At 40.1% G+C, this 140,674-nt stretch overlaps 8 protein-coding genes across 13 annotated transcripts; 4 read left to right on the forward strand and 4 right to left on the reverse strand.

The window, feature by feature from the left end:
- Positions 1-2,931: 2,931 nt before the first annotated feature.
- Positions 2,932-10,600, reverse strand: cunh5orf34 (chromosome unknown C5orf34 homolog). 2 transcript variants are annotated; one of them, XM_034212430.1, is made up of 11 exons: positions 10,154-10,600; positions 9,925-10,014; positions 9,457-9,834; positions 9,121-9,383; positions 8,921-9,019; positions 8,580-8,694; positions 6,785-6,876; positions 6,624-6,693; positions 6,113-6,210; positions 5,995-6,041; positions 2,932-3,800 (listed from the first exon to the last, which is right to left on the reverse strand). In XM_034212430.1, the coding sequence occupies exons 1-11, from the start codon at positions 10,376-10,378 to the stop codon at positions 3,619-3,621; spliced, it is 1,659 nt and encodes a 552-aa protein (XP_034068321.1). In that variant the 5' UTR covers positions 10,379-10,600; the 3' UTR covers positions 2,932-3,618. The 2 variants fall into 2 exon arrangements, with proteins under 2 accessions (XP_034068321.1, XP_034068322.1); XM_034212431.1 differs by having other exon boundaries at positions 10,175-10,597.
- A 3,896-nt stretch (positions 10,601-14,496) lies between these two features.
- LOC117543971 lies at positions 14,497-18,374 on the forward strand. Of its 3 annotated transcripts, none has more exons than XM_034212675.1 (2): positions 14,497-14,847; positions 17,248-18,374. In XM_034212675.1, exon 2 carries the CDS (start codon positions 17,291-17,293, stop codon positions 18,044-18,046), a length of 756 nt encoding a protein of 251 aa, XP_034068566.1. In that variant the 5' UTR covers positions 14,497-14,847; positions 17,248-17,290; the 3' UTR covers positions 18,047-18,374. The 3 variants fall into 3 exon arrangements, with proteins under 3 accessions (XP_034068566.1, XP_034068564.1, XP_034068567.1); XM_034212673.1 differs by having other exon boundaries at positions 14,497-14,823; XM_034212676.1 differs by having other exon boundaries at positions 14,497-14,792.
- Positions 18,375-23,166: 4,792 nt separating this feature from the next.
- rnf34a (ring finger protein 34a) lies at positions 23,167-32,035 on the forward strand. 2 transcript variants are annotated; one of them, XM_034212458.1, is made up of 8 exons: positions 23,167-23,351; positions 24,179-24,397; positions 25,692-26,078; positions 26,998-27,060; positions 27,663-27,864; positions 28,430-28,459; positions 28,686-28,727; positions 29,516-32,035. In XM_034212458.1, the coding sequence occupies exons 1-8, from the start codon at positions 23,346-23,348 to the stop codon at positions 29,701-29,703; spliced, it is 1,137 nt and encodes a 378-aa protein (XP_034068349.1). In that variant the 5' UTR covers positions 23,167-23,345; the 3' UTR covers positions 29,704-32,035. The 2 variants fall into 2 exon arrangements, with proteins under 2 accessions (XP_034068349.1, XP_034068351.1); XM_034212460.1 differs by lacking the exon at positions 28,686-28,727.
- Positions 32,036-33,021: 986 nt separating this feature from the next.
- On the reverse strand, positions 33,022-48,057 carry kdm2ba (lysine (K)-specific demethylase 2Ba). 2 transcript variants are annotated; one of them, XM_034212457.1, is made up of 10 exons: positions 47,909-48,057; positions 42,733-42,954; positions 41,598-41,741; positions 40,269-40,355; positions 38,898-39,185; positions 37,081-37,892; positions 36,280-36,443; positions 36,018-36,179; positions 35,449-35,667; positions 33,022-34,229 (listed from the first exon to the last, which is right to left on the reverse strand). In XM_034212457.1, exons 1-10 carry the CDS (start codon positions 47,960-47,962, stop codon positions 34,048-34,050), a joined length of 2,334 nt encoding a protein of 777 aa, XP_034068348.1. In that variant the 5' UTR covers positions 47,963-48,057; the 3' UTR covers positions 33,022-34,047. The 2 variants fall into 2 exon arrangements, with proteins under 2 accessions (XP_034068348.1, XP_034068347.1); XM_034212456.1 differs by having other exon boundaries at positions 42,733-42,957.
- A 3,148-nt stretch (positions 48,058-51,205) lies between these two features.
- Positions 51,206-57,610, forward strand: LOC117543976 (calcium release-activated calcium channel protein 1-like). Its single transcript, XM_034212679.1, has 2 exons — positions 51,206-51,553; positions 55,107-57,610. Exons 1-2 carry the CDS (start codon positions 51,440-51,442, stop codon positions 55,650-55,652), a joined length of 660 nt encoding a protein of 219 aa, XP_034068570.1. The 5' UTR covers positions 51,206-51,439; the 3' UTR covers positions 55,653-57,610.
- A 944-nt stretch (positions 57,611-58,554) lies between these two features.
- LOC117543926 (histone-lysine N-methyltransferase SETD1B-A-like) lies at positions 58,555-70,859 on the forward strand. The gene is made up of 18 exons (XM_034212590.1): positions 58,555-58,738; positions 58,943-59,095; positions 60,001-60,105; positions 60,192-60,462; positions 60,565-60,677; positions 61,324-62,337; positions 62,571-63,272; positions 63,393-63,509; positions 63,589-63,667; positions 63,765-63,958; positions 64,255-64,405; positions 64,505-64,897; positions 65,245-66,243; positions 66,828-66,994; positions 67,073-67,198; positions 67,897-68,016; positions 68,239-68,376; positions 70,494-70,859. The coding sequence occupies exons 2-18, from the start codon at positions 58,958-58,960 to the stop codon at positions 70,665-70,667; spliced, it is 5,001 nt and encodes a 1,666-aa protein (XP_034068481.1). The 5' UTR covers positions 58,555-58,738; positions 58,943-58,957; the 3' UTR covers positions 70,668-70,859.
- Positions 70,860-70,934: 75 nt separating this feature from the next.
- hpdb (4-hydroxyphenylpyruvate dioxygenase b) lies at positions 70,935-78,749 on the reverse strand. Its single transcript, XM_034212591.1, has 14 exons — positions 78,595-78,749; positions 78,238-78,264; positions 77,966-78,028; positions 77,566-77,670; positions 77,289-77,331; positions 76,711-76,793; positions 76,516-76,605; positions 76,320-76,423; positions 76,147-76,224; positions 74,592-74,754; positions 74,421-74,492; positions 74,213-74,335; positions 71,879-71,995; positions 70,935-71,570 (listed from the first exon to the last, which is right to left on the reverse strand). The coding sequence occupies exons 1-14, from the start codon at positions 78,595-78,597 to the stop codon at positions 71,460-71,462; spliced, it is 1,182 nt and encodes a 393-aa protein (XP_034068482.1). The 5' UTR covers positions 78,598-78,749; the 3' UTR covers positions 70,935-71,459.
- A 17,803-nt stretch (positions 78,750-96,552) lies between these two features.
- aplnra (apelin receptor a) lies at positions 96,553-98,622 on the reverse strand. The gene is given in 2 exon segments (XM_034212781.1): positions 96,553-98,215; positions 98,217-98,622. Coding segments are annotated over 2 exon segments (1,086 nt in total). The 5' UTR covers positions 98,469-98,622; the 3' UTR covers positions 96,553-97,381.
- Positions 98,623-140,674: the final 42,052 nt, after the last annotated feature.

A 140,674-nucleotide genomic window follows, 5' to 3' on the forward strand; every position in this document is an offset into this window, starting at 1 on the left:
TGTGACTGTGAGCATTAAACAATTAACATTAAACTAAACAAACACAACAGTACGTTATTGTCCTTATAAAATAAAAACATACATTTTGTCCACCGAGATAATACAGGCACCTTACCCTCAAGAAATCCTCACGTGCTATGAGAATCTCCCACAATCCATTGCCGTAACAAAGCTAATGCAGACACACGTTTGTGACACCAGATGGCGCAATTGTGTATGTGCGTGTGGGGAGTCTTGCAGTAGAAAATTCGACTGTAGCGCCGCCACTGTGGGCTAAGCCCCGAATGTTTCCAGGTCCAGGCAACGCCCCTGGTGTAATGTATACCTGGCCACTAAATCAATATATATGCCGTCTTGTTTTTTATCTGTATTTTTGAAAATTATGTAACTTTTTATCTTTTTTTTAGCATATTGTTTATTATATTATAACTTAGTACTTTTTTAGCATATTGTTTATTTTATTCTAACTTAGTACTTTTTTAACGCATGTAAGATATGCAACACTAAGCTGTCTGTGGCTCTTTCCTGCTGTAACGCTGCACATTTCCACCCTTTGGAACTAATAAAGGTATTCTGATTCTTTAATGGTCACACACATGCAGATCACACAGCACACACAGTGACATTTGTATCTACAGATAAATATTAAGCCTGACAAAGTACTTAACATCTAATATATTGCTTTCCTGCAATGTTAACTATGTTTAAGCACTTATTTGTTTATTATTTGTTTATTATTAAACTGATATTATACATATGTATTATACTCTTATAAGATGTATGTAGATAGTATAAGAAATGTGCAGAATGACAGTTTAATGGTGGAGTATACACACATATTGATAGATGTCTTGTAATGCACTGTTGAGGAACCTGCGACCCAAGTTTTTCATTCATTGCATAACTACACAGTAGTTGTGTATAATATGATATGTCAATAAACCTTAGCTTATAAAATCTTGAAATCTTGAAAGGGATGTTCAAACTAGTCATTATATACAGTCTTTAATGAACTATTAGTAGAGAATAACGAGTAATGAATATACTTTATAGAGATCCTATTAATATCTAATAATAAAATAATACAATTCAATAACGTGCTTTGACCACCAGGTGTCCCTTTCTATCAGCTCTGCACGGTTATGGTTTAAATACAGCCTATCTACCAATTGGATCAAATATAAAAGTCAGCCGAATTAGTGTTGATACTGCAAGGAGACGCATTGTGTGAAAAGAAATGTAAGATGTTGTATAATTGCTTATATATTTATGATCCACGTCACATCTTCAGTTTTGGCGGAAGTTCTCCTGTTTGTCCAGAAGTCTTCTCTAAATAGAGAACTACGGCACATATGTCATATTTAATGCAGCCGAACCGTGTATTACAATGCCGTTATGTGATGACTTTCAAAGAGTAAAGCAAGCACACTCGGAATAAAGTATTATTGTATTTTTAAAAAACGTTTTCAGATTTCACATCACATAAACACCAAATCCCAGCATGCATTGCGGATAACCATCCAATCATCGAGCTGAGGATCTTGCCTACGTCTGTTTCCGGTTTCGTTTAATGACCGATGTATTTTGTTATACACACATTCCTTCACATTTACATTTTAATGTGCATTAAAGTATTTCGTGAGGCCTTCTAACATGTTTTTAAATATAACTACGGTTGTAGTTGAATAGTTTGTAAATTAACATGAACCGAAGCTGTTGCTTGGCAACTCAATCGCACAACGTCACGTCCGTTAATTCCACATCCACACGCATGGATTAACATCGATTTAATACATTAATGTAGCCTTTGTTTCTGCTAAAAGAGGTGTCGACCAGCTGGGGCAACAAGAAAATCGCTGTAATCGAGTGTGACTATTACAAAATAAATCATTACGTCGGGGTAGCATTTGCTTGGTATTTCCGGTTATTTCTCCACTGGTTAACATGGGTTAACAATACTGTGTAGCTGTCACGTTTGAAGGGGACGAAACCGTGACATCTTCACGTCTCCCAGCATGGTAAATCGTCACATGTTCACGTCTTGCGGTGATACCGGGTTGTAAATAAGATGAAACGTGGCAGTAGTTAGAGTTTCAATTGTGGTTAAAGCACAGCTGGAGGTTCTTAAATGTTTGAAATAAAGTGAATATAGACATAGTAAAAAATGATTTTCATAGATTAAAACAAACAGCTCAACGTTTAACCAACATAAAAACACTTTGACAGAAGTAATAATCATGTAAACCAGTAGGTGTAACCAAAACACAACAATCTACAATGTGTCAAACGTAGACTGGAAAGTACTCCACTTGTTTACTTATTTGAAATAAGTACAACTGACAATGCAAATACTTCTTTAGAGTGTGTGATATTTCTTTCTGTATATTGAATGATTACCAATTAGGTCCTTTGATGGAAATCAGTTATAATTGAAAGTCATTATAAACAATGACATATTGTCTCCTATATCATTAAAGCACACACTGAAAATAAGGATGAATCCAATCTGACCCATCTATTCAAAACAAATCTATCTTTATGTTCATATTAAAAAAAATACAACTATTAATTAATACAATTAAAAGACTTTCAAACAGCCTAAAACCTTGTGCGTTGAAAATAAATACAAGATGGAAACTTTAAAATCAGAAATAAATTATATGTGCGATTAAAACACTTGTACAGTAGGGTTCATGTTTCCAGAATGCTGCCCTGATTAAAGCAAGGCAGTTTTTCCTGGAAACATCAGTATATTCTGTAGATTTCCTCTCTACCTTTGTCAGTGTCACTCTGTTTCAGCAAATCCTGTTTAGTCTAGAAAGTATGTTTGCTTGTCACCACTTTTTAATTTTGTTATATATTAGTGACAGGATGAAGAATGAACAAAATAAATACAATTTCTTCCCAAGGCAAAAATGATAACAGAACTGATTATAAATTCACAACAGCTTTATTTAAATGTAAAACATTCTCAGTAACCACTCACCTGATTTTTGATTATGGTGGGAAGTGCTGTTCACTTACAGAAACATGCTCCAAATATAAGGGGAAGTATTTGACAATTAACTAAGTGAGAAAGGGCAAGTTTATTAATAAACATATTACATTCATTTAAAAGTGTTTTTTCTTTGCAGCTTTAATCTACCAATAAATTAAACTTGGCATACAGAGTATATTTGCATAATTTAAAGTGAGACATTTCAGGCAAAAAACATCTTACATTTTGAGAGTTTGAGAGCTATTTTGCTTCCATAACATGTAGTTGGGAAGAACACTCAAAATAAACATTTTGTTTCTTACTAAACTTTCCCCAACATTTCAGACATCACTTTGAATGTTTTCTCGTAAAGTATCAAGTACTGGAGTTTGTAGAGGCTGCACTTGTTACGGCCAATCATGTATTGGCTTTAATTTAATTATCACAATAATTCATAACACAATCAAGTTTAATCATTTGGTAAAATGTCCAAAATATGTTTTAAATGTCCCAAGTCCCAGGTGATATCATTATATTTAATGTCTTGTTATGTCAGTCCAAGTACCAAATATATTCACAGCTTAAAAAACAGAAAATCTTTATTTGTGAGTTTGAAAATAGCTTTGTCTTCGACTTCAGACTCAAGTCAGTGAGGCTGCGGATATGAGAGCATCAATGTCCCGTATGGCTTTCGAGGTTTTCTGTAGAGCCTCTGCGATGCAGTCCTCATTCACTGGTTCATGATTGACCTCCTCTGGAGAGCAGCGTTCAAGTTTCGCACATCCTTTATCACTCGTTATCAGGTGGTTGTTCTCTAACAAAACTGGGCATGGATGTTAAAGAGCAACACATATTCAGCATAATATCTGTATAGTAAAAGTACATATACACATGAGCGTGAGGCTCAGGTTTGGGAAGGCTAAATCACTTTTTTTTTTTACCTGACGCCTCAGTGTGCGGAGTTTAAATATATCAAGTCAAATATATTAAACTGCCGTATGCAGAGAAGACGCCGACGTGTCACACTTATCATTCATATCACATTCAATCAGATTATATAATATCATAATATATCGTAGGCCTATGTCCTTATCTGAGTCAGCTTCTCGAGCCGTATCTGGCCGTGCAACACTTAGTGTCACATACTGTATGCAGAAGTATTATTTTAAGCAACACATTGGGTTGACGAAACACTCAACTCAAATGTAATTTAAAGTCAGATCCACTCGTGACTTAGATGGGGGAGTGATATCATAAAACTGTTACGCTTTCAAACACAGTTTATTTATTTTTTAACCAGTTCACCTTCACCATATTCACCTTGCATTGTATCCTGGATTATAGGCTATGTGTAAATCATGGATGTTTAAAGTTCATATTTGTCTAATATTAGTTTACTTTTCATTAATGAAGTATGACGCTGCGTTGTCAGTACACTTGTCCCTGTTTGTGATTGGTCAAATGTTCCTAACCCCGCCCCTTTCACGTGAACGCGCTCTCAGCTGGTGAGGGAAACCCTGGCTTGATTTACCGAGTTGATATTAACCAGCGTAGTATGACCGCTTAGCGAGATCTCGTTTGTTAGGGTTAGTTAAGATAACTCAAACATATCCAGGATATGTTGAACTCGCTTTGTAGTAGGCCTACAGGGCACAGGTGGCTGCATAGCAGCGCTAATGTCAAAGACACAAACATTATATTTTTATTTTACCAGGATGCAGTGACAAACATATTTGGGAAGGCTTAGCCTACCCTAGCCTACAGTACCCGCCGCCCCTGCATATACAGGATGTATTATGAGACATCAGCACAGTCATTCAAAAGACCCCACCACCTCTTCAACATAGACACACGCACACGTCACAGATAAGCCTCTTTTTGTTGTGGATTTGTGTTTATTTGTAGTTTTACACATCTTTTGAGGATTGTGTAACTCATTATAGTATAATTGTCTCTTTGTGGTTGTTTTGAATCTTTTGGGGTCATATTGGCCCTTTCTCATTTCATCAAATCCCCCTCCTCGACTCCTCGGTCCTCCGGTAGTGACCCGGAAATGAATTTCAGCGCGCCATGTTGAAGGACATCTCATTTCTCTAAATGCACTTCGAGGACCGAGCGTCGAGGAGGCTCTCTGGAGGAGCTATAACCGAGGATACACTGATGGGTCCTCCACGGCTCCTTCGTGGATGCATTTCCGGGAACAAAGAGTCGTGACGCACGGCCGGACTTATCTCAGCCAATGACAGCTCTGCATGCATCCCCTGGATATTATTGTATTAACTGCTTTCATCGCTACGCGATGTTTATATATATATATATATATATATATATAATATATCCAGTCTATGATAGTGTTACGTTATTATGAGAGTGCTCCGTTTGATTCTGAAATTGTATATATTTATATAAATATATACATATATATATATAAGTGTGTGTGTGTGTCCGCATCTGTAGCCTGTTATTGTCTCATTATACCGCACTGTGAATGAATTAAAAGTAAATATGTAAGTCATCATGAACACAGTCCTGTCCATCAGACAGAGGGCTGCTGTGCCTCCTGTCATCATTAATGGACGTCTCTTTAAAATGACCGCTCAGAGGAGAGGAGTTCTCATTTCTCTAACCGCCTGCTGCTTCCCCTCCTCTCTCTTCGGCTCCTCCGCTCGCATCTCCTGTGGGCGGGACTAAGTATCGAGGATAGGAGTCGAGGAGGGGAGTTAGAGAAATGAGAAAGGGCCATTGTGTCTCTCTGTGGTTTATTTGTGTCTATTTGAAGTTGTTTACGAGTTCCTCTGTAGTCATTCTCTGTCTCTTTGTTGCCGTGTATGTGTCTCTGTGTAGTCTAATGTTTCTGTTGGTCATTTTGAGAGTCTTTCTGATATCTTTGAGTGATTTCTTTTTAAACGCAAGGCCAGGGGTTATGGTTAGGGTTCAGTGTTTAGTAACAATTCATACAATCCCTGCTGATGTGAATTCATATATTGATAACTAAAGTCCCTTTAAGCAAAGGATACAGTTGAAACGTTTAATCTTCTCCAATTCTGCAGCTACCAGATCTGACCTGAATGAAAAGTAATATAACATTATATACAATTAAGTATGAATACAAATACAACTAGTGATCAAACTCACCGACTTTCTACAGTCTGTGTGACATTCACATGCTGCTCAAAAGAAACAAGATTGAGAAGATGTTCTTCCATCCTTGCTGGTTGAGAAGAACGTCTCCCCTGTAAACAAAATAACAATCAACATTATGGCTGCAACTAAAGATTTTATTTATCATTGATTTGCCTATTTTCTAGATTAATATTCCTAATCAGTCTGTAAAACTTCATAAAATAGTAAAAAGAGAAAAAGCCCAACCCAGTTTCTCATAGCCCTAAATAATTTGGGTTGTCAGACCAAAACTTGAAAATATTCAGTTTCATAAGATATAAATAGTAATTATAAGGAAATCTATATTTGAAAATCTGAAAACTGCATGTTCTGCCAACTATTAAATGGTTATCAAAAAAGTTGGCCATTACTTTCTGTTGATCTACTATTACTGCAGCTGTAATCAATTAAGAATTGAATACTAAAAAGTCTATATAAACAGTATTTTAAACAGTCATTATCAGCAGGGACTTCTTAATTGTACCTCTTGCAGGCAGCTTGGTGTCGCAGTGAGCTTCAGAGATTGCTTGGCCTCATTATAGCAAGCCAGTATCCTGTAACGCAGTGAGGTGATGATGGTCAGGGACAGGGACTGATGCAAAAAGGTCTTTAAACTCATCAGCCTGTGATGAAGCTGTGTCTCACCTGTCTGCACGGCTCACAATGGAGCACACAGAGTACAGCTGTCCGGGTACGTCAGGGGGAAGGCTGTTCAGATGGTATGTTACCTCCTTCACCTGTGAGATAGACTAATCAATGGTTCAGTATTTCAGATCCAAAAATAGTTACAATTGTATTTTACATTTGGTAGATTAGATGTTATGATGAGGTTTATAATAGATTGAATACTCAATGATTTTTGACAGGGTGTTTTTGTTCTGCTGAAAGGTTTAGTTTTTATACATTTAGTTTGATAGTTATTTTAGTTTGTTTTGTGTAGGAATAGTCATGCTGTTTGAATATTATTTTTCCTTTTATTTTGTTTTGTTTATTTTTCCGGGCATGAAAAAGATAAAAGGTAAACACCTGTATAAATGGAGAGGTTCAGCAATAGTTTAAATAATAATATATATGTATTAATGAATGAACACATATATTTAAAGTACTAATTCATAAGTAAATAACAAAAACATTTTTAATCTTTTGATTTAGGAATCAATTTGGGTCCCGCCCACTCATTCAGTGGTTGACGTTCGGTTATGTCCTGCATGAAACTTGAAAATATCAGATATTCACTTCTTTACTCAAACAGGAAATTTCAGGAAGCCTGGGAACCTCTTTTAACCCTTTAACTGCCAGCGCCACCATTTGGTAGAGCACATTTTGTGTCTTGATATCTTGTTGAAAAATAAATAAAAAAGTTTAACTCCATCTGATTCAGCCAGCTCTACCCTTTGGTTGACATGTTATGCACAAAACAGGGTGTAATTATTTTTTGGAAAATATGCTCAACCAAACGGTCAAATTGGCCTTTTATGGTAAGCTAGCAATATGACTATTTCAGAGGTTCAGAGATGTTTTCCAATAAAATATGGTAAATAAATGGCTATATTCATGGTAACATTACTAAATCTAGTACTGCCTTATGAGTCTCAGAGTGAAAATAATTTATTATCTTTTATGAATATATCTGGTTTTATATATTGCTCATTTTCCATAAAAGAAACAAATGTATTTGAGTTTGTGTTTTATTTGAGTTTGATGCATACCAAATACTGTAATGTATATGATGATTGTTGAAAATGCACTTTTACCATAAAAGGCCAGCTTGACCAGTTGGTAGTGGCTCATAAAAACAAAACGATATGGTCAGTCAACATTTTTTAAATTGTTTGTGGTTATTTGTGTACAATTTGATAAAAAAATGCAAACAAATAATTTTTTCATAGCTTTTTTCTTGGTCTGGCCATTAAAGGGTTAAATGCATTCCACACTGTAAAACGATCTGCTATTGGTATAGCTTATCTGCAGCATATGTATACAGTCGATTTGTATGAGTATAGGTATTTGCTGCATGTATGTATATGCATATGTTACAATCGATTTATATATTCGTTTAACAATGTTCCTGGTAAATAATTGTGTGTATGAGGCTCACTGGCAGTGAATGTATGGGATTATACTTTAGTCGTTGTTATTGTTTGTTTGTAATAATTTTTTCTCTTTGTACATACAATCAGTACAGACCACGGTCTCATTTGTATGCATATATTTAGCTTTCCATCTCTAAATGACAAACACTGGTAATGCATTGTCGAAACACAATAAAAAGATTTCTGATCAGGAATCAACTTGAGGACATTTACTACTACACTCAATTTCACCACAACCCTAGTTTAGGGATAACCTACAACTTTTAAATGTATAAAGGATAACCTATCCTAATGTTTGTTCAGTTTTGTGATTTTTGTTTTAGTTAACACTGTTATGACAAACTTACCTGCCCTGAGAGGAGTTTGTGATGGGTAAAATAATTATTAAGGACCCCGTTAGACCGCATGACTGATCCATCGCCTGGAGAAACCTCTATGACTGAGACCTTCCCGCTCAGTATCCTACACAGGAGCCAAACAGGACGAAACATAATTAACACTATACATCTTCTTTTTTTTTCAGTGGCTAAAATATGTTGTGCTGTCCCGTGCACAATAGTATAGTGCTCTAACCCCAATCTGCATCTCTGAACTGGGGGCATGCTGTCCACCATGTACTATAAAATAACACACTGACTATTTAAAAACCCAATCCATCCCTTTAACCCTGAACAACCTGCCAACCAACCTGTAGGTGACTCCTTGACACCTCATCACCTTTAACAACTCTGTTGGAAGATCTTGGTCTGGATGTTCTTTTTCCACCAGGCCGTCTTCAACCTTCCATCTTAAATACATTAAAGTAAGGAAGGTTAAATCAGTCTTTGAACATTGTTAAACAGTGCTCCATATGTATTTCTTTCCATTTTAGTCAATTGGTCATTCAACCTGTGCCAGTGAGGTGATGGACATGTGAGAGGCAGCGCCAGAGGAAGATGAGACTGTCTTTCTGTGATGGATATTTCTGGCTTGTTGATGCTTTCGTGTTCCTGCGTGTTTTCGCTGATTTCCTTTGTTCTTATTTCTTTAGCTTTAGAGAGACGAGTAGTCCAGAGATGCCGAGCCAAGGACAGAGGGTAGCACCAGGGTGGGGCAACAGCACAGCAGGAGTGATGCTGGACCACTGTGGTGGATTGATACATCTCCTCTGGCTGGGGAAGGGAAGGCAAATATTAAATCAAATCTATGATATATAAGCAGAAGAATATTACTAAGAGGCATTACCGTTGGCTGAGCAGTGCTGAGAGTCCGAGGGGAACAAGACCTTGATCTAATAGATTCATTCCTTCTGCTTCCGATTCCCTGATGAACCTGTTTGTTCTCAACATTGGAAGTCTGACAGATCAGATTGCTTATTTGCTGCTGCTGAGGATGATTTCCTGGGCTGCTGTCAGAGTCTCTGCTGAAACCCTGCATGCTGCGGTGCTGAGTCTGACTGAGGCTGCTTGTAAACTCGACAGAAAATGTGTCACCAGAGGCCGACAGCATCAACGCAGCTCGTCCCTCCTCCGACCTGATGATGGTCTCGCCTGCAGGTCCCAGCTCAGCATCAAATGAAGACCACTTAGGCCACAGCACGTCTGAGTCAATGCTGACAAAAGGCTGAAAGAGGAAATGCAAAAAATATATAAAATACTGACAACATTCATACATTTGATGACTAATATTTGGCAAGTAAATCAATGTTGGTACCTTTTTGCGGTCAGCAGGGATGAGCTCCTCTGGCAGATATGGGCGACTTGCATATTTATTCCTAAATGCCAATGCAGCAACTATGAACTCCTGTAAAATGAGATTATAACTTTAAGTACATAATACAGAAGACAATCAAACTGTAGACCTTCAGCCAAGCGAACAACAGCCTGTAGCCTCATTTGAACCTCTTTATATACATGACATGCACAAACTGGGACCAACATACAGAAACGCTGATACGTTGCACCTTATAAGCGCTGATGGTGAATCTGGTCCTCTGTCGGACCCTCTCAGTGGGCTGCAGAGGGTGTCCGGAGGGGTCTTTGGGTTTCACCAGCATGAACTCACAGCCACACGGCGACATTTGTAACTGAGCTCCGTTTCCGTAACGAACATCCACGGATTCATCCTCGTACATGATCATCAGGCTGTCACTGAGGCTGGTTTCCATCTTTAAAACTGAAAAACGACACTCAACTTGTTGTAGTTGAGTTAGAGATCCGCTTAAAATAAAAATACTACGTCATCAGGTGGAGACGTTTGTTATTGGCGCGCTCATGAGAGCAACATGGGCTGAAAAGGCTGAAGTCGAATAGTCCATAGCCTCATCCCCTCCTCGACTCCTCTCTTCCCCTCCTCCGGGACTTGACCCGGAAATCGATCAAGACACGCCATTTTGAAGGACGTCTGAAATGCTGAAATGCACACGGAGGAGTCGAGGAGGGGTGCGGGAGGAGACGAAAGGGAGGATACACGCGAGCAGACTACGCGGAAGTGTTTTCACTACTCGCGTATAAAAGCCCCGCCCCCACCTTCACAGCTGGGTTGCGTTCCGATAATCCAAAAATTAGCTCCTAAATTCTAACCCTATCTCCTATTCCTTGACCTCTGAGTGAAACGTCACGGGGTTAAGGGATAGTGGATAGGAGAATTCAAAAGGATTTAGGAGAAGAGACTGCGGTGCTTAGAGAATCCGAATGCACTTTCACTATCCGACGTGTTTATGATGCGCCAGCGGACGTCATGAATGTGCGTTTGCTGCTGTGGGGAAACTATGGAAACGACAGTTTTCTATACAGCGGACTACAACATGGATGTTCAATAAGAACGAGGGACTCATCTAGAGACTCTGCACCGTGCTCTGATGCTGTTGCTTTATGCTTTATGAACGTGGACAACAGAGAAACATATTCTTCAGGACCAAAGTTGGAATTGAAATAAAAAAGGAAAGTGAAACTTATGCTCGTCACCCTCTCCCTCCGGTCCACATTAATACAAATGATCCCAATACGTATGATTGTATGAACTATTAAAAGATCTTAAAATCAATACAAATGTATTTATTATAAACGTTAGTCCTTAACGTCTATCACTGTGTATATCACCATTCAAACATCTTTTAAAAGTTGAACAAACTCCACACAGCTCAGTGAAATATTGACTTTATTTGATAATTTCAGTAAAAACTAACGTTCATATTTCTCTTTTTGATTATAATACTGATGAACGTTCAAAACAAAGCACTTTGGCAACTTACCACATACGTTTTAAAATGCGTAATAAGCACCGTAACTTTCATGATATAATTTCTCCCATTATCGTTTGTGTCCGTGAACGGCCGACTGTTGAGTGACGGCAAATGCTGCGGCTGCAATGTATTGTGGGGCAGCATTTTCTCCTCTCCTTTCGGTTAGGGAGGTCCAGTGGTTCCTAAGCTAAAGGAGGTTATAAAGGAAGTTTGAAACCTCCTTTCCTTTCATTTGGAGAATTGGAACGGCACTTATCATGGCTGCCAGTGACGTACTTCCGGGTCATTTCACTTGGTTAGGAAGGTTCCTAAGCTAAATGGACTATTGGAATGGGCCCCTGGTCAATTTCAACAGAGGAAAACCGACAACTGGAAGATGAGTGCAATTAATTTCTAAAAGGCTTTCACATTACTATAATTATATTTTTATTTAAATCTAGGCTACATTTTACAACAAAACGGAACACAAAAGCAGGACCAACCATCATACATTGAATTCCTTGATTAACAAGAGAAAGATTCATTCATTTAAATAAATATTTAACAATGAATGGGCCGGTTCTAAAGGCTTATTCAGTTAAGCCCGATGAGAGGGGATACAGCTGTGCACATGTCATCATTAACAGACGTCGTTTAAAAGTGACGTTTGAGTGAACGAGGACATCCCAATTAATACCTGAGGACTCCTCGCGTCACCTCCTCGTGTCTCTCGCTCGCATCTTACGGAGGTGGAGCTAAGACGCAAGGAAGGGAAGCGAGTGAGGGAAAGGAGGAGTCGAGGAGGGGTATTGGGATGAGGCTCATTTAGCTTAGGAACCTTCCTAACGGAGTGAAATGACCCGGAAGTCCCTCAGTGGCAGCCATGATAAGTGCCGTTCGAATTCTCTAGTCTAGAATGATAGGAAAGGAGGTTTCAAACTTCCTTTATAACCTCCTTTAGCTTTAACCACTGGACCTCCCTTACCGAAAGGAGAGGAGAAAATGCTGCCACACAATGCCTTGCAGCCGCAGCATTTGCATCACACAACAGTCGGCCGTTCACGGAAACAAACGATTATGACGGAGAAATTATATCATGAAAGTTACGGTGCTTATTAAACATTTTTAAAACGTATTTGGTAAGTTGCCAAAGTGCTTTGTTTTGAACGTTCATCAGTATTATAATCAAAGAGAGAAATATGAACGTTAGTTTTTACTGAAATGATCAAATAAAGTCAACATTTCACTGAGCTGTGTGGGGTTTGTTCAACTTTTAAAAGGTGTTTGAATGGTGATGTACACAGTGATAGGTGTTAAGGACTAACGTTTATAATAAATACATTTGTATTGATTTTAAGATCTTTTCATAGTACAATCATACGTATTGGGATCATTTGTATTAATGTGGACAGGAGGGAGAGGGTGACGAGCATAAGTTTCACTTTAATTTTTTATTTCAATTCCAACTTTGGTCATGAAGAATATGTTTCTCTGTTGTCCACGTTCACAAAGCAACAGCACCAGAGCACGGTGCAGAGTCTCGAGATGAGTTTACAGTAGTCCCTCGTTCTTATTAAACATCCATGTTGTAGTCCGCTGTATAGAAAACTGTCGTTTCCATCGTTTCCCCACAGCAGCAGACGCACAAAATGACGTCCGCTGGCGCATCATAAACACGTCGGATAGTGAAAGTGCATTCGGATTCTCTAAAGTACCGCAGTCTCTTCTCCTAAATCCTTTTGAATTATCCTATCCACTATCCCTTAACCCCGTGACGTTTCACTCAGAGGTCAAGGAATAGGAGATAGGGTTAGAATTTAGGAGCTGATTTTTAAACTATCGGACCGCAACCATGGAGCAACCACAGCAGCACACGACACGCCCACCTGACACGACACTACGGTGGCTGAGAGACATTGATACCGTACATGGCAGATTAAAAACGAATTGCAAATGTTATTGGAGCATTTTAAGAAACTATTAGGCAAATTAATTAATAATAGTCTTTCCGTTTGAGACAAAACAGTATATGATTTTAAGCACAAATCATTTTGTCTGATTAATAAATTAAAACAAAAAGGGGGCTTAGTAAACTTTATTTGTTAGTAGGCCTACATATAAAATAGGTAATAATGAGATCTATTAATTATGTTTGTCTAACTGCTACACATGTATTTATACATACATGTAGATATAATTTATGAACATCTAAATATAGTTGTTAAAGGTTTTAAGATATAAATAATCACATCATGGGGTCATTAAGGTTTCAAACAGGTTCATGTAAGGCAGGCCTACTATAACATGAAAACATGATTTTTAAAACTAATTTCTGAATCTCACATTAGCCTGTAGTTTGGTATGTTATTGATATGGGCTGGTGTTAGAAATTAAAATCAATGTTTTGATGGCATAATGTACCTTAAATGTACCTTTAGTTTAAATGCTGTTTTATACTGAAAAACCAGAAGTTCTTGTGCACAACCAGTTAGACTTTTATTCTGAAAATCCTTCACCTCCGGTTAGCATTTAGCATGAGGCTAATATACAATTTCCTATAGAGGTGAATTTAGCAGCGATATGATATGATGTTGCACACCGAAACCTACTGATTTCAACACTACAACTATAGACGTCGAGATATTATTATTGTTGGATATTAAATGAAGGTACAGTTTATTTGAGTACGTTATCGTTTACAGATATGGGTAGCATGTCACAACATTCGGAGCGACCGGAAATCGAATTGCTGTGAAGGATTTCCTGTATTTTTTGGAGTGTTGATTACAGCGTTTGGAATGTGTTGAATGGAAAGTCATGAAAGAGTTAAGGAGGAGAAAAGGAGTGTTTAGATATATATTGAATGTACAATGTCTGTATACTGTGATATGTGTAACAACGGACATTAAATAGTCGGAGAGCCGGCCCCCAGGGAGGAGCCAGGAGAGGCTATATAAACAACGAAACCTGAGGGGTTCGGCCTCTTTTCTCTGCTAGCGAGGGCCAGAGACAGCTGCTTTTCTGTCGGACAATATCCTGTTTGTGACTTTACCACGCTTTTTATTAATTAAAGTACCAATTTGAAAACATCTCAGAGACTCCATTTAGTCTCCTTTTTAAGCTTCTCTTTCCTGGACACGAGAATAACCATCACAGTTAACACTGGACACTAGGGTGCATCAAAAAACACAATTCTTGAATTTTGACATGGCTGGGTGCTAAAAGTGTTCCAATATATGTAGAAACAACATATGCAAAATATTTTTCCAATACATGATGATTTAGGGGTGCCACCGCACATCTGTTTTTGTTGGTTAAAGTGGTAAACCGTGCTCAATGGGCGCCATGGAGATCTGAGGTAAACAAGACTGCAGCTCAAGAAAACTGAGGTGATCTTTCTGTTTTTGTGTTGGGTATGTATTAGTACATATTACTGTCATATCTGTAGTTGTGTCTTTGTATACTTAAGTCATATTTATAGGTATTTGGTGCTCATTACATCTAGCTAACGTTAGCTAGCAATAGTTTGCTAACCACAGTTAGCTATCTATGTTAGCTAAGCTATTAAGCTTAACATCAACAGTAGCAGCTATTCTAGAGTGGACAATGTCATATTCAGAGTAGGGCTGGGCGATTTTTTCGGTTTTCACGATTAATCGCATTTTTACTTTCCTACGGTTTGTGAAATGGCTAAACCGAAAAACCGCGATTTTTTTTTTGGATCTGTAATCAAAAAGCTCCTCAAAAACACTATCGAAACAGTTCCTGCCGTTGCTACGTTAGTTCAAACAGTAACAACGCACTATTTTTCTTAGCGGATGCATGTCAATTTAAATCAATACAAAACTATTTTTTAAATCAATAAAATCATTTTCTAAATCCATAAAAGCATTTCAATTAATATTGGGAGTCATGTCGTTACTTTGCTGAGAATTTGGCCATGTAATAAGCGGGATAATGTGCACATTGCACATTGCATAATGTGCCTTCATGCCGATCCCTCCGCAAAAAAAACGGCTCGTTCGCGGGCGAGAGCCGGCTCCCGTCGTTCACTTAAATAGTTCGCGACCGACACATCACTACGACAGACGTAGCATAAAAATGTCCACGAACACAGATGAAGAAGAACTCATTCCTAAAAAAGGTACCACTTCAGTAAGTTCAGTTGTATGGAAGTGGTTCGGGTACAAGCAGTCAGACATAGAACAAACAACTGTTCTTCTGTGTAAGGTCTGTAGAAAGACGATCGCTGCAAAACATGGGAACACAACCAACTTATTCCAGCACCTGCGACAGAGACATGCAGTGGTGGAAGCTACATGAAGCTAACTTCCCAAGACTGAGTTATCTGGCCAATAAATATCTCTCCATTCCTGCCACAAGTGCCCCTTCGGAGAGGGTTTTCAGTACGGGGGGTAATATTGTAACATGCCAAAGAGCATGCCTCAAGCCAGAGGCAGTAGACAGGCTTGTCTTCCTCGCGAAAAACCTGTAGAAAACTTCCTAGAAAGTTAAAGGGATGTTATTTTGTTTGAGGGTATTTTTTTATTATCATTATTTGTTGTATTTGTATCATTCAACATGATATTTTTAAATGATGAAACCAGTCTGAAGTGATTTTTTTGTTTGATGCCAACAGCAAGACTAACCTGGAATTCATGCATTGCAATTATTCTAATGGTTAACTTCCTGCAAGCTATAACAAACCCCAATATTACCTTTCCTGAAATCAACATCCTGTAACCTGATTTATTTTGGACATGTTTTTCTATTTCACTATTATATTAAAAACATATAACAATATATATTTTATTTTTAAAAATGTTTAACTGATGACCTATAGCCTTTATATTTTGTATTGGAACATAACAAAAACATATTTCATAAAACAGTTTTACATTTTCAAAGATATATGAGGCTTTATACTTTCTTTTAATTTTCTTTGAGATATGATTTGTTGAAATGATTGACAAAAGTGTATAATGTATATTTTTCTCACATAACTAAATATGCAACCCAAATAATTCTGGACAGTGATATTTAATAGGTTTTCTTTCCATGCAGGTGCATTTGGAAATAATAGAAATGTTGAAATTGAAATGAAACCAGATGCAGTCAACATTTCTAACATCAGATTCAGTATTGGCATTTTTTTCATCCGTGAACCTTTGTTGGAAATGTGGATGATCCCAAAATAAAATGTCAAGTCCTCGCATCTTTACTCCAACCATCTGTTTTATTCTTCTTTTTACTCGCCATACTTAACTCACCACATCCAGGAGGATCCATATCATTTCAGAAAAAAATCGAGGTTTAAATCGAAAATCGTCCATTAGTTAGAAAAAATCGAGGTTTTATTTTTAGGCCAAATCGCCCAGCCCTAATTCAGAGTATTGATGTCTCATGTTTATTGAGAGTAGCATTGTAGTTGTTACAGTAAATTAACATTTTAAATATAAGTATATTTGCGAGCACAGCTAGCTACTCTGTAACGGTAAGTTATGTTGAAGTTAGACTATGTACAGCTAAAATTTGAGGCTTATGCAAGCATGGTTTATCATAATTGAGTGATATTAAGTATGCCAAGATATGATTTTAAACTCTATCCTTGTCCTTGTATTAAATTAACATTTTAAACATAGGTATATTTCCAAGCACAGCTAGCTACTCTGGTAGTAAGTTATCATTGTAATGATGAAGTTGGACGATGTACAGCTAAAATACAGCATGGTTTATCATAATTGAGTGATATTAAGTATGTTAAGATATGATTTTAAACACTATCCTTGAGCTTGTGTCCTTTTCATTCCCAGGCACTGCACAACAAAACCCACCCCAGGATCCAGCTCTCCTAAGATGCTGCCCTCACCAACTGGTCCCTGCCAGACTAGCAGTCGCAGCCTGGTCTTTGGTCTGGGCCCCAGCATCACCAGTGAGGATAGCATCATCACCGGCGCCAAACTGCCAACTGGTCGTCAGATCTTACGCTGCATGCTTGCCAAGAAACCTGGTGCAAACGGAGCGTTGTCGCAGTTCGAGGCAACCAAGGGTATCCTGGAGCAGGTGCGGCCATTTTACAAGAAAGCCAACATCCCAATGGTGAGCGACAAGCGTGCCTGCCACAAGATGGTAGACTTAGTCAATGCTAACAACAAGCTGCGGAAAATCTCCCAGGCCAAGCGCTCCAGTGAGACTACAGCGAAACAATTGGAGAAAATGGAGTGCAGACTTGATGCCACATTTCCGCTGTGGCCTCCAAATGTTGAAAAGCTGATTGATAACCCAGAAGACCTAGCTTTCTTGGCCAGCATGAAGACCGACAGAGTGGCCACATTTGGTGTGTTGGAAAAAAAGCTGCAGCTCAAGGTGAAGCGGCGAGAGGAGCGTCAAGCTGATGCAGCAGCCAGGCAGTCCCGCTGTGAAAAGGAGCTGGAGGAGATGACGGCAATGTCCAGCTTGGTGTCGGAGAGTGATGAGGAGCCAGAGGAGGATACTAACACAGTCTGTCCAACATCTGAGGGCAAACCATCCCACAAGCGTAAGAAGACTGGAACGTCTTCATTCCACATGACATCCTTAGCCAACCAAGTGTTGTCATTGTTGGATCATTGACTTTTTTTAGACCAAATGAGGAGGGCCAGTCAGGCCACTAATGAGCTCAATAATTCACATGTATTACTTTATAAATTAAGAGTACTAGGGGTCTATTACAAAACCTTTGAAGGAATCGTCATGCATTCTGAATGTTTCTGTACTTTAAAAACATTATGGCTCATGGCCTCCTATCTAAATTGAATTAGAACTAGTAACAATTGAATTCCTGATATCAAAAAGGGATTTTGAACTAGTTCAAATTGTATTTCTAATATCAACAATTGGCATTTCGACTAGTTGAAATTGAATTCCTGATATCAAAAAGGATTTTGAACTACACTGAACAAAAATATAAATGCAACACTTTTGTTTTTGCTCCCATTTTTCATGAGCTGAACTCAAAGATCTAAAACATTTTCTATATACACAAAATAACCATTTCTCTCAAATATTGTTCACAAATCTGAAAAAATCTGTGATAGTGAGCACTTCTCCTTTGCCGAGATAATCCATCCCACCTCACAGGTGTGGCATATCAAGATGCTGATTAGACAGCATGATTATTGCACAGGTGTGCCTTAGGCTGGCCACAATAAAAGGCCACTCTAAAATGTTAAGTTTTCTCACACAGCACAATGCCACAGATGTCGCAAGTTTTGAGGGAGCGTGCAATTGGCATGCTGACAGCAGGAATGTCCACCAGAGCTGTTGCCCGTGAATTGAATGTTCATTTCTCTACCATAAGCCGTCTCCAAAGGCGTTTCAGAGAATTTGGCAGTACATCCAACCGGCCTCACAACCGCAGACCACGTGTAACCACACCAGCCCAGGACCTCCACATCCAGCATGTTCACCTCTAAGATCGTCTGAGACCAGCCACTCGGACAGCTACTGCAACAATCGGTTTGCATAACCAAAGAATTTCTGCACAAACTGTCAGAAACCGTCTCAGGGAAGCTCATCTGCATGCTCGTCGTCCTCATCGGGGTATCGACCTGACTCCGGTTCGTCGTCGTAACCGACTTGAGTGGGCAAATGCTCACATTCGATGGCGTCTGGCACGTTGGAGAGGTGTTCTCTTCACGGATGAATCCCGGTTTTCACTGTTCAGGGCAGATGGCAGACAGCGTGTGTGGCGTTGTGTGGGTGAGCGGTTTTCTGATGTCAATGTTGTGAATCGGTGGTGGTGGGGTTATGTTATGGGCAGGCGTATGTTATGGGCAGGCGTATGTTATGGACGACGAACACAGGTGCATTTTATTGATGGCATTGTGAATGCACAGAGATACCGTGACGAGATCCTGAGGCCCATTGTTGTGCCATTCATCCACGACCATCACCTCATGTTGCAGCATGATAATGCACGGCCCCATGTTGCAAGGATCTGTACACAATTCCTGTAGGCTGAAAACATCCCAGTTCTTGCATGGCCAGCATACTCACCGGACATGTCACCCATTGAGCATGTTTGGGATGCTCTGGATCGGCGTATACGACAGCGTGTTCCAGTTCCTGCCAATATCCAGCAACTTCGCACAGCCATTGAAGAGGAGTGGACCAACATTCCACAGGCCACAATCAACAACCTGATCAACTCTATGCGAAGGAGATGTGTTGCACTGCGTGAGGCAAATGGTGGTCACACCAGATACTGACTGGTTTTCGGACCCCCCCCAATAAAGCAAAACTGCACGTTTCAGAGTGGCCTTTTATTGTGGCCAGCCTAAGGCACACCTGTGCAATAATCATGCTGTCTAATCAGCATCTTGATATGCCACACCTGTGAGGTGGGATGGATTATCTCGGCAAAGGAGAAGTGCTCACTATCACAGATTTTTTCAGATTTGTGAACAATATTTGAGAGAAATGGTTATTTTGTGTATATAGAAAATGTTTTAGATATTTGAGTTCATCTCATGAAAAATGGGAGCAAAAACAAAAGTGTTGCATTTATATTTTTGTGCAGTGTAGTTCAAATTGTATTTCTGATATCAAGAATTGGCATTTCGACTAGTTGAAATTGAATTCGTGATATCAAAAAAAGGAATTTGAACAAATTGTATTTCTGATATCAACAATTGAACTACTGATATCAGAAATTGGAATTTGAACTAGTTCAAATTCCAACTTCCCTTGATATGAATGAGAAGAACGATGCGAATCTCACTAGTAAGAATGCAAATTCTTGATATCAAGAATGCAATTCTTACTAGTAAGAATTGCATTGTTGATATCAACTAGTTAGAATTAAATTCTTGATGTCAAGAATTCACATTCTTGATATCAAGAATAAGAAATCTTGATTTGAAGAATTCGCATTCTTACTAGTAAGAATTGCATTTTTTATATCAAGAATTCGCTAGTAAGAATTGATTTTTTGATATCCTCCAGAAATGAATAAAAGCTAAATCGGCTTGCCATACCTTCTCTCATCAGTGAACGGAAGAGCAGGAGGCAGTGCCACTTTTGCATGGACAGAAGAGTTTGCAGCACCTGCTGCAAATGTGGGAACTTCACTTTTTAAAAAAAAATTTTTTTTAACCTCTCCCTCAGCACTAACACAATTCCAAAATTGTGGAAGTCAGCGTATGTCCTGCCTCTACTAAAAGGTGGGGAGGCCACTTTATTAAATAATTATAGGCCCATCTCAAAATTATCAGTTCTGGCTAAGGTGCTCGAACGCCTAGTGAGTGAGCAGGTAAAGGTGTTTTTATGTACAAATGACATCCTGTCTAAACATCAGTCAGGCTTCAGAAAGCAACACAGCACCATCACTGCGACAATGAAAGTGGTGAATGATGTGGCGAGTATTTTAGACAATAAGCAGAGTTGTGCAGCTCTATTTATTGACCTGTCCAAAGCGTTTGATACCGTCGATCATCGCATTTTAAAGCAGAGGCTAGCCAGTATAGGCATGTCCAGCCATGCAGTGGGGTGGTTTGAAAACTACCTCTCTGAAAGGTCCCAATGTGTTCACTTTGATGGGCTGTCTTCTGAGTGGTTAAACATTGATAATGGTGTTCCTCAAGGTTCTGTTTTAGGTCCACTTTTATTCTCCATCTACATCAATAGTTTAGGTGAAAATGTGGATGAAGCTACTTTTCATTTTTATGCGGATGATACCGTGATGTACTGTGCAGGTCCCTCCATTAAGGAGGCTGGTGTTAAATTACAGACTGTTTTTAACATTATTCAGACTCAGCTCTCTGAATTAAAGCTTCTTTTAAATATTGAGAAAACCAAGGTAATGCTCTTTTCTAAAGCTAAAAAGACACCAGAGCATGTTTTAGATATTGTAACTACACAAGGAACAAAACTTGAAGTTGTTGCCTGTTACAAATACCTTGGTATCTGGCTTGATGATTGTCTCACTTTTAAACTTCATGTCAATAACCTGCTTAAAAAACTGAGGGTTAGGCTAGGTTTCTTTTACAGAAATAAGTCCTGTTTCTCGCTTGAGGCCAGGAAAAGGCTAGTCACTGTGACCTTTTTACCTGTGCTGGACTATGGTGATTTGATTTATATGAATGCACCTGCCAATTGCCTGATCAAGTTAGATGCTGCGTATCACAGCGCGCTAAGATTTGTGACAAACTGTAAAGCATTAACGCATCACTGTACCCTGTATGCAAGGGCTGGTTTTCTTTCACTAACTGTACGGAGGCTCAGTCACTGGTACATTTTATTTACAAAGCCATGTTAGGGAAACTTCCATCCTATATCTGCTCCCTGATCTCACGGCGAATTGTAAGTGGCTACTGCCTGAGATCGCATGCTGTAGTTTTATTAAATGTGCCAACTGCTAGGACTGTCTTAGGGAAGACAGCTTTTAGATGTGCAGCGCCACTGTCTTGGAATAGTCTGCAACTGAAATGGAAACTGAGCAATCTGGTGCCACTAAATGTTTTTAAAGCTCGGTTGGATGCTACTCAATCGGAAGCTGTTGGTACCTGTACATGTGGATAGTTATGTAAATTGTAATCCCTGTGATGATGATGTAAGATGTCCTTTTGTTGTTCTGTTAATGTTTTTATGTTTCATGTGGAACCTACTTGAGCAGGTCTCCCTTGTAAAATAGTTCAATGATCTCAATGGGATTTATCTGGATAAATAAAGGTTTGAAATGAAATGAAACATGCAAGGACCACAGTCTGTCCATTTGCAGCCCCTGCTCGTCCTGAGCTGGACTCTCACAGCCAGACACAGTGTTCAACATTCAACCTTGTATTATTCATTTTAGCACACAACAGGGTAATAGGCATTTAGTGGGGAAAAAAAAACCCTTTTACTTGTGGTAGGAGACGGCATAGTGAAAATCATCATATATCATTATAGGCTAAGATTTTAAACTTTAAGCTGACACTACAGAAAATATAATGATGCATCAAAATCAATGTTGCTGCCAATCCTTGACCCATATCAGGGTCTAATAATAATACTAATGAAATACTCCTTGAAATTTATTTTATGGAAATTATTATTTAATTATTATTAGTTTTTTCAACAAACTGACATTTAAAGGGTTAAAATTCCAAAAAGATAATTCATATTTCATATGTGTATGTCAGGCTGGAGGAGTTTTAAAAGATTAACTCTTTTAAAGTGGGGAAAATATGAATATATCATATTTCTATAGCAGTTTTTGTGAAGGTGGCATTTTTTGGCCTTGGGAACACGAGTGTGAGTTTTTGTTTAAATCTGACACTGCAAAAAAAACAATACATTCAAATCAATGTTGCTGCCAATCATTGACCCATCTAGGGACATAATAATAACAATAATCAAATATTCCTTGAAATGTATTTTTTTTAAATTATTCTAGTTTTTTGTAATATAAAAACAGTGGAGTTTTTTCAACAAACTGGCATTTAAAGGGTTAAAATCCCCAAAATATAATTCATATTTCATATGTGTATGTCAGGCTGGAGTAGTTTTGAAAGATTTCATCTTTTAAAGTGGGAACAAATATGAATATATCATATTTTTATAGCAGTTTTTGTGAAGGTAGCATTTTTCAAGGGACTCTGAAGGGAAGAGGGATGATTAATCTGTTTGTTGACAACAGGAACATCAATGGTGAACATGTATCCCATATGTCTGTAAAGTAGGCTGGACTTCTGCAGACTGTCCATGGAGGGCAGTGAAACAGAGTGGTTGCGCGCAGGCTGCAGAGCTCACACAGAAGAAGCAGCCTGGCCCGGGGCTCGAACATTTCTCTCACACCAAGACGCATTCATGCAATTTAAGAAGTGATGCCTCATATTGCAATGTGTTCACCGCCTGCCTCCTCTTCCACGGTAGAAACGCCGGAGCTGCAATGAAGGTGCCGTTTTCCTTTACATAACCTCTGATCCATTTTTAGCTCTGCTTAGACTGAGGCTAGCAGCAGGGAGCTAACGTTAGCTACAGAAGCTTCATGTCACTGACGTTATGTCACCCAGCCTCTGTTAGAAAACTGTCACAAGACAGCAGCTCAGTGACAGCTGCCAAACACCGACCTGACAGAAATGTAAGGCATGCAATTGTTTTAGTAAATGCATTTGTTTTGTTATTCGTATTGCAACGCTTGCGTCAGCTTGGTATCGAAAGTGTTTTAAAATGTAGCTTGCTTGACGTTTTATTGTCTGCCTGTGTTGTGGAATGTTGCTCTTCCTGTCTGACTATTTGTGCTTTAATTGTGTAACAGCGTTGTGTTTAGTTATTATTTATAATATGCATCCAAATGAGGCAACTTTACAAAGAATATGGCTTGTTTCAGAGCATAAATCAAGATTAAAAGGCTTTATTGTCACAGTAGCTACAGTGTAGTCAACGCAATGAAAATGTCAGGCTTCTCCATCAATGCAACATAAAACAATAAAATACATTAAAAAAAATAGCACAAGAAATAACAGAATATAAATGAAATAGTGCAAGAGAATGTTGCAATTCTCCTATGTTGCAGGATGAGTGAAATATATATATGTAAAAATTAATAAGATGAGCTAAAAATAACATGTATAATCAAATACTCTACAGTGAAATTAAATACTGCTTGTTGTAATAATAAATAAGTATGGGAGGTGCAAAGAATCATGCTGTTATGCTCCTATTAATGTCTAAAAGCTGAATGTGAGATCCTGAAATGATGCTGTGTTTTCTGACTGTCAGGCAGGGGCCTCGTCCATGTGGGCTTCATGCTGTGGTTTGCTGAATGAAGTCATGGGTACAGGGGCCGTCAGAGGCCAGCAGCCAGGGTTTGGGGCCGGTGCTGGACCCTTCAGATTTGCCCCCAGTGCGGGATACTCCACATACCCGCCCGCCAGCTCAGGAAGTCCCAGTCTGGTCTGCAAGGCCTGTGGTCAGGCCTTCTCAGTCTTCAGGAGGAAGGTAGGTGTCTTCCAGTACATGTTCACGGCTCTACTTACCTAATTAGAAGGAAAGGTGTTTGTGTAGAAGCAGAGGGAGGTATATGATGAATATTTTAAACAGAAGGACTAACTACCTGCTGTTTTTGGCTGTGGAAATGCATCTAGTTAATAGCACGTAGATAGAGAACATGTTTTTTACACTTGTTTTCTTGTCTACGTTAGTAATAGGTATTTTTAAATATTGTATAGACTAGACTAAAAGTGACTGTCTAACTATTAGTGTAAACTATTATAGGGAATAGAGCACCTCGATCACCTAAAAAAATTGTTTGCCAAATTGAAAAAATATCAAAACTCAATTGAATTTACACCCAGAGGCTATTAATTTATAATGAGGAGGACAGATGGACACCATGCTTGCTCTGTAATATCTTCAACGAGTGCTCATGTTCATGCATGGCTTATGGTCTCATTCTGTCTGAACCCTGTGCTTCACTCGCTCACCATATCAGTCTAATCCCACATCTTGCATTTATTACTGTTTGATGTTTGTCACTTAAAAGAAATGAGCTTCCTCCTGTCTCTGCACCAGGAGAGGTAGAGCAGATGTGAGTGATTGAAAAATGCAGGAAAGGACTTCTGACATCGAGGTGCTTTCCAGTCATTTGTTAAATGTAACATGTTGACATTTGAATAAAAAAGGGTAAATAGAAGCAATTTGCCACACTTTAGACAAATGTAGGCGTTCCAGATAACATTTTCATGACACATTTATCTCGGCCAAAATATTTGTGATTCATGATTTTATCTCGATAATAATCAAAATATGATTCAAACTCTTGTGCCTCTTAACATAAATGAATCACATTTCATTGTATCACAAATAGGACATCTTTTTTTATTATCCTTTTTAGGGAACAATCATAAAAAGGTCATATTAAATCCTTAGATCCCCCTGCATAGATAAAGGGTAAATAAATAAAAATAGAAATAGCAGCATCGTGAGTCTGTGCTTTTATGCCTGATTATTCTGTATTATAAATTGTGCTAAAATGTTTTAATCCTTTTCCAGAAAAGCAAACAAAACAGCCTTCCAAGTCACACAATTCACAATGATCATGTTAATGAAAATTCTCCTCAATAAAATAATTGTTAGTGTTTTTTGTCACAGATCCAATCATCACATCCCTTTTATGTATGTCAAATGTGTTTTTATTCTTTTATGGTTGTGTTTTGACAGTCACTCATTCTAGACATATTCCCAAATTGCCTAATTTCCATCATCTTGTTTTTCTCTCTCTGTGTTTCTGCAGTATATTTGCTGTGACTGCAAGAGGAGCTTCTGCTCTCTGTGCTCCGTGCTTCAGCAGAATCTGCGTGTCTGTGCCACATGTAATTTGCTGAAGGCGACAGCGTTTCAGCGTCCGAGGCTCATGCGCCTACGAGTCAGGGACCTGCGTCAGTACTTGCTGCTCCGCAACGTCCCCACGGATACCTGCAGGGAAAAAGAAGACCTGGTGGACTTGGTGCTTTGTCACAGAGGCATTGAGGAAGAGGAGGACCCAGACGCGGCCAGCCTCCACTCGCGTTCCCTCTCCACGCCGACCCCTTCCACCACGCAGTCAGCCTCAGAGCTGTCGGCCTTCGTCGCCTCTCAGGAGGAGCCGCTCAGCAGGAGTGACAGCTCTGACACCAACCAGGTCAGAACTTCTAACCATGTGTGATTTTTAGCAGCAGCACACATTACGGATGTACACAACAATTGTCATTACAATATTGCGTATGACTTGGACAATAGTACAATATTTGCTGATATCACAAAGTCTGCCACAATACAACTTTTATGTGATTCGATTCCGAGGCCTGCAATAGACACGAGACAAAAGCATTATGTTCCTAACAGAAGTTACAGTTATATCAACTCACAACAAGCAACACTTTAGCAATTCCAATTCTGGGCTCTGTAGGAAGGAGATGCGCTTAAAATTGTGACACAGACGTACCTTGAGAATTTCAAGAGATAAAGGCATATCTTAAATAGATTGATACATCTCAATGTTTTTAACACATCTAGATCAGTGCTTCTCAAAGTGTGGTCCGCGGACGCCCCCTAGTGGTCCGTGAGTATATTGGTAACATTTCACATTTGAAATAAATAAATAAATAAAAGTTTTCTGCACTCTCGCGGAAATATCTCCGCAATGGAGCGAGCTTAAGTTTAACTTTCGATTGCATGATATAGCCCAGCGCACAGAGGAGAGGAGCCTGACAAGTGGTGGAGCCTGACCACCACTTGTTGACATGCCACCAATATAGAAACTAATTGAAATATATTGTTCATCCTTTCATTCTTGCTTTACCACAAGCAAGTTGAAAATTAAATTATCAGGAATATAAAGCAAATAAGAAGAGCCATAACAGGCACTGAAAAGAGAGCTCAGCTCAACTATAAATACTTGGCCTGCTTAGGGAGCAGTAAGCATGAAAGCTACGAGACATTGTTGACCCAGGGTATCAATGAGCTGTCTGAAGAGTGTGTAATCCTGATCCTTAGTCATCGGGTTTATTCTCAGTGTGTACTGCAAACTAATGTTTGTTATTGCCTCTGCTGTGTTGCAGGATATAGGTGATGCCACATCTGTGTCTCTCCTCAACTTGGACCCCAGTGAACACACTCCGGAGGTAATCAGTGACTTATACAATTTCCTGCTTTCATTATGAAATCATTCATATGTGAAGTTTTAGAAAGTGCATTTCATTTCTGTTGCTGAATGCGTATAAATAGAAATAACTGATGACACAGCTCTATATGCAGTATATCATTTTGTGTTGAAAATTGCCAGGTTAGCAATATAAGGCTTGCAAATAAGATGCTAATGCCTACAATTGCTCAGCTCCATCTGAATAAGCAAACAATGAAACACAAGATTCTATCGCATATAATAGTTTTTCTAAGCACGCTCAAGCATCTTCTGCCCATTCTGCAAAAGAGTGTTTTCTACTCAAAACAAGCAGTAATAAACCCCTTTTTATATTGCATAATCATTTTTAATTACAAGAATTCTCAAGTGGTGGTGCATGCTTGCTATTAAACACAACACAGGATTCCTGGAAGTATAAGCTGTATTTTTATTTAACTCTCATAGTGAATACAATTGTTGTCCCTGTGTACATCTGCAGCCCCGTTCCTCTCTTATGCATGAGGCTAATCTGCCAAGTCTTTAAAGGGAAATCTCAACGCTCAATTCATTTTGCCCCTAATGTCGTGTTTCCTGCTCCTTCAGGTCAGTCCTCAGACGCGGCGTCGGGCCAGAGCGTCGCTCTCAGATATCTCCAGCCTGAGGGACATCGAGGGCCTGTCCGTCCGGCAGCTGAAGGAGATCCTCGCCAGGAACTTTGTCAACTTCTCAGGGTGCTGTGAGAAGTGGGAGCTGGTGGAGCGGGTCAACCGACTGTACAGAGAGACGGAGGAGAACAGGAAATCATGTGGGTATCAACTTAGTCTGGGTGAATATTTAGTTTGGCAGTTGTTGGCTTTAACAATGTCCTGTTTACATGTATTTACTATTGAATGTATTTACTAGGATTAGGGTTACCAAATGTCCATTTTAGATAAGCTTCTATATCGAGGTTTTCCAAGAAAGCTTCAAAAGTCAGTCATTATATTTATGTCATCACCCTAAAAAACTTAAAAACACTCGCCATTTTAATGCAGTGATTAATCAGATTAAATGTAGATAGTTTAGTCTTTTTTAATTAGATCAACTGTCTTTAATGAATATTTATTTTCAGTGTTTGTTAGATTGCTGCTTGTCTGCCCTGTTAAATATAGGATCCTGCCTCCCTTGTGTGTGGCAAGCAGGAGAGCAAACAATTTGACCACAATGAAACAAAAGAAGAAGGCAAAATAGACAGCAATCTAATGTTGATTTAATTCAAATTTAAACACAATAAATTACGTTTTAAATATTTTCGGTAAAGCCTGTGTATTGACAGAATATAAGATGTTTTAATAAGTCGCAATACTAATTTAAAATGATTTCTCTTGCAGTGGAAAATGTGAGCAGTACAGAAACCACAGGTAAGCTGTCACTCAACTGTGTGCACTCTCCTAAATGTCAGCATTGGAAACCACATCCTGTTTTTAACCACAAAAACCCAATATCTCTGCTCCTTAAGACAATATGATATACTGTCGCTAGAAATAATAATAATTAACTTCACAAGCGGAGTCATTTAAATGCATTTTTCTCAATCAGAATCATAATGAAATGTCTCTTGCTTGCTTTACTCCTATCACTCTTAAGTGGTGGCCTTTCCCCCTCCTATCTGCAACGGGGCCGTCGGAGGTAAGGCTTATGCCACTGTTGCCATGGTCACATGCACCACCTGTGACTCACCACCACATCTGTATTCACCGTGAACCCATTATCATTCGCTATCCCACTTTCGTCTTTGTGTAATCCCCATGTGTCCTCCCTATGTGTCCTCCCTGTGTGTGAATGACATTTAATGTGAGAGTTTCTTTATAAAAGGATGGAAATCATTAATCCCACAGGTTCATCGATCCACCATGATCATTCTATCATCCATTCATGTGGTTGGATGTGTGAAGCAAGTCATTCTGAGGAAGTGTAGTCTATTAGCCGTGTAAACCCACTCTCCTAGCAGCAGGCTACCAGTTATAAAGACTGTATGGTCGTCATAGAAACACCTTGACATATTGCTATTACGGGCATTGACATTTTTGAGTAGATTGTGAGCATGACCTCACCAAGATAAGGCACTCTGGGTAAGATGAGCCATTTATGAAGCTGCTGAGTATGTTGCTGCACCTTCTTCACTCCTCAGTGCATGATATATCACTCTGTTATTTCATCGCTGTGTTAGGAGGAAAACTTCCATTAAATGACCATTTTGCATATCATTTACTCACCCTGTGTTACTTAGTATTCTTGAAGAAAATGGTGAACAAAGATTAAAAAATAACAGACTGAAGGACAAAATTATTAAAATGACTCTTCTCCATTTTTTAATTCTTTGTTCAACATGGAGACATGTGATCATCTTGTGGGTGACTTACTCCTTTTTAAAACAGTTTCCTCACACTTCCTTTCACCTCTCCGTTCTCCTCCAGACGGTGAGAAGGGTCCGCTGACGGTCCAGGATGACAACCTCTGCAGGATCTGCATGGACGCTGTGATCGACTGCGTTCTCCTGGAGTGCGGTCACATGGTCACCTGCACCAAGTGCGGCAAGAGGATGAACGAGTGCCCGATCTGCAGGCAGTACGTCGTGAGGGCCGTGCACGTCTTCAAGTCCTAATGCACCTCTGCAGGTCTCAGACTTTGTGTGTTTTGAAGTGGGGGTTGTATGAGATACTAACTCAATAACATACTGTGTTATTGTGTGACTTTGGTAGGTTCAAATTCTCCAATTGTGGCAGTGATAGACCAGCAACTCTGGTGTTCTATGAGGTAGAATTACATTTTTCTTTCAATGGAGTCTGGTGGCCTTGAATGGAGGAGATATGAGAGAGACAAGGGCTGGAGATCCTCTTGGGAGCGAGCCATCTCACAGCAAGGTAAAGTGGTGAAAATATTCTAAATATAGCGTTCACTCTAACTGATTTGGATTATTCTTTAAGTGGCCGAAGTATGTTTTGCTGCTGCTTTGTCCACAATAGTAATTTGCTCCAGGGCTGCTACTCCAAACTGTGGAGGCCAGATGCCAGGCACTCTAAGTAATACTGAACACTCGCTTTGGAAGTATCTCATATAACCCCACTTTAAAACATCCACCTTTAAATCAACCATGCAGCTCATAACTTTGAATCCGCAAAATAGTTATTTTGTGGGTGTTCCCACGTTTGTATTCCCTTAAAAGTCTCACACTATTTGCACATTGAAATATTGTGAGAAATGTGTTTTTATTAATAACTTGACTTCAGTTTCAGTCATTCCTCAAGTAAACATATCTCTAATCTGTGTTCATTCCTAAGTGTCTGTTTGGCTTTTCTTACAGTTTCTCAAAGCAAAGAATGTGTGGCACTCAGCCACTTGTAGTCCTGTCTAACACAACGCATCACCCTCAGATCTGCCTATAAGCTGTAGCTTCTTTACGACTGCTGCACGTCAATACATATCATAGAAACACCGAGGACAGAAGCAAACTGAACCTCACCACAGGACAGAGGGTGAGTGAACAAGGTGCCAAATAATGGGTGTTACTCTATGCTTGTCACCCATTTCCTCCACCCTCCACTGTGTGGGTGTCAGCATGTGCGGATGTTGATTTTTCAGCACTTTGTTCACACTGTGTTAATGCACCACCGCTCACAACAGACTCTAAACTATGACCAATAACAGTGGCTGAAGTAACATGTGTACTGATTCTTGGAAACCTTGTGGGATGAAGTTTAAAGGCTACTTAATGTGTTTGTTTGTCAGTTGAAAAAAAGATGAAATTAGAAATAACTGAGCTTGTTTTTTCTTTTGAAGTAAAACCTAGTGTTACTCTAGAAATGAGTGCTATGCGGTCTTGACTGATGAAATCAATGCATTATTAATTATATTGAATTATTATTGTTTTAGAGGCGCAGAATAATGCACTTAGCGCTGCAACTAGTGGTTAATTTGTCTGCCTATTATTTTCTTGATTAATTGTTTGGGCTTTTAAAATGTCAGAAAATTATTGTGTTGGACTCACACAATAAAATGTCTTATTGTGTGAGTCCAAAACCCAAATATATTAAGTTTAATATGGGATAAAACTGAGGAATGCAGTAAATCTCTATATTTAAGAAGCTAAAAATCCATAATGGAATGCAAAAATTCATTAAATTACCATTATTCAAATTAGTTTTTTTTTTTTTTTTTGCTTAATCGCTGCAGCTCTCAATGCATTACACATTTAAACCGTCATACAAAGTCTCTTACGGCAATAGCTAACCTCGGCTGTAGCTTCTGTCTCAGCAGCTTTTTAGTTGAAAGACAAAAACCGGTGCTAACTCCTCCAACCATCTTCCTGTTTCCAGCTGAACTGTGGGTGTGAAACAGAATGTTTGTTATTTTTGTTGTTGTACATTGTTTGGAGTGGAATGAAGTGCTTTTTAGTTTTTTTTTTTCTCATATAGGAGAAATGTATTGAACTAACTCTTCAAAGATATAGCTCCAAGTTTACTGACAACTGTGGTATAGAAAGTATATACAAAATAATGACTTGCTAATGTATATTTGCATATAATGATCCATATGAGATGTAAATATCTATTTTTTCCATTTGATTTGAACGGTGTAATATCAGATTATTGAAATGTCCCTGGGGTTGGGTTTATTATATCAGAGTAACGTTTTTCTGTCAAGTGGTTTGAAATGTGTTTAATCTGCATAGCTTGAATTATCTGTCCCTCTTAAACCAGAGCATGATGAGAACCGTATGACGCTGGTTATGTTATTCGCCATCTTCTCCCCCTCTACTCCTGCACATTTTAGAAGTACCCAGACAAAGTCAACATTGCTGAGTAAAGATGTCCCTAAAATCATTAGTAGCAGCGGAGCAGGAGCACCTTTCCTTTAGAGAGGGTCGAATAGTGTGCAAGTCTTTGTATTTGGGGATGTTGAACTTTTTATTTTGGTAATTAAAGATTTTAATTAAAGCCTGTTTTTGTATACTCGTGCATCACCGACAGTTTCCCTTTAACTATCTTAGATAAAATATGAATTGCTGAAATAATGAAATGAATTCATCAACACACACAAAAATAATTAAATGTTTCATAATTGAGTAATAATTTGAAGTTGTTTAAGGCAAAAACACCAAATATTTACTGGTTTTGGCTTGTCAAATTTAAGATGTTCTAAAAATATTTATCAAGCATTACCACCTGAAGATGGTGCTATGTTTAGGGGTACTTTACGAGATCCAAATGATTACAGATTGTCCTGTCGGGGCGAGAATCGCTTAAAACGTAATTAAAAGACCATGCATCCTGTAATGTAGAGACATTTTAAACAAACCAGGACAACAATCGATGCATCACCAAAGTATGTAACATTTAATTATTTGGGGAGCAGGAATATATTTACAAAATGATATAAAATGTATGTCAGATATATGCATCATTCTGGAACAAAGCAGTGTACTGACAGACCTTTTGGTTATGCATGTTCAGAGAGATGTATTCTGAGCCTCACTCAGCCCCACCTACTGGATCAGGTTGAAATGTGGTACTCTGTATACTAAAAGAAAACCGATAGAAAATCGCAAGAACCAAAGGACATTTTGCAAACATGTATTCACATAAGTAGTTCTAAAGTGTCATATTAATTAAAAATACATAATCAAAAACGTCCCAAAAAGAGGATTTCCACTTGTATTCACTGCCTTGATGTTGAGCTTTATTTCTGTGCAGAATTAATGTCGTTTTACATCTAGAAGTTGTTCAGTCCTGCATTAAAAAAACAGAAGGCCAAAGACCTTTCTTAATTTAGCTCCAGCGCTGAAAAACTCATTTAAATATATGACTTTACATTTCCCCAAGAAGGAAAGATCCTTTTAATGTCATTGAAGCTTTATGGGAAAGTGTGAGTATTCATTGCAGATATATTGAAATAAATGGACTCAAGAAAGACTCGGTGATGATACAAATGAAATTATTTTAATGCATATTAGCATAGTTTTTGGATTTACAAATATAAACATGATCACATTCACCTCAGGTGATTGATTACGGCACAACACCCCAAAATACACACGACACCTACTGTATGGAGCTATTATTTAAACATTATGCAAATGAGTTATTTGCACAATACTTTCTTAAGCCTGTGGCCAGATGTGTGAGGCTGACTGTGTCATACAGTCAGTGGCAGGTCATTCAGGTAAAGTCATTTCACATTGTATTAATGTCAACTTCCTGCCACTGACTGTGTTAAACTCCACCAACAGGCTCAAACTAACCCGATAAGTTATTAGCTAGCATTATTTGATCCGGTTCTGAGGCATCAATGTCAACTTATTGAATAAATGAATAAATATAAACTGTAATAAAAAAACAAAATCAATAAATTAATGTTGAAATGTCAAACACAACACTCAACAATTTATAAAAGTATTAAGGTAAGTGAAGACATGAGGGTGTGAAAGGAAATATGTTTGTCATTTTGAAATACATTCTAAATATTTGAGAAAAAGTAATGATAATTTAATCAGATATTTATTTCTGTACAGGTCATCTTTTTTTGTCTTGATACTGAAGTTCCATTAATGTCACATACAGATGTTGGCACGTAGAAGATATGGTCGTATGAAGGCAAAGTGAGGAAGGGGATATTTTCTCTGTTCACATGCCATGCAGTCTCTCTGTGATTCTCAGCTCCTGAGACATGTTAAGTAAACTCTGTGAAGTGAAGCTTGTATAAAAATACTGTGTTCTCAAATATTTAAAGAATAAAAATAAACAACCCAACAAATAAGCACATCTTTAAAAAAAAAAGTATAATCGCAACACAAATGCATGCATCCTTTTTTCTGTCCAGTGAATGTGTTTCCGGAATCCGTCTCGTTTCAGTTTCTTTACAACGATTCAGAAACTTATCACAGGAGCAGTTTACAAAGAAAAATATTGTTCCATTAAGTGCAAAGTCTTTTATTGGTTGTTAGGAAGAACTAGCTGGCCTTCTGCAGCAGTTTGTCCTCTTTCAGTCTGAACGGCACGCTCACTGACATTTCTGCGATGAAGCGCTCGCAGGCCGTCCTCGTCACCTGCTTGCAGAAGCGCAGGTCGATCTGACAGATGCTGCCGCAGCGCTTGAAAAAGTTCAGGGAATGGTCTGTGACCCGGTTACAAACTGAAAGGGAAACGGAGAACAACATCAGTCACAAGCTTGATATTTATAAAGGATGTGTGGTGAAACTTGACTGGATATCAAATAGCTTCTACAAGCACTTAAATTGGATATATTAAGTGCTTGATATTGGATTATTGATTATATTTTCCAACTAGTTTTGGGGGATTGCTGTAAGCGATATACACTATATATAATTTTTCACCCAGTTGCAGAGAACATTACGTTTCTCCTGTAGTGAAATTAACATATTGTTATACCTGCTGGCAAAATGAGAAAACTGCTAAGGTCTACTAAGGTTAGATGTAAAACATCTTACAGGTCAAATGTTGGGGGGAAACATTTATTTCTGGCTGGTGCCAAAACGTCATTATAAAACTTGTATCTGTCGCCATTACTAACTCTTACATGATCCTGTCAGGGGCTCTACTGAAACTGGAACAAGTCAGCAGAGTTTGATTTACAGTATCAAGATGAAATCTATAATACATGAGATTAAATTCTTCTTTTTGTCGAGTTGTAATTATGTAATAAAAAGGTCATTAACAAACATATTTCAACAGTTTCTGTCTACAAAATTAACACTTAAAATAGGAAACTCCCTATCTTTTGTTCTCTGCTAATCACACCTAATTGACTATATATTCTGATGATTTTGGATTGTAAATTGACAAATCCTTAAATGTACTTAATTTCTGTTTATATAATTTTGGAGAAACCAGTTCGAGTGCGCTAGAATTTAAAAATACACAACCGGAAAAAATCTGCCACTTCCTTCCAGAGCCCCTCCTCCAACGCACATGACCAATGAGGGCACGAGATAAGTTTGTGCACAGATGGAAGGCCATCCAGTTATTTTAGCCGGGCCGGCTCATATGATTGGTCGTGCTTTTTACAGCACTACGGCTTCCACAGATGAAACTTTTTTATGTATTTATTGTCAAAGCATTTCATATATTCATTGCAATCGGGATGTTAAGAGCATTCCATGGAATATAACAAAAAGTGTATCTGAAATAAATTACATACCTCCACCTTTAATTCTGCAGATTTCATAGATTATTGAGGATGTAACCCACACTACCCGACCTATTCATAATAACTCATCTAGTGACGAGTTTACCTTTAAACTAGCTTGTGTGGCCATTTTTAGTAGAGCATCTAACTTCGTACAGTATCACACCTGTATGTCAGCCCCCCCGCCCCCCCGTGCCTCTCTCACCTGACAGGTTGATGTCTGTGAGGGAGTCCCTGGTGGTGGTCCCGGCGGCGGTCAGCAGGTTGACCGACTGGTCGTTGATGTGGTTGCAGTAGCTCAGGTCCAGCATGGAGAGAGAGGGCATCTGCCGGCTGATGAGGCGTAGAGACGCGTCGGTGATGTCCAGCCCCGCCAGCCGCAGGTCCTCCACGTTCCGCAGCTTGCAGCGGTTATCCAGCTGACCTGTGATCAAAGTCACATAAAGAACATCACAGATTAGTTCATGTATTTTGTCAACAAGTGCACAACAGTAAATAAGGATCTGTACGATGTCTCAAAGCTATAAATGAGAAGTCAGTCACATTATGTTCGTACTTTAAAGCTGATTTTTATTCCTAAAAATGTAAATCTAACTTAGGTCTGAGGACAAAAATATTATATATAATGCAACTACACAAACAATAACAGGTTCATAATTTCTCCTTTTAACATTGAAATGTTATACTTTTAAATGTAGTGATTTCATCATTAAGGGTGGTCATAAAGTAGTAACTAAACTTTAGCATGATGGCTGTGCTTGACCTAATGGTTACCTGGTCTGTTGTCTGTGGGGGGAGAGAGGAGGTCCCTCATCTGAGCGTCTTTGAGCCCCTCTACCCACTGGACGTCCAGGGTGCGCAGCAGAGGGCAGCTGGAGGTGCAGAGCGCAGAAACCGCCGCCCAGGAACACCCCGACAACTTTAACACCCGAAGACCTGAAAACACACAGCAGCACTTTAAAATACTGATGCCCGACAGAAGAAACTAAACAGGGAGAGTTTCCTTGTCAGCAGTTCAAGAATCACTCATAGTTACCTGGCAATCTGTTTATAAGCCAGCCCAATTGTTTCTTGGAGATGTTGGTCCAGCTGAGGTCCAGGGAGCCCGGCTGCCGGCGGATAATCCCACTCAGCATGAGAGGCGTGATGGAGGTGCAGCGATTCAGGTCGATCATCGTCCAGAGTCTCTTATCACAACACCTGGACATCAGAAAGAATATTTATATGTAACCATGTTATCAAGATGTATCAAATCTGAGCAGCAATATTTGTGTTTCGACAGTTGGGGGATGTTTTCAGTGTGTTAATTATTGTTAACATAGAGAACAAATCTTTTTTAAGACCCTACTTTGGCGGTCTGCTCTTTTGTAAGTGTGCAGATGTGGTGTGTTTTTTGTGTCTTCAGGGAAACAGCGCCAAAGCAAAAGACATGTTTGAGCTAGGAATGGTAACCCAATGCATTACTGCAAGAACGTGTGAAAACTGACTTCAAATTCAAACTGACTTGAAAGGCAATGTTCCCATTCAGTTAGTTTGTCAATACTAAATCAATGGAAAAGAAGCTGGTGCAATTGTGTGAAGTTGAAGTCAAACTAAATGATATGATAAAGTAGACATTTGTAAAAATCAATACGAATTCAAAATGACATTAAACAACCTCAGATTTGGGGAATTAGTTTGCAAGAGCGATGCAACAGGTTAAATCCAACAGCGGTGTCGTTTTAGAGATGATATAAAAAACTTTGAGATATAAATTGTTCATAGCTTATAACCGATGAGAAATGTTTCCTAAGCAGTATCGCCCCTCATGTTAAACGAGTGTGTCTCGTCCCCGTACCATCTGTTCCACGTCTTGCAGACCCTCATGCAGACACACAGCTCCTGGTGGGTGAGGTATCCGAAGATCTTCATCCACACCTCTCGCTGAATGACGTGTGATTTCCCGTCTTTCAGCGGCAGTCTGTCGGGGGGCGGGCTTATCGGGGGCGGCCGGATGACGTGCCGCTCCATCTGGACACACTTGGGCGGGGAGTGTGGGGGCACGGGCCGGTTGGTGGGGGTGCTCCTGTTGAAGCCCAGCGGGGTGATCTGACTGGGGTAGAAGTGGCGCAGCTCCCAGGGGGTCCCATTCATCTCTTTGTTCTTGAGGTGGGGCCTCTGATCCCCCAGCTCGTTGCGGAACAGCCTCTGGGGTTCCTCGTTCTCCGTCTGCGGCTCCACCTTGAGGGGCTGCCGGTTCTCGTTGGCTAGGCAGTCCTCCGTCTTCTGGATCTCCTGGTTCAGGGCTTTGCTCAGCTCCCGACTCAGCTCTCTGTTGGGTAAACGGCGCTTCCGGCGGGCTTTGCGACGCGGACCCTTTTCCTGGGTCTCACTGCCGCCCTCGCTGCTGGGGCCGGCCTGCGGGGAGCTGCAGAGCGACTGGTCACTGTCTCCAAAAGGAGTTTTAACGGAGGGGTTTAAGAGTGAACTCCTGGAGTCCCTCTCATCTGCTTCGTCTTCAGGGTCCCCAAAACGCCCTCTCCTTTCTAGACCTCCCCTGAAGTGAGGCACCCTGCCTTCTTCATCCTCCTCCTCATAGGGGTCTTCGTCCTCCTCTTCTGTCTTTATATGATGTAGGAGTTTGGAATAATAAGGATCATCTGACTTTTCCTATAGGATTAAAAAAAAGAGAATTAATTGCAATATTTACAAATGTGTTTTACAGATAGGGCAGATTTTGGGGGTCTTAGGGTTGTTGAGAAGGAGTTTTACTTTATGTTGCATATCCCCAGGTACATTGTCTCAAGAATGTCTTTCTGTTGAGGAACCTGAAATGTATTTGAGTGGTCTAAAGCCAAGATAATATGTTGAGTTGGCCTTTTACAAAAAGAGAAAGATGGAGAACACTATATCCATCACTATAAGACATTTATGTTAAGTTAAAGCCTTTTATTGTCATTATACAAAAAGTACAACGAGATTCAGAGTGCAACTGATGCAAAGTGTTCTGACATTTTCTCATTGGTTTTCTTTCTTTGAATGTTTGGAACTGTATATCATTAAAGTCCTGTGTCCATCCTGCTTGTTGTCTAGTGCCTTATGAGCACACATGGGCTGGGTTTCATTGGTGCAGGAGACTCACACAAACGAGTCACACACCCCTTTCCCCTTGGACACAGATTAACACCCATTAACATCTGGCTTTTGTCCTTAGCAGGAGGGGTTACATTCTACATTTTCCTCATGACAAATTACTCTTAGTCAAAAGTGTTTATCAAATCGATCTACAGTAATAGAAATATGAAACCTGCTCATTTCCCCCCCCATTGACAGAAAGCTATGACAGGGGTGTGGACATTTCTTATGATCTATTAACATATGCTCTCCTTAAAGTTTCCAGTCCAGAAAATAAAGTTATTACTCTTAATTTACTCTCAACTGAAACCATTTTAATCATGCGTTGTTAGCCTGTAACTCTGGGTGAGTGGAAGATATAATAATTAAGTTCAGAATTGAAAGTAATTCACAGTTTAACCGTGTTTTCGTCACATCAAACGTGAGTAAAACACCAGGGGGAAAAACAGAAACGCTTCTACTGGCATCAGCTGGCAACAGGAAAGAAGTCTATACTCAAATTCTCACTTCTGAGAAAAAAGGGTAATAAAAGATACTAACCTTCTTCCTCACGCCAAGATCCTCTTCCTCATCGTCATCAAACAGCTTCCTCTTCTTCCTCAGTTTGTCCTCGGGCCGGGGGCGGGGCAGGTTGCTGGGGGAGAGCAGGGGGGGCTGTCGGTGGAGAGTCTCCTCCGGTCGGTACCTCGGGGTCTCCTCTCTGTCCGGCCTCCTCTTCACCGCTGTAGACGCGTCCCCCTCCTCCTTCAGGGACTTCTGCTCCCTCAGCAGAGACCCCGGGAGGTTGGAGGCGTACTTGAACCCTGGACCCCTTTTTTGTTTCAATGCCAAGGGGGACACAAATTGCGAGACAACTTTATACCTTTAGCCTATCACGGGCTGGAAAACCAACTGTACTACAAACGTCCCTCAGGTGTCAAAGCAGACAGCGTGTTACTTCTACAGGTAGAAATATAAATAAATAAATCTATTCAAATTTGATATGTAGCATCTCAAGGTTAGGGTACTTGAGTCGAGTTTTTCTATTTTCTTCTACGTAATACTCACTACATTTTTTTAAATGCTATGGCGCCTGTTTAGGTAACTATAGGATCATTTAAAATCACTTATTTCAAATGATTACTTATTATAATGTATTCATGTAAAGAACATACAATTAATATGCTCTCTTTAAAGCCACCAGGCAGAAACAAATAGTGACCCTTTTACATTTAAACTTGACTGAAACAATAATAAAACCCATCAAACCTGGTTATTTACTTGATAGTCATTTACTATTTGCTACTTTATAGCTCTGCCTTGATCTAAGAGGCAAATATGCAACTTTATATTCCATTTACAATCAATAATTAATGTAAGCATCTAATCAATTCTGTATTATATTAGATTAAATGACCTGTCATATAAAGAAAAGAAAAAGCTCCCTAATAACTACCTGCAAAATTAGAGTGGCATATATATTAAATATCCAATACTATATAATAAATATGTGCATAACCTTGACTGCAGGGTTCCAGGTTAAGTTGTAATAACATACTTTTTTACTTGTACTTAGTAAAGCTTTTAACAAAGTCTTTTTAATCTGTGGTATTATTACTTTAACTGCAGTATAAGATCTGAGTACTTCTTCCACCACTGGCTGAGTCAGTGGTGTCCTGCGTCTGTGACAAACACAGACTTTCACAGACTAGAAAAGTATAAACAGGAAGTGGTAAGATGATCATCACACACAAACTGACATACTGAAAGTAATACTGAATAAAGAAAGCTTCTATTGAGCAATACTGAAATAAATCTCAGGAATCTTTGGTAGTAAAACTTTTACAATGGGTGAGTCAGAATACTTCCAACACAACCTTAGTAAGCAGATATATAATCTGAACCTGCTGACTCACACATGTTTATACTCACTTTTCCACTTTTTCCAGCATGGTTGCATTTGGGGCATTCCCAGCAGTTGGGCAGCTCATCGTTCACAACTCCTGAGGCATCGTTCATCTGAAACACCAACAAGGAAATGAACCGGATCTCAACAAGAACAACAAGCTTTAACGCTCAGTTTTTACAACGCAAACAAGAGAGGGGAAGTGAAAGTGACGGTTGTGACGTGCGCCTGCCAGGCAGGTCAGCACAGTTTAACCTCAGATATCGTGCACACTCGTCATGTATTCAAAAGGGAAGGGGAGTGAAGTCAAAGGAAAAGTTTACCAACAAAATGAACATTTTATACAGATTAGGGATTACACTGGTTGAGTAAAGAAAATGTTGTTTTTCTCACATGCCTTCACAGCGATTACAGAATAAATAAACAATAAAAAGTATTGAGGAACTGAAGTAAATTAATTATCAAACTACTTCTGCCCAACAGTCACTCATGCACAGGTGAGCCACTGCTTCAGACTCACACCACTGAGTGTTTTGAACTGTAATGTATTACGTAGGAAGTGCATGACAACTGCATGAATCAGACTTGTATTGTTTGAAAGGGTTGTGTCAGAATTTGTAAAGAAGTGTTGTGATATGGTGATGACTAAGTTTAGCTTAAATATAAAAAAGAAACGGAGAAGATTCTTTAAGAATGATTCACTGTGGAGAAAAACTGATCTAATTTTATTTAAAAAAATCAAGGTAACACCTAGAGTAAAGTTAATGATATACAAACGACAAGAATGGCTTAAAAACATATTTAAACTCTTACTTAAATAAGCGCTTCTTTATTATTACGTATAAAACAAAAAGGAAAAACATATTTGATGCCTTCGTTGATGCTTGCTGCTAAACAACTTGACAGCGCTTGTCTGAGAAACTGGTTTGACCAAGCCTGTGTTGGCCTGACGTTAACAACCAGAAGCAGGGTGTGTGCTGCTTTACATCTGTTTGAGCTTTACCTCAGAAATGCAGTTAGCACTTCTACTGGTAAGATCTACCTTGTAACATCCATTCGAGGTAACAATCTACACTCAGCAAATCCAATCACTTGTGTTCCTAAACATGTGGCGGGAGTCAAATCCTCAAACACAATGATGTCACACCGCTTGTAAACCCCATAATGATGATGAGTGTGTTACATAAACAACACCGCTTCCAATTAACTTCAGTGACTAAAGTCCATACGTCTGAGTCACACACATCACTCTACAATGACCTGGCATCCCTGGCACACTACTTAAACTGAAACGAATCACACTGCGATGACTGTTGCTCAACAACCGTTCCCAGCGCTGCTCTCCTTTCATTTACCTTCAGGCAGTTGGGATGGACGATCTCGTTGCAGATGGAGCACTCCATCAGCATGAAGTTGAACTTTTCCTCCTCTTCCTCCAGTGTGTCCTCTTTCCCGGCCTCCTTACACACCACACACACCGCCGTGTGAGGCAGCACCGGCTGTGTGAAGAGAGAAAACATCAAGAACATGTAGGAAGAGGGCCGCCATGATGTCAGATCCTCACTACTAGATTCATGTGGCCAATGAATGCATCATAACAATATTATTGCGAAATCTATAAGACATTTACAAATAATTAATAATAATGACATCAGTCAAATGTATCTTTAACTTTGTCTTTTGACAGTTCTCTCTATTGGCAAAATGATTATACTAAAAATATTAGTGTAGGGAAGTGGAGAGAATCTGTAACCATAACTCTACAATAGTGAAAAAAGAAAAACGGAAATTATGAAAAAATACATTTTATTTTTATGATATTATCACATGTGTTTAATGAACATGATATCAATCTTAACATTTTATAATTTCAGTTATTAGCAATACATGACAACTTTTTGCAGGAATAATTACGATGTAATTAAACCAAAATGATATTATCGTGACTTTTTGGTCTTTTTTTTTGAAGAGAAACAGAGCACATTGCTATTTGTCTGAGTCACAGCTTCTACAAAGTCAAACGTAAAAATACTTGTATTTGTGGAAAACATTTGTTAACGCTTTTCTAAAAGCTTCAGTTTAAAAGGATGTACAGAAACACTTTTTTGGAAAACTATGAGAATGAAGAGAGGTGCTTGAAGATGATACATTATTATATATATGTGTGTATAAATGGAAATGTAAGTAGGAATAACTTGCATAATGATTTAAAGGACAATCATTGATCAAGTAAGGGGTGGGAATTAATAAGCATTTGCTTCCTCCTGCTCCCTTTCGGACACAGGATTTTTTATTATTAATATGAAGACTTTTTTTGTATCATGAATGTGGATAAATACTGTATTTTAACAATACGGTATTCTGTTTTTTTCACATTTGTTATTTTTTTAATCTGTTCGAAATAAAGATTGAAATGAAATGAAAAGAAAAATGAAAAGAAAAAACTACCAATGAAATGTCAAAGCCCTCCCTTGTAAGTGTCCCACTTACTGCAATGCACTGCCTCATGATGCAGGACTGCTTCATGCGCCCCGGCCCTCCGAACTTCTTCATGTCTTTGCAGAAGTGACACTCTCCACACTCGGTCCGGACGCACGCCTCGCACTTCCGGCATCGCGTCCTCCTGCGTCTCGCTCCCGACGAGCTGCGATTGGACGGCAGCTTGATGGCCGCCGACGTCCCAACCTTCGGCTTCGGCCGGTTGGCCGCCCGCTGCTGGAAGAGGAAGAGACGAAAGTTAGCTGAAGGATACACAAAGATGTCATGAGTCTTTAAGCAAAAGAAAAACATTAAAAAAAGATAATGATGCTGGATATTATTCAGCTTCTCTGTAGTGACCTGCTGAAGCGGAGCATCAGGACACATGAACAAGTATCCTGATATGTTGCACTCACACAATATACTGTTTATTCATGCTTGAGTTTTAGATATAATTCAGTGTTCTTGCCCATTTTTGATAATAACAGTATTGTTAGAGTACAGTAAACAGGTTAACTTCACATCAGGCAGATATGCCAGCATTAAGGTGACGTAAATGATATCTGTAGAACATCATACAAAGGACATCACTTGCTTGACAATTAATTCATTGTTTAGTTTATAAAATGCCACAAAAGAAATGTGAAGAACAGCCACAATCACAATTTTGCAGAGTACAGGGAAACAACATTAAATTCATTTATTTTTTTCAGGTAGTCTTACATTTAAAAATGATATAAATAAGAGATTAGCGGAAAGTCTTTACAATTGAAAAGCAGGAGGACTTTTCTGTTAATTGACTCAATAAATTGTTTCAGCCCTTTCTTTGAGAGATGGTTACATTACATGAATTGATTGCACAGGTTATACGATCCTAACCATCCTTTTATGTAATCAAAGTGCTCCTCTCCAACAGCTCTGACCTCTCTGGTAAATTGCAAACATGCATAGTGCTGAGTGTGACTCATGGGAGTGAAAGAAATGAAATAAAAGGGTAGCGTGGTGATTAAACCGCTCTGCACTCAGCTTCAGATCTCTGCTCATAATATCTCGTTTGTGCATTTCTCACATTTTATTTTTAGACTCTTCCCTGTTGCCATGGCAGGACTAAGAAAATAAGACAAATCGCAGACCATTACAGCGAGTCTTGTTCTAGCAGGAGAGGTTACCTAGGCAACACGTTTGCCTTGCTGGGGGCAATCTGTTTGAAAAGACGACTGCAAGAGATGATAAAAATAAGCTCTCAGCGGGAGGCTTTACTGCAGGATTTAATCACTTATTACCAACACTGCATTTCAGCACACCATTATGTTGTGCGAGAGTGATATCAGGTAAAACAGGTCAAACAAGATGGAAATAAAACAAAACACTCCGGTCTAACGACCATTTACACGAATGCTTTCCGAGTGATATTAGGTAGAGACAAGAGAATTAAGTGTGCACACATACAAGGAAACAACAAGCCATTCTCATTTCTGTATGATTCACTTTTAAAGGTTTGTGTTGGAGCGCTAGGGGGGAGTGTGGGAGCGAGACTCCCTCTGGAGGGAACTTTGGGATTTTAGCCTCTGCAGACTATTTACATGCACACAAACCTAAATAACACTATAGCAAAGGGAAAACTCCAAAAAAGCACAATAGGGCACCGGTCAAGTAAATGAACATGCAAGAGTCTTGCTGTTACTTTTCAACCTCATGGTCAGCTGCAGGTATTGTTGGTGGTTTGGATAAAAGCATCTACAAAATGAAACGTAATGTATTGATATATTGTTGCCTTCAATCAGAAATACACATACAGCTAATCACAACAACAATAAAGCTGAACACAGTTCAAATGTACCCTACAGATACATATATAGTTATTATAAACGTAAAACAATAACGACATTTGTTGATACAGTAATGCAACAGAGCATACTGCAGAAGGTGCAGGAAAATAAATCAGAGGATATGACAGTAAAGGGTAAACAGGGATTTATACAATTACATTTAACATTTTCTTTATACTAAATCTATAAGCGATTGTTTACCTGGTTTTTTGTGTTTAAATAAATGAGTTGAAGTATATGTTCGAAGATGCATCTCTGTATTATATTCTTTGTCTGAACAAGAGCTTGACGCTTGTAACCTCACTCGTAGTAGTTTAATACATGTTCATGGGACCATCATGAAATGCACTGACACTCATTTTCATCTTTGAAATGCTCCTCTGTTTCGAACTTACTATAAATCACCTGGACGTGGACGCTTTTGAATTCTTCCATCAGAAAGACTTTTAAATGATATTATTTTTGAATCTTATCATGAGATTCTTTTAAATGGTATGTGTCGATTGAATGATCTCACCTGGCATGTTGCCATGAATGTATCCGACTCCTGTGGAAATATGGGAGGGAAGCACCAGAGGAGTGGCTGCAGCTGCAGGGCGACTGTCAACATCACACAATGTTTTTTTTGTTGTTCTGCTGCCATATTATGTTCCTGACCTTGTCTGACACAAGGGCTTTTTTGTAATATCATTTCTTAAGTCAGCCTCTAAACAAAGCAATTTAAATGACAGTGTTAAAGGAGATGCAAAAATGTATCATTTCATAATTGTAAAAGAATAAATCATCTCCAGCTTCTTAAATGATAGTATTTCCTGATTTCTGAACTCCTCTGACATTAAACTGAATGTATTTGACTTGTGAATCAAATAAAACATGTGAGGTTGTAATCGTGGGTGTTTGTTTGTAGCCACTGATCAACATTCTTCAGCATTTTCACGTGACATGTTATAGACCAAAAACAAGAAATACCTTGCCGATGAATCTTTCATATATTTGCCATTAAAAAAAGTATTGTGAGTTGCAGCTCTTGATGGAAAGTTTTGAGCACAACAAATGACAAATGCTCCATTCTCTGGAGATCTCACACAACCACCTTGCTCTAATTAAAGTAAATATGTAGCATAAAGCTCAAGACATGAGTCATGACCGAAAGAACGAGATCGCGGATACAAGCGGCCGAGATGGGTTTTCTCCGCAGGGTGGCTGGTGTCTCCCTTAGGGATAAGGTGAGAAGTTCGGTCATCCGGGAGGGACTCGGAGTTGAGCCGCTCCTCCTTCGCGTCGAAAGGAGCCAGTTGAGGTGGTTCGGGCACCTAGTTAGGATGCCACCTGGGCGCCTCTCTAGGGAGGTGTTCCAGGCACGTCCAGCTGGGAAGAGACCAAGGGGTAGACCTAGGACCAGGTGGAGGGATTATATCTCTTCGCTGGCCTGGGAGCGCCTTGGGATCCCCCAGTCAGAGCTGGTTGATGTCGCCAGGGAAAAGAAAGTTTGGGGCTCTCTGCTGGAACTGCTACCCCCGCGACCCGACCACGGATAAGCGGGAGAAGATGGATGGATGGATGGAAAGCTCAAGACAAATCTGTGCACTTTGCAGAGCACGGCTGCCAAAGCAACTATCAGCTGACCTCGTCTTTACTGTAACTCTGTGCAGTAATATGTCAGGAATTTGGGATTGCTTCCTGAAGTGTGGGAAGAAAAAACATGGCTTGTATTCTTGTGTGAGCGTGGTTTTGTGACTCAGCTTCAACATGGATTTCAGAGGAAATCCGTCACAAGGCTCATCTATTGGTTGTCCTCAAAACAAAACAAAAAGTGAGTGTGGCTTTCTTCAACACCAAAACACCGCCACTGAAGAGCTGTTATTGGGTGCTGTATGTGTAAACATTGTGTAAGCAGCAGGACCTGGCTCTTATGTCAGCACCTCTCATATTTCTGCTCCGTTGTGAAGGCCAAGTGTCTAATGGAGACTAGTGTAATATCACTGTTAGAAAGCATTCATGCCCAAATGACACACACACTTCCTACCACAAATGAATAGGCATGTCGCAATAATAACATTCTCGTACAATACAATTGAATATTCTCATTTATTTTTGCTGACCTCATCATTGGCTGTTGTTTTTAAGTTTGATTACCCTAAAAATGTCAGCAATATTTGAACGCACATGATGCCAGAATAAACACCAGGGTTTCCCCTTTCATTATAAGACCTCAGTGTTGCTCTCTATTCCCCCATGTGCCATCTATTTAATATTGTTTAAGTGCATGTTTCTGTAACAGAGCAAGCAGAGTGCATTACATGTATTGTTTTAGTTGTGTAGTATTAATTATTCATGCTTTATTTATATAGGATATTATGTATTCTCTCAATAGGATGTCTAAATATATGAGAAATAAAAGTTCATGCTATGTGAAAGAGTGTACTTGCTTTATTATGTTATTATATAATTGTCATAAGATAGTCTTAAAATGGCAATAATTCTGTTTATCGAAATTATATCAGTGGCAATATATCCTGCAACAAAAGTAGTTGTTATGACAGGCCAACAAATAAAAACTTTCTCCTAAAGAACCTCAGAAAACAGAGTGTAATATCTGATTAAAAAAACCCCAGTGCTGTGTTTTCCTCCTCCTGGTGCAAAACAAGTGGCCTAAAAAACAACAACAGTTTAAGTCAAACCATTATTCCAGCCAGGGGTTTGAGGGGTCACTGGACCCCAGTTTGGGAACCACAACAGAAGTAGCAGAGCCCCTTCATTGTTCCCTCACCCCATCCCCCGCCTCTGCTAGACAACATTGAGCATAAAGCCTTCTTAAAGGCACAGAGTGAGAGGGGTAACTTTAGGAAGTGTGAGGAAATCAATCACAAGTATGCATTTTTTTCCCTAACCGGACATGTGGGATTAGAGTACATTGTGTAAATCACAGCGTGTACATGCAAGGCTTTTCAGATGGATGGAAGATTTTGTCCACACGTGTATAACATAAGAGGATGAAACTCTGTATTAAGAGGTGGTCAGTACAAAATGGGTCAGTTATGGCTAACGTGATGTTGTCCAAGGAGGAGAGGACACGCTGTGTGTGTATGTGTGGACAGACAGGGTATAAATCCCAATAAGCAGCCCGACTCTATTTAACCATGTTTACATAACATTAACTGAGTATTAAACCGTATGACTGTAGAAAGGTTATAAAAGGACACATTTCAACTCGATACTGAGGAAAACAGCGGGTAACCTGAAGCCACAGAAGAAAACACATTTACACTCGCAAAAACCTTTCTCTCTCACCACACGTTTTGACAAAAACACACACGTATACAAACGGAGGTGACATAATGAAATGTGGGAGCTCTGACCTGCTCAGACTCTGAATCATATTCCTCATCGTCTCCGCTCAGTGACAAGGCCATGGCTCCTCTCTCTCATCGTTTGTGAACACCAGAGAAAACTAACATGGCTGAACAAGCTTCCTGCAGCTCAACTCATTCACCCCTCCCTCAAACAGGCAGCTGCTAGCAATGTTCACTGTGCTGCGTTCAGGAACCATGGGAAACGTGGGGAACACCGGCTTCCTACTTAGCTAACAGCATTCTGGTTAGCGAAAAACAGGCGGTTGAAAATTAGAAGGCAGACTAAAGTGATTGAACACATGTTGGGAATGTAAAATAGTGATTATAAAGTAATATAAGTAAGATATGCATATTTTGACGCTGCATGGCATCTCGCAATGATGATAAACGAGCGACGTGACAGCAGCATCAATGCAACAGGAAATGGAGATCAGCAGGCAACACAAGATGATTCACTCCCACACACCTCCGTCTTCGCTTCTACTGGTTTTTGCGGGATGTGTGAGTCTAGCTATACCGGTAAAAATAAGGCATTCGAAATAGTTTATTTACCATTATGTATTATAGGTTTGGTGTTAGTAATGATGATTACAATTTCCTAAATGTTGTAGCTTAATGACCAAACAATGAAATGGTTTTTGACAGGTAAAGTAATTAACCTCATATAATCAGCACAACCTGATTAAATATATCACATTGTAAGTGTCAACATCGTTTTATTGTTCAACATTTGCTATATGATTTTATATGATCATTTGGTTAATCTGCCCAATACATTTAGTTTCCCCTTATTTGAGGGACTATTTATGTATTAAACGTTTACATTACTACTGGCTATGTTGATCTGATGTCTTACATTAATTCAAAGGGAAAGCTGGCCATTTCACCTACACATATTGCTTTATATTAGACCCTATAGATATATAGGGTAGAGCTCCATACAAACACCACATGGCTTAGACTGTATGATATAAAGATGGTGATATAATAATCATGTGAGGCCATTATATATATAGATAAACGTCTCTCTTTGGCATCATCCAGTGGTAGCATGAAGTGGTGGACAAATTCATGCAATATTAGATATTGGCAGATATATTTGGCATTATTTGACTGTGTATTTTGATTTCACTGTGAATTTAGTAATGTATTCTACTGATCCAACACCAGGGAAGTTCTCAACACTGGTTTTGTATTATTTTACCTAGGTTATATAACTTTGACACATTTTAATTGTCTCTCAGAAATAAGGATATGCTACTACATTCCGATGAATGCTGTTTTTATTGCAATAAACTATTTATCATTCATTCACAATTTGTTGTGTTTTCTGTTTACAAAGTTTAGTTTTTTTATTACCAATGGACATTAATATAGTTTATACATGTTTTTATTCAACAGCAGGTGTACTGCAAACAGATTGAAGATCTACTTAATAGCAACACAATTTTTGACGCTAATACACATTTATATCTGGCTATTGAGGCCTCTGAATCGTGCCAAACTCAAGTCAATCAAAGTTCATTTGTAAGTGAAAATATTTATTCATTTATTTCCATATTTATAAATGTTTTCTTGTATTTATTTATTTGTGTATTTATTTCCACATTTATTTATTTATGGGTTTCTTTCACATTTATTTAGTCTTGTATTTATTTATTCCTGTATTTATTCATGTTGTTTTACTTATGTCATGTTCTGTCCTCCATACCTACAAATTCACATCACAGCAAGACCTATAGTTGGGTCTTCAACATTTTAAAACACATTGGTGGTCTGGTGGTCCAGAGGTCTATGCGTTGGATTATCATGCAGGTGCTCATGGTTCAACACCCAGGAGAAGGACATATTTTGTCTTCTGCTATGCTGATGTTAAATCTGGAGAAAATGTCCCCACACTTTTTCGAACAAAGTGACGCCCATTTCTATACAAGAGCTATAGCTTAGTTTTGGCAAAACCTTTAGTCTCTGGCTCCTTCAACAATGGAGCAGATACAAAAAAATGAAAATACATTAAAAAGTTCAAGAAAAAAGTGCAAAGAAAAATTGTATGTAAATACAACAATTACTCGATATTAGTTTTTTCCAAAAATAATAATCAAAAAAGTAATTTAACCTAGTAGGCTATTTAAAAAACGATGACTTGGTTTCTAAAAATAAGAAAAAAACGTTCTCAATTGTATTACATTGTATCTCACAATAGTGACTTATTTGTGTTGTGATGCTGCTGCAGCACAGGAGAAAGTTTAAATAATCCGTCACTTGTGTTTGTGAGGATTTTTGCAGTGTTGAATTCACACATCTGACCAATGTGGAATGAATAGAGGGTGTAGCATAGCAGCCCTCCACCACCTGAGGGCAGCAAGCACAACACATCAGTAAATGACTCATAACCTAAATCTATTATTAAAAAAAGAGAGTGTCACAGTCCTAATGCATCATACTCTATTTGCTTAAAGGCTTAGCTACTACCTAAAACTCAGCAACAGGAGTGTAAGGGTTCGTATTTTTAACAGGTTTGAGACCTCAGATTTGAAGCTCTTCTCCACGATACTATGTGAGAACACGCACAAATGTAACAAGCAGCACAATACAAATCAACATGATAACTGCATGGCTGGGATTGAACCAACCACCTTCTGAATCAAAGACACAAGCTCTTCCTCTATTAATTTTTTTTTGCAACAATAACAATTACAATTTTGTTTTGTAAATGGGGACACATATTTTCTGTTTCATGTAAACTGCGCATTCTGCTACTCTTTAACTAGAAAATAAAGCAAGAAGACAACATTTACTTCAATCAGTAGAGTAAGGAGGAACGTTTTTTAAAAACATTTTCTATTAAAGTTGACTAACATGTCCAAATTGCACATCTTGACACTAAACCAGTGTTCTTTAAATTATTACATTTATTTGTGAACGCTATTTTTCAGAACATTTGTAATGGGGCCAAAATTATCCGTTTCAAAAAGTGGTGGTGACATGTCCCCAGCGAAAATGACGCCTGGCTATAAGCCATAAATACTTTTTTTGAAGATCTGTTTTTCATCGCAGTGTACAGTCTATGGCGGAAATGGGCTTTCATAGCTTTGTATACACATGCTGTTAATGTGTCCATGTTTTATGAAATGAATAATGAGTGGAAAAAGGAAAGAAAAACACATGCCACTAAAATATACAGAAAAGCAGATGAGCGGATGGGTTTATGATACAAAAAGATGTTATCTTAAAGAAAAAGACAAAACAAGAGCTCCATTATGAATTTCTGACGCAAGGAGGCGGACTACCGCAGTGGATTGTGGGTATCTTGTGTTTCCTGATAGACCCTGACAGTCGGTCAGCTGTTGCAGGAAAGTTTTGACATAGTTTGATAGCTTTCTGTACTATCTAGTGTTTATTAGATGTTTTACCTCATCTGAAGCAAATTCCCAGCGTGTGTTTTTCGTCGGTGTACTTCATCGACTTCCATCCAGTAAATCACTTCGGTTGACATCTTTAATTTGTAAAAGTTCACCGGGACATTAACTTTTCGGAATGAGTTTGAACGAGCACTCCTTGCAGGCTCTGTCATGGAGAAAACTGTACTTGAGTCGAGCAAAGTTAAAAGCCACGAGTCGCACTTCTGCTCTTTTGTCCGGATTCGCAATGGTAAGTTATCATTGATTTAACTTATTGTTGTTACAGAGTATTACTGCGTTAATGCAAACTCAACTTTAGGCCATCGGCATGTACTGCAGACACACAGCCGGACGTTATGTGACGCAGATGATTGTTTTCAAAGGCTGTCACTTTAAAGGCCTAATGACGGCTGCAGACCTTAATATTTTCCATCTATCATTTCCGTAATGACAGACAGTGTTGTAAAAAAACTAAAAGTTAATAAAATATACTCCGAGATGCGTCTGCCTGCATGTGCACGAGATGTATCTCACGGTGCAGTAGTGGAATGATAATAACGGAACAAGATAAACAAAACACTTTATGTAAACTCCACTGTGCTTGCCAACATACCAGTGCGGGATAACCTTCCGCCACAACAAGTAGACCGCATAGCCAGGGCCGGCTTCCTCTCTCCCTCCCTCCCTCTCTCCCTCTCTCCCTCCCTCTCTCCCTCTCTCCCTCCCTCTCTCCCTCGCTCACTCGCACTTTGGCTGTGAGCTGCGGCCGCCAGATATGCCAACATTCCCCATTTTCATCACTTACAGCGCCCATCGTACAGGGCAATCGAAACGTGTAACCGGGGTTTAAAGGGTGTTACATTTGCTTAATTATGAATATTGTTACATCAAAGCCAAAAATTAGGATGAGCACCAACGGTCACAAATGTTTTTTCCCCTCCCAGAACTACCAGCTCAGCGCCTCCCCAGATCTGGCGCCCTAGGCGAACATCTATAACGCCAGCGCTACGGGCCGGCCCTGCGCATAGCAGCACTACAAGCACTCACCCATGTTGTTTAAATGTCTTTGTTCCTTTGGTTTTCAATTGACAGAAAACACCAAGTTAACATAAGCTTGCATTGTTAGCTTATTTAGGTAACACAAGTGGACAAGTAGCCATACTTGTTTCTAAAATGTATTAATGGGGAGGTAAGATATATAATACCCCTTGCACTTGCTTACATTTTTGTAATTCCAATTTTAGGAATACTTTCATTTTATATCCTTACACTTCGGTGGCTGATAGGTGCAATCGACAATTACAAAATGTGAAACACTTTATCAAAGCTTGAGACAAATTTACATTTTATAAAACAAATTTACATTTTATAAAACAAAATTACATTAGCAAAACACTTTTACCAAAGAAAATACGATTTAACAAAAACAAATTAACGAGATGCAAAACACTTTTACAAAGCTAGAGACACATTTGTCTCTACGGTTAAAGTGTCGAAACACTTTTAACATTTGCCGAAACACTTTAACAAACTAGAGAATCAAACCGGAAAGGGAATGCCCATCATACCAGAAGTGACGTGCAAGTGATTGACACAAACTTAAGTTTGTTTTGGCGGATAGCCCGCCGGTACCTATGGACCTTTATGGTCGTTACACATGTTTTGTCCGTTCTGTGGAAACCACCTGGGCCACGTGATATGGTTTTGCTCATCACGATATACGTTCTCGTGCACACAAGAAAGTTACAGGTTCGCCAAGTAGGAATTGGAGCTGTGCCTTTTACACACAGCCTTCGCTATGTGTTGACCTTCATTAGACAGCTAAAGAGCGACTACAGGCTGCTTCGTTATAGCCACACACACCTCCACACACACACACACACACACACACACACACACACACACACACACACACACACACACACACACACACACACACACACATCTATTTCAAGTATATTACGTCATAGAGTGGCGCAGAATGCTGGGCATTTAAACAGTCCTTCGGCGCCCCTCGATGACGTAGTATACTTGAAATAGTTGCTCTGCAGCATGTGTACTCGCGATTGAGAAACGGCCAGCGAGACATCGCGAATGGACGCGGGAAGGGGGGCGGGTGCTGAGGGGGCTGCAGCAGCCCCATCTGCGAGGCTCCAGTAGCATTTTATTGTTGGTAGCAGTCAAACTAGGACTGAGTCAAACAGTGTCAGTTTTATTAAGAACTTATGGTACAAATTATTTGTATCGCAAATAAAGCAGAAAAAACATGCATTATTTTACTCTTGTACTACTAGCGTCAGGGCCGCTTCTCGGCGATTACCGTAAAGGCCCGATTGAGTTGACCGCAGTACCGGAACGGACGACAGTATCTTAATATCTTCTGAAAACAAATGCCAGTGACACACACACACACACACACACACACACACACACACACACACACACACACACACACACACACATATCGAACTGCCCGATTATTACGCCTTATTATTCTATTTATGAAGGAGGAGATGTCCGGTCACCAGGACGTGTGTGTGTATAGAGGTGTGTGTAGGTGTGTGTAGAGGTGTGTGTGGCTATAACGAAGCAGCCTGTAGTCGCTCTTTAGCTGTCTAATGAAGGTCAACACAGCGAATGCTGTGTGTAAAAGTCACAGCTCCACTTCCTACTTGGCGAACCTGTAACTTTCTTGTGTGCACGAGAACGTATCCCTTGCGCAAGAGGAAGTATATCGCGATGAGCAAAACCGTGTCACGTGGCCCAGGTGGTTTCCACAGAACGGACAAAACATGTTTAACGACCATAAAGGTCCATAGGTACCGGCGGTCTATCCGCCAAAACAAACGTAAGTTTGTGTTAATCACTTGCACGTCACTTCTGGTATGATGGGCATTCCCTTTCCGGTTTGATTCTCTAGTTTGTTAAAGTGTTTCAGGAAATGTTAAAGTGTTTCGACATTTGTTAATGTTAAATTGTATTTTCTTTGGCAAAAGTGTTTTGCTAATGTAGTTCTGTTTTATAAAATGTACATTTGTTTTATAAAATGTAAATTTGTCTCAAGCTACATCAATACTGCATACAACTATAACCCATGCTCCTCTTCAGCTTATATGTGGCTCGTATAATGGTATGATTGATTTACAAATCTGTATTTAAGCAATGCAGTTACAGTTACTTAGTTGTCCTGCTCTTGTTGTCCGTGAGCGCCCCCTAGTGGTCCGTGAGTATATTGGTAACATTTCACATTTTAAATTAATTAATCTAAGTTTCCCGCGCTCTCGCGGGAATATCTCCGCAATGGAGCGAGCTTAAGTTTCACTTTCAATTGCATGATATAGCCCAGCACAACACCTTCGTCACACATGTTGCCACTTGTTTGTACCATTTTCAGGCGATTTGTAATCTGTTCTAGAAAACGATGTGTTTTTTGGATATTTGTGGAGTTAGGTGGTCTGCGAGTGTTTTTTAATTGGTTAAGTGGTCCTTGGTATGAAAAAGTTTGAGAAACACTGCTTTATTGTAAAGTCTGCGTTTACTCTTTTGTCCACACACTACTAATAGGTCCAATTCAGAACAAGAACAACATCTAAAAATACTTGTATTTTACATTATATTCTATCCACATACGCAGCTGTCTGTCTTTGCTGTGTGGGAAGAGAAAGCAGTGGTTAGAGTTGTCTATGTTAGACTTTTTATGTAAAACATGTAGAGTAATATAACTGATAGCCATGTCTATTGTGTTACTCACTGATGAAGATATCAATTGGAGAAGATAAATTGTTCTTGTATGATTTTCCAAGGTTGCCATGGTGGAGGTACAGCTGGAGCGAGAATTTAAGTACCCCCCGGGGCTGCTGATAGCCTTCAGTGCCTGCACCACAGTCCTGGTTGCAGTCCACCTCTTCGCCCTCATGGTCAGCACTTGCATCCTCCCGAATCTCGAGGCTGTCAGCAATGTTCACAACCTCAACTCCGTCCACGAGTCTCCCCACGAGCGCATGCATCGCCACATAGAGTTGGCCTGGGCTTTCTCCACAGTCATCGGCACCCTCCTCTTCCTCACAGAGGTGATGCTCTTGTGCTGGGTGAAGTTCTTACCCCTCAGAAGCCTTGACGAGCAGAACAGCACTATAAGTTCAGGGCAGGCTGCAGCCATCGCTTCCACCTGCATCATGGTGCCGTTTGGACTCGTTTTTATCATGTTCGCCGTCCACTTTTACCGCACTCTGGTCAGTCACAAAACGGACCGGCAGATCAAAGAGCTGGAGCAGGTCATCCAGCTCCAGAGCCAGCTGGACCATCGGGGTGAGAACGACGACCTGAAGGCCACTATCCACTATCCTTGATTATAGCCAGTAAGCACGCTACAGCAGCAGACATTCAACAATGCCTTTATTGTGAAATTCTCTTATAAAAGCTTTATTTGTTATGTATAACTGTGCACAAATTAAAGGTGTACTTCCTTGTTTTTATATGCCCTAACGTTTAGTTGACGCTTTTGTCCAAAGCAACATACAAGCACTTCAGTACTGTAGACATGCCTACAGGAGCATTTCAGGGTGAAGTATCTTGCCCAAAGACATGTTGACAGCAGGGAATGGGATCGAACCTCTTGAACCTTGCCACTTTTCTTTCAATATTCATGTAAAACAAAATTCTTTGTTGAAGCCTGGTATAAAATGATAGTCCTGCTCCTTTTAATGGTCTATTTGAGCTGCCACGGTTTAATCTGTGCTGCTGCGGGCAGACACACTAGTGACTCACCACCACTGCTGCATGCACCTGTGGCCTTTATATCGTCCCATGGTGGGTTGCATTGATTTCACATGTTCTCACATTTGTCTGGCTTTAAATTAGGCTTTGTAGAGAGCATTACCAGACCTTTATTTTCAATGCAGACGTTCAAAATCAAGGTTTGAGTTATCTGACTGAAATATCAGTTTGATTTGAATCACTGTATACATGCTTTAAAACCGAAATTATGGAACAACTTGCATGTTTTAAAACGTTTTTTATATACAAACATTCATACTCATTGGACTAATTGGTTGTTTAATGAGTAAGTATAATCATATAATACAATACATGCATAAGAATCGTGTAGGAACTTTACTACATGTTTTAGTCTTGAACAATGTACATGTTACAATTTGCTAAACTAGCTTCGAAAATCAGTTTGCATTGGAGTCTTAAGATTTGAGCAAAAAGCAGTTAAGATCTTTTACAAAACAAATAGTTACAGTATAAATCAACCCAACAGTATTTGTGTGTAATCTGAGCCAAATTTCCACTTCTGAATAAAGGGTGTTATTGCATTACACATATTTCTATAGCACAATAAATAGCAGAATAAATGTAGGGTACAAAATATGATGAGTTTTCTTGATTTCCTGCTGCTTTTGTGAACATACTGTTATCCATAAATGGTAACTAGCTTTAAAAGTATTGTTGAATGTATTGTTACAAAGCATGCACATATTGGAACTGTTGTTTTAGAGTTTGTATGTTTTTTACTTTTAATAGTTTACAAACTTGTGTGTTCACAGGTTGTGTGAATTAGCGTGTGGTGTCTTTGTCCTGTGGCACATTGTTGAATAGTTTTACATGGGTTTGACAATTTTCTATACTCTTCTTTATATCTACTGTAACGCTGGTACAAAAACACAGTAAGTGCTTAAATGAAGAAATATGCAAATATTTTTAGCTGCTGGACGACAATTCATTTTGTTCATAATACTATTGCTCAACTGTAAAATACTGATATTATACCAAGGTAACTCTGGTCATTTATCTAAACATGGTTTGTGCTGAGTTATGTTTCTGTAGATCACTAGCGCCCAATATTTGCATTGAAATTGTTTCCACCTGATAATAATATCTTCGTGACACAAACCAGAGAGCTAGAATCCAAAAGGGGTTCAATCACTAACACACACGTTTAGAAAATTGGTTGTTACCTTTCTAAAGATCACTGTTGATGTTTATTTTCACACGAAGAAATATATAAAGAAGGTTTTATCCAGATAACCTCACACTCTCTGGACACTTCTGAAAGGAATTACCACAGATCAATGCAAATGAAGGCATTTTCTTCTGTGGGTCATTTTGCTGGTTTATTTATTTAATCCATATTAATGTATATAGAGAGGTTCCACTGTTTGTGTCGATGCACAGCTTTTAAAGGGATTTTTTTCTTTCAGCAAATAACTGAATTGTAAGTTTTGCATATATCTGGTGTTTTAAACTTGAGTCAGCAGGACTTTGTTTTTGTTGCCGGTTCGGGAATAAAACACATCTGCGATAATTTGAGTTTTGTTTTAATTTTTTTAATACAGTTTTTTACATTTACAAAAATGCCTGGATAAAACAAACAAGGAAAACTAGACATGTATTGCATAAATGGTATTTTGGTCTATGAAAAACCAAAAGGAAAACCACACAGGAAGTGTGCACACAGTTTGAGATAGCTGTCACTCAGTCAAAGCATGACTGCATTATAACAAAGCACACAAACTCCTCCGCTTGCTGACTTTTTCCGACAATCCTTTCTCTATTAGTGCACGTTTTGTTGTTTCTCTGAACAAGTAGTCCACATCTTCCCTGCATTCGCCTGTGCTAAATATAGCACAGCGTAAATTTTCCAACCCGACGTTCCTTCTTCTGTTCTCTTCTCCCTGTTACAATAGAGTTTACTCCCAAAAAAAGATTGTGAAACAAATATTTGTTATATCCAATGATTACACATTAATAGTCACTATTAAAAAAAGTCAGAAATAATACATCAGATTTATATAGCCCTAGTCATCATTACCAAAGAAGCTTTGCATACTTGAGGAAAAGCACAATCAAGCAATACAAACAAGATAAGAATACAATGAATAAGAATGCTTGTAAAAACTTTTTATTTATTTATGCTCTTTCTTATTATTGTAGGATCAGTTATACATTTTCACAATAACATCTCTGTAATTATGTTTTATAACTGGATTATTAATGCCATTACACTGACAATGTTTAATACTCAATACTTTCTTTAAACTTTAAATGAATGATCCATTTATCATGCTCTATTCGGAGTCCCCTGATTTACATCTGATTAACATTTATATTTTACATAAACTTTTTACATTTTGTCATATTATTCGATTTGTGTTTGATTGTTAGTAAGTCATAGGCTGTATTCATAACTTATTAATACATATTATAATTATAAACATGTATTATTAAGGTTTATAGAAACACACCTCACACCTGTTCACACCTTCAACCCATCTAAATCCTTCCGCCTCACCGATGGATCTATATTCCGTCTCTGTCTCCTGGCGGATTGATCTTCTATCCACCTGGGCGACGAACTGTAAAAACAACCGAAGATCCCAACAGCTTTTCCACAATGTTGCTCCAACAAAGGATATAACCTTTGTAGTTACAGGTAAGCGAGATAAAGCATATTATTGGTCGACTTAACTTTGAGTATTTGATCACGTTTCATTTCACAATCTGTTTGAGAAGGATAACGTTACAGGTGATGCTCTCCATCACCTGTTGGGGCGTGTTAAGCTCCAGTGGCGGACTGATGTAAGCAGCTCTGTTTATCATGCTAAAAGATACGGTGTTTATAATCTTTTATTTCCAGGTTTTGACGAATGTAATGGAAAGCGAAAAACAAACTTCTGAGAGAGAGACACCGCCTCAGTTCTGGAGAAGCTGCAAGTTGATTATTGACCCTGCATCGACGAATGGACTGTACAAAGTGTATCGTTACGATGGACAGCAATTTAACATACCCGTGAGCATTTATACATATATTTGTGTTGTCTATTACACATAGCCGCCTGTTTCCTCTATTGATCCAAACAAGCATTGCCTTTGTTTCTATTATCAAAGATTCAAGATTCAAAGGCTTTATTGTCATATGCACGTAGCTACAGTAGATTGTCTTTAAATAAAAATAGTGCATATTATAGTGGTATAGATTAGAATAAAAAAGTGCATATTATGTTGCAGACCAATGTGCAAGTAATGCAGATGAAGTAAACTATATGTATCTCAGATAAATAAAAAAATAAATACAACAAGCTAAATAATGCAGAGAATGTACTGTAAGTGACCAAGTAAGTGCAGGAGTCTACATGTAAATAGATAAGTGGGTTAAAGTGAATTTATAAAGCGTACTTACGTTTACGATATTAATATTTTGAATTCTCTGCTCTACTTCAACCTAGAAGTAAATATTGCTCTATTGTGCTTATTACTCTATTTTAACATTTGGATTCTACTGTTTAAGTTACTTTGCACATTAGGATTACATTAAGAAAAATTAATACAAATATTCTTGTAAAATACTATTCAATTGTTAAACTATTCAAATGAAGTAACCTCTAAATAAAGCAGAAGAGTATTAGCTCAAGACTACCTTAGTAAGCTACAATGTTTGAATGCTGCTTGCATTCATATCAATAATCTAACAGTATAATTTACGAGTAATTAACACAGCCAGAGCCAATCTCAGTGCGTTGATACAGTAGTACTACACTTTTATACTTGAAGATTATTTTGTATTTAAGTAATGTTATTAATGCTTTAACTTGTATCAGAGTCCTTTTTTGTGTGCAACTCCTACTTTCATTGAATGAAAATAACGTAATACTTCTCCCCCCACATTATATTGATGGATGTTGTTTACTTCAACAGGTGGAGGATTTAGGTCTGTTTCCTGTAGAGACAGTCAGAGATCCCCGTGTCTGCCGCCTGTGGAGCAAATGCAACAAGACTGACCTTTTGATTTCTAAATTTAAGGTAATCTTCATTATGAGCATCATAGTTATTATAATAATAGTAAACATGACAATAATGGGAGCTCTTGTTTACCTATGTCCTTTCAGGTTGATGAATGGTATGTTGGCCCCGTTCCTCCCAACGAAGTGACATTTTCCAGGCTGAATGACAATGTGAGGGAGGCGTTCTTGACTAATATGTGCAATAAATATGGGGACATCGAAGAAGTGGAAATATTTTACAATCCTAAGAACAAGAAGCATTTGGGGATTGCAAAGGTCGTTTTCGACACAGTGAGGGCTGCAAAAGAAGCTGTCCAGCACCTCCATCAGACCTCAGTGATGGGAAATGTTATTCATGTGGAAATTGATCCTAAAGGTACGACTGACTTTAGAACTACCTCATATTTGTATGAATTGTAATTAAACATTTTAATCTCTTTGAGTTTGTTGACTAATTACAATATGCAACCTTCCTCAGGTGAAAACAGGACGCGATATCTCCAGCTCCTCTTACGGGGCCTTTATACTCCTTGGACGCTGCCAGTGGGCAGCAATGAGCAAGCTATTCAAAGCTTAGTCGAGGGTTTGCTGGTAAACTGTTTAAGCTGCTTATGATTGATTCATTTATGTATTTATTTTCCTGCTATACACACAAAGCACTTAACCCTCAAAGGTTTACAAGATACCAAAGATACAGTTCCAGTGGTCAAACCTTTAATTCACATTAGTTTTAAATGTAATACTTTTGCTTTCTACACCCAAACTTGGCAGGTAAACTCTGCTCTGTTCAAGCACACCTCTAAGTTTTTCAGTCATCCATCCAAAGAAGATCAACATCAATTGAGGTCATTTAACTAAGAGGTGCATGTTTTCATCGACAGGACAGTAAATCAAAAAAATGAAACCCATTTTTGATTTGCTACAACTCACACAACAGACGCATTTATAACCGTGAAGTAATCGTATATCACCCATTCTTGAGAATTGGGACGAATCATGTCAAACTTTAAATTAATACTAATTAATATACATCAAAAATAATTCCATGTTCTTTTTGTGAACATATATTTTTAAAGGATTTATATGAAATGAATATGATATATCAATGTTTTGGTCTGCTTTCATTTTTGTTCTGGTTTATGAATATCGAATACATTCAATATTTATAAACCAGCTGTTGAACTAATACGTTTTTATGGACAATATATCTCATGTGTTATCTTGTTATCTCTTACAGAGCAGCGCAGCCACACAGACACATCTGAGCATCTCCAGTCCCACCAGCATCGCCACCCCCCTCTCTCTGGACACAGCCTACTCCAGTATTTGGCAGGATACACCTTGCAGCTTCAGGCTAACACCACATTCCCAGTGCCTGTCTGCCACTCCTCTGTCCCAGGACTCCTGCTACTCCAGTCTTCAGGCGACTCCAGTCCCCCAGGGGGAGCCCTCCACCTTTAGTGATCACACACTTTTAAGACGAGAGCTCTGGCGTCGTAAGACTGAGAGGTATTGCAGAGGATCTGGCGAAGTCTCAGATGTGAACTTCATTTTGAGGCAATGCCAACCCCAGCTAGCAGAATCTTATTCTACCACAAAAGAATCTAGCAGCCAAGAGTTAGCACTGTGGGGGCACAATGCACAATCCTCCAATCACAGTAATGCTTCCTTTAACTTTAAGTCTCCCAGTCAGGAGTCCAGAGCTGTGGTCACTGCTACCTCTAAGGATTTTGATAGAAGCTCCAACTCTTTAAGTATCCTGAGCATTAATTTCACATCTGAATATCAGACAGCAGCTTCCTTTCCATCTGATGACCATGCACACATTACAGAACTACCCCAAAGTGCTGGTAACTCTTCTTCAAGCCCCAGGCCTGAGGTGGAGAGTTTGGACTCTCGTATTGAGAGTTTGCTGATAAACAGCCAGAGTACTGACCCGTCCTACTTCTATAGAAACTCTTTGGAGGCTGATGTTCACTCTCAGGACAGCCCAACCTCACCTTGCTCCCCTAACGCCTCCCCTTTCTCAGATGACTCACCTGTTCGCACTCCAACTTCATGTGACTTCACAACGATAGATCAGCGCTCCTTCAATGACCTCATTGAAGATGAGCCAGATGAAACCACTCAAGCTGTTTTGTTTCTAACAAGAGACTCTCAGCCTCCGTCTGATTTCACACGTTTTGAAAGGAGGGCTCACATAAACCACGAAAAACAGGCAGAAAGGTTGCAGTTATTCTCACGTTCAAAGGTAATTACTCCTCAAACATTCTTAAACAAGGTCATAATGGAAAATAATGTCCTAAAAGATAAGTTCATGATCATTTAAGAAAATCAACATCGTGTGAATTTGTTTACATGATAATTCCTGTTTTGTTTAAACTAGGCATTTTACTATCAAAAGTGGTAGCAGTTAACGTTGTGGTATCTACGTTTTATTTTAGAGTCCTGAAAACGACTTAAACTAATTATTTTGTGTCTTAGGAGCGTCATTCGAATAAGGATTACTCGAATAAGGATTACTCAAATAAAAGAGCGTTCAGAGCTTCAACACCAGCCAGACAGATCCCTCTCCCTCAGCCTCCATCCTTTTCTCTCAATAGCAACACTCAACCCCCCTCATCCAAAGCTCCTCCTGCTTTTAAATCAGGGTGCCCCCATCCACCAGCCACCCGTTTCGCTTTCCCCCTTCCTCCCTTTCCCCCGTCTATCTCATCTATCCCACCTCGCCTGCCTAATGGCACCATCCCCATCCCACCTCCGGGTTGGATCCCACCTCGGGGCCATCACCCCGGCATCTATATTCCTCCTCCCGGTTTTCCACCTCCATCTTCTATTCCTCCACCACCAACCTTCCTTGGACCCCCACCTCCTGTGCACAGGTACCCCTTACCTGTTCATCCTCCAGGCACTTTAGATAAGGGGAATCCTCCAACCGCTCCTTTGCATTTCCCTCGACCTCCATGGCCTCTTCCACCTTTCCCCAGGTTTAACCCCTTTGTGCCACCACCAGACTTCCTGCTTGTGCGGGAAAACCCTCATAAGGCCACGGTGGAAAAGGTTTTAGAAGTCATCATGGATGAACTGAAGTCGATTATTAGGAAGGATATTACACGCCGAATGATTGAAGGGGTCGCTTTCAAGGCATTTGAGGACTGGTGGGTATGTCAAGAGAAGAAAGTAAAGGTAAGTTCTTTATCTTTCATCTGTCGCCTCATAAATTGGTTGATGAAACAGCATGAATAAATACATTAATGTGTCCTTTTAGAAACAGTATGTTCATTGTTATTGTTTTTCTTTCATAAGATACACGTTTCTCCTTTGAAAAGTGCAACAACAAGTATTGAAGAAAGGAGCAAACTTATAAATCCCCTCTGTCACATCAGTGGCCAGGGCAAAAAACCTCGACTGCCTTCATTCAAGGTATGCTATTGTGCTTTATATGATGTGAAATATGCCAGCGTGCATGACTTGATAAATAAAATACAATTTGATCATGCAGGTAAAAAGGAAAAGAGCAGGTGATACTGTTACATCAGAAGAGATAGAAAATGTGTTGTGTTCTACTCATGAAAGCTCTGGTGAGTGCTTTTATTGCGATTAACCCTCATTTACAATTTATGAACTCATTTATATAGACTGTAGCTTGATTCTGTCCGTTGCTCTCTTTGCATGTAGATGTGAAACAGGGGGAGGACAAAGGGAGTTTGGCATCTGAGAGAGCCAAACGCAGACATGCAAGACCACATGAGCTTGAAAGTGACGATGATGATGAAGAAGGGAAAGACGAAGATAACACACTTCAAGATGAGGAAACAACATCTGATAAATTGGAGGCGGTTGTGCCAGTTCATGATGATCCTCAAATCCTGGTAAATATACATTTTGCTCCGAAACTTATAGTGAAATTGCAAAAAGAAAAGCCAAGACTTTAAAGCCAGTTGTTAGTTTTTATTTGAGCATTTTGCTATCAAGTTGATTGAATCCTAACTTGAAATAAATATCTTACATGAATTTCGATAAACAGCTGGAAATATGCAGTCAGGGGTCACAACAAATTTAGAGGTTGTTCATATTCCCCTTACAACTAAAATCTATCAAAGTTATACATGTGCTGTCAACTTTAAAGTGTGAAAGAATGGATAATTGAACTTGTGCTCTACTGTAGTGTGACAGAGATGATGATGATGATGATGATGATGATGATGATGATGACAGCAATCATCCTGAGGAAGAGAAGGAGTCCACACAGAAACACACAGAAGATGAAGATGCAGTCATCTTCCAAGCTAGTGAAGCAGTGGCGAGCTTGGATAGCGGTACGTTAAATATCATACAGTTGTAACATTGAATGTTTAAATATGTTTAAATGTTTAAAACATGTTTAAATATTTGTGGTTCATTTTGTTCAACTATAGAGACTTTCTCAGAGAGCAGCACTTCAGAGGACAATGAGTTCTCGTCAGACTTCGACTCCTCAGACTCGTTCTCCTCTGAGAGCTTCGAGGACTCGTCCTACTCTGAACTCAGTCCTGAAGATGAAGACATGGAGGAGGAGGGCGACAGAAGAGTTGAGTGTATCTTCATATCGTCAGATGAAGAGTCGATGGAGCTTGAGCCCCCCGCCACCCCCTCGGCCCCGCTGACCCCTGGTGCCAAGCTGGAGCTGGAGCTGCAGGAATGGCCAGATCCATATCACTGGGAGAAAAGAGAGGAGAACCAGTTCCCGTGCTGTCTGGAGGACATGATGGAGCTCCAAACCAGCGAACCCCCGGACCATCTACAGCCCCTCTCACCTTTAGGACTCCCAGGTTGAACAGTTTGAGTGTTGTTTGTCTCTCTGTGGTCATTTTGCATCCCTTTCTTTCTGCTTCACCTTTTGGTAAAGTGTTTCTCTTCCTGGTGATTTTCTCTTTATAGTGTCTGTCTTTGGTTGTTTTGCTTCTTTTTGAGGTCCTTCTGTGTGTCTCTGTGGTTTGGTGGACTTCCCAACAAGAAATGTGACTTTTAAACAAAGCGTCCAAGGGACCCTGCGCGTCAGAAAATGGTCCCCTGTACGTCTTGTGCCTTTTCCCATTGGGCCCTTTTTAGAAATTTGTTCCAAGGAAATGTTGGTGAAAATATGTTTTTCTAATATTGTATTGTTATACTTGTGTAGCAGTGGGCCAACATCTTGACGTAGAGATGGAGAGCCCTCAGTGGATGTCAACGGGGAACAGAGAAAACCTGAGGCCTCTGACTCCCACTGGCTGCCTGGTGGACAGCGACCCTGACCTTCTGATGAGGAGCAAACCCACATCCCCCGCTGTGGAGGAAGAACGACCCCAAACACCAGGCAAGGGCATAGTGGCCGAACTGGAAAGTGAGGAATCTACCAATGAAGTGCTTTCTCCAACAGCCACCGAGGTCGTTTTTTCTCCACTTGCTTTGTACCCTTTATACCAGGATATGCCCAAAACGCCTGGTCGCGAGGATAGACGATCATGGACTCAGTACAGCTCTGTGAGAGCTCCAGCTACACCAGGCAGAGAGACCACCTCGTCAGAAGGTAACACAGTGATGTGCCCCCATCTTAGCAGCCCCCTTTCTAGCAATCCGTATATCACAGCCCCAAAGACTCCTGGGAGGGACATCATCCTACCCCGGAGATCCATAGTCCACAAGAGAAAAATGGTGACAAACTTACAGCCAATGTTTTACGATTCTCTCGGAGGCTCCCCCATCTCAGTGTCCTCACCATGCAGCTCCTCTGAGTCTTCTTCTGACTCCGCTCAAGGGAAAAGCATGTGGGTCAGTTCAGGTGTGAGAATGAGGCCTTTGCAGGGCCTGGAGAATATGCCTGGGCTCCGGGATGAGGAGAATAGTAGAGAGACGGACAAATCCTTATTAAGGAGAAAGGAGTGGAGGAAGCGAAAGAGGAGGTGGAGAATTCTTCATCGGAGAAGACTTCTTAAAAGAAACACTGGTTCTCTCCCCTCTAACATCGCTTCTGACAGGTGGCGCTCTCTCTCTGAGGAGAGGAGGATACTTCATAGTGTTTGGAAGGAGGGTCTGGATGAAGAAGACGCCAGGCTGCTGCAGCGGACATACGACAGGCTGCAGGCACGGGATAATGGCTTCGGGTGGATCAGTGACACTCTGTGGATACCTCACACTTATATCCTTTTTAACCAACTTTAATGTTGAAATTGAATAACATCCAATTGAGTTACTTTAGGATTGCATCTAAAATATTTTTTATTATCAGTTAATCAGCCAATTATTATTATCACTGGGTTTATAAGATGTAAGAAAATTGTGAAAAATGTCTCCCAGTTTCATAAGTTACCAGTCTAAAACCAAAAGATGAACACTTAATAACACTACATACACTTAATTGATTAGTCTACTAATTGTAACTCTTGTTTACAGTCGCTGAACTAAGTAACTTATATTGTATGAATTGGTGTGATTATCTCAATATCAATGGGAAACTGTAGCATACACAAATGAATTCCATAATAGTATGTATATATTTGAATCGAAAAAAACAATGCTCAGCAGCATTCAAATGTTGATTTTGAAATGTAACTTTGTGAATGAAGCTTCTACTCGGGTGTAAAGGACTGTTGCAAATCCCTTCCAATGTTTGCTATTGAAACATTCATTTACAAACTAATAATATATTAAGATAACTTTATTTGCCTGATACACAATATAGTGCATTTTATTCTCTGATTGACCTCCTTAAACACTGCTCACTGACTAAAGTCATCACAGAGCAGAGTGAGGAGCACAGATCCTGGTGGCCCAATCACAGGACCGGCTCTGCTCGCTCTGAAGGATTCTACAAAATCAGCAAGAAAGACAAAATGAAATACCTCAACCACACAAAGCTGAATCCTGAGCTTCCATCTACAAGCACTCAGGTATCAACCAGAGGAAACTGTGATGATCTCATTGCCCAGTTTATTAGAGTCAATGCTTAATGTCAACATGTGTTTCAGGGAACGAGCATCCCTGCCCAGCAACAGACCTCACTGCGAGCCGGATCTGACTTCAGGTCTGAACAGCGTCGCCTGCTCTCCTCTTTCAGCTGTGATAGTGACCTAGTCAAGTTCAACCAGCTGAAGGTAAGTACATTAAAGGTTCAGACAAAATCAGTTGGGAAAACCTTGATGCCAAAATCATTTTATAAAAATGTACGTGTAGTAACTATTAGCATATTTTAGTCTAAATACAAAGAAAACAATTGAATAGTCTTTGATCAGTGTCACAACCGAGGTCTGTTGAATATACATTTGATTAAATCAGGCACTGTTTGTGTTTATATGTAACTTTGTAACAGCATTTCCCCATATGCTTATATTGACATGTGAATAAATAAAATGTATATATATATATATATAAAGTAAACAAAGTATCTTCTACTGGCTGTGCAAGGTGCCAGAATAGTGAGAAACGTACTGTATGTACAATTTGTTCGTACCTGACCAGTTGTAGGACTTTGATATAGATAGTTTCATTGCAGATGTTTCAAGATGTTTCCACAGTTGAGATAGCTACTACCACACCAATTCACTTTACACACTATTTGTGAATGTGTTTTTTAATGTGATTTTGCTCAAAACAAGGAAAAGTCTACGCCTGAGATATTAGAAAAAAACTAACAAACTCAACAGTAGCGTATTTGCCCAGATGAACAGACTTTGTTGTGGTGATGTTTTTTTTACCTGAGGTTGAACAAAGTCGTTTGAATGACCTGAATGCAGATGTGGGGCCTGTGTTAACGAATGGCACGTGTCTCATTTTGTCATGCTCAATAAATCAGTTCCGAAGGAAGAGGATTCGTTTCAGCCGGAGTCATATTCATGATTGGGGCCTGTTTGCAATGGAGCCGATCACAGCAGATGAGATGGTGATCGAGTATGTGGGCCAGATCATCAGACAGGTGAGACTAGCTAATCATGTGCTCATAATGCTCCCTTGGTAACAAATGTCTCTGTCGAGCCTTCAAGAGAGCCGTTTTTCCCCTGATTGTTTCCCCTGAATCGGCCCAGTGGCCCCCTGGGACCCGCCTGTTATTCTGGGTACTTTCCAGGAGTGTGAGGACTGACAGTAACGGTGATTAAGAACACTCGTGAAAAGGCTCATGTGTTTTCACTCTCCTTAGATCATCGCTGACATGAGGGAGCAGAGGTACGAGGAGGAGGGCATTGGCAGCAGCTACTTGTTCCGGGTTGATCAGGAGACCATCATTGATGCCACTAAATATGGGAACTTATCCAGGTTTATCAACCACAGCTGCAATGTGAGTACGAGCCAGTATAACTCCATGGGGTTGAAGATTGAAGAGGCTCTATTATGCTTTTTTTGTTTTTCCCTTTCCTGTTGTTTGTTATTTCGGTTTTTGTGGTAACCTCCGAAGGGAGTTTTCTCTCCCACACAATCACCGCCTGCCTGAAACGCCTCCATTTTACTCCTTGGTTTACTTCTGTAATAGTGACATCACCATGTAACCAGGGCCGGCCCTGACCAATTTGCTGCCCTAGGCAAGATTTTAGCTGGCGCCCCTCCCAAAATGCAGACACTCACTATGACTCGCGCATGCATTCACGTGCACGGTTGTGGTATGACCAGATAACTTTAAAGAAAGATATGGACACAAGATGTGTGCAAATGTATTTTGTATCCTATCCCCCAGGAAGATTTTGTTTTTTAATATTGAAGTTAAAAGCGAAAAGATCTATGGCTACATCTCTCGACACCCATATGAAACAGAACTGTAAACAGATTTTCTTTTTATTTATGGATATTTTACAAATCACTCCCCTTTTAAACTGTATTCTTGTTTATTAATAACAACTTGTTTTACTGTCATATAGTATTTTATACTATAAGAGAATAGATGAAAATCTATTCTCTTATTTTTTTATAACTATAATGATCATATAAAGGTGTGCCTTTACCTCACTGAGCTGAGGTTATCAGAGCCTCTCAGTCTTTCAGGAGAGAGCTCTCTAAAGCTCTCCCCCCTGCGGCCGCTTACACAGTAAATTCCAATGTTAATAAAAGCTGTATACGTTTTTTGGGAGTTCGATTTATTTGAAATAAAAAATGTGTCGGAAAGGTGTCAGGATCATCTGCGACGTCTTCTGGAAAGAGTCACATACTTCCTTCACGCCTCATAGACAAGAGATATTTAGGAGACAGCAAGTCTGTCTTCTCATAAATATCAACAACATGAAATGCCCTGCCTCCTCCTATCACAAGAAGGGGCAGCTGCAAGGTCATACACAGTTCAGAGTCACCCACAGTATCAATGCAACTCAAAGAGTGGAGAAAACAGTATTTCAAACCGGAGAGACGTGATGTAAGAATTACATATTTATTGTTTACACGTCATATAAATGAAATGATTGCCACGATAATACAACAGGAGTATGTAATGGTGTTTGGCGATTAGGCCCCGGTTTGCAGGATAATCATTCAGGAGGGAAAGAACCGCTCCGATGAAATCCCCGGGGTCTAGACACTGGTGGTGGTGATGAGTAGGTGAGACCGGTCTGAAGGGGGAAGGTTTAGCTTTGTCCTGGAGGAGACGTGAGGCGAGAGGGGTGGAGGCGGGTTGCGTGTGATCATCTGCAATGACAACTGACAGGGAGGAAGAGCAGGCATTTAAGGAATTTAGCATGTGCAGCGATTGGCTGCTGAGGGGTGACGCCCTCGTATTTAATGAGGGGGGAAGGGAGCCATAGAGTGACGTGTAAGTGACTCGTGTTAGGTCTTCCTTATTGAACTTGCGCTAAAGCTTTCATTTCTCCAACATTATGAAATACATTTTTTTTCTTTTTGTTTTGTTTTCAATTTTCGGCGCCCCCCATAGATTGATGCCCCCTTAGCATTCGCCTATACTGCCTATGCCAAGGGCCGGCCCTGCATATAACACTGGCGCTTCTGTTGGCTAACACTCCGACACATTGTACGTGATAGGCTTAGGGACAGGACATCTCCAACCACAACAGACCCGGCCAGCAAACCAATCAGACAGAGGGTGAAAAGAGGTGCTGCAGCACAGTATGTGAAAAATAAAGACCTTTTTGAACATCAAAGCATGTAAACATGTCACAGTAGAGGCACAAAATGGAAATATGAACCTGAAGATGAGCATAATAGAGTCCCTTTAAATGGGTTCATAGGGTTTCTGCTGGTCCTTTAAAAGCCTAAAAGTTAGTGGTCTGTAATTATAGGGAATACAAATATCTTAAATATGCTCTTCTGTTGTGGTAACTGCAAATAATCTTCAAAAGAAATTGTAATAGTGTCTTAAAAAGTCTTAAAGTAATCTTGTTGAAACCTGCAGAAATCCTTAAGGTAACAATTTGTTTAGTAAGGTCATTCATGCAAAATACCTTTTTTCTCTTGCAGCCTAACTGTTATGCAAAGATCATCTCTGTGGAGTCCAGGAAGAAGATAGTGATTTACTCCCGGCAGCCAATAGGTGTCAATGAAGAGATCACGTACGACTACAAGTTTCCCATCGAGGACACAAAGATCCCTTGCTTGTGTGGAGCAGATGGTTGCCGGGGCACCTTGAACTAATCTCTAATGAAGTGTTCAGATTTATGTCAAGAGCCAAAGTTGCCTGAGGTACTGTACAATCCACACACAGACCCTGAAGATTATTTTCATGCTGATTTATTCTACCAATGACTGCCTTAACGCCAAACAGGAACTTATGAATGCTCTGCAGACATGTGGAGGTACTGCTCAGTAAATAATGATTTATTTAAACCTTCTAATCAGTGCTTGAGTACAGGAGCACTTACAACTTCCTCATTATCTGGTAAAACATTACAAAACACTTCATTTGTTTGCACATTACAGTTTATGAACACATCACAACCCACAGTTTCACACATTGCAAATGTTTCCTCTTGCAACATAAAGGGGAAGATGGCTGCTCCAATTATACAAAGCTCTTCTGTTACATTGAAATTACTTTTAAAGTTATTGCCAAGATGATAACAATCTGTACAATTACTTGTTTTCATTTATGAGAGCTTAATTGTGTTTTGCTTGAGTCAAGCTTATATGGATTTCCTTGTTAACATTTGATAAAAAGAAAGCCTTACATGGTGATAAAGTTACAATTAGTTGATCTTTCATGAAAATCTGGAGAGATTATAATAAAGTACTTTTTGAAACATGCTTATCACATGTACAATAAATGTTATTATGTTATCATAATAAAACATGCAAGTCACAAAAACATGCTTTGTTCATTATTGCACAATAGTAGTTTAATACTAAAGTACAGGACTCTAAACAAAAAATGGCCTCTCATAGTAAAGAGATATTGAAACTGAAATGTCTACTTTAATAAAACTAGGATCAGATGTTCTTTGAAACTCCGTTTGGTGTCAGGATCGTCAGATTTCCTCTTGCATTCTGGTCCGCTTCGATGGCTTCAAACAGAGACTTGAAGTTTCCTGCACCAAAGCCCTGTGGGAAAATCATGTGTTTAAGTTATTGATTAAGTAACTTAATGAATCCTGTTTCTAACACAGATATTGTGCACAAAGAATTAGGGCCGCAATTGAAAAAGGTCTGAGATAAACTTCAGAATTGGCTTAAAAAAATACTTAGTTTAATAAATAACTGTGACTTTTAACTCACAAGTCAAATACATTTTTTTAACCAGTAGGCTGAAAAAATGTGGTCCTTATCTTATTCCGTAAAAATTCGAGAAATATGTGCTTTATATTCTCTTCATCCTTATAAAGTTGTTGTTTATCCAGTGGCGCCCTCACCTGGTGGTTGTGTCTCTGAATGACCTCCAAGAACACAGTGGGCCGATCCTGAACTGGCTTGGTGAAGATCTGAAGTAAGTAGCCGTTTTCGTCAAAGTCCACCAAGATCCTCAGCTCCTGATGTGAGTAAGATCACAAGATCACATTGTGAATTGTAATTCATTTATCCATTTTGTTTTGGCAAGGCTGGATAATTGACACTCACAGCCATGAGTCTATAAAGATGAGAAAACTAAATATGGCCATACATATTAGAGAAGGCTCAATGACACTTTGCTAATGTCCTACACAGCAAACCTATTATAGTATCAGCCAATACCAATCTAAAATCATATGTTTCCTTCTCTTAAACAAATAAGATGTATTTCATTTTTGTATGAATGCATTTTGCCTAACCAATTATTTAGGAAAAACATTGTTTAAGCTGTGAAACAAGTATTGTATTACCCTAAAGCAACACATAAACATGTCCCAACATGGTTCTATTAAACCTTTATATAGAAACGTATTTGCTTTGCATTGTTTATCTGTCAGCACCATCCAAAATTACATTTAAAATTCACCCTTGTGCAAAAATGTTTAATTTAAATGTTTAGGTATTTCCAATTCCTATCTTTGTAGTCTACACCCTAATTACAGTTGTTTATAGATAGTCAGGACTAATTGATCATATTGAATGATACTTTTTGACCCCTGACATTCAATCCTGTCATACATAATACAGTATGTACACTGAACAAAAATATAAATGCAACACTTTTGTTTTTGCTCCCATTTTTCATGAGATGAACTCAAAGATCTAAAACATTTTCTATATACACAAAATAACCATTTCTCTCAAATATTGTTCACAAATCTGAAAAAAGGCTGGCCACAATAAAAGGCCACTCTAAAATGTTCAGTTTTATCACACAGCACAATGCCACAGATGTCGCAAGTTTTGAGGGAGCGTGCAATTGGCATGCTGACAGCAGGAATGTCCACCAGAGCTGTTGCCCGTGAATTGAATGTTCATTTCTCTACCATAAGCTGTCTCCAAAGGCGTTTCAGAGAATTTGGCAGTACATCCAACCGGCCTCACAACCGCAGACCACGTGTAACCACACCAGCCCAGGACCTCCACATCCAGCATGTTCACCTCCAAGATCGTCTGAGACCAGCCACTCGGACAGCTGCTACAACAATCGGTTTGCATAACCACATTTCTGCACAAACTGTCAGAAACCGTCTCAGGGAAGCTCATCTGCATGCTCGTCGTCCTCATCGGGGTCTCGACCTGACTCCGGTTCGTCCTCGTAACCGACTTGAGTGGGCAAATGCTTACATTCGATGGCGTCTGGCACGTTGGAGAGGTGTTCTCTTCACGGATGAATCCCGGTTTTCACTGTTCAGGGCAGATGGCAGACAGCGTGTGTGACGTCATGTGGGTGAGCGGTTTTCTGATGTCAATGTTGTGAATCGAGTGGCCCATGGTGGTGGTGGAGTTATGGTATGGGCAGGCGTATGTTATGGACGACGAACACAGGTGCATTTTATTGATGGCATTGTGAATGCACAGAGATACCGTGACGAGATCCTGAGGCCCATTGTTGTGCCATTCATCCACGACCATCACCTCATGTTGCAGCATGATAATGCACGGCCCCATGTTGCAAGGATCTGTACACAATTCCTGGAGGCTGAAAACATCCCAGTTCTTGCATGGCCAGCATACTCACCGGACATGTCACCCATTGAGCATGTTTGGGATGCTCTGGATCGGCGTATACGACAGCGTGTTCCAGTTCCTGCCAATATCCAGCAACTTGGCACAGCCATTGAAGAGGAGTGGACCAACATTCCACAGGCCACAATCAACAACCTGATCAACTCTATGCGAAGGAGATGTGTTGCACTGCGTGAGGCAAATGGTGGTCACACCAGATACTGACTGGTTTTCAGACCCCCCCAGACCCCCCCCAATAAAGCAAAACTGCACGTTTCAGAGTGGCCTTTTATTGTGGCCAGCCTAAGGCACACCTGTGCAATAATCATGCTGTCTAATCAGCATCTTGATATGCCACACCTGTGAGGTGGGATGGATTATCTCGGCAAAGGAGAAGTGCTCACTATCACAGATTTTTTCAGATTTGTGAACAATATTTGAGAGAAATGGTTATTTTGTGTATATAGAAAATGTTTTAGATCTTTGAGTTCATCTCATGAAAAATGGGAGCAAAAACAAAAGTGTTGCATTTATATTTTTGTTCAGTGTATAACCATTGGCTGGACCAAACATAATATCATAAAGTTCATTCAGTTCTCCAAACTTGTTGAACATAATTGAGTTCTGACCTGCAGGACATCCAGGTCCTCTGAGACTTTGACCTTTGATTGTTTCAGGTTCTCTCTCAGCTGTTTGTAGTATGTGTCTGGCACGAACATAAACTCCATCCCACGCTCCTTTAGGTTACGAATCTGCAAATTGAAATTAATCAGAAAGTTATTGTTGCTTCTTTCGGGATGCGTCCACACACAAAGCCAAAGTGTCCTTTAATCTTACCGCAGTGATGATATCTGACGTGTTCATGGCTATATGCTGCACGCCTGGACCTCCATAGTACTCCACATACTCCTGTGAGTCAACATTTGGAGAAATATACAAGTTATTTAATCATTCATGTGCAAGTAAACAGTTTAAGACCACATATTTGCTGAAGTGAGCCAAACATGCCTGGATCTGAGACTTTCTCTTCCCCATGGCAGGCTCGTTGATGGGCATCTTCACAGTCTCCTCGTAGTTCGCCACAACAATGGAGCGCAGGGCGCTGAACTCTGTCTGAAGCTGCTTGTCATCCACTGACCAGAAGCGGTGAAACAGAAGGTTTCTTTGATACCTGATGGTTTAAGAATCAGAGATGAAGAGGTTCAAATATCAGTCACTTCTGAACTGTTGCTCAGTTGTTACCCTATGTGGAGGAAGTACTCAGATATAGTAATTAAGTAAATAGTGATACCAAAGTGTAGAAATACTCTTATACACCCCATTTCAGAATAACGTATGTTAAAGTATTGCATTATAATTATTGACTGCTTGTTTGGTTCAACACTTTTAATTGTTACCGATAAAGGAGGAGTTTGTTTTTACATTATGACTTTAAAAACCGCTGGGTAACTTGTGAGTCTGATCCCAGAAGACGAAGAAGTAGCATAACATAGAAATAGTCAAGTAAAGTTAAACTTCAAAATTATTCTCAAGTAAACTACTTCAGTATATGTTCTAAGTTAGGGTGCACTGCTGATGCTACTATCATCTTATGATCTGAATGACGTTGCAACTTCACAATGCGCTACCAAGCAGGAGTTTTGATTTATGAGCGGCTCCATATGATTCTTCACATCTAAAAACCTCCAGTCTGTGTTACACCCCTTGTTATAGGATCAACCAATGAGCACCCTGTTTTTGAGAACTGCCTTTCCCCGCCCCATGCATGCCTATACTCTATCATGGGGTCAAAACAAGATCCAGATGTGGAGACCAACTGGAGACCAGCTTAAGAAAATGCAAAGTCATGCTGATGACTGACTCCTGCCCAAAAAGAGTTATGTAAGACACCTGCTCTCTGAAGAGCCGGTATATTGTTATCACATGTGCCACACTGAGGGCTTCTAAAACCTAAACAGATTACTGAACAGGCCTCCTGAGTATCTGTTAGAAGTTACTGCAAGCACTTTTTTTCATGAAAAGTTAAGAATGACCACCAAGGGGACCCATTACTACCACAAACTGACAAAAAAACAACCCAAAAGGGACATACAATGAGGACAAAAAACATAAAATACTATGCAAAGACACAAAACATCCAAAAAGAGATACCAAAACACTAAATAAAGAGACGCAAAACCTCTAAAAAGAAAAGCAAGGCACCCATTGAGAAGCAAATGACCATAAATAGACACGCATTTATCCCAAAATGAGAGATACAAAAACATCAAAAAGAGGCCACAACAATAAAAAGGGATGCAAAAATAGACAAAAAACGAGAGACACAATGACCACATAGACCCAAAACGACCACTCGGAGACAGAACAACTGCAAAAGGGACACGATATGATCACAAAGAGACGCAAAACCACTGCAAAGAGATCCCCAAAGACGTCTCTTTTAATCTGTGGCTCTTATTCCTATAAAGGTAGGGGCCCTCTACATGTTAGCACCTATGGGTCCTAATGTCTCGTGATCCGCCAATATTTTAAACTGTGAACAAGAAATAGTTGAGTCCATTACCAATCCACCACTGGGACCATCTCATTATCCGGTTGGTTTCCCACAACGTGATCGATGAAGTTCAGTTTTCCACTTGGTCTGCATAGAGGAATGGAAGCAAAAGCAAATAAACACGCTGTCACTTTGCTGTCAGTCTGACCTCTGTTCTCTTTTAAACATTCGTATGCACTCACAGTTTGGCCAGTGAAGGGTCCTTGAACAGAGAGGGTTGGAAGCCTGGCAGGAACAACCCGGTGTATCCGCTCCTCTCCACAAACGTGTGTGTGGTGTCACCATACTGCAGCAAACAAAAGCAAGAGTATACATCTGGCATTTGTGCTAAATAGAGAGTCATAACTACTGAATGTACATTTGTAATTAGTGCCTTACCGTTTGGAGCACGGCCAGTCTGACTTTACCATGCTTATCCTCCAGGGTGTAAGGCTCCTTCACGATAATTGCACCTCGCTCTCTGGCTTTCTGTTTATGAGGATGTATGGTAAGTGGAAATATTATAAATTGTAATGTAGTTAATTATGTGTGAGAATAGAACTGTGAATGCAGGTTTGAAAGAAAACCTGTTACCTGCACAAGGAAGTCACAGTCCTGCACTGTAAATGCAACATCCTTCACTCCATCACCGTGTTTGACTAAATGCTCTCCCATCTCTGAGAAAAAGACGAGATACAAATATTTAATTTAGCCACACACAAGCAACCATTGTTGGCATTTTTTTTTTTACGATTGTAACCCCCCCAAACATTTTTTAAATACTTAATAAATCCTTTGAATGATACAGACATTATTATAGTAAACCAACTAAATGAATAAAAACATTTAAATTATGTAATTGGGAATGTAAAATTGTGTTTTCAACCATTCTGTTAATATTATTATTCATCTCTAACTAAGTGCCTTGAATCATGATGTCAATGTATGAATTCAAGACTGAATTGACTTTTGCCAAATCAATAGTGATTTCAAATATATATTTAACAATTTAATATTTTTGGAAATGTTATCATCCACAAAAATGATTTTTCTTGTAAATGCCAGATACATTAGAGATGAAAAAAGTTGTGATATATTATAGTCATGTATGTAAGACAATAACTACTTCATCCTTGTCCATATTGATTTCTCGGTCTATGACCAGTGCGTACCTTTGTTTCCAGGGTTGAGGGCAGATGAGAACACGTAAACGATCTGTGAAAAACAAAGTGAGGACATTAACTTGTCTAAGTCAGTACAAACGCACCTTTTGAGTACAATAGCTATTAATTGACCATCTTCACTGCTCAAGAAAACCATCTATTACCATTTCAGTCCTTTCATTTGAACTAATTTCTATAAAAGTCAAACATCTGCACAAACAGATTATTTTTGTTGATGCAATAAACCATTCTTCTTGCTGATTTCCAGGCACTGCAGATTCTTTACCTTTCCTTGTTTGACTGCATGGGACACCACATCCCGACAGCCTGTCTCCAAACCCTGGTAGGCCAGAGACTCAAATCCCAGCTTGTTACAGTAATACGATGCAGCCTGTTGAAGAAAATGAATTTATTCAACTGATAATCTCTTCTTGTTACAGTGAACTGAAATTGGGCATGTTTGCAACAGGTTCATCTTAAACTCTCTGATAGCACCATCTCCTGGTGACTAGTGAGGCGAGACTCCGTTTGTACTTTAGGAAATTAAATATGGGGTTTTACATGCTGTCAGGAGAACCAATAGCCTTACTGAATGTATAGTATACCCCTCCATCTGTGAGAAAAGTTGGTCAGAAAAAAAACAATGTACCCAAAAAACCCTTGGCAGCAGTTATTGATTAACTTACCTGTTTTGCATTTCCAACCCAGAACGTGAGGTGATCAAAGCAGAGGAACTTGCCCTGCTCATGCTAAAGATAAGAACATATATTTTGTTGTGAAATCGTTAAAACACACAGCGCCGCTAACATTTACATTGGGGGACAAACACATAGATGGAAACCAAACACACACAACTGATGTTGGTTAAGTGTCATTCAAATCCTCATATCTGTGCAGTGATTTCACTTGCTTAATAGCCTCTGTTCTGCGGTAAAACACATATAAAAAGGAAACGTACCTTTTCGCCTTTATCTGTGTATGTCGTCTATAATGACAAAAGCACATCATAAAGTTATAACAAATGAACAACCCTGCTGAAGTCCAGTGACAAATGTTATTTACCAGCAAACACAATAATAGCAATAACAAACCTTTTGTATAACACTTTTCCAGCAGAGTAACAAAGTGATAAGATGCCAGACACACAATTAAATCATAAACAGTTTAAATGTGTACAACATTGATTGAAGGAGCTAGGAAAGAGTGCAATAGGCTAAATGAACCAATTAACCAAAGTTATTACTTTTATTAACAATGTCTCTTTTTCTAGTTATAAAAGAAAAGCTATCTGGCTCAACATTGAGAGGTTACTCACCATCTTGCTCCTGTTGACCTGCCCTGACTGTCAGAAGGAAATAAACAATGAAACTCTGAATTCAAAAGCTCAAAAGGACGTTTCTAGATCCACTCCCACCGGTGAGGAGGAGGAGGAGGAGGAGGAAGAGGAGGAGGAGGAGGGGTATCGATGCTTGGTTAACTTTTGCTGTTAAACAATGATTACTTGGGGAACAATGTCAACACAGGTTAAATTAGACCTGCAACTTGATCTGCTTCCCTGCTACCTAGTGCATGCTGAATACATTTTTTCATTATTATTTCTGCAAAAGCATGCAGAAACAGTGTCCACACAGGTTTAGAATTACAGCTGTATGTTTTTTACCAGAAGAAGAAGCCGACGTCCATATGTTAGTGTTTAGTGGTGAGAGGAGGCTCACTCATGCAGGACTCCCATTGGCTCACTGGCGTTGAGCTGTTTGAACTCCTGAAAATGACCCCATCCCATCTATCCTCCACCACATATATTCTTACAACAATTGTGATTTTCTTTCAGTAAAAGAGTGTATAGAAAATGATTCAAAGCTGTCATATTAGCGTTGTAATGATGTGATACATCGAGAAACCACAATAAGTGGTTGATTTTGGGACAAGCTGGAAATAAAGGGTTTTGCTATAGGTCCAAAGTGCAGATGGGTTTATTGTGTGCTTTGTTTCACCAAAACAAACTCAAATGTCACATGAATCAGGCTTTGATCTGTCCTTTAAAGGTATGCAATCAAACTTTGAGGTCATTACGACTACTGAGTATTTTTTCTCTTTCTAAGCTTTTTCTGTTGTAAACTGTTTTAAAACCCGTTTAAGGTACAAATGAAGGGGCATGAAATAATAAGAATACATAATTAATCTTAACAATACCTTATAGAGCTTTCTCCCAAGAGGGCTTTTACCCTTTTGCAACTGAACAGATTCATGTAGGAACTAAAAGTAATAATGTTGTCTTAGGAAGTTAAGCGACAACCTGTAAATCAGCTTAAAGATGACTCCAAACTTCTTCATCTACATATATAACATGTAGAAACTCAATATATTCCAAAGAATAAAAAAAGACTTGAAGAGAATCTGAATTGCAAAGTGTTGCCAGTGTAAATGAAACATATGTAATCAATTCCTCCAAGGAAAACATGTTGATGAGCAGCCTTACTACAGAAGTGTTAGTCACACATTCCACTAATGAGGAGTCAGAGCCCCCCCCCCCCTCAGTCCCTGAAGATTTTTGTTTTTCATGCTGTCTCCTGGAGCTTCACTCATGGGATGCAACTACACTCATGCAGCCAGTAGAACACAACATGCAGGATAACAAATAATAACAGCCGCTTTACCAAAGGTGTTTAGTTTCATAATTTTAAAATGTGGTCTGCTGTGAGTGACATTGGACAAAATTGCATAAGTTGCACTTATTCAACTCCAGAATTTGAAAGTGATGTTTTATTTTTTTCAAGATTTGATATTTGAACTGGTATTAAAATAGTTTTCAACTCATGTTTTTGTAACTTCTATTCATACTGTTCCTATATGTTTATTCATATTTGTATTCATATAAACTCCTGAACTTCCCTACGGGGATCAATAAAGGTGCATCTTATCTTATCTTAAATCAAATCACCTTAACGATAAATGTACTTAGTAGCAAGACACCAAAAACATAATTTGATAATGAAATATGGGCTTATGTTATTTGTATGCATCTAGAGCCTCTCAATTAGTTTCTTAATTTCTGTGGTTTTACTGTTTTATTTAAAGACAACATCTTGGACATTGAGAAACTGTGATTACCTTTTTCTTCCCTTGTTTCTGACATTTTATAGCCTCAACTTAATTAATCAATGATTCAAAAGATAATCAGCATTTTAACCAATAAAGAAAATACTCTTCAGTCGCAGCTTTACTCCCCACATTATTGTAAAACATTATCTCATACATCATGCTGCATTACATCAGACTGTAAATCCCCTGGTATCAAGTCTCTCTAAGGACAAACACCTCAGTGATCAGCTCCTTCCCACGCCAGCACTCCTCACATCATTGTAGTAGCTCAGTCAACGGGAGCCAAACAGCTCTCAATACGGAATAGAAATGAGCAAATCATCACCTGAAACAAATCCCCAAATACTGTTGAATGGTAAACAACAGGGGAAACACCAGGAGGCTGCAGGAGGAGAGCAGAGCTCTGTCCTGCTGGATGATGAGTGTTTGGAGGACAGTCGTGCAGCAGAGAGGGAAACACAAGCAAAGGTGCAGTCTGTTTTCCAGCAGGTACGTAACCAGATCAGATCACAGGCGGGTGTGAAGAGCAGCATACTGGAGCTGGTGCAGAGAGTCAAAGACAGAGAAACAGAGAGTGCACAGGTGGATGTCAAACCCGAGGGCACAGACGTCAACGGTGGGGAGAAGAAAGAGATGCTGACGGAGGACAGCAAAGATGAGATGCATGCAAAGGAAGAGGAGTTGTTTGCAATGTTCAAGGAAAAGCTTGAGGCTAGTCAAAAGGATTTAAAGGATGAATTGGAAGTGCAGATTTCTCAGGTGCGTAAAGAAATGCAGGCCTACATGGACCAGGCTCTGAAAGGCTTGGAGAGCCAGATGCAGAGCAGCTGGCAATCCCACAATCTCCAACATGACAAAGAGAAGCAAGAGAGCAAAGGTCCAGACAAGAAACAGAAGCCTACAGCAGCTCCTACTCTGGCGTCCAGGAGAGGAAGAGTCCTGACTCGGACCATGACCACCATCATCCCTAAGACGTGTCCCCCTGTCATCATTTGCCCACGCGCCAAATCAGAGACACTGGGCTACTCCAAGCGGGAAAGTTCTCGCCTCGTGCTGAGGGATCCAGGCGTCTCCTTACCAGGAAACAACCCCTGCCAGAGCCGCAAGCCGCTACCTCCAGTCTGCCCTCTTCTGCATCAGCACAAAAAGCCCGTCCGGCCAAAAGATAAAATAGGAAACTGACTCGACTTCTCGGAACACAAAGAAGATGTTGACAGTATGCAACTGCCCTGATTACAAAGCAGGGACATAAGCATTCAGGTCAAAATGTCAACCTTGTTGTGTTCATTTTTGCTGTGTCACTGTTATTGCTTATTGTACCTGACAGCTGTTACTGTCCAGTAGAGCTGCAACTATTAGCTATTCTGTTCAATTTGGTGAATCATTAAAGTAATTATGTATGCAAGCATGGCAGAACATGCTGCTTTCAAGCCTCTAACTTTTGGAGATTTCCAGCTTTTATCTTTTTTACATCATAGAAAATTGATTACTTTGGATTTCAGACTGAGCAAAAAGTCACAAGGTCGTTTTCCTCTACTTTCATAAATGATATACTAAAAAACAAATTGAGACAAAAGTCAAGTTGCAGCATACTGTCCAGTTGATTGTTTGCTAAAGGGTCTTTGCTAGTGTGAGAATGATGTAGAAATAAAAAGTGTGTTTGGAAATTGCAATTATAACAAAACATAATAAAGTTGTGAGAGTTTGAAAAAAGATTTCCATTTTACTTGAACACAATCAATGAATTTTGTGTGAAATGATTAAGCCTTTTAAAAAAAGGGAGGAGTTTTGGTATTCCCCAGGCATCAACAAACCCAATATATTGATGGTCACTAGTCCAGGCTCTGTAAATGAGCTTTAGATTAATACAAAATGACTAAAATATATTGCTTAAATGTGTTAAACTTGCGAATGTGAACTCACATGAGTTCTTTGTACTCTATGAGGAGTAACCAAGCATGCATCACATTTATGATGAGAGCTTTTTCTTTAGTACACTGTGTGACATGTCCCTTTACCCCTGAGGAATACAAATAATGTGGATCCTGTACAATCTGACCAACAGGTGGCAGCAGTTCCTCTATTTAGAATCACACCAATCCCATTTTAATTAATACAACTTCTGTCGCACTTTCTCTACGGGGAATTTTGAGCAAATTCCCCGTAGAGACTTGGGTAACGTTGAGCAACATGAAACGATTATTTGAATCTAATTTGTGTTTTTGCAGTCATTTAAAAAATAGAAATACGTGCAACTCTGAACAATAACAACCAAAGACTCTTTTAATTGAAATACCCAAATCGTCATATGTCAGTGAGTGAAGAGTACCTGACCCATGAAGTCCCAATTTGGAGATAAGAGACCAGTTATAAGGTGAAGTAACCTCCACCATCACTATGTTGTGCAGCGCGCTGCTGCTCCCCAGTGGCTGAACACCACAGGTCTGCAGCTGCACGCATCATCTACAGAGGAAACACATGAGTAACTTTGATGAACAGATGAACCAAGAGTGCAAAAATGAAATACTAACTACATTTTGACTTTGAGGTGACTGATTCAAGATACAATCATCTGTTTTCCTTAGTTTTTAAAAACATTGTTGCTGTTTCTAAATGGCCCCTGGTAGGTATTTACCCTAACAATATGAAGGCTTATAACATGATGCACACTAACTCATTTTAGATCCTTTCATATATTTCCATTTCTTTCCTGCAAAAAAAATCGCCATTTTCTAGCTCCTGCAGAGTGACATAAGAGGTGAACGAATTGTTGGGCCTGCACATTGTTTATGGGGTGTAACTTGTGCAAGATAGGTGATCTGTAGTTTACCTCTGATATGTACTGAGGGAGCACCTGAGTGCACAGCAGCTGAACTGGCACCGGGCTCAGCCAGTGACAGGAGATGCATTTAGCCCTGAAGCAGCCACGAGAGCGGTGTGCCTCGAGGCAGGCTCTCCACAATGGACGGGATAGAGAAGGATGTGAAGAGGATCTTTGTGTCTAAGGGACGATGGTTGTGGGCCCTGAGCGGCAATATCCGGAGGGGACGAGAGCCCAGCACATTCAAGTCTGGCCAAGCCGTGAGGTCCTCGGAAGCAGCATCTCTCGCCTAACGATATCCACCAGCAGCAGACTCATTACTATGCAGCATGTAGACAGACATAGATAGATTAGATAGATAGATAGATAGATGGATGGATGGATAGATACATACATACATAAATACATACATACACACACACATACATACATACATACATAATAATAATACATTTTTATTTGATTTAACCTTTATTTAACCAGATGAAAACTTTGAGACCAAATCTCATTTACAATGCTGACCTGGCCAAGAAGTCAGCAACGTTATACACATAACACTGACATAAAATACAGAAAACACAACTAAGTAAACAAAAAGACGAAAAGCAGTCACTACATTGTGCACATTTGGGAGATACATGTACATAGATTCATAGATACATATAGGCATAGGCATACACACACACACACACACACACACACACACACACACACACACACACACACACACACACACACACACACACACACACACACACACACACACACACACACACACACACACACACACACACACACACCACACACACACATACACACACACACACACACACACACCACACACACACACACACACACACACACACACACACACACACACACACACAATGTAACAGATGTGCCACATATGCGAATAGTTAACCCCAGTCTTCACAGTGCAATGCACGGATACTGAACTTACAGGTCCCGTGTGGCTAGCCACCATTTCACAATGGAGTAACTTTTTTTAATTTAATGTAAATAAGGTGCTAAAGAATGCATTAAAACCTTCATAATAAACAAAAAGCTTGTTTAAATAAGGGGGGGAAAGCCTCTAAACCGATTATAGTTCACACTTAAACTTTAGCTTTGATTTGCCATTCATTCTTTTCCTGGCAGTCACGGTTTATGAACCTTTACAATGTTGGAGTGATCGCTAGATGGAAGAGGTCATGTTCAAATGGCAATAGACAATATTTTTGCTTTATTACTAGGCCTATATCCAATATATGTTTATTGCACAATGTAAAGGTTAAAGAGCCTAGAAGTATACAATGCATCACAGTATACCAAAGAACATTAAGAAATGAGGTAACGCAACAGAACAGCTAGCAGTAGCTGTCCATAGGTATCAGAACAACAGGAGTAATGCTTTCATGCAAAAGAGCCCCAAAAACAGAGGATGCGAACAGGAGGGAAAATGATAAAAACAGTCTCCACTAGATCACACAGATCAGTAAGTAACAAACCTGACTACTTAGAAATACTAGGTGCTTTACTCTGCCTGGCACTGATTTGGGGGTTTCTTTTTAGCCAAGCTGCTAGCGGTCGGTCATGATGCTTACAATGTCAAAAAGAATGAAGATCATAATCAATGTGTCTATTTTCTTTGGAAACAAATGCAGTGTTTCATGTGTTGTTGGAGGGAAAAGGAACCCAACAGTGGCACCAACAATAATACCAAACGCTAGGGGGTAACATTAAAAAAGTTATCCATTTCAGCTTAAATGTTGTATAAGCTCTAAGCAGAGCAGCTGTTGCATCTAATAAACCGAGTCGAATATCTCATTAACTGTCATATAACCCTTGTGTCAATCCCTGGGCCAAGTTAGTTTACTTAAGAAGTTAGGAATAAGTCAGTTATTTTGAGTTATGGGCCTTTAATATTAATTTAATCTGATAAAAACGTATTAATGTTCCTTTCTTAACTGGTCCCTGGCCTCCTTTCGTTTTGCAAAAGTGGTCCACGGGCAAAGCAAGTTGAGTATCCTTGATGGACTGTATATCCTCTTCTATATTTTCTCAGCTGACTAAAATCCTCTCAGCCACCCAATCAGATGTGGTTAGTGCCGGGTGGAGTGGACATGACCCTGAACAACAGGGAATAACAATGACAGGGAGGCGACGTTGGGGGAGATCCATTTGAAAGCCTGATTTCCTAATAGCCTTTTGAAACGTGCCAAAAGATAACAACATTACCATGAAAAAACTGATCTCATGTAAATGCTGTATTTTTCTAAGCCGTTGTTCTCAAGGTCTGAACAATTACAGCGAGAGGCCACATCCAGGTTAAACAAGACGGATTACTGAGACAAGCTGATTTCAATAGTGACTCTAGGGCAGACATGGTAGCAATTTACAGCCATTTTTTATGGTGGAGAAGTCAGGGAGAGAAACTGAAGCGTCGGTGTGTATTGGATACTCAAGTGGCCACTTTTGTGAGTCATGATTAGACATGTAATACCCCATTAATTGTGAGACCTTATTGATAAGATTTGAGGTGATTTGGCTCTGTTTTCGAGGTCTGTGGAATGCCATTGATCACTATCATCACAGACTCAGGCTAATGGGAGGGAATATCGGTAGAATTGTTGCTGTGAATGCAGTAAAAGATAAGATTTCCCTTGTTTTAATTTACATCCAGAAGCACAATCTGCAAAAAGATTGTTACGTTCTGTGAAATTATGGAAAACTGAAAAGAAAAGTATTGGAAATTAGTGAATATTCCCACTTTGTATAACTGTATAGTATCTTAATTATTTAAAATACAAGGTGACTAAAAATGGCAACCGTATTTTCAGTTTTGGCAACCAAAAGCTGATGCCTGGTTGCCAGCCTGGCAACCACTTTTAAAAGTTAGCGTTGAGCCCTGGGTGTGCTTTATGAAAATACTGAACAAAAGTCCATAACAGTTTCCCAAAGTCCAAGGTAAAGCAGCTCATTTTGGGTACTTTTTTACTAATGACCTCAAAAGTGTTGCAGATACAATTTCTACAAGTTATTTATTGAATAAACAACTAATTTGAGTATATCATTTTGGATAAATATACAATACCATTTATTATGCCATTGCGTTTCATAGCTGTTTTCCAGAATTTATAAAGCGTCACTGTCATCTTTCGATAATTAAAATGTAATTATACAGGAAAAGGGGTTTATTTTTCAGAGGATGCCAGCATTAGGGAGGGGCGGCATCAGGAAGACAATACAGACTGAAAAAAGAAATGATGCATGTTCAAAGTGTTTACACTGTAAACCAGCAGTGTATCCTGGCATTAGTGGCATGGTGAGGAAACTGCTGCTTTCCAAGTTTCTGTCAGGTTGGACTGATTTGTTTTTGTGGATCAGAGGATCGGCTGTCTAGACTGTTGCTATAGGCTCATACTCAGACTCTTTATGTTATTAACTGTACAGTGTGAGCCTTAATCCTCTCGACAGTTTCTCATCACAAAGCTGTCAATCCATGGCTTAAAAGACGGTTACTAAACCCTACCTGTTCTTCTATGTTCATATGCAACGGAGAACAAAATGAATTTGTAAAGAAATTGGCATGTTTACAGTATCACAATCAGTATCAGAATAGTATCAGTATGCTACTTGTTAAATACCCAAAGCTATGTTTTATCAACCTAAACGGGAGAGCAAACACTGTAGCCTACTGATAGGATGTGGACTCAAATCAAGAGTTTAATGACTTAAGGTTAGACTAGGCCACATCTAAAAGAATCTTTAACCCTCTTATAAAAATAAAATAGTCATTACATTAGGGCAGTGGTTCTCAAACTTTTTCTGTCAGGCCCCCCCCTTTGGAGAAAAAAAAAAGTCGGGGCCCCCCCCCCAACACAAATAGTCAGGCTTAGTGGCGGCGCCAGAGATTTATTTTGGGGGTGCTGTGGGGGAGCTTGACGTTTCATAGAGGGTGCTCAAACATTTAGGGTTTCCCATTAATGTACCGGGCGCTACAGTGGAATTTTCTACTGCAACACTCCCCACGCAAATACACAGTGTGACAGTTACAATGAAGGCTCGATAACCAGCTCACGGCATATAGGTGTAAGCAGGGGTAAAGTGCTATTTTTATAGGTGGTGTGTGGACCTCACATAGGGGGGTCCGGGGGCAAGCTCCTCCGGGAAGATTTTTAAATATTGAAGTTAAAAGCATCAATCTGGTGCACTTTGAGAGCAAAATGAAGAGATCTATGGATACATCTCTCAACACAGAACTGTAAACAGATTTACTATTTCTTTATGGATATTTTACAAATCACTCCCCTTTTAAACTTTATTCATTTTTTAATGTCATATAGTATTTCATACCTGTTTTTAATTTATTCTCTTATTTTTTTATAACTATAATGATCATATAAACGTGTGCCTCGGAAATAATTGTTTACATTAATGGTGACCAAAACGTTTGAGACCCACTGAGATAACACTGAGAGTCCTTTAGCTCACTGAGTCTCTCAGTCTGACAGGAGAGGACTCTCCTCCACTTTGTTGTTAAAAAAACTCCTTATATCCGTTAGCGTAGCTCGCTAGCACCAGAAGCTAACATCAACGATCTCCGGTACCGGTGCGCTATCTCTCTCGCTCGCGCACGCACACAAAATTGCTGGTTCCACACACACACACAGAGCCGAGCTTTAATGAAACACAGAGACCCAGACGTAATAGTACTGTATCATATTATTTTCGAATCAATAATTTTTCAAAATATGATTTTTTTTTTACATTTGTTTTTAAAACTTTTTAAAACTTTTAATAACCATTTTTCCTCCTGGTCTCTCGCGCCCCTGTCATGCCTCTGCGCCCCCCACTTTGAGAACCACTGCATTAGGGCCTCAGGCTAGCTTTTTCTGTTGTTTTTATGCTAAGCTAAGCTAGCCGCTGTTGGTTCTAGGTTCTTATTTAACAGCCAATTTTCAGAGAGGTATCGATCTTCATACTCAACTCAAGCATTTCCCCGAAATGTCAAAAACTAAAATAATGACAATCTTTGTATCAAGTTTGAGTTATTCTTATTCGTATGCATTGCCAATATTTAATATGCAAATAAAAAATGGAAGAAACATTTTAGGGACCTAAAAAGGTATGCATTTGTTACATATTGTAATAATTATTGATTAACGTTATCATTTGTAAATCTTATCATTTGAAACTTGACAGGTAATTTATGACTCTGTGGATGTGTAGTTTGATCGGTAGGCCTACTGACTGGCAATGCTGACAACATAGAAATTAAATCCCACAACTGTCATCACATTTTGATTGAAATGCTGCAGTGCCAAACTCTGATTGGTGCGCGGACATACATTCTCCAATTGAGCCCCGCCCACTTCAGACGTGTGATAAAAGCACTAAGATATAAACAGCCTCCCTAATACGTGAACAGTTTTCTAGAAAAATAACCAAAACGATTCAAGACAGCACATTGTGTTCATGAAAGACTTCCATTGCTTATAGGAAGAAAGCCGATTGAGAAGATGTGTCTTTAGGGCCTTTAACAAAATATCAATGATACCCATGTCTTTATTCTTTCACACACAGTGACGTCACGATCTACCCACAATGCAACGCGCGCCATATATATATATAAATACGCCATTTTTCTGGAGGTGCAAAAATCCTGGAGGTGCTAATATAAACAGCTAGCTAACGTAGCCAGGCAGAGCGCACTAGGTTTTTTTTCTGAATTAACGACCGAAGAAATCGCTGCATGTCTTCGGAATACATCTCTGGACTTGAGGGGTGTGCTCTAGGTCGTTACCAGCGTAAACTAGAGCTGTGTGGGTTGTCGGAATGCCCTTACAGACTGCCTGCAGATGTATGGAAAAACGACTCTCGAAAGTGGCCTTCGGTCGATTTTGGCAGCATCTACGTCTAATTTCTGGAAACACCAGGTGAATACCCCACTTGTCACAATAATATTATCATGCCAATGCATATGTGTGGTATTTTAGAGTTGACTATATTGATTAAGGCAATAGACTATGATATTCTGCTTGCACCTCGTGTGAAATGGCGGATACCGGAAGTACGGTGTCGCCCTCGGCCCAAAACCTGTATGTGTGTGATTGATTGATTGATTGATTGAAAAGTTTATTAACAGCTTGTATATTGGGTACAGTACAGTACAGCTCAAAACATACAATTGTTAAGGGGATGCAGACCAGAGAAAGACTTTCGTCTTGTTTACATCAGGGTGTGTGAAAGAATAAGCAACATTATAATGCCTTTAACCTTCTTATAGTACAGCATAACCATAATTATAAGCACTCATTGGCATTAAACTGTATATGCCTTATAAACATAATGATAACACATTTTAAAGCGACAACTTCTAAGGTCAAATAGAGTAATACTTCATAACTCCTGCTGAGTCACTGATATTATTTTTGCATGGATTATAGTTTATCCCCGTCGGCGGGGACCCTGATTTTTTTTCATGACACTGTGTCTCAGGAGATCTTAATATTTAAGAACCTATTAATGTGTTATACCAGATTAATGGAAATAATCTCAGCTAACTGACGATACAAACAATTTTTACCAAAACAAAACACAAGTCTCATAAGAAGCATCTAAATGACCCCTTAGCTTATTTAGGTATATAGTATCATCACTGAGTCATCCGAACTCGCGACAGGGGAAGCAAACACAGACATCACAACACGTACCGGAGTTTCTAGGGAGATCGTCTCACCGTAGCTGTCAATCTGATCAAAAGACGTGTTCAATGGCATTAAAACCAGAAAAAACGCGGCTGAATCGGTTAATCCATAGGTTATTAACGTCTCTGTATAAAAAAATGATTTAATTTATAATCCATAATTCCATTTTTATGTAAAAATCGGAGAGCAAATGTTAGCTACTAATGGTAGCAACCAGAGTGGCTGCTGCTTCCGGTCGAGGCTATGCGGCAGTCTCACACACCTATGTCACACACACACATGACCAAATAAGGACTATGTGCAGGGGTGCACATAACTTTTTTGCCCTGGTTCTCAAAGGAGCACCTGGAGATGTTGCTTGGTGCTCATCCTTAAAATGAAATAAATAAACCGGTCTTTATTTGCCAGACACACGGCACTGAACACACATGCAGAGGTGAACACAGAACACACATGCAGAGGCGAACACAAGACAACATTAGCACGACCAGTAATACAAGCTGTCATCACTACCCTCCTGACTGTCCTCCTCACTGTCTTCCTCTCTGTCAGACATGGTAGCTGTTGATGTAGGCCTACTTCTTTCTCTCTGGTTGAGTCTGCGATTAGTTGCTTGCATCCACAAGTCAACAGCTGGGTTTGGGTCAAAAGTCCAGTTTTAAAAGGATATGTTTGGTTACTGTCCTATAGTATACATTGGAATGATTTCAAACCTGTTTATCCCAATAATTATAAAGGAGTGCCTTGAAAATATGTGTTTACATAAATTGTGACCAAACCGTTTGAACTTAGACTAAGTGAACTATCTAAACACTCAGAGTCCTTTACCTCATTGAGCTGTAGTTATCAGTCTCTCGGTCTGACTGGAGAGGACTCTCCCTCCACATTATTGTAGAAACATCTTCTTCTTATATCCGCAGCTAGCACCAGATTCTAATAACAACAGCGCCGGTACCGGTGCACCCTCCCTCTCTCCCTCGCTCACTCGCACTTTGGCTGTGAGCTGCGGGCGCCAGATAAGCCAACATCCCCCATTTCCATCACTTACAGCGCCCATCGTACAGGGCGAATGAAACGTGTAACCGGGGTGAAAAGGGTGTTACATTTACTTAATTATGAATGTTGTTACATCAAGGCCGAAAATTAGGATAAGCCCCAACGGTCAAAAATGTTTTTTTCCCCCTCCCAGAACTGCCAGCGCAGCGCCTCCACAGCAGGGGCGGCGCCAGGGGGGAGCTAGGGGGTGTTTTTTCCCCCGAAAATTATTATTTTTATTAAATTAAATCAGAAAAATTATTGATTACATCAATGCAAATGTGAAACAAACAAATGTTTGACCAAAAACATAAAGCCAACACAGGTGATATGATTAGGCCAATGGCCAGCACCCATTAGATTTTTGACCTACCCATAGGCTAAATTACTTTGTGACACTTGAGTGACTTCCTGTTAGCTGGAGCCCCACATTATTTGCTAACAGCAAAGTGACAAATGGATAGTTTTTTAGTCCTTAAACGTCCACATGTGGACACTCAATCAAAACCAACTGAAAGCGAGAGGGATTCTGCACATAATAGGCCTCGTGAGTACAAGTAGCTTACTTCTGGGTCTCTGTGTTTCATTCAAGCTCTGCTCTGTGTGTGTGTGTGTGGCACGAGCCATATTGTGTGCGTGCGCAAGCGAGCGAGAGAGAGAGAGCTCGCGCACCGGTGGGTATCTACCGGAGATCGTTTGTGGTTAGCATCTGGTGCTAGCTAGCCAAGCTAACGGATATAAGGAGCTTTTTCAACAACAAGGTGGAGGGAGAACTATCTCCTGTCAGACGGAGAGTCTCAGATAACCTCAGCTCAGGTGAAGTAAAGGACTCTCAGTGTTTAGATAGTTAACTTTAGTCTAGTTATCTCAGTGGGTCTCAAACGGTTTGTTTTAAAAGGCGAGTGATTTGTAAAATATCTATAAAGAAATAGAAAATCTGTTTACAGTTCTGTTTCATATGTATGTTGAGAGATACAGTATATTCATAGATCTCTTCATTTTGCTCTCAAAGTGCACCAGATTTATGCTTTTAACTTCAATATTTAAAAAAAATCTTCCCCACTAGAGAAGGTGAGGACCCTCCTAGAGGAGGTGAGGTCCACACACCACTTGTAAAAATAGCACTTTACTCCTGCTTACACCTATATGCCGTGAGCTGATTACCGAGCCTTCATTGTAACAGTCACAGGTACACTGTGTGTGCGTGTGGGGAGTGTTGCAGTAGAAAATTCAACTGTAGCGCTGGTGCATTAATGGGAAACCCTTAATGTTTGAGCACCCTCTATGAAACGTCAAGCTACCCCACAGCACCCCTAGAGAAAATCTCTGGCGCCACCACTGCTCCACAGATCTGGCGCCCTAGGCGAAAATCAACGCCAGTGCGACGGGCCGGCCCTGAGTTCATATGCAACGCGCAAATATCTTTTTCTCTCTCTCTCTTCTCTCTCCTCTCTTCTCTCTTTTCTCTTCTCCCTTCTCTCTCCCTCTCTCTCAATGTTGGTACGCAAATGCCGCCTTTTTTCAAATTACTCGGTGCTCTTTTTTTGGCCGAGGTGCGCATGTGCACCTGCGCACCAGTTATGTGCAGCCCTGACTATGTGGGAGTTCCCCTCTATTCCATTGGCTCTGACGGTCAGAAAGAGATGTCACATGTCAAAATCCAGCAAGGGGGGCCAGAGATATGGAAAATCCACCCAAATGGCCCCAGAAGAGGTTTTTTTTAGCTAAATCTGTCTAAAAAAGTCAAATATCACTTGTTTTGCATCAATCTTGATACAGGGTACTTATTATATGTTGTACTTTGGATTCCTAAAGCTTTTAGTCTACTAACCCATCATCCAAGGTTCGTTTTTTCACTATAAGTACAAAATATTTTTTGGACGGACACTATAATTTACAGTTTTTTACCATGTTCAATCTGAATTTTCTTTAAAATAAAAAACATCTATATTGAATCTGTTTATCATTACTTTGAGAAAAAAGATTATTAATTTAACCCTTTTAGAAGGGAAGATATGGTCATTTGTTCTGGGAATGTCATTTTCGAGCCTGAAACCTGAAAAACAGGCTCGGGTTTAACAGGTTAAGTGAAGTAAGTAATCCAAGAAAGAGGTGAGACAAACACAACACACGCACCCTTCATGTACAAAACACACACACACACACACACACACACACACACACACACACACACACACACACACACACACCACACACCACACACCACACACACACACACACACACACACACACACATACACACACACACACACACCACACACACACACACACACACACACACACACACACTCTCTCTTGGGCTCCATTTGCTCCCTTTGTGATCCAGATTCACAGGTGAGACGAACAAGCAGGCATGGAGAGGGACACCCACAGGTCCTTTTGATCTTGCAAAGGTTTCGGGTTGTGCTTCCACCCCATTTGACCCCCCTTCACCCCCCCTGCATCTTCCCGTACTAACTCTGCTCTGTGTTAAACCAAATAATGGTTGGATTGTAAGGAGAGATACTCTACCTAACTACCGCTTTTTTGATACACCCCGAGATAATGCTGTTAGTGTTAGGAGTGAGTGTGTGTGTGTGGTGTGTGTGTGTGTGTGTGTGTGTGTGTGTGTGTGTGTGTGTGTGTGTGTGTGTGTGTGTTGTGTATGTATGTATGTGTGTGTGTGTGTGCGTGTGTGTGTGTGTGTGTGGCCGTTTGTATGTGTTATGGTTGAGTAACAGGTGGACGAAAGCTACAGAGAAAGTATGGTTAGCGTTGACAGTGCACAGAATGTGTCATATGTCTGTTTACAAGTGCATATGGACACCCACCCACCCACCCACACACGCACACACACACACACACACACACACACACACACACCACACACACACACACACACACACACACACACACACACACACACACACACACACACACACACACACACTGCGGAGTGCATTTGTTGCTGCTTGGGTGGGATGGAACAGCAGGGAGATCTGAGGGGAGGCGAGCAGTTGTGTTTTGGTTCAGATGTCCCATTTGGGTGTGGCAGCTCACACTGACGACAACACTGGGAGCGAGCACCTGTGTCTGCTGCTTTAATGTGTTTCACTGAGACTAGTCATGCAGAGTGATGGCGCAACCAGTTAAATAAGTCTGGATATATTCTATACTTTACTTATAATCTACAAATCTACACACAAAATATAATGGATCATACTTTTTGTTCGTAGAAAAAAAGCCTGATAAAGCTTTGTTGACATAGGCAGCACATTGTGTTCATGGTGGACGACTCTCATGTTATTAAAACAAATCAGAGAGCCACTCTAGATGAGTTCCAATTTACCCGTTTTTGTGGGCATTTACATTTTCGTGTGGAAATGCTGAAATTCTAAGAAATGTTGAACTTTCGCAAAGAGCTTTGTACACTTGGCTGAGGTTGAAAAGATTACATTTTACGATCAGTTTTGGATGGAAACCTGCCTACTGTACACTAGCTGACATGCTTCTTTATTAACTTGAACATATGCAATATAGTTTCATTTTAATCAAAACCATACACAGTAGTTATATTCACTATAAAAACAAGTTCCCTACAAATGCACTATTCACTCCTTTATGAGTTGTGGTTTCTAAAAGCTACAGTGCACAGACTTTAAGGAAGTTATTTTGATAATTAAAAAGAATACATAGTTGAGACCAGTTCTTACAGATTAAGTAGCACAGCTCTTGACAACAGCAACATTATTGAATATGTTAACCATTAAAAAAAGCATTTACAAGTGTGGTTGCAAACGCTTTTATAAACTTATAAGATGTCCAACAAGATAAGAGAGTGTAACTTCACTTTTTTTTGGAGCTTGTTCCATCTGTATGCTGCAACAAATTTGAAGTCACAAAACAAAGAGTCACAGGCAAGTTTTAAATGCTGTGTTCATGTTCTGCTCTGTTAATGAGGAAAATAATAATATTTTTAAGGGGCACAATGTGTTAACATGGTTGAACTCCCTCTAAGAATACTTTAAAAGAACTGTAAAAACACACACACCCAAACATCCATACACGCAAACAGGTCACACAGGCCACACGACCACCACCAACATTTATATGCGTTCAGATGCCTTCACAACTGTTGTTTTTGTGCTGGCGGTCTCCCCTGTGGACCCCCGGTGCTTTGCTCAGCTGGTATTCTGGGTGAGTTATCCCAAAGTGGACTTCGCTGGCTAACAGCATGAGACAAGCTGTCAGCCCAACTCATCTCAATAACAACAACAAGTCTGTCCAGTGTTGCATGCATGATTGACTCCACCCTGATTTCACTCACTGGTATGTTTAAAGATGAACCAGATGCTTTTTGGTCCTTATAGTGGTGCTGTTAAAAAATGTGTTATGGACTGTCCACTTATAAATCCTTCCAAATGGCACCTGATTCCACTTTGAAGAATAACGGTGTGTGTTTATGCAATCGTGAGTCTGTCTTTGTGTGATGTACAAACTTAGGCCTCAGCACACATCCATCACAGTGACCATCGTGTGATCTGCTGTCAAATATGCTGCGTTTTGCAAGGATGGACAATAAGTAACATATGATCTCTTACACACAAAGACCAGATGAATAATGCATCTTCAGGTTCTCACTGTTTCACACATGTTGTTACTTTAAAACGTGATGACAGATGAACTCGTCTAGCTTTGGCTTTTTTCCCCCAAACGTCCACACCTCGTTCACTATTTTTCCTCTTTTATTTTCTGTTGAGGCATCTGCAGTCAAATGCTCATCTCCCATCACCCCCACCTCCGCTTCCCAGCCCCGCCCGCACCCTCCCCGCCGCTCTAACTGCGACCACTTGTCAGTGGGGACAAATATTGTCTTGTTCGTTGGACTAACTTCTGCCAAGATTCCCACTTCCCCCCACCGCCGCCATCTCTAAACGGTGATTACGTCCAACAGAGCTCATTACTGTCAAATCAAAGGATCCCTCAGAAGAGTCACTCATTGGTAATGACCCTATTATTCAGTGAACATGTGTGGTTTTGGTTGGCTTTACCTCCTGTGGATAAAGAGTCTTTTTGTGACATTGTTTTGCATGAAAGTACTTTAAAGTGGAGTTGACTAAAACACATCCCTCAAAATATGTTGTGCCTCCTCCTCCTACTTGTTGCACATAAAAACACTTTCAAATTCAAAAACCTTTGATTGTTACCCACAAGACTGTGTCATCAAATAGTTAAAGTGCCAAAGTTGATTCACATCTGAGTATCGAATACACATCTCAGGATGAAAATCACTTTGCCTAATCCGGTTACAGTCTGGATACTGGCTGTGAATCAATACAGATTAGAGATCTATTAGTCTGAAGGTGTAAACCAAATGCAAAGACATTCATAACAAAGCTTTAACCCTCTGGAGATACTTAACACTGAAATAACAGGATGGTGTAATGAAACTGATGGGAAACCACAGATTTTAAATTTTAAAAAGAACCAGTTTTGTACAATTATTGACTTTAGTATTACTGTAAAACGTTCTCCTCTCCACATTTAAAATGACCTTTTTAAAATGTAAACCAATGAAGAATTTTTGTTTCCACACACTCAATGAGTCTGAGAGATCTGGTTCATAGAACACATTTTTATTACAGTAGTTAGTTACAGTGATGTCGAAAAATAAAACATATACATCAAACTGGATTTCATTTATTTACAGAGTTCCTTTGTCCCCTTTTAGTGCTGTGACTACACTGCGAAACCCCTCAACCCACCCCGCCCCGTTCATGTTCCCCAAAAACATTTGTCAACTGCCATCTGCCTGTCTGCCCCCCGTCTCCTCTCAACAAACTATATAATTAAGCCGCAACACCTTCTCTCCTCTTACACCCCCCCCCCCTCCCTCCTGCAGACTTCTACCTTTACAAACAACAAGAAGACACTGCTCTGTTTGATTTCCCTGCTCACACATCTTTTTTAACAAGTGCTTCTAAAACAAAACAGCAATAGATCTGAACAAGAAAGAAAATGCTATGGTATGAAAATACTGTACAGCTATATGTTTCATCCAGTGTAAACAGGTTTTAAATTGATATACAGTTCCCAACAACAGTGTGTGTTTCTAAAATCATAACTATGGCCTCTTTTCATGATAGAAATTTGAACTTTTACAGAGCAGGACAAAACAAAAAATATACTTTCTTTTTTCTCTGAGAACTTGAGGAACAAAGCAGCGAAGGAGCGCAGCCCGCTGGCCCCGGCTTCATGTCCACACGACATACAGAGCCTCCACATCTCTGGCTGTAGAATAGGAGGAACATATTATGGATTTCATGAGCGGTGAAAGTTCATCCATCTCAGCTTCAAACAACGGACACGTAAAGTGTTTTTTTCAACAAGTGTTCCAGTGGTTGGAGCCCTGCTCCACCTTTCTTTTTGCCCCTCTACACCTTGGTGGCCAGAGACTGAATCTCTGACTTCAGAGTCTGGGCGCTGAGCGTAGAGGACATGGAGCTCATGTGGCCATGCATAGCCTTCTTCAGGTTGAACAGGCACAGACACTGAGAACGAAAGCGCAGGTCAAAGAAGGCGTACAGGAAGGGGTTGAGGCAGCTGTTGACGTAGGCCAGGCAGGTGGCGTATGGATGAGCGAGCAGCAGGAAGCGCAGGAAGCCGCAGGAGCTGGGAGCCAGGTTCAGGTAGGAGAGGGCGTCCATGCTCTTCAGCACGTGGAAGGGAGTCCAGCAGAAGGCAAACACCACCACCAGTGTGGTGATAATCTTCAGCAGCCTCTTCTTCTTCTGGTCCTCCTTGCGCAGGTTGTTGAAGTGGCGTGTGACGGTGCAGCCGATGAAGCAGTAGAAGATGGTCATGGCCAAAAAGGGTAGGAGAAAACCCAGAGCAGAGGAGGAGAGGCTGAGCCCGGCGATCCACAGGTAGTCGTGCCTCTGGTTCATGGTCACCAGGCTGAAGTCCATGGCGCACGTGGTCCTGTTGCTGTTCAGGTCGTTCACAGTGGTGCGGAAGAGCAGCGTGGGCACGGCCAGCACGCCGGACAGGAACCAAATGGCCCCCAAGGACGCCAGCATAGTCCCTCGAGAGCGCAGCCTGCTGCTGGACAGGGAGTGCACGATGGCCAGGTATCGGTCAAAGCTCAAGCAGGTGAGGCAGAAGACGCTGGCGTACATGTTGACCAGAACAACATAGCTGCTGATTTTGCACAGAGCCACACCAAAGGGCCAGTGGTAGCCCAGCGCAGTGTACACGGCCCAGAGAGGGCAAGGTGATAACAAAGGTGAGGTCAGCGATGGCCAGGTTTCCTATATATACATCTGCAGCACGACGCTTAGACTTGGATCTCCAGACAGTGAAGATGACCACGCCGTTACCTGACAGGCCCAGGATGAAGATGAGCATGTAGAGCACCGGGATGAGGGAGTAAGATGGCTCCCACTCTGAGAAGTCACAGGCAGTCTCATTGTCATCATAATACTCATAATTGTCAACATATTCCGCAGTGCTGGTCTCCATGCTGGAAGAAAAAATCCTTTGTTTTCAGAAAATAAAAACGTAGAGTCCAGTAAAGTTCCAAAGTTCTTTGAGGTGAATCAAAACTCAGAGGATCACCGAGGAACCGCAGAGCTGCTGCTGGAGGAGACTGAGTGAGAGAGTGAGTGACTGCTGGCTGCTGTCTGCCTTTTTAAACTCGGCCCTCCACACCCCTGGTTCCCTCCCAGGACGACCCCCTCCTTCTCCCCCAGTAAAACATCTCTCAGTCAGCCCTCCTCCTCTCTCTCTCACCTCTTCTGGAGCCCCGATACGCTCCCCTGACCAAACCCTCATTACAAATGTTGTATAGTATGCACAATTAGCCTACTAATAATCATATTTGAGGAATTTGCACGCTAAGCCAAATACATTACCCGATTAAATAAATACAAATTCGCAAAATCATGAACGTGTTGATCCCACCTGAGGTCTGGTCGAAGGGCAATCAATGGACAAATCGATTAATCGATCTTCAATTAATCAATGTAATCAGTCATTTAAGTGTTATTGTGCTTTTTAACAAATTAACTTCAGATTTGGTAAAGAAGAACAACTATTTAATTTACATATTTGTAATAAGCAATCGTTAGTACGTTCCAGTAAAACAATTAGGATATACCATACTAAAACATTAACAAGAAGAAAACATTACAATTACAAAACTAATGTTCAAAAAGTTGATTAAATCAGTTTTTGTGCGCTACTGACGTGAAAATATGCCATCATGTTAATAAAGCGGACCTGTTGGTCAGGTTGCACCACCCTGCCTCACTTTCCTTTAAATCTTTTACATCTTTTAATCAACATGAAAATCTTCTTTTCAGCGTTGCATTAGTTCACAAGCGAGTTAGTTAGAAAACGAGATTTTGCTCAGGTGGGAAACAAGCCTGGACATTTCCACCCAACTCGTTTTGCATCACAATCAGAATTAAATGGCTGTTAAAAATGCAATCCGTCACATTTGACAGTCTGATCTGTCTGTTTCTGTCGCTAATTTCTACTAAAATATCGTTTACTCTCAGATACTGCAGAGCTGCAGCCTTTTTTGCCACATCAGAAATATAATCTGTTGAGTTGAAATGAAAACGTAATTAGATCGACAGTGAATTGCAAACTGTTTGAAGATTGATTATCAGCAGGCAGCACAAGCCGGTGTGAATTCAATTCTCAAGTCTGGGGATTTATTACCATGATAAAAGGGCAAGCAAACGCACCGGTTCGTAACAAAAACAAAAGGAAACGTTGACACCATCACTGTGATAACAATGTCTATTTCTAAATCCTTTTCATTGAGCCTGCTGGTTAAAACATTCAACTGCTGATTGCATCAAATAAGGAGTTAATGCAGTGCACATTTTAATAAGAGAAAGTTATATTATATATTGTAATCACCTGTAAAACTCACCACTACAACAAATAGGTAGGCCTACAGTTAAGATTTTTGTAAAAATGTTTTTTTGTTTGTGCTAATTTAAAAAACAAACCAAGAGAGAATATAATCCTTCATCAAAATCACTTACAACTATATAATTTACAGACATAACACATTTATTCATCTACACATACACATGTAATGTACATAGGATAGGCTCTGTAGACGATTTTATATAAATAAAAATCAACACCAAATCAATTAAACATTAGTTAAAATAATTCATCCTAAAGCAGGAAACAAAAGAAAAAGACAGATACACAGCATATTTATAGCAGTAAGTGAACATTATTTACAGCAGTAAGTAAGATTTATTTAATGTGGCCTCCTAGTGGGGATAACAGGTAACTCAGTAACTCTCACAATGGATTATTACACCGTAAAGTGTTATGAAGGAATATCTGGATCGCATTTTATCATCCTGACTGGTTATTGTGCTTACCTTATAAACCAGTGTATGAGTCTAACAAGGCAGATAATTTGTTCTTCTTCTTTTAATAATAATAATAATGGAGCCCAGCTTTGTCTTGACTTTGGCTGCACTTCATCTGTTCACATAATTTTGTATTTGTGTGTCAAAATATTGTGGAGATCCCTCTCAAATTGGTTCTGAAAAAAGAAAATGCAACATGCTTATTCGGCTTGTGCTTGATCCTTGATCTTAGAAAACCACACCCAAGAACTCACACACACACACACACACACACACACACACACACACACACACACACACACACACACACACACAAATAAACACACAAACACACACACATACCATGTATACATCACTTCAGGGGACATTACATTGACTTACATGCATTTCCTGGAGACTTATCCTAACCTTCACCATAACCAACACATGCCTAACCCTAACCCTTACCCTAATCCTAAACCTAACCAAGTCTTCACCCTAACATTAATGATTCCCCTCATGGGGACCTCCATTTTGTCCCCATAAGGGAGGCGAGTCCCCACACGTGACTGTGTAAACAGATTTAGGTCCCCACAAGTATAGTAATGCTACGCCACACACACACACACACACACACACACACACACACACACACACACACACACACACACACACACACACACACAAACAAGCACTCTCACACAAGCTATCACACAAACAAACACACACACACACACACACACACAAACAAACAAGCACTCACACACACACATACACACACACACAAGCTATCACACAAACACACATACACACACTCACAAACAAGCACTCACACACACACAAGCTATCACACAAACACACACACACATACACTCACAAACAAGCACTCACACAGAAGCTATCACACACACACACACACACACACTCACTCACTCACTCACTCACTCACACACACACACACACACACACACACACACACACACACACACACACACACACACACACACACACACTCACACACACACACACACACACACACACACACACACACACCACACACACACACACACACACTCACAAACAAGCACTCACACACAAGCTATCACACAAGCTATCACACAAACCCACGCACACATTCCAGGTGGGTCCCACCTCTGCCTCATTCCCCGGGGAGAGGATTGGACGCCTGCTGCTTGCAATCCCGATATCTCTAAGACAAATAAATTAGCAAATTTAAAAAATAAAGGTGAGTAGATAAGAAACAGATGGTCTTGGATATCTTCAGAAGACCTCCTCACTTGTTAATCGGAGCCTTTATAGGTGCCAAGATAAAGTCCTGCTGCTGATCCTCAGCTCAGTTTTACGGGGGTGTGAGGATGATTATGAGCTGGGAGTGAGGATTTACTTTAAAAATAGTGAAATATATTAGATGTCGGACCATGAATCATGGCACGCTTATATTTTGTGTCATATATTTTTCCAGATCTAATAGTTAATTGCAGTAGTGGAAAAATACTAGTATATTTACTAAATTACCGTACTTCAGTACACATTAGAGGTACTATAGGATTTCCATTATAGGCTACTTTATATTTCTACTTTTTGATACGTTATTCTTCCTCCAATACATCTGCCTGATGCCTTTACTTACTTTCAGATTATAGTTTTTCATCTCCCTCCTACACCATGGAAAACAATGTTCCTCCAGATGTGTGGATTTCAAATGTTTGACATCAACTGAAAGATCTCCATTAAGTGCTCCATTTATTTTGAGAATATCATCGTACTTATTGAACTAAATAAACTAACTACTTAAATCAGCTGCAATATGCATATTCACAAACCAAAAAATAAGTCTGAGCTCATGAAATTTGACTTTTTAGAGTGAGTGGTTCTTGCATGACAGTAACACTACAATGATGATTTTATAGAATATGATGCATTGCTGTAGTTTATAGTATATACAGGGGTTCAAATGACTTCAACCATAAACATCTAGAGGAATAAAAGGCACCAATCTCATAGTTTAGGGGAAATATAATGCAAACACATAGTTTATATTACAGTAACACACTGACAGTGAACATTATATTACACATTTTTCAAGAACATTTAGCAGATAATGCTAACACACTTTAACTTGAAGTAATGATTTGAATGCAGTACTTGAATGTAAAACATTTTAGGTGAGGTTTTGATGCTTTTACTTAAGTTCAGGGTGTCAATACTACTTCCACCACTGCTACCTTGACACCTTTAGCTGCATTGCGTCACATGGCTTTCTCTCTTCAAGTCTGGACCACACATGTGTCTCGGCCACAGCTGCGCCGGCTTTTGATCTGCTGCTGTAATGACCCTGCTGGTGTGATAAGACTGCTTCTGTCTCGCGCTGACCATGCGATGGGATATCATGTATGGTTGTGTAACTCTTCTGTAGAAAGTTGCTGATTTGTACCGGCTGATTTTATTATAAAACTGAAATGAGATGTGTGATATTCATCTTTAGAGTTCACTGGAGTCAATGACAGGCAACTTGGGGGATGTTTGTCAGCTCCAGTCTGGTCAGAGGTGGAGATAAGTCATTGAAGGTGTAATCTGTGAGCTGTGGCTTGTTTGAAGTGTAAAAATTGATGGCAGCTAACAAATCCCTCACCTTCTGACCCCAGGAGCCACAAATCACGCAGAGGCACCGAGGGTAGTGGACCACAGGGTCACAGTGAGCCGTCATCTGAGAGACCAAGTTGGTCCCTGAGTGTGCCCTCCTGAACACACTTTATGCAGAATAAAGATTATTGATACTGGACTGTATTTTTTATTTTCATCCTATCTTACCTTGAGCCAGAGCCACGGCCCTTTCGCGGCGGCCTGCTAAGTGCCGACTCAGCTGTGTCAGACGAAGTCACACTCCTGTGCCGTGGAGCCAGTGCCACAGCCTCAGATGTGCGAGGGCACTGCTCCTTCTGAGGGCTTTCTAATTGGCAGAGCTTCTTGTCAAACTGCAGGTCATCTGAGGATGAGTGGCTGCTGTGTGTCTGCTACTCCTGTAAGACAATTTGCCTCTGTATGTCTTTTTAACTCAAAAAATCACATTGTGAAGTTCTGTAAATAGCCCCCATGAGGCATTGTTCTGTGCTGTGTGTGCTTGATTAAACTCAGCCGTATCACAAACAGCTATCTTTTCCTCACATCTGCCTACTCTTGACCTTAGCATTGAACTGAATAGAGACCTCCACCCAATCATTGGAAATGTGTGTGCTGATAAGGCGGCTCTATTGTTTCATTTTTGTCGCTCTAAGTACTTTTCTCTTAATGAGCAATGCATCTGTAGTTACAGTGCTTTTCAAAATTTCATCATGCATCCGTGATCAGGTTAAAATATTTTATTTCTCTGTTTTTTTGAAGATTGGAATACAGTTTCTGTTGTTTTTACATTTTTTATTATTTTTAAAGAATTTTATATATATACTGTGTACTCTCTATTTGTAGTATTGATGGGTTTCTTGTTTATGGCAGAGGAGTTGGCGCCAACGTTTAACTTTATAAAAAGCATGACACTCCCCTATTGCTCTATGTTAACTTGTATTAACTTAACTGTAAGAATATGAGCTATGAGTAATATGAGTAATGATCTTTGGAGAATATGATTTCTCTGTATTTTAGGTGACTTTTTCAGGACATTTCAAAACATTTCGAGATGAAACCAAATGGAAATCAAGGATGATAAAAATGTGCTCTCTAAACTTTTTAAATACCCATACATCAGTAACAATACAAAACTCAATTTCACTGTAATAACTTTTTTGATGGTCCCTTAACTTTTGAAAAACAAACTTGTCACTCTAAGGGAAACTCCACCGATTGTACGCATCAAAGTTTATTTGGAATTGCTGGGGAAAACTAATGCACAATGTGAAAAAGGAGAAGAAACAACTGTAAAAAGGATAGCAGTTTGACGCTAAATTAGCAACTATTTCCAAATAAAAAACATCACTAGAAGCTTTCATGCACCTTCGAGTTCAGCTTTCTCTGTGTATGTAGCTGCATGATGAAGAAGTAACTTAATTCAGATTGACTTATTTCAACATTTACTCTGTCTGTGAACTGAACATGTGCGTGCATCAAGCAAAGTTTTCCTTGGATGGCTCCAATGGAGGGTGGGTTGGGAGGGCTTTATCAGCAGCAGAAGTCATGCTGTCTGTGTCTGGGAGACAGTTCATCCATATCAAAACCCAAACATCGCCCAGCCACAGCCAAACTATAGCCGTGTTTAAAAGCTGATTACCGCTGTTGCCACCAGAAACAAAATCCTGACTGTTTATTTATGATTTATCCACCTTCCTCATTGCATGTCTGCCAAGAAACCACAAAGAAAACTGCACAATCACAATGAGGACAGGATTATTGGGACAACCATTTGAGCCTCTGCTTAGTTTAAATGTGCACTTCTTTAACACTTTTTCCCCCAGGAGACAATGTTTTTTAGCACTTAACAAATGCAACAGGTTTAAGCTGGTAATTGTGATGTTAAATGTCTGCCAAATAGTGACTCAAATCAAGGCAGCTGTGTAGAGTTGATCTCGTGCATCCTTGTTGTCTCCTCCAGTAGCTCGGTCAGGAACAAGGGGGTCACAAGGTGTTTCCCCTCTCCCTTCTTAGGACCCTAGACCACCCCTGTGTGTGTGTGTGTGTGTGTGTGTGTGTGTGTGTGTGTGTGTGTGTGTGTGTGTGTGTGTGTGTGTGTGTGTGTGTGTGTGTGTGTGTGTGTGTGTGTGTGTGTTTGTGTTTCAATGGACAAAACAGCAAGCACCACAGGATGCACTATAGCAGTGTTGTTATGACAGTGTGTCCTTGCCAACTGAGATTCATCTGTCCGACTTTTTTTTTATAACTCCTTAAGGTAAGCTATTTATTTAAAAGATGCCGAGATTAAATTATTGTATAAATATTATTTTTCTTGCCATTAACAACAACTATACAGTTTCCTTTAAAAAAAAAAAAACAGCACCTTGTCTATTTTTTGATAATCAAGCAGAAGCATTACACAAAACAAACTAAAAGGAAGCTGTCTGGATATAAATTCCCATGATCAGTCATTGTTTATACCCACTACAAATATAAATCATGTAACATAGCTAATATAAACTGTCTTGCCACAAGTCATTGTTTTCAGAGTGTTGTAAAAATAGGTCAGATTGGTGGTTATATAAAACAAATTGTCAAGATTGTGGCTTCGTCTGGTTTCTGTTTAAACTAAGTGTGCAGGTGAAACACTTAAGATTTCTGCTTCACCTGCACCCACAGGGAAGATGAGGAAGGAAATCCTGTAGAAACCGTTGGAAACAATCCCGCAGGAGAAAATAAAGTAGCGGGAGACAAGTCTAATGAAAGAGAGGATGTGAGGGAAGAAATAAGGGGACAAAGGACAGGCTGATGAGAGGGTAATGGCAGGCGAGCAGGCCATTTCTCTCCGTGTAGTCGAGTTAATGACAGGGATTAAGGAGCCGGGGGGACTGCTGGGATCTCCAAGCTCTGCTAGACTCCAGCCCGACCCTCCCATCATCCCAGGAGATCTGCGGGAATCTGACTCCATTTGGTCTAAAATCTCCTGACAAAACAAAAAACCCTGTGGCTCAATTAGGAGGAAATTAGTCTCCCCTTACACATTTGCATTGCTTGTTTGTTCATATGATATTCAACATCAATTATCCAGCCGGCTTTAAATACAACTGAGTCTTTAAAGTTGGATGCTTATTCTTAATTGTTCTATCTGGAGATATATTCTGAAGTGGCAGGAAATGTCTGGATCTCATATCCAATAAGGGGAATTTAAGTCTGTTTTTCTTTAAACTAGAGGCACAGAAACCTAAATCCTGTCCCTGTTATGAGAGTGGAAACCCAAACAGCAGCCCATGTGAAAACCAGGTGCGTTGCAGACTTTTCATTTAGCAGTCTTACAACGTCCAAGCGCTACTTTTGTCTGTTATATGATCATTTCCTTCAGCGGAGGAATGAAAGAGCTGTCACAGACCAGACTGGCACTGAGAAAGACCAGGGTAGAGACCCTATAAAGAAAAAGCTTGGTGAGCTAAATCTTAAACAGAAACAATTATTGGGCTTTAAAGAGGCCTTATTATGTTCCTTGGGGTTTTCTCTTTCCTATAGTTTGTTATATAGGTTTTGTGCAAGTAAATGGTCTGCAAAGGCTAAAATCCCAAAGTTCCCTCGATTGACCAATCACAACAGAGCCGGCCAGCTAACCAATCAGAGCAGACCGGCCTCAGGTTTTAGACAGAGGGTGAAAAGAGGTGCTGCAGCAAAACAAAATGAGAAAAATAAAGCACCTTATTTAACATTAAATCATGTAAACGTAAAGGCACAAAATACAAATATGAACCTGAAAATAAGCATAATAGGGCCCCTTTAATTGTTAACTTTAACGCTCAAAATACTTGTCATATGATAAAAATGTGCTCTATGCAGCAGGGCACAAAAAGTGCTAACAGGTTTATGTCAGTTTAATAGTATGAAAGTCCAGCCCAACACTGGAGCCTTTTAGAAAAACAGCTAAATAAGAAACAAGCTGTATCCCACACTATGAGCATGTCAGACACATTCACACTATTTATATCTCTGGACATTTACAGTCAACATGACGTCCGCGATTTAATCACAGACAACACTGTGTTACATTTTTGTTCTTATTTCATAACCAAGAATGACCAGGTTTTTCCAAGAGTTTTCAAAAGATGAGAACGTATTTACAATGTGGGTAGCCTACAGTTTGGTTGCCGAAATAGCTTTACCGGGATCTTTAGGTTCAATGGTCATCACAGGTACAAAACAATAAAGTATGTTCTGTCCTGTTACGCTTTTATGGTAGCTGTTAACCTCCCATCAAACTTAAGGAGCGCTGCTCAGCATTCTTGCCACTGGGGAAACTGCAAAGCATCTGAGAGTGGCGACAGTATGGCGGAGGCAGCGCTGCTTTCCCATCTGTCAGCTGTTTGACAGACAGCAACAAACTGTAAATCAGTCACCTCTGAGGGGAGGCCTGCCCTCTGCATGCTTAGAGCAAACAAACCATAGAGTGTGTGTGTGTGTGTGTGTGTGTGTGTGTGTGTGTGTGTGTGTGTGTGTGCGTGTATTCGCCTAGACAGTGCATCGTCATCGCTGACTTCATCTGTGTCATGTGTTGCTGATGCTACAGTACATCTGTGTATTTTTTTCGAGTGAATTATGTTTTCTCAGGGGGATGGGTGGGCGTGGACAAGAGACTCCCTATCATATTTTTGCTTTTGTCTGTGTTCTCACTTACATCAATCATTTGGATCTGTGTCAGATGTGTCCCTCTGTGAAGGTGACTAGAAAACAATAAAAGTGGGAAACAAAAAATATTCCCAGATTTGCACTTTTGAAAAACGTGTTATATTATTTTCTATGTTGTTGAATTTATGTGTAAAGCACTTTGTGAGAATAAGTCTGTAAAAAAATACTTTATAAACCAAAGTGGAGACAAACCAGGAAAATGCTTTGATGATCTTATGAATTATTTGAATTTCCTTATTAAGATATCTTAATTCATAAGGAATTCAATACATCATTGGTACATTTATTCCAATTACGTTTTTTTTCTGGAAGCAAGCCTACTTGTTCTGATATGCCCAAGAGCTTATAGAGGCTAATGTTAGCAAAGAGACTTTGTCACTGACATTAACTAGGTAAATTAGTTAAATAAGTCGAGTTTTGCTAAGTTTGTTGACATTTAAAGGTAGGGTAGGTAAGAATGGGGAAACCAGCTCGAGTGCGCTAGAATTTGAAAATACACAACCGGAAAAAATCTGCCTCTTCCTTCAGACTTCCTTACGGAGCCCCTCCTCCAACACACACGAAGGCGCACATGACCAATGAGGGCACGAGATAAGTTTGTGGAAGGCTGACAGGCAGGTAGGCCATCCAGTTATTTCAGCCGGGCCGACTCAGATGATTGGTTGTGCTTTTTACAGCAGAGTAAAAACATCCTCTGACTTGCCCTAATTGTTTCAGCATCTGTTTTGCTGTTGCTATCACCCAGACAGGCTGAAAACACAACTAAAAACACACATCCAAAGTTTCCACTCGGTCCATTTCCTTTAATCAAGCTGCCCTCACAGTGACTGATAGCCAGAGCAGTCCCTGACTTTGTACAGTGTGTTTCTCCGTCTCTGCTTACTGTACAGCTCATGTTAAACTCTACAATTTGTTCCCCTCAATAATGCTTTTCATTTCCCTTCAGGAGCAGCTGATTATTACATTGAGTGGTTATTATCATAACATTTGACAGGAAGAAGAAAAGTGGAGCCACCAGGTTGTGTTTGGATTAGGGATGCCAGCGATTATTCGATTATTCGATTAATCGTTACAGTCTCCATAATCGACTATTATTTTTTAAATCGATTTTATTTATATATTTTTTTATTATTATTTATGTTTTTTTTTTTTTGTTTTTTTTTCTGGCTTAGTTTCAACCAAAATATAGACTAATGCTAATAATAGTAATAGTATTAACAATTGTAAATGGCCATTCGTCACACCACCAGTTTGTTTTACTGTAAACTTGGAGGAAGCCTGCGTGCAGAGCAGACTGCTGCTGCAGCACGCTACACACATAAACCAACATCATGTTGATGTTGGTTTATTTGTCGCTTATTTTGTTTGTACTGTTAAACATGTTCCAGTAAAGAAAACAACGGAATTCCTTTTGTCTGAGTTTTTTTGTTGTTGTTGTTGGTTTGTCCAGCGCGGGGGGGGTCGATTAATCGATTATTATTCGCCAGGGCTGCCGAATAATCGATTTTGATCATGGTCAGTTTCTGGCAACCCTAGTTTGGATAGGAGTTTATGTTTATTAAGGATCCCCAGGAGTTAGCGGCCCGATCGTGCTAATGAAACAACACCAACTGGCTGTGGAACGTGGCCTTCCCATTATCCACGCACTTCAGGTTCCTAAAAGAGGAAGCGGGACACAGTTAAAACACAAAAGGTCCAGATGTGAGGTCCCTTGAAACACATCGCACTGTCTGCCCCGTTTTGAATGCTGACAAATTGGCCTTTAACGATCCCAAAACAGCCCCAAAGTCAATGTCAAAGCCATGTGTCACTCTTCTGAGCGCTGTGTGGGAAGGCTAAGTGCTTCCAAAAAGAAGCTGGGACTCTAAGACAATATTTACACAAAGCCTGGCACTATTTCAGCCTCCAAAATGGGTTGATCCATGTAGATGGAACTCAGCACATGTTGTTGCACTTCATCTCGCTCAAGGATTGAGGGCTTGGAAACACAGCTGAGGGATTAAGTAAGACCTCTTGCCTTTCCAACTGAGTAAGAACACATTTACTGACTCAAACACAGGTGATAGTGGCAGGAAAAGATGTTCAATTAATAATTGTAATCAGTCATTAAACAGCATTTATATTTGGTCTTATTGAGTTTCTTTCTGGTTCCTTGAGTGACATGTTTACCCTGGCTAAAAGAGTCACATGCCAATCAAGAAGAGACTGAAAATGACCAGAGAGAAACATAAAAAAAGAATAAAAAGCACAAAACAAAACTACAAGAAGGTGAAAAACTGCTGCAAAGATGACATAAAACCACCAGAAAGATTCACGACAAAAAATAACAAACTAAGAGAGACACAAAATGACTGCAAAGAGACACAAAACACCTACAAGAAGATGTAAACCAACATAAACGAGGCCATAAAGCAACTAAAAATAGTCACAACGGCCATGAAAAGGGGCAAAACACACACAAGGAGACACTAAGTGCCTACAAAATGGGCAAAAAACCAATTCTTTAAAAATAAAACAATTACAAAGGGATACATTAAGACCACAATGGTCTGTACCCAGAGGCATAGATATATATATATAAACCATAGACATATAAACACTAGATGGATCAAGAGGGAGTCGCCAGCGTAGCTCACCGGCGGCCATCTTGCCACAGTCAACAACTACTGCTACAGCTGTTGTAAGGTGAGTGATCTGCACAAAAATACTCTTAACTCGCTGAAATCTTGACTGATTTACAAACGCTTTGGTTTATTATAAACGTTATTAGCATGGCTATGATACAGGAGACAACAAGACATGTTGAAAAATAAAAGGATCTCATTATTTGACCTTAAGGGATATAGGCCTACACTGTGGCCCTAAAGCAACTGCTCCATTATCTGTATCAAATGCAGACATTGATGCCACCAAATGTCACAATAAAAATAGAAAGTACTACAAATAAACTGGAATTCATTTACATCTTAAATTATGAATATATATACACAAAAAAAGGTTTACAAATATCCAACCTTCAAATTGCTTTTTTAAATCAACACTGCTCTGCACACTTGCTAAAGAACATTTGTGTGGAAATCTCAATTCATTTGTAGGGCTGTGTGAGTATTTCCAAAAGTATGGGAGTAAATCTCACTGTAAACTATTTAATCATCACCAAATTCTGTGTTATTATGACCGATCATAACTCAGCTTTATGCAGACATATTTAGCATGGTGTACAGGGCCGCTTCTTGGCATATAGGCGACATAGGCGGTCGCCTAGGGTGCTAGATCTGGGGGGGGGCACTGCGCTGGCAGCTCTGGGAGGGAAAAAAACATTTTGACTGTTTGCGCTCATCCTAATTTTCGACCTTGATGTAACAACATTCATAATTAAGTCAAGGTAACACCCTAGTCCACCCCGGGTTACACTTTTCATTTGCCCTGTACGATGGGCGCTGTAAGTGATGAAAGTGGGGGGTGTTGGCTTATCAGGCGTCCGCAGCTCACAGCCAAAGTGGGTATGGGATCGAGCGAGAGAGATAAATGCAATTTATGTAAACAAATATTTCCAAGGCACTCTTTTATAATTATTGGGGTAAACAGGTTTGAAATCATTTCAATGTATACTATAGGACAGAAAACCAAAAATATCGTTTAAAACTTGAGAGATACAAAAATATGCATAAATAAACGTTAACTAGGTAAAATAAGATATGAATGAACAACAAAAATAAAATAAGTTAAATTTATTTGCTATTGGCTATGGTAGGTTATTGGTTATGTTCACATACTTATTTGATTATTAAAATGTAAACCAATCTTTTTCATATGGGTGTTTAGAGTTGTACCCCCTAGGTCAGGTCTCTAGTAATGTGTGCTCAAAGTGCACCCGATTGAAGCATTTTACTTTAAATGTTCAAACATTTCTTCCTGGGGGGGCATACCCCCGGTCCCCCCTAGAGGATGTGACGTCCACACCCCAATTCAAACATGTTCATACAATACCGAATACATTTGAAGCCTTTTTGATGTATATTACCAGCATGTCAATACGTTTCTGTTTTTGTAGTATATTGGTCTTTTGTAGAGATTTTTCATTTATTCTTTATATATTCTATTGTGTATTCCTTGGGTACTTTTATCTTTTCTATTGTACGATTGAAGTAAATGTGGGAAGCGTTTAACAACAGCCATTTACTTCAAAGATTGTTCGCAATGTTATTCTTATTTTTGTTAATCCTGGAAGAATGCCAGAAAAAAAGACATTCTCTTCAAGAATAAAAAAAAACATGACATTAGTAATTGTGAAAACAAATTAAATAAGTTGTTAGGTTAAGTCAGGGCCGTTTTTTGGCATAGGCGACATAGGTGGTCGCCTAGGGCGCCAGATCTGGGGGGGGGGGGGGCACTGCGCTGGCAGCTCTGGGAGGGAAAAAACATTTTGACTGTTTGCGCTCATCCTAATTTTCGGCCTTGATGTAACAGCATTCATAATTAAGTCAAGGTAACACCCTAGTCCACCCCGGGTTACACTTTTTATTTGCCCCATACGATGGGCGCTGTAAGTGATGAAAGTGGGGGGTGTTGGCTTATCAGGCGTCCGCAGCTCACAGCCAAAGTGGGTGTGGGATCAAGCGAGAGAGATAAATGCAATCTATGTAAACAAATATTTCCAAGGCACTCTTTTATAATTATTGGGGTTAACAAGTTTGAAATCATTTCAATGTATATGACAGTAAACCAAAAATATTGTTTAAAACTTGAGAGATACAAAAATATGCATAAATAAATGTTAACTAGGTATAATAAAATAAGTTGCATTTATTTGCTATTGGCTATGGTAGGTTATTGGTTATGTTCACATACTTATTTGATTATTAAAATGTAAACCAATCTTTTTCATATGGGTGTTTTACGGCCCGTCCACACAGCAGCGTGCGTTGAAAGCTTCACCATTCACTTTGAATGGGGTGACGTCACTTTGCTGGCGTGGCTCGCTGCAAAAGTTGAGCAATGTTCAACTTTTGAAGCCACGGCAGAAGCATCAGCCAATCGAATCATATGCCAGTACAAGCTCTAGCCAATCAAACCGCTGCTTGTATGTCAGGGGCGGGAGATTAATGTGATTGGTTGTTGGTCGAGTTTCAGACACGCCCGCCGGCAAGCTTCAACGCACGCCGCTGTGTGGACGGGCTGTTAGAGTTGTACCCCCTAGATCAGGTCTCTAGTAATGTGTGCTCTAAGTGCACCAGATTGAAGCATTTTACTTTAAATGTTCAAACATTTCTTCCCGGGGGGGCATACCCCCGGACCCCCCTAGAGGATATGATGTCCTCACCCCAATTAAAACATGTTCATATAATACTGAATACATTTGAAGCCTTTTTGATGTATATGACCTATGTCAATACGTTTCTGTTTTTGTAGTGCATTGGTCTTTTGTAGAGATTTTTCATTTATTTTTTATATATTCTATTGTGTATTCCTTGGTTACTTTTATTTGTTCTACTGAACGATTTTCTGCCAGCTAAAATCTCGCCTAGGGCAGCAAATTGGTTAGAACCGGCCCTGATGGTGTAGGAAACGGGCTCCGTGTTACAAGACGGGTCGGGCGTTTAGCGGTACCACTGCAGACTCTCTGCACACACACACACACCGCTGCAGACTCTCTGCACGAAGGAGCCACGGTGCTGCATCTCCTGATCGGAGCAGAGACACACGTTCACTAAGCAGAAAAACGATATCCTGTCACAGAGATCTGCTATTTTAAATGTTAAAGTCAACACATATCGACCCTAAATAAAGTCTATATTAAGAACGAGAGATGTTTTGACATTATGGCTTAAACAAATGACAAATGAGCGAGGGCGATGACGTCAGAGCATCGTCCTATGTGCCGGGGCTGAGCCCCGGACAGCCCCGGCCCAATTTAACCCCTGGTTAGAGGCCCTATTTTATCAGTATGTCTGGACTCTACAGCAGTTACAATGGTCAAACTACATTAGAACAGAATTGTCCCCATTTTGTCTTTAATAGTTACTAACATTAGATATTTTAATGAGATATGGACCGCAAAACAAAAAATGTCCCTGATTTTCATTTTTGAAATTAAGTCACCGAATGCAAGTAGTCGCCTTAGCTTATTTTGTTATGAGATGTGAATTACTGTTCAATTTAGTTGATGTAATAATCATTTGGTTCTTTTACATTAAAAAAAGGTCTTATGTTTTTTTTCGGGGGGAGGCCCTTTTTCCAGTTTAGAGCAATAGCCCCTCCAAATGTCTGTCCCTGGATAGGTGTGTGGGCTGTCTTTCATTTTGACACACAGAACAATGGGGGCTATCCACCCTTATCCACAATGTAAAGTAATTCACACAGCCTCTTCCCTCTTCTCTCTGTGAGGAGCAGCAGGTTCAGCTTTCAGAACAAAGTAAAATGGCATTAATTTTTTTAATATGTCGTGTAGTAATAGATTTATTTATTTTTCTTCTCAAGAGAGTACCAGAATGTGTATTTTATGTTAGTAGCCTATTTCAAAACTAAAACAAAAAAAATCTCCTGGGGGAAAATCCCCCCAGACCACCCTGCAGGGGTTGGGTTTTCAGCATGTCAACTCTTTCACATGTGGAGAAATTGCAGGATTGGCTCCAGGTCGCCCTTTTTATTTACTACAAGACAAATGTGCCTTCTTATTTCATACAGTTCAATTTGGGAAATAATCTAAACCTCACGCGTGGCGTTTCACTGTCAAGGGGAGCGTGTATGTAATTACATTGCAAATACTGACATGAGCCCCACCACTGTATGGGTTAGCCCTACCATAGATTACCCAACAAAAATACTCTCTCGCAACTGCCGACCCGTATTGCGCATGCTCAGATCTAAGAACCAGTAGAAATGATAAAAAAGTAAAAGTCTGCTGCTTATTGTTCTACTAGGCCAAAATAGAGTCAAAGAGTATATGAGAGTGAGAGTGTGTTAATTAATATATTTGGCAGTTTGTAGTAAGTCTGTAGATTTGTTTGTGTGTGTGTGTTTCATGTATAGGCCTCTCACGATAATTAATTTTGTTGGATACATTTTCCCAGAAATTATTGCGATAAACGATAATATTGTCGGCACCGTTGTATGACCATTTTAGACCACTGACATAATGATAATATATAATAATAATTCAAGTACATCCTTTCAAACTGCTAGTCACATCCTCATGTAAATGGCAATTTATCGAGTTCATTTTTATTTATCGTACGATACGTCAATTAATTGCTTATCGCCTACACAATAAAACAGTGGAAACAAACATGTGTTTGACTTTCAATAGTGAATGAAACTTTGTGCCCTTTATAGTCTGTGTCCAATATTGTGTATTTGTATATATTCTATATATATCCTATATATATATATGCTAAGGTCCCGCTGCTGACACGATAGCAGTCATTTCGTGCGCTGCGCATATGTAATTAAACCCATGATATCAAAATCTCACTCCAGCCAGGTACCCAAAGTTGGCAACCCTGCTATGGTTATTTCAATAGTGCACCATAGACATAATGTTATGAATGAGCGAGCTGCAAGATGGCTGCCATGTGGCAACGTCGGTCTCCATTGGCCAGCAGCGCGGGTGAGTCAACTTGTGTTTATATATATCTATGCCCAGAGGCCCATCATAGGCCGCCATGTCTGCGACCTGGGTGTCATGGTGGCCATGATGCCAGCATATGTGTTGTCCGGCTGCACAAAGCCAAATGTTTGCATCCCGACACTCATCCAACTATGATGCAGTTAAAAAATAAACAGCTGCCTCCCGCCCACCCTACTTTAATGAACTACTAACAACACACTAAACAAAACACACATGGAGTACTAATCCATATACATTATCAAAATATTTCAAACCTTTATTTATGCAGGTGAATCCCATTGAGATCATTGATCTCTTTTTCAAGGGTGACCTGAAATATGATACTGCATGAGTCAGCGTTTAGTATAAGGTCTTTGCGTTTTAGCTGTGGCTAATGAATATAGATATAAAATATGATTTGGATGTCATGCCTCCTCACAAATCTTTGAAGCTTTATTATTATATGCATGGCTTCCATATAGTGTAATACTCTTCAACAATCTTGAAGAAGCATCTTGAAATATGATCTCAACTGTGACACAACCATACACACTAATAAAAAGTGGAATGGTTTTATTTATCATGATGTGCAACTGATCACTTATACTTACTGTATGTGTCTTCATGTGGAAACACTTGAAGACTAAGTATCTACAAAAATGGTAGCAAGTTCACTATCTTAGTTTAGTTTGTTTGCATGTGATCGCATTGCATGCTTATTATCATTAAAGACAAAGTACAACTGCAGCTGATGTGATTAGTTTTCAAGCTTTTTATGTCATGAAAGTATTCCAATCAAGGAAAATGTTGATGTGATGGTGCACTCTAAAAACGAATTCAGGCGACCTTTCAGCTCCACTTAATTAAATGCATGGTTGCAAGATAAAAATGTGAGTTAATTGATTTAGATAAACATTTTAAGTTGCAAACATTAATTTATAAGTTGTGTTGACGTAATAATGTTGGTAATTACATCAACTTAATATGGTGTGTAATTTGAACTCTGATTTCTGCGTTAATTGACTTAAAACTAAATTCAAGTTGTAGTAAGTAATGCAATTGGCTTGATAACTTAATTGTTCTACACCTTGAGTTAAGGATTTCAAGTCCACTCCCACTTAACATGCCTTGACAAGTTCCGACAGTTAAGACAAATAGAAATATACAAAGGACATTTTAAGGTGAGTGTCATCTTTTGTCATTCAAATACAGTAGATAGCCTTGTAGTTGCACTGTATAGGCAAATTGCTGTTTGACCAAAATTAGCAGCCTTTGAACTGTGAATAGTTATGTGAGAGGATACAAAGTAGTAGAGGCTACTGTGAGAGTAAAAATACTTTGGTTACTATTGTGATCTCGCTTTTTATTCAAAATGAATCTCGGTGAAGCAGATCAAGGATGCTTCTTGAGGTAGCATCGTTATTTAGAGTTGTCACTGAAATGCAAGTTGTTGGCAGTCACCCATTCAGAATATATTCATTTAGGTAATTTCTCTTTTTTTCCTTTTTCAAAATAGCACAATACAATTGAAGTACGCAGAGAACTATAGCCATCCGCTGCCTTGTCCTTGAAAAGGAAGAGGACCTTTTCAAGGAGTTTAGCGACGTCATTAAAAATCTTGAAATAAAATTAAAACCATGGGCTCAGTGTAAAAACACAGGACAAAAGCACTGCCCTCTGTCAGTTACATTTTGAAGCATATTGCACTTTTGGCCACACCCCAATCAATAATATCTTAGCAACGTTCAGCATGGATAGGTGTTGACAGCAATGGCATGGGAAAAGGATTGTGTAACATTTGAAAAGTGGCTTCTGCTCTTCTCTTAACCAGTTCACATATTGTATGGAACCTGCTAAAAAGATGAGAAGATACACTAAAACTTGCACGGTTGTGATTGACAAAAATCTGTCCACATGCATTTAAACACTAGGCAAAGTACTCAAAAGCACCTCTGTGTGTCTTCAGGACCACATTGCCATGACGACACACACATGCAGACTCAATAGGTGAAAACAATACCAGCGTTGCTTTAGCAGCTGGTAATAATGGCTCTGAATTCGCTAAGAGTGACAGTTTAAAAAGTATGCAATTACCTAATTCATTATCTCTTATGCGCTAACCTATTATTTAATGTGCTTCAAAAGGACATGAATATCGCCTTCATCAGTGACCGGTCCACCCCAGGATTTGACCACACGATGGCAACCATCGTGGTCGAGGAAAACAAATGAATGAGCAAGCATTCTGCGTTAAATGTGTTCATACTGTTTGAAATAATGACTGTCGGCAGTGTAAACATCTTTGTTACATCTTTTGTCAAATGGATGTGTGTGATCTGCAGATTGGTGGCCATTGAGAGTTTGTTTCTGTAGTTTTACAAAAACTTTACAGATTTGACACATTTGGCACTGGTTTTAAATATGCAAAGGCCTCTAACTTCGATGTGATGGCAGCATGTATTTGCTGTGTCCCCATTTCTCATGGTAATATGGCTAATGTGTTTATTTATTATTTGTGGGGCAATTTCAATTTGTGTTATTTATCTTTTTAAATAAGCAAGTTCTTTCAGGAAGACTGGGTGTATATACATTCACTTCGCAGCTGCATATAATCAGCTCATCACAGGCGTTCTCTTTAACCTATTACATTTCACCTCATTCTCCAGCAGCCAATCACTGCGCTGCAGCCAAACTTTAAAATGGTTCTCCTCTCTCCTGCAGTCAGCTGTGATTTCAGGTGTTCATGCACCTTATCATATGGCATGTGTCAATAAATGTTCATACTAAATTAATTCTCTCCTGATTGAAACATCATGTGTTGAAATAAACAACTGCAGTTCAAAATAAAAAGTGAATTGCCTAATATTTTTGTTGTGGAATCAATTGATTTCTTTCTTTAAAGGCAAAAACATGAAAAAGCTAAGAAAAAAAAACTATTGAATACAATATATTTGGTGCAACTTAATTTATAAATGTTTGTCAACTTAAAAACGTGTGTTCACAATGATGACAATTAAGTACATACAACTTAAAATTCCTTTTAAATCATGTGGTAAAACTAGTCGGAACAACTTAATCTTTTGAGCAATCAACTTCAAAACTTGTGTTCATGCTACCAATTATTAAGTAAGTGGTAATTAAAAACACCTCTGATTGTAGAGGAAAAGCCTTCTCCCCTAACTCAAATAACTTTGTTGCTTTAAGACAATTTCATTAGAAGTTGTCTTAACTCAATAAACATCGATGCAAACTGTTGCGTTGATTTTCTTTGTTGAGCCAAGGCATTTGTTTTTAGAGTGTGGTGCCAGATGAAAAGCCAGGTGACTGCCAGACCCATCCTAATAACTTCTTGCAATAGTTGAGATACATTTATTAAAAACATAATGTGTCATCCTAATGGTGCGGCGGGATGAAAAGTCCCAGGATCAGCAAAGTCTAGGGTCACCGATTGTCTCTGCAAACCTTAATGAGAATCCATCCAATAGCTGTTGACGTTTTTTTAGACTGAACCGAAGTGGTGAATAGACTGCAATATTACCATCCATAAAGCTAAGCCGCTAGCTTGGCAAAAATCCAGTCCCTCCCAGCTCCCACCTGTGTTCAACAAATGTCTTCCTCAATTTGCAGGCAAGAAGAACAAAATGGCCTCTATCCAATGGGCAGCCTTCCACAATAACGTATTCACACCAATACATTTCTGATGTCAAAACATCCACATCAGGGCAAAGACTTGAGAGTGTTTACATTGAACTGTTGACCCTAGGTGAGTTTTTGCTCTCAGTGAGAATCTTTTGAGAGGGAACACTAAAACAGGAAAAACATTCAGCATCAAACTGCACTGACACTATTCATGCGATTGATGCTATGGGTGTAGGGTTCAACAGCTCAGCCCTTCCTGCCTTTGTTGGTCTTTGTTTAGGGTGGTGCGCCTTCATCAACGAGGGGTACCCTTGTGTGTGACCCTTGCACTACAGGTTCCTCCTGAAAGATCACACTTTATGTTGCATTTCTGTTCAAGTTTGAGGTATTTCATTTGTAAATGGAGCACAAGGGAGAACTTTTGTTTTTATGAGTATCATAGAAACTGAGTGTTTTTTAAACAGATGGCTGAGGAGGGTACAACCCTGAGGGCCTTTAGGATTAGGGCTGAGAGGACAAGCCCAAACCTGCTCTCTTACCTTCATTTCATGAGCCTCCGACAGACCCCTGACTTAACTTCAAAAACACATCCATGCAATGGGAAATAAAGATGTTAATGAACTGAACAAACCAATAAACACCAAACTCCGTAAGGATGTACACTCCTAATTGCGGAGCTGGAAGTTATACTATTCACAAGTGTAACTGCACGGGTCCATGCAGAGGGCATGGGTCTGCTTCACAGCAAGATCAAGGTCAGAGAGTTTGAGAAGAAAGAAGAGACAGGAGGACACCCAGGCTCTTTTCAGGGATAATCTCTGCTACCACAAAACGTGACAGGCTTTCACTGGCCCAAAAGGCAAACAGCTCTCAGCATTCCAACAAGGCAGACTGAACGGTCTATTCATACGTAAAGCGAATGGCGATGAGTCGTCTCGCTCATCCTGACATGCAGGGGGGAATTGTCTCGCAGGAGAGAAGTCTCACCTGTCAGAGGTAGAAAAGCCCTTTGGCCAGGACACAAAGCGCCTAACAAAATCTGACAGGTAAGGTGCTTCCTGAAGAAGCAGAGGAGGGGCTTATTGAGAAAAATACACTTAACCCTTACCTAAAGTAACATTTTTGGTCACATTTGCATTAACTCTATCAGATAAAAATATGTTAGATATTTTTGGGTAATAGACTATGCATATTTGCTTTCTTGCAGAAAGTCACAGCCACTCAGTAGTTAGCTTAGCATAAATAGTGGAAGCAGGGGATACAGCTAGCCAGTGTTCGAATTACCCATTTGCTTTCGGGGGAGCTCTATTTTTATTTCAGGGCCCTCGGTGTGGAGCTGTCAAACTCGACCCGCTTACAGCCGGCCAACTAAAAGTTGTTCCGTTCACGTTGTCATTTTTAGACTCCTCTGCTTCTTTGCTTGTGAATCCAAAAGCTGCGAGGCTTGGCTGTTTTCGTTTCACCATATTTTTTATTACAAAGCCAGAGTTAAAAAATATATCAATATGAACATTTCAAATACCGCGCCGGCATCGCCGCTGTAACCATAGCAACCTAAGTAGCGTAAAGAATGCAGCTCCGCCACGTACAGATGGCAACACCCAGAAATATTCACAAATATAAAACAAATATTCAGAAACTGTAATGAACAATGACTATTATTTATTTCAAGAACTTTTATTTACAGGAACTCAACATTTCTAATCTGTGTGACACAAATATGCACAATTGTCTTGGGCTCCCCCTATTTATCTCAAAGTCAGCCTTCAGGGTAGCTCCCCCCCTCTTTAGGGGAGCCAAGCTCCCCCTGGCTCCCCCCCATTTCGAACAGTGCAGCTAGCTAAGCTCTGTCCAAAGTTAAACAAAATCAGCCTTCACCACCTCTAAAGTTCATTAATTTAAGGGTTATATTTTTTGGCTAGCTGTTTTCTCCTGTTTCCCATCTCTGTGCTAGGCTAAGCTAACTGGCTGATATCTGTATTGTCATAGTAACCCCACAGACTTGATAGTGGTATTAATCTTCTCATCTAATTATTTGCAAAAAGTAAAAACAATTTCCCAAAACTTTGCAGAAGAATGCCTTGGGAAATCAACAAGTTACACATTCCCAAAACAAGTTTTTGGCATTTGTACATATATTTGTACATCGATGCTAATTGGCAGTGAATCATATTCTTTTCAGTGAGCAGTCGACCGTCTGCTGTTTTTCTTTGCAGAAAATGAGGGAGAATCCAATAGTTTTTCGGCTCCCTCCCCCTCTCCCTCTGTGGCTATCAGCAGGTCTCTGGAGAAGTGCTGGTTTCCGTGAACGTGATGGGGAGATGTTTCCTGTGGCAGGTCTGTCTGCTGCTGATTAGAGTCCATCCATCAGCCGGACCTCCTTGGAGCGGAGAGGAGGGCACTGGTCAAATCCCAGTCCAGAGAAGCCAATCATAAACTAGGTACAAGGTTACGACAGGTCCACGCCCTGACTCTACCAAAGACATCGCGGCTGCACGGCCAGATAAGCCGCTCAGTAGGCACTCGCTGATTCAAATTTGGAAGTGCAAACAATAAACAATGTGTGAACCTCAGCCAAGAGTTCTCTTTTAAGTGCAATTTGATAGATCTCCAGTTGACTCTTATCAGCTTGGATCAAAGACATTGAAACTCACCTGCAAACTTCAGTCACACGGACAAATGATGTACGTAATTTCTCTACATCACACTGTTTTTGGAATTTAAATAATTGTTTTCCAACTCATCCTGGTGTGAGCTAAAGAGCCATCATACACGTGATTATTTCTAAGAATGGATGATTTAAAAACAGGATTAAACAATATTTGACTAATGCACGTGTCCTTATTGAGCACTCCTAACCTTTTTAACAGTTTTAATTTAAGCAAGTTTATGTACAGTATGTGAAATATGTTATGCTTCAGGCTTGGTCAGGACTTCTCGGAAAGAGATTTTCTAAATCTTAATGGGAATGTTCCTGTTAAAATAAAGGTGAAGAAATTCCTTGCTGGTAATGTTATACAGTTTAGAGCGGCTGCCTCCAGGCTCGAAGAGGTCAGAGTCGCTTTCTTTTTCTTGCAGACGAGATCCTTCATCGGCTCTGGTCTGCAGGCACTGATTGCTCTGTGCAGCAGTGAGCTTGATTTCTTCCTCTGTGCTCCTCTGTACCACTCTTGGGTAAAGCACCCACAATAGCAGGATGACTCCAGTCTAAAAACAGGCTGCAGTGCGGGGCCCCCTGCTGTGTTAAGGCATTTTTTCTCCCCAGTCCCCATCACTTTCTTTGGCCTCCAGTGAAGAGTGTAAACAGGAGGAAGTGAAGTATTCTTGCCTGCCTGGCAGAGGAAACCACAAAGAGTCTGGAGATTGAACTCTCCAGTGGTCAGCCAGTCAACTGGAAGGCATCTAGTGACCTCCTGCTGTCTGAAAAACTGTGTTATAACTACAGCCTATTGTGTTGGACATTGTTTGTGGGTGGCTGTCAAAAACGGTGTGACCTTGCATGTGAAAAAAACGCTAGTCTGTTGGCGCTGTTGAAGTGCCATTCATAAAAGAAAGTTCAAGGCATCAAAACACAAACAGGAAAAAATTAAATTAAGAAGTTTACACAAGAGCAGTGAATGCCTCAGCTGCTGCTGCCGTCTTACAACTGGAGGAACTTCCCTCCCAAAAAGAAATCCCAGAAGTGATAAATTAGGCTTACATACGTGAGAAAAAATAATGCTTTCCTTTTATGGCTTTTCTTTTAGTACTTTCTAAATCAGCAGATATTACCGTTTAAAAACGCAGATATGGAGAGGGTTACTCACGGTAAAGCTGACCGTGTCATCACACTTGTTGTAACACAAATTATTTTGTAGTACAACATAATTGACCATGTCAGGCGAAGGAATTTGGTCAAATTTATGCCACACTTTGACTTTAGAATCTATAGCTTTTAAGGGCCCCTTCCAGGCATGCGGTTGTGCGGATGTTACATTCCTCAGAGAGCGGTAAGTGACAGAAGACCACTGACCGTACTCACCTCTACCTGTCAGGCTATTGAACCTGAGGCTGACGTAGACAATGCAAAGGGTCAACAGGTCCACATTGCAATCACTACAGGCAATATATTCTATTACTCAGGTTGACCTCTGACCTTTGGGGGAGTGTCAAAACAAGATCAATTAAAAAAGTGGAAACAGCGCCAAAAACTGAATTCAAAGGACAAACTAAAATGTGAAAGTTGTCAATAAAAACAATGCTAATATATTTAGTTTTGCAGTTGAAAATTGTAAATGTACTGTTGATGACGCTATGAAACAGTCACGAGAATTCATCGTCTGCGAACAATGAAAGTCTGTACAAGATTTAGCGCCAATTCATCAAGTAGATATTGACCTATTTTAAGTAAAAACTTAGAGCTACTGATGCACTGCACGAAAAGTGAAGGGCTAGTCATTAGGACTGTGCTCTGGGGGTCATGAATTTTAGTTCAAAATATCATGGCAATCAAACTAATAGTTGTTGATATATTTTAGTCTGGACCAAAGTGGCCGACCAGCCAACTGACATTCCCAGAGCTGTTTTGCTAGCATGACTGAAACGTTTCTAAAAGTACTTTAAGTACGGCAGGATACATTTGATCAGTTTCCAATCTTGGTTTAATTGCTATCTACATGCACATCAGCGCTAACTAGCCAGACGTCTAACCCCATCAGCCTCTTGATTAAAGTTTACCTTCTGGCGGGAATACAGCAACAATATGGGTCAAAGTGTGACCCAGTACGTTGGCTCCTTTGACTCAGAGTTGATGATCAGCAGAAGAGCGACAAAGGCCACTACAGGCATCCGAAAAAACATATTGCTGGCAGAGGAAAAAGGGAAGGAGGAACTCAGGTCTTCCCAGCTGCCCTGCTAAATGGGGAAAGGAGAGGCAGGCTTGGAAAGATTTATAGTCTTTATAATACATTACTCAGGAAGGATTACAGCATTACATTGTAAGTGTGGATATAGTGAAGGAGGAGCAGGGAGGACTTGGCTCTGTCCGGGACGGTTATTCTGTTAATAGCTTGGCCACCGCTGCTGTTATTGTTCAAGAGACGCTACGCCAGGCAGACTGCTCTTTAGATCAGATTCAGCAAGTCTCAAAGGCAGACGCTGAGATTTCCTTTCTGCCATCCAGCTGCTGTTTGTCGTGACTGAGAGCCTCTGAAGTTACATCCAGCTGCCCCTGCAGATCAACTCATTCCCACTACAGCCCTCTGTACAGCTGGATGTGAAAAAAGACAATATTTGTCAATGAAGTTTTCATGCTCCACGTTAGCCTACTGTTTGGAGGGAGTGCATGGTAATGTCCTCATGTTGTACATTGACTCTCCATGCATGATTCATTCCCATGCATAACTCTAAGTTTCCACATATCTCTCATTCCAGCGTCTATCTGACCTGGATTGTTCACGCACAGACCCACCAAATTCCACAGCTAACAAGCACCATGGGGCAGAGAAGGAGGGAGGCCTGTTGACTTTCCACAGGGGAACATCTTATCATACAAAATACCACCAGCATGCAATTATCTAGCAGGCTAGGTCATTTGAACAAAAAAATGATGTTGGTACAAAGTACATTTTCTGTGATAACACAACTCATGCACATGGAAATGTTGTGCAACTTTGCAGCAACTCCTTAGTGCTAAACGTAAGTATTTCAGAATCACACAAAGACATCTGGTGATAAAAAAACTTTAGAGATTCTAATTAAAGGGCCTGACTGATACAGGCTAACAGCACTGTACATGCCAAGAATGCCCTCAGCCTTCCTCTTTTCTTTTGTTGCTCAGGCGTGGGTTGTCAGATCACATGTATGCTGGCTGTCGTACATGGTGTAAGAGGAGGGCATGCTCAGTGAAAGCTGCAGGCGGCAGCAGTGTGACCCGACGCTGGCCCCTGACCTGCACCCAGTGGGAGCAAAGCTCAGCGGCTTGGCGTCACGGCCGACATGACAGCTCCTGCTGGGAGAACGGGCGAGGCACTGCTCACCTCTAATCCCTACCAAATCAGGCTTCACCAGACTGAACCCTGCCTGCAGTGCTGCACTCACATTTCTGCACATCCTAACAGTGCACAAGGCCCTGCTACACCACAGGAAAGCACCTGTTGAGCTTCATACAGATAATGAGACTTAGTGAAACATTTCTATGTTAGCAGGAGATATTTGCTCGCACTTTGCGTGTGAGTTGGTAATACGGTCATGTGTGTAAGCCCCACATGCTGTGGCATGTTTCAGGTAGCATGTCACATCCACATGCTTGAGATGTTGCCTTTGGGGCACAATGCCCAAAGCAAATACTACAGATCTCTGAAGAGTTGAAGAAACAAGAGTAAGGCTTTCAGGGGATCCCTGAAAGTAATTATCCTGGCATGCACACACACACACACGCGCGCATGCACGTGCAAGCGTGCGTGCACGTGCGCACGCACACACACGCGCGCATGCACGTGCAAGCGTGCGTGCACGTGCGCATGCACGTGCAAGCGTGCGTGCACGTGCGCACGCACACACACGCGCGCATGCACGTGCAAGCGTGCGTGCACGTGCACACGCACACACGCACACACACACACACACACACACAACACACACACACACACACACACACACACACACACACACACACACAACACACACACACACACACACACACACACCACACACCACACACACAACACACACACACACACACACACACACACAACACACACACACACACAACACACACACACACACACACACACACACACACACACCACCACACACACCACACACACACACACACACACACACACACACACACACACACACACACACACACACACACACACACACACACACACACACACACACACACACACACACACACACACACTACGGTCAGTCAGTGGTGAACGGCTTGACTCCTCAGGCTCTGGTTCTCCAAACACACCCTTTTCCTGTTTTCATAAGGAGTAAATGGGAGCAGCAATGGAGAGGAAGAGAGGAGAGACAGCAGGGTGCAGTGTAGACTGTAGCGTCATTACTCAACAATCACGACAGAAACCTTTGTTATGCATTATATCAGTTCTAATTAGAGCTGACACAATAATTAAATTAAGGAGAAATATCAATAAGATAAATTAAGAAAAATAATCTATAACTATTTTAATAAGCGATTCATTGTTTTAGTTATTTTTCAAACAAAAATGCACCCAAAAGTTCCAGCGTTTCTAAATGTTTTTTTTGTATTTGGGCTTCTAGTACAAGCATACAGGACATCAACATAATCCTCAATACTTATCACAAAACCATCTTTTGCCAATATAATAATATTAAAAACAATAATAAGGCTTAAACAAATGTAAAATAGTTCTGTGTGGAGATGTTTTTTTTAAATGCACCAAAAATACCTTAAGTATAAGAGGAAGCAGGGGATGGATGTGTAAACCACAATCACGTGTGTGTACATTTATAGGGTGTTACCATTCACGAGCAAAACACACAACGTAATGCATGAGTAATGGTCCTGATAGACTTAAGTCAGCGGTTAGACGTTCTAAGCATGTGTTTTTCCCACATAAAAGCAGCGAAAGAAGAAGAAACCACTGGCTTTTATCCACAGGCACGAGGCGTGCAGACAGCAACTAAAACATCAAGTATTTTACAAAGCAGGGGAATTACTGGGGGATAATTGTGTCAGCATGGAAGGCCCTGCCAATTGAAGTACATATATGAGAGGGCATACACACAGTATGTCTTAATGCCACATAGTGTTTGAGTTGAAGGGTTCAAAAGCCTTTTTATGAGAGGTGCTGCATATCTGTGTTGCCAGTCTATCAGGAAAAAAACTAAAAATCTTGAGAAAAGTCACTACTGTTTTTACTACTGTAAGCTGATGCTCAGATCATAGCAGTAATAAGCCGAGTACAGTGTGAGCGGTCAGGCTGGAGTGGATTCCCAGTTCCTATGACTTCCTGTGAGGGGCCCCCGGGTCGGAGGAACAGGGCTGCCCTGCATACAAGCAGTCATTATTAAACTTTTAGCTGAACGTAAACCCACCAGACACACAGTATAAGCTCCCATATGATGCAATTCATGATGAGACTGAATCTATACATGGCTTTAAAGACATCCTTAGGGAATGTAACAAGATGATACAGGGAAATGAAGAAACACATTTTTTTAATAGTTTTATAACCTGGACCCCTTTTGTTTAATGATTGCTAATAAATGAAAATGGTTAGAAAAAAGAATATATTTATTTCTCCCCCACTGAACTATCTGCAACCTGTGACATGTTCGTGAGGAGGGCCTCCCGCTCGGACCACCACGGCCTCTCCCTTGACATCAGAGTGATATCTGAAGCATGCCAGGGGAGGACAGAGGTGAGCCCCAGCTGGACCACATCCACCTCGCCAGGCTGCAGGCTCATTAACACATGACTGCTGCAGCCGCCGCTGGATCCATCCAACCAACACTGGATTATTCATACTTGAATGAGCTACTGTATTTGACACATTCTGGCCCATGTATGTAAGACTGCGGCACAAACGCTAACTGATGATTGCTAGACAGGTCACAGTTCATGTTGATGTAACTCTAAGTACGATTTATAATAGTTAAAGGACACTTAACTGTGGCCAATTTCGTTAATCCCTTCAAGTATCAGATAACATACAGCTCAATGTTATTGCTATTTTCTCCCTGCAGTTAATATTATTCAAGAAGGAACTTAATCTATTACTAGTGACTGACAGTTTGCTACACCCCTCTGCAGCACAGAGATTTTCCAATCATAGCTTAGCACAGTAGCGTAGGCAGAAATGTACTTTAGGGTGGGCCTGTAAAAAATAGGGTGGGCCAGATTTTTCTTCTGCGCATCAGAAGCTAACAACAATCCCCACCGGTACCGGTGGCAGATTACATTTTGGAATACTTTCTTTTTCCATAACAGATGGGTATGTTTTGGGGAACAGGAGACACGTATTTTACTGTTTTAATGGCTTATCAAGAGCACAAACACAACATCTTGGTGTCATTCTGACAGCTCTCTCATCTGCACCCCACATAAAAAACATCACCTGGACTGCATTCTTTGTACTGTCTTAAAACTGTCCTTGGGTGCTTTGAAAGGCGCCCCTAAATAGAATGAATCATCATTAATATTATTTATTATTATTATTATCTGAAACGATGTAATAACTTGTAAAACTTTTTCCAGTCACTTTCCCCATGCATTCAGCAGCAGCAGGCCATTCACTTTGATTTTATCCCGTTATGAATGTCATCATTTCGACAATAAAGAAATGCTACATAAACGTTATCTTGCACATTTTATCTAACCATCTCCGTTTCTAACTTTCAATATATTTTAAAAGAGATATTTTTTGTATTCTGATTACGTAACGCCGTTACATGTATTCTGTTACAACCCAACCCTGTGTATATCTCTCCGGACTGTCCACCAGCAGATGAAAAACACTCACCTCTCCGCCTCTTCCAAGGGACGAGGGAACCGTGTGGCAGAGTTTCCGTTAACTTTTTTTTCTTCTGACAGCCCAGCAGCAGAGGTGGGGAGAGGGAGACGTGGGGAGAGGGAGGCGGGGCTATTTCATCGTTATCAGAAAAATGATCGTATAGATCGCTGCTAGATGAGGGCAGTGGGGGCTCTTCTTGGAGTCTGGCTTTTAAAAAAAGTTATCATTAGTGAACTTTGAGCCATCATTTATTTTGCAGGCAGCTCTCTGCCTCTCTCACGTTATTATGGCGCGCGCCGGAACCAACAATCCGTTTTTTACCGTAAATGAGTTCGGTTCAGAGAATAAAACACATACAACATTAATTCAACTCGATACTTGTTCACTTGAATTTCACTTTGAATTCTTGGATATTCTCTATGGGTGAATACATCTTTTTATAATAATAATAAAATAATAAAAAAATTAAAATGACACCGAAGCTTTCTCAGGGTGGGCCAATGAGTAAACTGAGTGGGCCTGGGCCCACCCTGGCCCTATGGTGGCTACGCCACTGGCTTAGCATCCATGACAAAGTAAAGCTTTGGATTTCCCAGCAGAATTACACGTCAGAGACTGTAGTGACATAAGAGTTTGGAGGGTGCAGTCTTCTTTTAGCCTTTCCAAAACCCTTACTGTGACATTTTGGAACACATCAGCTATCGGCTATCATCTGGCAATGATTTAACTTTGAATTAGCTAAATAAATGGTCAACCAGCTGTAAACAATCCGATGATAAAGACATCTCTCACCTCGAACTCCATTCCTTGCTTATGGGTTTTTAACCTGGTAATTACCACGACTTTCCTTACCAATATATGCTAGCAAGATATACAGTAGCTCAGTCTGAGGCTTGGGAACTGAAGGGTTGCCGGTTCAAGTCCCGATCGGACTAAATACAAAGTGTGGTTGCCAGTTCAGCTGCTGGGCACTGCCAAGGTTTATGTTGAGCAAGGCACCAAACCTCCAACTCTGACACCAATCCATGAATGCATGTGTAGATCCTGTTTGTTCACGTGTGTATTTCTATAGCTAACTTTTTGATGTCATTTGGCCTTCTATAAAATAGCCTGCTTTGTCTCTTCCCAAAAGAAGATGCCATATTATTATTTTTAAATACTAAGAATTTTGAGTGGTAAATCTTCCACTTATACTGTATAGGCTACTGAATTAGAACAGAGAACTGTCAGGCATAACAACAGTAATACAGGGTGACAGGGTTTACAGTTCAATTCAGGCTATGCTATCCAGCATTAACAGCTTACTTTCAGTATTGGCTTTGTACCATCAGTCCCATCAAATCTAATCATCTTATCTTCATCTAATCCCAAAAGACCTTTGCTATTAGACTCCCTTCTTCCAGCAGCTTTTCCTGTGTGGCCGACTCTCTTTAAGATATAATTATTTACAGCAGGCCAGAGCTAGATATGGGTCTGCTAGATGTCACCTGACCTGTTGTTCACACAGCCAAACATCTATACCAGGCCTGTTGCTCCCCCTACTCTTCCTGTGCCTATGTCTTTGATCAATAATTCTGTGGTCACCCATCAGCCATTAATATGTGCACCAGAGAGGGGCCCATTGTCAGCTAATTACAGGCCTACTACTCCCTATGACTGAGCCAGTGGTTGGGTGAGTGTGATTAAAAGTCAGCTGGGGCGTACTTCGGTTCCTAGCGGCTCTTTCAACTGGGATCAACAGCCTGGAAACACGGCACTCCAAACAAAGCTTTCTTCTGCACGCTCCGGTCACGGCTGAACTTTTAAAGACTCTTAGTTTTGACATTTCTCTGTGATGGGGGTTCACAAAAGTTGGTGATTGAGCATCAATTTGTGATAAAATTGAGAGCACCTGCGACATCTGGAGAGGCCAAAGCTGAATCACACATGAGTGCATCTTCAGAACGGGACATCAGGACAATGGCTAATAGCATCAGGAGAGGGACAGCTACCATCTGAGTCAGTGAGGCCATGTGTTTTTAGCCAAGACCATTGTTTGTCTTGACTCGGGTGAAGGATAGCATACACAATAGGATCTTGAGAGCTTAGATGTGTATGTGTGTGTGTGTGTGTGTGTGTGTGTGTGTGTGTGTGTGTGTGTATATGCTTACATGTCCATCTGTATGTACAGTAAGTACTCTAACTGTAACCCCCTCACTTCCTGTGATAGCAAAGACGTTTTATTTGATTTGCAAGCCTACAGCAAATCAGTTCAAGATGGAGACCAAGGATTTAGCCTCCATCTAGTCCACAATCAACTCTAAGTAGTGGATGGAGGAGAACTTTTCCTGAGGGGACACTCACAGGAAACACCTTCTGCTTTATTATCTTTCCTGCTGTTATCGCTGGCAGCGCCGGCTTGCTCTCTCCTCTCCTTTTAATCTCCTTGGCCGGTGGGGCCTGCACGCCATCTCGGCATTACTCCTCTTTCTCAGGGCCCCACTCCCTGATGCATCCTCTTTTCAGGGCCAACCTCCTCATATAACCTTCATTCAAAAGCAAAGAGACCAGATAGCAGAAATGAAGGACTCTGTACGGTGAAAAAGTGCAATCACATGTGACCCCGCTCAGCTGCTAGTTAATAAAAGCAAAGCACTGTATCTTCTTGTTAGGCCTCCTAATAATTGCATGTTAAATGCATAGAGCAAACCCAATAAAGCCTCTCCGGACTCATCTGTCCATGTGTTTCTCAGTGATTAAGCATCAGTGCTTTCTTCTCATCTGCAGCAATCATGTCCTTCCATCTATCATGATCTTAGGCCCAGAGCAGATGTAGGTCTGGGGTTGAGTTTAGGTGACAAGAGCACACACATGCAATCACGGCCGCAACAAGATTTATGATATGGCATAATGAGTTCATATTAATGCACAAAATAAACCTTAGCTGAAGCCCAGACTCCAGATGTGCTCGTATGTGGCTTGACTGACTCCAGTTACATCTAAGTTATTTTTCTTGTGAAGGCTGTTTATTTTCATTAAAGTAAAGTTCAAAAGTTATCGATGCAGTGCATTAAAATTACATTACAACGATTGAACTATGACTCCAAATCAGCAAATTACTGTATCAAAGGGGAATCAAATATTAGCTACACAAAGTTTCACTAATTAGATAAACAGTCGACATCAGCTCATTCATATGAATTATTTTCTTTTTTATTCCTTCTGACATACAATTTTTATATCAGCAATACTTAATCTTAAGTATTGGTATCTGTAATGGCTGATTTCAGAATGGTTTATTTTTAATTATTGGATTATGATTATTGCTAGTGTGTTTGTCACAGCTGGTCACTGTAGAGCTAATTTGAAGTGCATTATATGCAGCTGCTGGATAATTTTACTATAAATATACCAATATACACAACTATATGTCAACGTTTATTTATACATTGATTTCTATTTAGTTTTAGCTAATAATCTAAATAAGTAACTAAAACTGTCAAATAAATGTAATGAAGTAAAAAAACAATATTGGCTTCCAAAATGGACTAGAAGCACAAAGTACTAGCATAACATGACAATACACAGTATAGTAAGTAAGTATAGTACTTTGTGATACTCCACCACTGCTTACGAATAAATGTCAACATAAGAGACAATACAACTACTTTTTTAAATGTAAAAGTCAGGGTTAACGAAGAAGCAACCTTACTGTCTGAAAAGCAAAGCTAGTGCAGAAGTGGCTAGCTTGTGATTGATAAGCTGCCATCACAGCGTTATTCAGTGTTTGGTTGAACTAAAAAACGCCCTTAAGAGATGGCTGTTCCTAAAAGCATAGCCTGAGGAAACTAATCATCTAAATGAAATTCAAGACTGCCTCAAGGACTTAAAAACGTGGATGACTTTAAACTTTAAGTTATTGTACTCGGCCCAAAGAATCTACAAAACAAATTATCTAAATATATATATTAACTATGGATGGCGTTAATTTGGCCTCCTGTGAGACTGTAAGGAATCTTGGTGTTATATTTGATCAGGATTTATCCTTTAACGCCCACATAAAATCAATTTCAAGGACCGCCTACTTCCATCTATGTAACATTGCAAAAATCAGGCATATCTTGCCTCAAAACGATGCAGAGAAACTAGTCCATGCATTTGTTACTTCAAGGCTGGATTATTGTAACTCCTTATTATCAGGGTGTACCAAGAAGTCAGTCAAGTCGCTTCAGCGGATTCAAAATGCTGCAGCACGTGTACTAACCAGAGTTAGGAAAAGGGACCACATTACTCCTGCTCTGGCTGCCTTACACTGGCTCCCTATAGAACACAGGATATCATTTAAAATTATTCTTCTCGCCTACAAAGCCCTTAATGGGCAGGCGCCATCTTACCTTAAAGAACTCATTATACCCTACTGTCCTACTAGGGCATTGCGTTCCAAACATTTGGACTACCTATGTTGTAAATGTATTATCTTTTCAATTTACACATGGGCCGGCATCTATTGCACGTCTGTCCGTCCTGGGAGAGGGATCCCTCCTCTGTTGCTCTCCATGAGGTTTCTCCCATTTTCCCCATTAAACTGTGGGGTTCCTTGAAAGATGTGAGGGTCTAAGGACAGAGGGTGTCGTATTGTCATACTGATATTCTGTGCAAACTGTGAAGTCCACTGAGACAAATGTAACATTTATGATATTGGGCTATATAAATAAACATTGATTGATTGATATACAGAACAAACAAGCCTGCTTGTTGCTAGCCATATTTAACATGTTCGATTAATAACACAGTTAACGTGTATGGATTCACCTTGCTAGCCAAGCTAGCTAGAGTTATGATATCTGCTATGTTACTTAAAAAAAACCAAGATGGCAACGGCCAAATGCTAAACTCAAGGCTTCCAAATGGTTGTCAACAAACAAATGGTTGACGTCACTGTGATTATGTCCACTTTGTTTGAGGCTAGCTGAATGAACTTTTACTCTTGTTAAATCCCTGCAATTATTGTTTTTTCAGCTTCATCCTTTTCTGTACCAGCATCTCAACTGAAGCTTTATGTGCTGGATAAAGAAACCTGTGTTGCCTATAGCGTGCACATGCAAGACTTGTGCATACATCTAGGATTAGGAGTATAAAGAGTTGGGAATTGTCCGGCAGCTGAACCCTCTGCTAATGCCTTGTACATAGAGAACAAGCTGGCATAGCAGAAGTAATCAACAATCTATCCTTGTGTGTCGAATCCAGTATAAATAAACCAACAATATTTAGCGCCTGGATCCAGCTCACTGGCTAAATCTGAAACCTTAGGCCAGCGGTCCATAACAGCAGTGTTAACAAGTCCCACCACTGTGTCCTGATCCTCCTCAATCATACCCCAGCCTGAAGATGAAGGGGCTTTGTCTATGCAGCTCTGAAGACACAACAGCCTGTGTGCTGATACATGAGCTGCTGTTTCATCCCCACAGCTCATTGTAAATATCAGAAAAGCCAAACTAGAGCTCTTTCCATGGGAAACAAACCTGCTTTGTGTTCCTCAGTGTGTATATGTACCCCGCCGCTTGAGTGCTGTATGCCTGTCTTCCTCACTGCACAGGCCATTTATTTAGAGAGGCCACCTCTATGGAGCTGATCATCACAATTATTGGTTAGGTTTATGGTTCCTGCTCGGGTTTCTGCTCATCTGGTGTGTATAACACACGAGCTGTGAGGGTTAATCCTCGGCTCCAACTTGGGAATCTTACTGTCTGATTTAGGAGAAACTAAAGAGTGGCTCCATAACTATTACAACACATCTCCACATGTAGCAGTCCCTGATGATTACTGATTATTTCAATCCACCGGGGGCATTTAGAGTCCCATATAGGAATGGTATATGGTGCAATACTTTTCCTACTGTCGTTTTTTGGGGAAATGTTATGGGAAAGAGTCATAAGAGCCATATGGTCACGGGTAAATGCTCCCACAATCCTCTCTTTCCCAGCTACAGTTTTCTGAAGCTTTCTAAATGTCGTTTATTTTCAATGCCTTTATGCATTATGTTGCATTATGCCCCACAACCAGTGGTGGTGAATAATATTACATTTACTCAAGTAGTGTACTTAAGTATGTTTTTGACATACATTATTTGTACTTTACTTTATACGTTGTGCTACACTACGAAGATCATACACATTTTTATTTTTTATTTAACCTTTATTTAACCAGATAAAAAGCATTGAGATCAAATATCATTTAGAATGCTGACCTGGCCAAGAAGGCAGCAACGTTGCCTTCACTAATTTGATTTAACACTCAGTTACTGTGGATATAAAAACATATGATATGCTGATAGTATAATGCAGTACTGTAGTATTAATCTGAAGTATTTCTAGTATCTAAATGTGGTCCTCGTCAACAAACCACAATACCTAAAGGCTCTTACATATAACAGCAGGATAATAAAATAACCATAATAAAATAATATTGTGAAAAGATCAAAAATTAGTACTTTTGATACTTCAAGTACTATGGCTAATAATACTCCTGTACTTTATATCATTCTGAAATGGGCCATTGTGCAGAATGATCACCTTTACTTTTGGTACTTTAAGTGTATTATGTTGCCAATAATCCGGTACTTAACCTTTTGAAATCAGGACTTTTACTTGTAGTTGAGTGTTTTAGGACCATAGTATTTGTACTTCGACTCAAGTAAAGGATCTCAGTATTTCTTCCAACACTTCAAAATGCTAAGTTAAATGTGCAAGCGTTGGTATAGTTTGCAGAGGAAGACAGGTATGTGATGAGATTGTTAATACCTATTTAACTGATGTTTAAACTGGTGGAATAAACAAAGTCAGTTTCTAGGGTCTTTGGTTTGTCTAGATGTTTCGTGGGTTGTAAATGCTACTGTATTACACATGCAGTTTTTCCAAATCTAGAAATGTTTAAATATAATCTGTTTAGTGTCTGAGCTCCTACTCTCAAGTTACAGATAGATAGGGTGTCCCATTTCGTATATCTCTATGATGTCTCAGGATTGTACTTGTTTTGTGAATAAACTGTAACTGACTGAAAGTAAACACATTTAATGTCACAAGGAGGGCACTCGAGTTCATCTGATCTACTCTGTGGGCGTGTGGCAGAAGAAAAAGGTTGGGGCAGGAAGATACTTTACCAATGAGTTTTCATGATTCTGCTACTACAGAAGATCACATACACACACTCACACACCCTTCAGCTGTTTCTTTGCGGCAGACTTGTCAGCAGCACTGCTGTCTCCTGGCACAGTGAAATACATCATCTGGCGGACAGCAGCAATTCGGAGATGTTTAACGCATCCAGCCAAGAAAACATTTCTCAGCTGATAAACTTTGTGAATGGCTTGTTGAAATTGTTGCTTTTATTTGAATTTTGATTGGGAAGCAGGGGTGCTAAGCGCTGTTGGTGATTATGCACAAATAAAATGTGTCCATATTTTGGGTTTGCTTTCCCACTGGGGCTTTCAATCCTAAACTATACATATGTGGTACAGTTAGATGCTTTGGGTGTGAGCAATTAAACCATCAAACAACGGGGTGTTTGTGTAAAATCCTTAAGTGTTGAAAGAGACCCATCAGTCCCGCCAAGCGATGACAGTTGGAGTCATCAAAGAGACTTTACTACCACTGCATCTCACAAAACCCCCAAACAATGGCAGGAAGGGGCTGTGAGTCTTCAGGAGATGAGCCACACACAAACATCTTCAAGCAGGATTCATTAGACTGGCGCTGAGGGTGGGGAAGGGGTCCATCCACTTCCTGTTTTTACCTCCCAGCGAAGCGAAGACGAGAACATGCGTGTGCCAACACCACAAATGACTCAAACCTTGTGAGTCGCGACTAACTCGATCATTCAATACTCTATTATGCTGTGCAGACCATGCATCCTTAGGGTCCACACGTTGGTAACAACATCATCTCATCATTAGTGGTGACCAGAAATGATGCCAATGACTGTGTGCTTCCAACTACAACACAATGGTTTGTTAAGAGCCTCCTCACAGAGAGGACATCCTCCCCATATGGCGGAGGGAGCCTGGCTCCAATACTAATCTGCTCCCACTGTTTATAAAATAAACAGGACCCCGAACGCTAACCTACAGGCTGCCCAGTTTCCCCCCTCCTGCACACCCTACATCGCATCTGGATGACCTTTGACCTGGACTGTTTGAACTGTGCTTCCTGTCCAGTGTAACATACATATGGCATCATGGCAAAATTTGCACTGTAGGCATTTTTTATGCAGCGGAAGCGGGGATTACCAACGCATCCCCATGGAGGTGGCAGATGTGGCAGCCGCCATCCCACACACATGAGCACAAAGAGGGCCACAGCCTTTGATTATGAATCATAAAAAGTCACCATGGCTTACTAGTAACTGAATAAAGAAGGTTTACCACGCCATGCTATAAAAGTGCAAATGAGTATGCATTTAGATAAGGCCCCATTTAGTGGTTTAAAGTGACTTCTAATTACAAAATCTGTGCCACTTTTAAAGGCAACAGCATTACCTTTTCAAAACAAGGCTGTTTTCATACAGACATCCCCAGCAGACACCCCCGCCCCCTTCTCCCTGGGAGCCCCGAGCCAGCTAGGCCCACTGATGGTGGAATGAGACGAGATAAGCCCGTGGTCGGCCTCCATCAACACATAAGGCTTGCCAAAGCGAGTAGAGTTACAGACAGGCAGTCCTCTGGGGCTCAGTGGGAGTGGGAGCAGGGCTGCTCAGACATGGAGGGCTGCTAATCTGCCCCCAGCCGGCCTGCTGATGCCCACCATCTGTGTCTGTAACTCATCACCCACCAGCCAGGAGCCTCCACAGGCACACACACAAGTAAACAAACACCTAGAGAGAGCCATTTAACAGCCAATGCTCTACCTGGCTCTTAATTACTGATTATCAGTGCCACCCAAAATGCAAAGGACAGGAGCCAGTGGAGGGAGGTAAGATTGGATAATGAGAAGCCAGCTGTGAATGGGGGCCCAGGAACTTCAGGTTGTTTCATTGTCCTCATTATGGAGGGAATTAGGGAAAAATAGCTCATGATAAAAACGATTGTGACAAATTGAATTAGCACCAGGAGGGAATGAAGCCTGAGTCAAGTCAAAAGACTTCATGTGTGTCAGTTAAATGTAGCTGCTGCTTATATGCTTCATTTACTTGACGAGACTTCACAGCCGTAATTGTGCATGCCTCTGGCTCTACTGAGCCAGGGGATGTAGAAGGTTAAGAGGTCAGGAGGATGGGTGCAAGGGGGGGGAGATTAAATGAAACGCCTAAAACTCCTCAAGGTGTATGACCGCCACGCAGGTGTGCAGCACTTACCCCCACATAACCCCACACACCCATCGTTTGGAGCTAGAATATCCTGTAGGCGTAACAGCAGGCAGGTGATTAGCAGACACAATTACTATGCCTCACTTGCATGTTTACCACTCACCCCATGTTTGAATCTCACTTAACAGAGACAGACCTACTTCATTACATTTGACCACCTAAAACCAGTAAATGGTTAGTAATTTCTGCTAAGGCACTGTAAGAAAATTCATTAGGAGGGTTTTTGCTGAAGGAAGTATGGCCTAAAATCTTAAGGCATATACGTTTTTTTATTCTCCATCCCTCAGATTTGTATTTTATTTAATAATTGCGGTATGAGCAGTCATGTCTCTGAATCAGGCCTTTAATGTCTAGTTGCTAGTTGGACAAATATATATGTTTCTAAACGGTCAATGTGAATGCTTGTAGTAAACAGTGAATGAACATGATCTCTTTATTATAAAAAAAACTGTTCAAATTAAATATATTGTGTTTCTATACTACAACGCATGTTTACAGTACACTGCAACAGTACACATTTGTGCTGCCATCATTAAGATTGCTTTTTGATTTGGGCTCTGTAAAAAGAATTGTTTCATCAACAAGAACAACTTAAAATCAGGCTTGGGTTGAGTAATAAGAAGGGAGTGGGTTGCAATAATTTACTATTAAGGGGAGGGCCAAACTTAACCCTGGGGAGCCCTGAATAATTATCGTATGGTCCCTAAAGTGGGACTTGTATCCACTGGGAGTAGCTGGTATGAGACCCGTGATGACATTGTGAGTATTTTTCTAAATGCACCCAAGAGGATTTTTAGTTGTTATTCTTTGTTAAATTGAACAGCTAAGTATTAACCATGTACATAAGTGGACCATAAATGGAAGCAGATTATACAGTGGAAACAGCATAGGTGCCAAAACTACATTTCCAAGGTACACAGAGCCTTGTATATCCCCTGATGGAATATCTGAGCCTGCGGGCACTGCTCCAGACTTCAATAATGTTATAAATGCCTGCTAATGTTTTAACAGTAGTCCTCTTTTAGGGTGGTCAGACATAGCTGAAAGGAGCCAGAGGATGGAGAATATTTACAAAACTATGTCTGGAAAGTCATGTATTCATTTTAATAAGAAACCTGCAGGGCATGAGACTGGAGATGAGAAGTATTCATGACACCTATTACTACAATGCTGTAGAAAAGGAGGTTATAAATGATTATTTCTTAAGGTGTGATGTGAAAAAACTAATCCGTAATGCTACAAAAGGATGATAGAAGTGAGGGCTTTTCCCTGGTAGATGAACATAAGAGATCCACACTGACAGAACAAAACAGTCAGTGATGTTTCAATTATCCACCTTGGCTCAGGCACACGGATTCCCCCCTCTGAGTGCTACAAAGACTAATGTTTTTCCTCGCTGCAATAAATAACTTTTTACCACCACTACCATGGAAAGTTCACCTGCACAGAAGATCACAATGTCTGTCCTCATATTTGTTACTTCGGCCTTTTTAATTTGACCTGAGCCAACCTGTCATGCTCCATCAAACGTGGGAATCGGATACCTCAGGAACACAGGCGCCTTTGCTTTGCGTTATGCCATCCACCCCCCCTGTGCCTTAACACATTGAGCCTGGGAGCAGGGAGAAAGTCACCCGCATCACATGAATCAAGCACTGTGACAGGGGTCCGTTAGGTCTGGGATCACACGGAGGATCACAAGTCTCTCTTTTTAGTGCTCCCTCTCCTATCTCGGTTAGCTTGGGGATGAGAGAGGCGGGATGGCCCTCTAAAGGCATATATTTCCGTTGATGAAGAGATAAATCAGATCATTTCTGGAGTGAGGAAGGGAGCACAGAGAGAGCCTTCTTGGTCGTCCCCCTTTGAGATGTAAATGGCACGGTGGCACTGAAAGAGGGCCAGGTGTCCGATGCAAAGTGGGAAAGCGTGACGGTGCATGCATTCCTCTGGGACCTAGACCATTAACTGTTGCTGTGCCTCATGTGGGCAAACATCAACAGATCCCTTAATGGTTCCTAATGGCCTATAGGTGGAATGACAAAATGTGTAAGTATGATTAATAGTTATTGACAGGTATTCTCTTTCATTTGATATATCTACACACATCAAACCTAGGCTACCTGTCGTTTCACTGGTTATATATAGAAAATAAGTATTTTTAAGACTGATTCCTGGATCACGTTCAATTTGCTGCCTTCTCTTGTAATCACTACTCCGAGCCCCGCCATGACCAGAGGTCGGCAGCTGCAGCTCACGCCTTGCTGGACGATTAGAAACGAGTTAGCGGGCTTATTGAGGTCATCAAGGTAGCAATTTAAAATGAACTCTTTCAAGCCTAAGGCAAAACCTTAAAATATCCCACACCTTAAGGTGGAGAAAAGAGGCATTTGGCAGTTCAAACAGTGAATTAAGAAAATAATAGCAACCTATTATTAGTCTAAACGAGGAGAGAGACCAGGGATGACCTCTTTAAGATGGGTGGGGAGTTGTTGAAGCTGCGAGCCTAAGAGGAGAAAGGTCAAATATTTGTGTCATGAATGGATACACTCCTACAGTGGCGTCACTATCGTTTTTTTCATTTGTAGGATAACAAGACAGCTATGCCCCAGACCATGGACTCCCATTTGATAAGATTTTCTTTAAACCCTTTCACAGTGGAAGATAAGAAAATGCATCACTGCTGACTTGAGTCATAAGTGATTGTGAGATTTATCTACACTTGTCTTTATGAAGCCCTAAAATATTCCATCACACCACAGGGAAAGTCTTGTGAAATATCCAGAGTTGTTTATTTTGCGGTGAGTTAGAAGAGATTGATACCACCTCTCTTCCTTTTAGCCTGTTAGCTATGCTAAACAAAACCACTGGAAACAAGGGAGACAGCTAGCTTGACTTTGTCAAAAGGAAACACAATGCACCTACCAGCACCTCTGAACCTTGCCA

Source organism: Gymnodraco acuticeps, unplaced genomic scaffold (genome assembly GCF_902827175.1).
Source record: "Gymnodraco acuticeps unplaced genomic scaffold, fGymAcu1.1, whole genome shotgun sequence".
Taxonomy (NCBI): domain Eukaryota; kingdom Metazoa; phylum Chordata; class Actinopteri; order Perciformes; family Bathydraconidae; genus Gymnodraco; species Gymnodraco acuticeps.

Bases quoted from the DNA above. Each gene is read 5' to 3' on its own strand.
- cunh5orf34 (XM_034212430.1), bottom strand. From the start codon at position 10,378: ATGGAAACCAGCCTCAGTGACAGCCTGATGATCATGTACGAGGATGAA. The intron at 8,695-8,920 runs GTTGGTTGGCAG...GCTCCTGTGTAG, and splicing joins TGTCAAGGAGTCACCTACAG to GATACTGAGCGGGAAGGTCT. The intron at 6,877-8,579 runs GTAAGTTTGTCA...TCTATCTCACAG, and splicing joins ACAAACTCCTCTCAGGGCAG to GTGAAGGAGGTAACATACCA.
- LOC117543971 (XM_034212675.1), top strand. From the start codon at position 17,291: ATGCTGCCCTCACCAACTGGTCCCTGCCAGACTAGCAGTCGCAGCCTG.
- rnf34a (XM_034212458.1), top strand. The intron at 26,079-26,997 runs GTCAGAACTTCT...GCTGTGTTGCAG, and splicing joins ACAGCTCTGACACCAACCAG to GATATAGGTGATGCCACATC. The intron at 28,728-29,515 runs GTAAGGCTTATG...GTTCTCCTCCAG, and splicing joins CTGCAACGGGGCCGTCGGAG to ACGGTGAGAAGGGTCCGCTG.
- kdm2ba (XM_034212456.1), bottom strand. From the start codon at position 47,962: ATGGCCTTGTCACTGAGCGGAGACGATGAGGAATATGATTCAGAGTCT. The intron at 37,893-38,897 runs GTTAGTATCTTT...TTAATCCTATAG, and splicing joins ATCTTGGCGTGAGGAAGAAG to GAAAAGTCAGATGATCCTTA. The intron at 35,668-36,017 runs GTAACCATTAGG...CTTTGATCACAG, and splicing joins CCCCACAGACAACAGACCAG to GTCAGCTGGATAACCGCTGC.
- LOC117543976 (XM_034212679.1), top strand. From the start codon at position 51,440: ATGAGTTTGAACGAGCACTCCTTGCAGGCTCTGTCATGGAGAAAACTG. The intron at 51,554-55,106 runs GTAAGTTATCAT...TGATTTTCCAAG, and splicing joins TTTTGTCCGGATTCGCAATG to GTTGCCATGGTGGAGGTACA.
- LOC117543926 (XM_034212590.1), top strand. From the start codon at position 58,958: ATGGAAAGCGAAAAACAAACTTCTGAGAGAGAGACACCGCCTCAGTTC. The intron at 60,463-60,564 runs GTACGACTGACT...AACCTTCCTCAG, and splicing joins TGTGGAAATTGATCCTAAAG to GTGAAAACAGGACGCGATAT. The intron at 64,898-65,244 runs GTTGAACAGTTT...ATACTTGTGTAG, and splicing joins CTCACCTTTAGGACTCCCAG to CAGTGGGCCAACATCTTGAC.
- hpdb (XM_034212591.1), bottom strand. The intron at 76,225-76,319 runs GTGAGTGCATAC...TCCTCTATGCAG, and splicing joins GACCCTTCACTGGCCAAACT to ACCAAGTGGAAAACTGAACT. The intron at 71,571-71,878 runs GTGAGGGCGCCA...ATTTTCCCACAG, and splicing joins TTCAGAGACACAACCACCAG to GGCTTTGGTGCAGGAAACTT.